At 44.7% G+C, this 144179-nt stretch overlaps 1 protein-coding gene across 1 annotated transcript; it reads right to left on the bottom strand.

The window, feature by feature from the left end:
• Nucleotides 1-29382: 29382 nt before the first annotated feature.
• LOC126195467 (ankyrin repeat domain-containing protein 65-like) lies at nucleotides 29383-133622 on the bottom strand. Its single transcript, XM_049934095.1, has 6 exons — nucleotides 133435-133622; nucleotides 101620-101769; nucleotides 77947-78216; nucleotides 55504-56012; nucleotides 46555-46736; nucleotides 29383-31934 (listed from the first exon to the last, which is right to left on the bottom strand). Exons 1-6 carry the CDS (start codon nucleotides 133489-133491, stop codon nucleotides 31747-31749), a joined length of 1356 nt encoding a protein of 451 aa, XP_049790052.1. The 5' UTR covers nucleotides 133492-133622; the 3' UTR covers nucleotides 29383-31746.
• Between the last annotated feature and the right edge of the window lie 10557 nt (nucleotides 133623-144179).

Below are 144179 nucleotides of genomic sequence, written 5' to 3'. Positions count from 1 at the left end.
TAGGAATGGTAGAACGATGGGTTCGATGACGGTTTGGATGTACCGTGCACTATTCAGTGTCCCCTCGACGATCACCAGTGGTGTACGGCCAGTGTAGGAGATCGCTCCCCACACCATGATGCCGGGTGTTGGCCCTGTGTGCCTCGGTCGTATGCAGTCCTGATTGTGGCGCTCACCTGCACGGCGCCAAACACGCATACGACCATCATTGGCACCAAGGCAGAAGCGACTCTCATCGCTGAAGACGACACGTCTCCATTCGTCCCTCCATTCACGCCTGTCGCGACACCACTGGAGGCGGGCTGCACGATGTTGGGGCGTGAGCAGAAGACGGCCTAACGGTGTGCGGGACCGTAGCCCAGCTTCATGGAGACGGTTGCGATTGGTCCTCGCCGACACCCCAGGAGCGATAGTGTCCCTAATTTGCTGGGAAGTGGCGGTGCGGTCCCCTACGGCACTGCGTAGGATCCTACGGTCTTGGCGTGCATCCGTGCGTCGCTGCGGTCCGGTCCCAGGTCGACGGGCACGTGCACCTTCCGCCGACCACTGGCGACAACATCGATGTACTGTGGAGACCTCACGCCCCACGTGTTGAGCAATTCGGTGGTACGTCCACCCGGCCTCCCGCATGCCCACTATACGCCCTCGCTCAAAGTCCGTCAACTGCACATACGGTTCACGTCCACGCTGTCGCGGCATGCTACCAGTGTTAAAGACTGCGATGGAGCTCCGTATGCCACGGCAAACTGGCTGACACTGACGGCGGCGGTGCACAAATGCTGCGCAGCTAGCGCCATTCGACGGCCAACACCGCGGTTCCTGGTGTGTCCGCTGTGCCGTGCGTGTGATCATTGCTTGTACAGCCCTCTCGCAGTGTCCGGAGCAAGTATGGTGGGTCTGACACACCGGTGTCAATGTGTTCTTTTTTCCATTTCCAGGAGTGTATATAAACTGAGTAGTCCATGTGGAAGATAGGCAACATCACGGATATTGTGAGCTCACGAGTGCCGTGGTCCCGTGGTTGGTGTGAGCAGCTGCGGAACGAGAGGTCCTTGGTTCAAGTCTTCCCTCGAGTGAAAAGTTTAATTTTTTATTTTCAGTTTATGTGACAAACTGTTATGTTTTCATCACTTTTTTGGGAGTGATTATCACATCCACAAGAAAACCTAAATCGGGCAAGGTAGATGAATCATTTTACCCATTCGCCAAGTGTACGAGTTAGGTGGGTCGACAACAAATTCCTGTCATGTGACGCACTTTCCGTCACCAGTGTCGTATAGAATATATCAGACGTGTTTTTCTGTGGAGGAATCGGTTGACCTATGACCTTACGATCAAATGTTTTCGGTTCCCATTGGAGAGGCACGTCCTTTCGTCTACTAATCGCACGGTTTTGCGGTGCGGTCGCAAAACACAGACACTAAACTTATTACAGTGAACAGTGACATCAATGAACGAACGGACAGATCATAGCTTTTCGAAAATAAAGAAAGAAAGTTTTTCACTCGAGGGAAGGACCTCTCACTCCGTAGCAGCTCACGCTAACCACGGGACCACGGTGAAACTGGGCTTACGCTCTCCTTGATGTTGCCTATGTCGCACATGGACTACTCAGTTTGTATATTTTGCTTATTTTTTCACAGTTCCACACAACGTCTTCCTGTTTTCTCGATTGATCTATGTTCAGTTTTTCAAGGCCTATCCACTGTTCCAACTTATAACTAAATCTGAGGGGGGTGCGATGGGGAGGTTCCTTTGTTAGTTGTTACCTCTCCGAAGAAAGATTGCATTATAATGGTCACATACATATCTTAAATTGTTTGATAGAGGATAGATGGACTAATTGCATACAATAAATCTGTATTACTTTCGCAGAGGCTCATCATGTAACTGATCAACAATTTCAGAACAACGAAGTGGATCATTCTGGTGTTCACTTACCCTGACAAATGTAGTCATGCTTCATGAGGAATGAGAGAATGAGAAAATCATTTGAGAATCAACGTCTTCGTCGTGCCCTGTCTGGAAAAGCCACCTGCTGTAGCGACGTCAAGTACAAGTATCTGCGTTGGTCAGTCGAAGTACCACCGCGGCTCTGTAAGGTTTCAGCGTAATTTTGAGCTCAAGCCGGTAGCCAAATACTACTGCCACAACAGTGTGAGAAGCTAAAGGACGCTACGACTTTCTCAGACTTCTTTCAAAGGCTGCTCAGAACTGTACAGTCAAAGATATATCTGTACAGTCGCAGATATATCTTTGACGGTAGAGTGTGCCGTTAAGTTCGTTTACATGCATGCGATTTGATTTTACAATACTGACTACGCCATTCGTACTTTCACTTTTAAAGTTACTCTAACGTATTTTAATGTGTTGTGTGCTGGCTGAAACGCCTGGTTAAATCCGCAGGACAGAACGGGTAGTAGGAATTGTGGAAAGGCGCCAAAAATGAGCGGCCCAAACATTACAGCACAAATTTCCGAGCTTAGATATCGACTGAATATGTCACACAATCTTATGGCTTAAGGGCACAACCTCTTTAATTTTTAAAACGGCTGAAGGCCCATGATTTAAAACACAATTACAATAAATTTTTCACAACGCAGAAAACGCAAGGCGTTATCCTTACCGAGCGAGGTGGCGCAGTGGTTAGCACACTGGACTCGCATTCGGGAGGACGACGGTTCAATCCCGTCTCCAGCCATCCTGATTTAGGTTTTCCGTGATTTCCCTAAATCGTTTCAGGCAAATGCCGGGATGGTTCCTTTGAAAGGGCACGGCCGATTTCTTTCCCAACCCTTCCCTGACCCGAGCTTGCGCTCCGTCTCTAATGACCTCGTTGTCGACGGGACGTTAAACACTAACCACCACCACCGTTATCCTTAAATCATTTTCTTTAAATGAGGCTGAAGGCCCAAACAATCCAAGATTTATCAAGAAGGGAATTTAAATTTTAAGAAGGCTGAAGGTCCATGATTGAAAAACACAACTACAATAAATTTCCGAAAGGCAGAAGGCCCAAAGCTTTACCCAAAAATATTTTAAATGAGTGTGAAGGCTCAAACAACCTAAGACTTAACAAGTAAGGATCTTTAATTTTAAGACGGCTAAAAGCCCATGATTGAAAAACACAATTCAAAAGGCAGAAGGCCCATTTTTTAAACCCAACTAAAAGCATACAAATTCAAACAATCGCCTATGAGCCATTAAAATACACAATCAAACACCAATAAGAAAATGCAGTACAGCCAGTGGCGCTCAGAAGTTTCCGAGGGTCGGTCTGCACTTGAAATATTAACGTTCGCTTAGGGGAGACAGGTAGTCGGTCGGTTGGTGTGGATCAGCCAGGAAATCTCCGCGCGGTGCAGTGCGCCGGGCCTTGCACAACGGCAACCAAACCAAGAGACAGTCAACGGACCCACCGACAAGACGACTTGCTTTCCACCCGACCAGTACACAAGGAACTCAAAAGTCCAAACGTTAAAGGCATAGCCGCCATCAACCAAGTATGAATAAGCGGTCAAAACTACACACACGTGTTGAACAGCGACAACACGGTCAGGAAAGGACACTGCCTGAATTTTACGTCAGCAGCCTGGGCAGGTAACCGGAACGCTAACGGCCACAAGGCAGAAAATTCTCCTGCAGCACTTGGACTTCAAATAACCAAAATATTCCACCGGATAGTGGCCAAACTTTCGTCAACTCGAACACTCACCATTGCACACGGGAATACCCACAACAGCCAGCCATGAAAACCAATGGCACAATGTGAACAGACTGGCTTCATTAATTAAATCACCACTCAACTTTGATGTCCAGGGTCGGTGAGGTACTAACCTCGTAGGTATCGGAACAGCTCCCACACACTCTGACACTGTGTAGAGACCGCCAGCAGGCCCGGCGCACTGCACCGCGTGGAGATTTCCTGGATGATCCACACCAACCGACCGACTGCCGCTCACTGGCTAGCCGGAAACTATAAGCACCAGACAAAAGATAGTACAAGGTGCGACTATCGATGCACACCGCTGCTGCCACACGTAGAAAGAGGAAGAACCACGGCATAACCGCAATAACGGCGTAAAACCAAATACAGAGTAACAGTCAAGGTTTAAACCAACGTATAAGCAGAGGCCATCACGGCTCACTGGCTTAGTGACAAATCACATGTAAGGACTGCGCTATTTCCTGGTTACACATGGACTTCACATCTGGAGTATGAGGGCTTGCTGAAAAATAATACCTTTGAATTCTTAATGTGAAAACTCTTAAGGCTTTTTGAATAAAACATCGTTGTCACATTCTGCATCTTTATTCTTTACTTCTACATATTTAATTCTCAACATAGGCAACGTGGCAACGACCACAAATGGCTCTGAGCACTATGGGACTTAACAGCTGTGGTCATCAGTCCCCTAGAACTTAGAACTACTTAAACCTAACTAACCTAAGGACATCACACACATCCATGCCTGAGGCAGGATTCGAACCTGCGACAGTAGCAGTCGCACGGTTCCGCACTGCGCGCCTAGAACCGCGAGACCACCGCGGCCGCCAAACGACCACATTTCTCCCAATGAGAGACCGGTTTGGCCGTACCATCACTGCACAGTGTTGGACGGAGCCACCACATCACCTCCACTTGCATCACTTCATCGCAGTCAAAGTGTTCTCGAAGGTGTTCTTTCAGTTCTGGAAACAGACGCAAATCGGATGGGGCCAAGTCGGGCCAGTATGGAGGATGATCGATGACAACGAACCCAAGCAGTCGGATATCGCAGCACCCGTTGTGTTCTGGCATTATTGTACTGAGGGAGAGGGTACTTTATGTGTGGACGAACTCTTCGAATTAGAAACTCGATCACACCATGCTATTCCTTACCCACCAACATAGCTACGTCACACACCGCCATTTTACATGCTGCATTTCGGAGCTCTCTAGAGGCACAGGGATGCAACTATTTAAACATGAAGAACAAAGATGCAGAATGATAATAGTACTTGTTTTATTTAAAATGCTTGGATGGTTTTTACATAAAAAGGTCGCAGCCATTACTTTGCAGCATGTACTCGAAGCTGTGTTCGTAACCACTATGCATCTGCCACACTCTAAAAGAGGTGCCTGGTAGTGAGAAGCAGCAGTATGGAGTGTTTACAACAGGCTACCTTCATTGGGAAATGTTGCTCGTTAAAAAGATGATATGGAATTTCACGTGAAAAGTTGATGGAACTATCTAAGAAGACATATTAATACACTACTGGCAATTAAAATTGCTACACCAAGTAGAATGATAAATGGGTATTCATTGGACAAATATATTATACTACAACTGACATGTGATTACATTTTCACGTAGTTTGGGTGCATAGATCCTGAGAAATCAGTACCGAGAACAACCCCCTCTGACCATAATAATGGCTATGATAAACCTGGGCATTGAGTCAAACAGAGCTTGGATGGCGTGTACAGGTACAGCTCCCCATGCAGCTTCAACACGATACCACATCTCTATAAGAGTAGTGACTGGCGTATTGTGACGAGCCAGTTGCTCGGCCACCATTGACCAGACGTTTTGAATTGGTGAGAGACCTTGAGAGTGTGCTGGCCAGGGCAGCAGTCGAACATTTGTTGCATCCAGAAAGGCCCGTACAGGACCAGCAACATGCGGTCGTGCATTATCCTGCTGAAATGTAGGGTTTCGCAGGGATCAAATGATGGGTAGAGACACGGGTCGTAACACACCTGAAATGTAACGTCCACTGTTCAAAGTGCCGTCAATGCTAACAAGAGGTGACCGAGACATGTAACCAATGGCACACCATACCATCACGCCGGGTGATACGCCAGTATGGCTATGACGAGTACACACTTCCAGTGAGCGTTCACCGCGATGTCGCCAAACACGGATGCGACCATCATGATGCTGTAAATAGAAACTGGATTCATCCGAAAAAATTACGTTTTGCCATTCGTGCACCCAGGTTCGTCGCTGAGTACACCGTTGCAGACGCTCCTGTCTGTGATGCAGCGTCAAGGGTAACCCCAGCCATGGTCTCCGAGCTGATAGTCCATGCTGCTGCAAAGGTCGTCGAACTGTTCGTGCGGATGCTTGTTGTCCCCATCTGTTGACTCAGGGATCGAGACGTGGCTGCACGATCCGTTACAGCCGTGCGGATAAGATGCCTGTCATCTCGACTGCTAGTGATACGAAGCCGTTGGGATCCAGCACGGCGTTCCGTAGTACCCTCCTGAACCCACCGATTCCATATGCTGCTAACAGTCATTGGCTCTCGACCAACGCGAGCAGCAATGTCACGGTATGAAAAGTCAGAAACGTGATGGTACGAATTTCTCCTCGTTTCACGAGGCATCACAACAACGTTTCACCAGGCAACGCCGGTCAACTGCTGTTTGTGTATGAGAAGTCGGTTGGAAACTTTCCTCATATCAGCACGTTGTAGGTGTCGCCACCGGCCCCAACCTTGCGTGAATTCTCTGAAAAGCTAATCATTTTCATATCACAGCATCTTTTTCCTGTCGGTTAAATTTCGCGACTGTAGCACATCATCTTCATGGTGTAGCAATTTTAATGGCCAGTAGTGTATATTACTCTGTAACTCTCCTAATAAGGAACTTCCTTTTGGTTTAATTGCAGCTAATGACACTCGTTAATAATCTGTCCAGAGTCTCACAAAATTAAGTGAATTTCACAGACAATGAGTAGAAAAATACACGAAGAATTTACAATAGAAAAAGGAAGAGTTCATGCTTTCAAGAGTACTGATTTCCTGACTTAAACACATCATGAGTTAATCTAACGTGGCATCCATTAGTAACGCACATGCTTACCGACCAAGAACACGACTCCCCTACTAACTCTACCTCTGTCGCTTGTTCGGAGCGGAAGCCAATTTTTTTAGGAAGTGAGGTGGCGCCATCTCCATTAACGAATGAGAATGGGCAGAACAGCCTCGAAAACTACTTGATGTTTTAGCAGACAAACCGAACGAGGCGACATGACCACTGATTCGTAAATGTGGCTGAGGATAAAGTCTTTGCGGTACCAAAAATACGTGAAAAATCGAGAGTCTAAAGATTGGTACCTCTACCTGCGAGATAAAGGACTTCTATGGCCCCTACAAGACATTCTAACCGCTCACTCATGCTTTCCAGGAAAGGTAACCATTATGGCTACAGGAGAGAAACTGGTGAATTTAAAAATAAGTAAAACAAAATACCTCGTTCCCCTCCTCCCTCGAGTGTGCAATTTTGATATAGTAAATTAAGAGCAACAAGATGCTTCCATCGTAAGATTAAAAATTGTATAAATTACGAAAGGGAGTGCGGAGCAGCGCACATGTTTTACTCTTAATGATAAATGATGAAGTAACATGTTTATTTCAAACCAAAACAGCAGATTATGTTAGAAAAATACTTCCTTCAAAGAAAAACAAGATTACAATACTGCTACAATAGAACTGACACAGACGGCGTTAGACGGTCCTGTCCCTCAAGATACTTTTATTTTATTGTACGACATTGTAAAAAGAATTCGTATATACAAATGATAGTGAAGATCAACGTCTTGATGTTTTTCTTCCTTCGATATTTTACAGCATTTGACTCCAGAATGTAGTGTTCGTCTCACATCCCGTTATTTGCAATAAATATCTTTTCATTCGGAAACAATTCAAGGTACTGTAAATGTTTAAAAAAAACTGCCTTACTTCGCTGGCAAATAGGTGATTAAATGGGTGGCGCAGGACAAATAACATTACATCACTGAAAACAAACCTCTGGACATTTAAGAGCTCTCGCGGGATTAACCCATTGTAACACAGGAAACACCAGCGTACTTTGCGTAAAAGAGAAACTGTGTTCGTAGGAAATGATACTTCAAGTTTTGTGTTTAAAAAATGGGTAGAAATTTGACGTTAAGGAAACTACTGTGTTATCAGAAAGTTAAAGTATTTAACTCTTTTGTGCACATAAAAAACGATAATCACATAAACATAACTTATTCGGAAAGGAACTGACACAAGAGTTGAGTATATTGTTACCACAACAGTGGTGCACGGCGCTACCACATGAAATACAGCAGCTGTGGTGCTTTCTTATTTGTATCTGACAGCTGTGCGTGTGAGAAAAGAGTTGTACTATAACTGATATACATGCGGTTCGCTTGTTGGCATCGTGGGTGCCTAACAACATAAGCAGCGGTCCAGAATTCAATTTTCAACTTATACCAGGATTTTTGTGATACTTACCACGTCCATACTGTAGCGCCATTAGTAGTTTTGACATGGCTGAATAACCGCCATTGCCACAGATAGTACAAGAAGCCACAGAAGTGGGTCATATCGGAGCATAAGGTAGTTTGTTTAAGCAATTTGGTCCATGAGGAATTCACATACATTTCAACATTCTAAGCCCGCCGCATGATGTTCTCGGCAAATTTCAGTGCTGCAAAAACGTGGGCAAAGATGGAGTACTGTTTAGTGGGCATTTTGAATGGTAGGAAGTATGACCGATGGTACAGCGATGGTCTCACCCCTGTCTCCGGCAGTCGCGATTATCTTCATGGAGCGCTTTGAAGAGCAGTTTCTAAATTCGGCGGCGTTGAGTCCGTTTTGCTTTGTAAGACACATCGTTGACAGTTACCTGATATGACCTCACGGAGAAAGTACGCTACAGAAGTTAGTCGATCACATGAACGGTGTCCATCCTAACATTAAATTTTCTATCGCGATGCTGAAAGATGGCAAGCTACCACCCTAGGATGGTTTAGATGAGCAGAAGAAGTTGGTTATTCAGTTTACAAGAAATCGACACACATTGATCGATACTTAAATGCCAATAGTTTTCACCAGCCTGTACACAACAAAGCGGTCCTGGACATGTAATACACATATCAAAAGTTATTTCTGACTATGACCACCTACAGTCTGAATTGCAGCACTTGAGACACGTGTTCAGAGAGAATGGTTACAGCAAGAGTGACATTGCAAAACGGTTTCAGGTGCCACCGAAGAAGGAAGCCTTGTGAATCGGCTGAAGAGGCAATGCCGGTGGCTTACTTGCCATGTAGTGGGGCAACGAGCAGCAAGCCAGGATGTGTACTGCAGAGACATCGATGGACAGCAGTTTTCCAGCCCGCCCCGAAGATACGAGATTTGCTGCGCCGTGTTAAAGACGAAATAGCTCATCGTGTGTTCGGTGTGTATGGTGTTCCTTGTGTATACAGCAGCAACTACACACGTCAATAAAAGTTTCTCATCACTTCGTTTCCGAGAGTTCCGGAAACTGTACAGAAAATTGGAACAGAGATCAACATAAATATCATTTCCACCCCTTTTATTGCTCATGAAAAGCACACATTGCTTGTTGTACCACCATACAGCGAGACCTTCAGAGGTGGTGGTCCAGACTGCTGTACACACCGCTACGTCTAGTACCCAGTAGCACGTCCTCTTGCCTGTGTTCGTCATGCCATACTATGAATAACTTCCTCAAGGCGTTGTTGGTGGAGATTGTCCCACTCCTCAACGGCAATTCGGCGTCGATCCCTCTGAGTCGTTGGTGGGTCACGTCGTCCATAAAGAACCCTTTTCAAATAATCACAGGCATATTTGACAGGGTTCATGTCTGGAGAACATACTGGCCACTCTAGTCGAGCGATGTCGTTATCCTGAAGGACATAAATTACAAGATGTGCACGGTGGGGGCGTGAATTGTCGTCCATGCCTCGCCAATATGCTGCTAATATGGTTGCACTATCGGTCGGGGGATGGCATTCACGTATCGTATACCCGTTACGGGGCATTCCATGACCACCAGCGGCGTACGTCAACCCTACACAATAACACCCCAAAACATCAGGAAACCTCCACGTTGTTGCACTCGCTGGACCGTGTGTCTAAGGCGTTCAACCTGACTGGGTTACCTCCAAACACGTCTCCGACGATTGTCTGGTTGAAGGCATATGCGACACTCATCGGTGAAAAGAACATTATGCCAATCCTGAGTGATCCATTCGGCATGTTATTGGACCCATCTGTAGCGCACTGCATGGTGTCGTGGTTGCAAAGATGGACCTCGCATGGACATCGGGAGTGAAGTTGCGCATCATGCAGCCTATTGCGTCGTGTTACGGCATCCTGTGGCTGCGCGAAAAGCATTATTCAACATCCGTAGGTAGCGGTCATCCAATGTGGAAGTATTCCTTGGGCGGCCTGAGCGAGGCATGTCATCGAAGGATCCTGTCTCTCTGTATCTCCTCCATCTCCGAACAACTTCGCTTTGGTTCACTCCGAGGCGCCTGGACACTTCCCCTGTTGAGAGTTCTTCTAGGCACAAAGTAACAATGTGGAAGCGATCGAACCGCGGTATTGATCGTCTAGGCATGGTTGAACTACAGACAACACGATCCATATACCTCCTTCCTGCTGGAATGACTGGAACTGATCGGCTGCCGCTCCCCCTCCGTCAAACAGGCGTTGTTCACCCATAGTTGTGCCGGCCGTTGTGGTCGAGCAGTTCTAGGCGCTTCAGTCCGGAACCGCGCTGCTGCTACGGTCGCAGGTTCGAATCCTGCCTCGGGTATGGCTGTGTGTGATGTCCTTAGGTTAGTTAGGTTTAAGTAATTCTGAGTCTAGGGGACTGATGACCTCAGATGTTAAGTCCCATAGTGCTCAGAGCCATTTGAACCATGCCTGTTTGTTTACATCTTTGGGCGGGTTTGGTTACATCTCTCAACAGTCAAAGATACTGTGTCTGTGATACAATATCCACAGTAAATGGCTGTCTTCAGGAGTTCTGGGAACCGGGGTGATGCAAAACTTTTATTTATCGGTGTATGTATGTTAGACAATTCGCACAGTCGCAGAGTGTTGTACCGAGCACAAGTGACATATTAAACAGTGGGACTTTGACAAGTCGGCCATAGCTAAGCATTGCCTTGAAAACGGACACAAAATAGTGTTTGAAAACACGCGAGTCTTGGTTCAAGCTTCAGCATACTGGGTTTCCGTTATAAAACAGGCGTCTGAAATTAGAATGAACAGCAACAATTTTAACAGGGACCACGGGTTCAACTCAGCACGACTTGGGTCGGGATCTGATTATCGAAAGGAATCAACGACGAATGCTTGACGCTTGTAGAGAGGCAGGAGCGGCAGTTTCAGATTTTGCTCCCGGCCCAAGCGCACCTCACGTCCCTCGGTCCCTTGGCGGGACCAACGAGATGTACGGGCCCTGCAACAAACTTACGACGTCACACTAGTCGGCTTACGCGAAAGACAGGCCGCGGCGCGTACGTCACGAAGGTAGTCCTGAGCTCGCTCGCCCGCTCGAGCCAGCAGACAAACCACGTTTCTATACCTGTTAGCTCGTAACTAGGCGTTTCCGTACTAACGAAAACAGAATCTTCTACTGGAATCCGCTATTATGTAATCTTACTGTTATTAGTCCTATGATGGTGCGTACTTGTAATTTGTTAATGTTGTACTGGCGTACAATAAAATAAAATCATACTAAAATTATTATCAGTTGCATAAGGCACCACTTCCAGCATGTAATGACTAGTGTAAAGCAGAAGAGACTAAATGCTATAAAGAAGCAGTTATACCATTTATATCGAGTACTGATCTAAAATTAAATTTTCCTGTGGTAATGTTAATCAGGAAGACTTCATAATAACAGATTCCAGTGGAAGATGCAATTCTCGTTAGTACTTACACGCCCAGCTGCGAGTTAACAGGTTTAGAAACGCATTTTGTCTGCTGAGCTGAGCGAGCGAGCGAGTTCAGGTCTACCTGCGTGACGCACGCGCCGCGGTCTGTTTTTCGCGTGGGCCTCGAGTCGGCTTATCCTCCACACTTTGAGAACGCTCAGCATCGTGCAGGGCTCACGGGAAATCAGTATATAACTGGAAAGGTATCGACTAAAAGTCTTATCTCTGTCGTGTGCTATCGAAAGCTTGCGTAAGTTTAAAGGTGCAGTAGAGAGTTATTAATATCTCCCGAAAAAGTTACTAGCTGCCCGCCGGAGAAAGCTGCTTTCATCCGTAAGACCTGCAGTCTGACGTGGTGTGACGCACTCGCCAAGGTCTACCTTTCTCGTGGTCCCGCGACGGGTCGGAGCCGCTATGAGCTGCCCAATTATATTCCGCGCACGTGTCGTTTTGGCCCACACGTGTCGTTTCGGCCATGTCTGATGGGCTATACAGGGTGTTACAAAAAGGTACGGCCAAACTTTCAGGAAACATTCCTCAGACACAAATAAAGAAAAGATGTTATGTGGACATGTGTCCGGAAACGCTTAATTTCCATGTTAGAGTTCATTATAGTTTCGTGAGTATGTACTGTACTTCCTCGATTCACCTCACGTTGGCCCAATTGAAGGAAGGTAATAGTGACTTCGGTGCTTGTGTTGACATGCGACTCATTGCTCTAGAGTACTAGCATGAAGCACATCAGTACGTAGCATCAACAGGTTAGTGTTCATCACGAACGTGGTTTTGCAGTCAGTGCAATGTTTACAAATGCGGAGTTGGCAGATGCCCATTTGATTAATGGATTAGCACGGGGTAACAGACGTGGCGCGGTACGTTTGTACCGAGACAGATTTCCAGAACGAAGGTGTCCCGACAGGAAGACGTTCGAAGCAATTGATTGGCGTCTTAGGGAGCACGGAACATTCCAGCCTATGACTCGCGACTGGGGAAGACCTAGAACGACGAGGACACCTGCAATGGACGAGGCAATTCTTCGTGCAGTTGACGATAACCCTAATGTCAGCGTCAGAGAAGTTGCTGCTGTACAAGGTAACGTTGACCACGTCACTGTATGGAGAGGGCTACGGGAGAACCAGTTGTTTCCGTACCATGTACAGCGTGTGCAGGCACTATCAGCAGATGATTGGCCTCCACGGGTACACTTCTGCGAATGGTTCATCCAACAATATGTCAATCCTCATTTCAGTACAAATGTTCTCTTTACGGATGAGGCTTCATTCCAACGTGATCAAATTGTAAATTTTCACAATCAACATGTGTGGGCTGACGAGAATCCGCACGCAACTGTGCAATCACGTCATCAACAGAGATTTTCTGTGAACGTTTGGGCAGGCATTGATGGTGATATCTTGATTGGGCCCCATATTCTTCCACCTACGTTCAATGGAGCACGTTATCATGATTTCATACGGGATACTCTACCTGTGCTGCTAGAACATGTGCCTTTACATGTACGACACAACATGTGGTTCATGCACGATGGAGCTCCTGCACATTTCAGTCGAAGTGTTCGTACGCTTCTCAGCAACAGATTCGGTGACCGATGGATTGGTAGAGGCGGACCAATTCCATGGTCTCCACGCTCTCCTGACTTCAACCCTCTTGACTTTCATTGATGGGGGCTTTTGAAAGCTCTTGTCTACGCAACCCCGGTACCAAATGTCAAGACTCTTCGTGCTCGTATTGTGGACGGCTGTGATACAATACGCCATTCTCCAGGGCTGCACCAGCGCATCAGGGATTCCGTGCGATGTAGGGTGGATGCATGTATCCTCGCTAACGCAGGACATTTTGAACATTTCCTGTAACAAAGTGTTTGAAGTCACGCTGGTACATTCTGTTGCTGTGTGTTTCCATTCCATGATTAATGTGATTCGAAGAGAAGTAATAGAATCTGTAACATGGAAAGTCAGCGTTTCCGGACACATGTCCACATAACATATTTTCTTTCTTTGTGTGTGAGGAATGTTTCCTGAAAGTTTGGCTGTACCTTTTTGTAACACCCTGTATAAGCGGAAAATCACATCAGTCAGTCGTTTTACTCCAGACAACGTTGGCTGAGATCGCCATCGAAAGCTCCAAAATTTTATTTCCATTTTCAGATTTGGAGCAGGGAGTAAAAGGGGAGAATATCAGGGGTCACGCAAGTAATACGAGGGTATGTATAAACAGTTGCGCCATGCGATACTGCCACGTATGTTACGACTGTGTAAGAGATGATGGCCGGATGCACGAGGGTATGTGCGAAGGATGGTATTAGGGGCTGTAGATGCCTAGGATATGTGACAGCAAAATAATACTCTTGCGTGAGTGAAGGAGGTAGCATATATTAACAAAGGTGTTGTAGATTTGCACACCATGCAATTGGTAAACCTGGAAGACAGCGTACTGAATAACATGTTTATGCTTGGGGAGCTAACATGGGACTTAACGGCATAGGCAAAAACGGTTGCTGTTATATTAAACCGGAACCTGTACATCATAAGGACCTGTTTGAATGTTATAGATGAAGGGTTGGCTGTATGGAAACTTTTATGGTCACTAGCTAAGAGCGTGAGGGACATACGAGTACAGGTGATGGAGTCGCAGGAGCCCATTCAACATGTAGTGCATAGGCAGAAATCCTTACCTCTGGAGCCATTTCTGGTGGGCATGTAGAAGATGCAGGAAGACCTAAAACTTGGCTGAAGACTCGTTTCTACATCCAATGAACAATCTCTGTCACTATACTATCATGCCACGACAGTAGGAATCACCACCGACGAGTGTGAGACTATCTGCAAATCAATCCATGCAAGAAGATGTTTGATACATGACGATAATTGCTGACGAGGAAAAATAATTGTCTACCTTGCTATTTTAAAGAACGTGATAGTTACTGTGAGTTTATGTTTTTACTTGAGTGACATTGGATTTGTATTGGCCAATTTTTCGCCCCATACGATATTCTTAGACCGAAACCGGTAGCAAATAAATTGTTCTACTGCAGCTTTGTCTCTTTAGTTTCCTGAAATAATTATCCGCTGCCGGTAACAGCATGAAGAAAATATTTTGTTTTGTAAGTGGAGCAGTTCAGAGTATTAATAGTGGTTCGCTTGTAAACGCTTCCGGGTAAATGAACAACATTTACTTCTAAGGCGCTTAACACTTAGCAAGGTGTATGACGATTCTCCGATTCGCTACTAGTAAGGTTTCGCGCCACGTCGCTTAACCTGTGATTAAGGACATGCGAAACATGTGAAGCTGCTGAAAGTAGCCATTAAGGCGGAGGGGTCGGATGAGATGAAAGTCAGGAACGACTCTTAATCAGTTCTCAATCATATTGTTTCTCCCCTAGACTCTACACCAGTGGCATAGTGCATTAAACAAAGATAAGCTTCAGTGGCCATAGATGTCACACAGTCGCTGAGTAAGACTCGAAATGCTCAACCGACAGGGCGTTGTCCACGAGAGGCAGTGATCTGTGATCGAATCCCAATCCGGATGATAGATTATGCCTTCCAGATGTTTCAGTACGATAAACTCTTCACTACTTTTAAAATTTATTTGATCTGACAAAATTTAGCTCAACTGAAACCAAACTCCACACTTATTTTGCGTAGCCATTGGTAGGTTAGCACAGGCAGACAATCACAGGCATTTGAGGAAGTAACCCATACCATTTATTGTACATAACCAACAGACTGTTACTGTCAATACTGATTTTTCCCTTGAATATTAGTAGATATAACACACTTCCTGCATCCCAATGTAACCACATGTATACTTTGACGTATGTAGAGTGGAGTCATCATTCCTTACTTGATCATTCCATCATATCTTCATCCGTTTCCTGCAGCACTACATTTCCAAGGCATTGCGCTTCTGTCTTCACCGGTGTCTACGTTTCACAGCTATACATATCTGTTTTCAAAACACAGCACTTCATTAAACTTTTCTAGTGCCAAGACGGAAATTTTAATATTTCAACAACCAGTTGCTGTGTGTGGTGGAACTGTAAAGGACAGAAGTGGATGATTTTGATGTGAGACGGGGAAACATAATCCGACGTGCTTTTATTTTATTTTTTGAACGCCGCAAGCACCTTTCTAGTGTTTAGTGTTTTAACCACATGATTTGCGCGTTGACAAACTGGCGATCGGGGTATTGTCTCTTGAAAACCGTTGTAGAATTTCATTAAGTTCTATTAAAAGTGTTCAACATGGTCAGTTACATTTACACCTGTCAAAAGTTACTAATTTTTTGTTTATTACGATTGCCATTTCCAGTACTTCAGATAGAAATCTTAATTGCAAATATACAAACATATGTACATACTGCTGCTAGTCAAAACACCAAGCGATTACGAATGGCATGCACGTCACCTTGACTACAAACATTAACATAAAACCAGAGTATATATATAGAGTACAGAAATAAACGTAAAAATGGTCCATAGCTTGGACAGCGTTCGTATTTACTTCGTGCTTAGACTAGCGAACATATTTATATCTCTGCGTATATTTGCTTTCTAGTTTTCAGTCTTAAAATAAGTAATACTCGAAAGTTAACTTGTAATAAAGAAAAGAAAATACATTTTTGACCGAAGTAAGCGGAAACGACCTTGTCAAATAATTACATGAAAGCTGTTGGTCCTTACTATATCAAAGTGCGATTAAGGAAGTTGAATGCTATCAGTTATTAACGATAAAATATAACAACTGCTACCTCACATCCAAAATATGGGTAACATTAAAAACCAACCACTTGCGCCCAAGCGTAGATTTGCGATTGGAGGAACCAGAGCGACAACGTGTGTGTGTGTGTGTGTGTGTGACTGGGGGCACAGGAAGGAGCAGTAAAGGAGAAAAATAGTAGGAGTAGGTAAAGGCTGGAATTACGAAACAAGTTAGAGATGTTGTCGGATGTAGTAGCTATGCAGAAATGGGGAAGATAGCAAGAAATGTAAAATAATTTGAGAGACTAAAGACTAATTTAAAGGAAAGGAAAAGATATTGCCTTTTGCACAGCTCAATCGTAGAATATCAACCGCAGTCAGTTCATGGGACCCTAGTGTTCCATTAGACGAAACGTGTGTATCCGGTCTGTTCTTCCAACTATCGTCTGTATCTGAGGGCACAGTGCGAAGGGGCACTGTGTCCTTGCTGCTGTACAGAGAAATCGGTTTCTGCCCTGTGAGTGTTTGGAAGTCCTTGTTACACACAAGAAGTCGAAGTGTTTAAAAAAATGGTTCAAATGGCTCTGAGCACTATGGGACTTAACTTCTAAGGACATCAGTCCCCTAGAACTCAGAACTACTTAAACCGAACTAACCTAAGGACATCACACACATCCATGCCCGAGACAGGATTCGAACCTGCGACCGTAACGGTCACGCGGTTCCAGTACGTAGCGCCTAGAACCGCTCGGCCACTCAGTCCGGCCGAAGTGTTTATTTCTCTAAGTAAGAGATTACCAATGATTATTTTTGTGTCTATTTCTGGTTCTACATATTTTTACGAATAGAGTCTTTCTACGACACTATATAGCCTGCCAGTGCATACGTAAGTGTAGTCCAGATGGAAATCTAATGTAGTCTTTCTCAATCGGGGTACCACCTACTGGTTACTACAGTTCCACAATAGGAGGTATATTAGATACAATCGTCGCTGTAACTTACTTGAAAGTGAAAACTATAGTGTGAATATCGCTCTGTTCCGAGACTTCGTGGAATAAGCGGAAGATCCTAAACGAGTGGATTTGCACCTCACTAAGTTAACAGTGCTCACCGTTCACTACTTTGGCCTACGGAACAGATTCAGCAGACCGGTCTGCAATTTCACCTGTGACACAGCGTCAAGCGGGAACTTTTTCAAACTCTAGATTGTTCCTTTAATCAAAACGTGGACGTTCTCAGTTAGCTGAACGACGAACACTGAAACGCAAGACAGAAATTTCACTATTTTTAATTTGGAGAAGAATCCTTTCGCAGTGAACTTTTCCAATTAAACTTTCCATTCCTTAACAGAATAACTTCTCGCAAAAGGCATGCGCTACCGGCAGCAATCGAGGGCCCGCCGCCCTGGGGCAGGCCTAAGGCTGGCTGTGTCGGTACAGTCCCCGTGTTCTCGCTTCTTCCAGACAAACGGTGCGCCCACGACGCCGCAAGTTCACAGACGTCTCGTCTGCTCGCTGTTCCGCGAGGCTTTCGAACGGACGCAGTCCAGGTGCTCTTCTGAAATTCAGCAGCACACGTATACTGCTATAATTAGATTCCCAATGCTTCTTGAGTAGAGGAGACAGATAGCATCTCATGTGGTTCTACAGCGTGTTTTCCTGTCATTACGGAGTCTTGGCTTGAAAACTGTCACCTTTGGAGTCTACTTCAGCACTGAACTAGGGAGAGTATATGCTACACCTCTCTATCGTTCTGCTGGTGCTTGACTAAATTGATATATGTTAAGTACTAGTTTGCATGTACACGTAACATACGTGCGCAAACACTGGTTAAGCCACCTACAAGACATAACTGTTCAATCAGATCACAAGGTCACCATCAGAACGAGCCTTTCTTAATACACGAGAAAAGAATGAACTATAAATTATTAGACTTCTTGTTAAGAAAAAGTAATAAAATTCCAACTGTAGCGAACTACATAAAACTCAGTGTACGTAATATTGCTAAATAAGCCCAAAAATTAATCAACGACTTGTCCTTGTGTAGCATCTAAAACCACGTTAATATTTTAAAGAGCAAATGCTCTAAAAGCGTTAACTTGCTAATTAGAATGTCATTTGATGAGCTATGAAGGAGGTAACAGTACACACGATATGAGCTCTTACTAAACACATTTATTCGTAGATAGCCGCAAAGAATGTTTTGTGGGCATCCTATCAACATTCTTAAGATATTACTGTGCTCTGATAAAATAAACTGACGTTACACAGTTTAACTAGACGCACATGAGAGAAAGAGAGAGAAAAAGGAATAGGAAACACACGACTTTATTTATACAATCTAAATCCACACCAAAAAAGACGACGTTCAGAGGAACAAACCATAACAGAAAAGAGGTTTATACCGCTTTTCACATCTTATTAGCATAAACACAAGACGCAAGAAATCGCGCACACAAAACACAATAAACCGAATTGATCACATGGTGGACTAAGTCACACATTTATCTATTCCCAACAGAAATAGAAGAAAAACACGAAATGTATAGAACCAATGAGGAAGCACAACAAAAAGAACGAATAGATTACGAATCGCCGTGAACTGATACCAAAACCGGCAGACTGAAACATCCCAGTGGTCACCACTAAACAAAGGCAGCTACCAAAGGTTCTCATAAAACACGAAAATGTGATAGCCCAATTGATGCTCCCAGTACTGATCAGTTAAAATAGAACGGACAAAGTATAGAGATGGTACAACGGAGCTGAATGCTCACAGAATAAAGAACACGTGGGATAATGCTAAAATAAGGGAAGCACTAAAACAGGTGATTGAAAAAAGCACAAAAAATGAAAAGAAACTTTGCACACACTCGAAGTCACAATTACTCTTGCATTCACACAGGTTTAAAGGCACCCTAATTCAGCCTAACTATATTCCGTGGAGCGATATCCACATCGAATTTGTTCCAAAAGAAGAAAGTAAGCTTCAACCACGGATAAAACCGGGGGAACTCATGCATTATCGGCAGTGACAACACATCCCGGAGAATTAATCAGATCACTTCAGTTAGGCTGAAGAACTTAATTATTCTCAACGACTTCACACCTGGAGACTACGGTTAAACCTACGGCCTGTCTCATCGCTGGTAGCTTACGGTTTATTTAATATCTGTGAACCACAGAGTATCGCTTCGCTTAGGGCATCCTGAATCTCACGCGTGAAAGGGACACTACCAGAGGGAAAATTACCACCACAGTCTAACAAACAGACAACACTCGAACAAAAGGGACAGGCTTATTTGCCCAAATGAGATATACAAGGCTAGCTAACTTGTGCTCCTAGCAGACGAAAAGCATCTCAACTAATAAACACAGAATAAACCCGAAAACATGGTAAAACCCATTCACTTACATTCTAGCACTCACAAGGTGACGTAAAGAAGGACATGATCAATATGGTTGTGGACTGTACATGGGAAATAAGTGAATCACATAAAGTATTGGTATACTGTTGCAAAGCACAAGTTGCTCCCATTTAATATCAGCTAAACACTGGATTACATCAACTCCACTGCTGAGTCCTTCTGGGAGATTTAGTAGAACAATATTGAAAATAAACGGTGCAGAGAATGTTATGTTGACGGAATCAAATGAGACAACAGTATTATGAAACAGGGGCGTTTCAAAAGTGAAAATAAATTAAATGTTCTTATGGCATTGTTGTTCAGGATTTCCCATTCGCGTTCGGCCGTCATCTACATCTACATCTACATGGTTACTCTACAATTCACACTTAAGTGCCTGGCAGAGGGTTCATCGAACCATTTTCATACTACTTCTCTACCGTTCCACTCTCAAATGGCGCGTGGGGAAAAGGAACGACTAAAGCTTTCCGTTCGAGCTCTGATTTCTCATATTTTATTATGATGATCATTTCTACCTACGTAGGTGGGTCTCCACAAACTATTTACGCATTCGGAAGAGAAAGTTGGTGATAGAAATTTCGTAAATAGATCTCACCGCAAATAAAACCACCTTTGTTTCAGTGACTGCCACCCCAACTCGCGTATCGTATCAATGACACACTCACCCCTATTGCGCGATAACACGAAATGAGCTGCCCTTCTTTGCACTTTTTCGATGTCCTCCATCAATCCTACCTGGTAAGGATCCACACCTCGCAGCAATATTCCAGCAGAGGACGGACAAGTGTAATTTAGGCTGTCTCTTTAGCGGGTTTATCGCATCTTCCAAGTGTTCTGCCACCAAAGCGCAGTCTTTGTTTCGTCTTCCCCACAATATTATCTGTGTGGTCTTTCCAATTTAAGTTTCTCGCAATTGTAATTCCTAGGTACTGAGTCGAACTGACAGCCCCTTAGATCTGTGCGATTTATCGTATACTCAAAATTTATCGGATTTCTTTTAGTACCCATGTGGATGACCTCGCACTTTTCTTTGTTTAGTGCCAATTGCCACTTTTCGCACCATACCGAAATTCTCTCTAGATCATTTTGTACTTGCAATTGATCGTCTGATGATTTTACTAGACGGTAAATTACAGCGTCATCTGCAAACAATGTAAGGGGACTGCTCAGATTATCACCTAGATCATTTATATACATCAGGAACAGCATCGGACCTACGACACTACCTTGCGGAACGCTAGATATAACTTCTGTTCTGCTCAATGATTTACCGTCTATCACTGCGAACTGTGACCTCTCTGAGAGGAAATCACGAATGCAGTCACACAACTGAGACGATACTCCATATGCACGCAATTTGATTAATAGTAGCTTGTGAGGAACGGTATCAAATGCCTTCTGTAAATCTAGGAATATACAATCGATCTGAGATCCCTCGTCGACAGTACTCAAAACTTCATGGGAGCCGGCCGCAGTGGCCGAGCGGTTCTAGGCGCTACAGTCTGGAATCGCGCGACCGCTACGGTCGCAGGTTCGAATCCTGCTTCGGCATGGATGTGTGTGATGTCCTTAGGTTAGTTAGGTTCAAGTAGTTCTAAGATCTAGGGGACTGATGACCTCAGAAGTTAAGTCCCATAGTGCTCAGAGCCATTTGAACTTCATGGGAATAAAGAGCTATCTGTGCTGCACAAGAACGATATTTTCGGAATCCGTGTTGGTTATGCATTAATAAGTCAACTTCTTCAAGGTGATTCATAATGTTCGAGTACAGTATATGCTCCAAAATCCTACTGCAAATTGAGGTCAGTGATATGGGTCTGTGATTCAATTGATTACTTCTATTTCCTGTCTTGAATACTGGTGTGACCTGTGCTACGGGGTGCGGCTAGAAAAAAACCGGACTGATGCTGGAAAAAACATTTATTTACAATTATTTACAATTTCATGTTATCTCCTTCAATGTACTCTCCTCCTCGGTCTCTACACCGCTCCATACGAATTTTCCACTGTTCATAGCACTGCTGCAGATCATTTTCGGTAAGTCCATACATTACTTCCGTCGCTTTTTCTTTTACTGCTTCAACAGTCTCAAATCTAGTTCCTTTCAAAGCTGACTTGACTTTAGGGAAAAGAAAAAAGTCACAGGGGGCCAAATCAGGTGAGTAGGGTGGATGATCTAAGATGGGAATGTTCTGTTTTGCCAAAAACGTCTTCACTGACAACGCACTGTGAGCTGGGGCATTGTCTTGGTGAAGGATCCATGACTTTTTTCTCTACAAATCGTTCCGTTTTCTCCGTACTCGCTCACGTAGGGTAGCCAGGACGCTAATGTAGTAATGCTAATTCACTGTTTGTCCCTCTGGTACCCAATCAATGTGCACAATCCCTTTGATGTCAAAAAAAAAAAAAACAATCATCATTGCCTCGAATTTCGATTTTGACATTCGTGCTTTTTTTTGTCGTGGAGAACCAGGAGTTTTCCAATGCATCGATTGGCGTTTAGTTTCGGGATCGTAAGTAAAAAACCACGATTCATCGCAAGTAATAACATTTTGTAAGAAGGTGGGATCACTTTCAATGTTTTACAGGATGTCAGAACAAATCATTCTTCGGCGTTCCTTCTGTTCAATTGTGAGACACTTTGGAACCATTTTTGAACACACTTTGTTCATGTTGAAACTTTCATGAAGAATCTGCCTAACACTTTCCTTGTCAACTCCTGTTAACTCAGACACTGCTCTGATTGTTAAACGGCGATCTTGTCGAACATGTTTACCGATTTCTTCAATGTTTGCATCAGTTTTTGCTGACAATGGTCTGCCAGTGCGAGCGTCATCACTGGTGTCTTCGCGGCCATCTTTAAATCGTTTAAACCACTCAAACACTTGTGTTCGCGATAAACAATCATCGCCGTACACTTGTTGTAACATTACAAACGTTTCACTTGCAGATTTTCCTAGTTTGAAACAAAATTTGATGTTAACACGCTGTTCTTTCTGTACACTCAACATTTTCCGACGCACAGACAAAACGTCAACTACTTAAAACAGACGCCACGGGCAGAGTGAGTGCAGGAGGCAGATGAAACTCGAGCAGTAGGCGGAGCGAGATTCACGTGACAGGCCACGCGACTTTCAGCCTTCTTGCATTCGTTTTATTGTTTCACCAGTACTAGTCCGGTTTTTTTCTAGCCACACCTCGTACTTTCCAATCTTTAGGAACAGACCTTTCGTCAAGTTAGCGGTTGTATATGATTGCTAAGAAAGGCGCTATTGTGTCTGCATACTCTGAGAGGAACCTGATTGGTATACCATCTGGACCGGAAGACTTGCCTTTCTTAAGTGATTTGAGTTGTTTCCTACATCTAAGATATCTACTTTTATGTCACTAATGCTAACAGCTGTTCTGGTTTCGAATTCTGGAATATTTACTTCGTCTTCTTTCGTGAAGGAATTACGGATGACTGTATTTAGCAGCTCCGCTTCAGTGGCACCATCATCAGTAACATTTCCATCTCTAACGCGCAGTGACTGTATTGACTGTTTTTTGCCACTGGTGTGCTTTACATACGACCAGAATCTCTTTGGGTTTTCTACCATATTCTGAGACAATATTTCATTGTGGAAACTATTAACAGCATCTCGCATTGACGTCCGCACTAAATTTCGAACTTCCGTGAAACTTAGCCAGTCTTGGGAATTTTGCTTTCTTCTTTTGCAAGTCTTATTTCATTCGGCGCCACATTGGGCTGCTTGCTGCCGATGATGAGGTCAACACAACACCCCGTTGAGCTACCATTGCCACCCAGCTAAGCTAGCGGACGTTGCAATAGTCATTGGAGTTTTATTCTATGTATAAAGGAAAATTAGATGCTACAGGATCCACAAATTATCTACAAAATTTTAGTCTATAGTAATCGTAACGTTGGACTAGATAACACCACCTGGTTTTCAACATGTGATAGCATAAATAATAAAGACTTACGTTTCATTATCGAGGTACCACAGATTTGAAGAAATATGTGGACGTAACGGTAGAAAGCTCAGTGTGGAGCCTGCTTCATTAAGATGAAGTCCGATACCCAAGTGCAATGAATCTTTAAGGTAAAGAGTACCAAATATCCGGATCTAACATTCGTAGTTTGTTCACACAAGTTGTTTTTCATAAATAGGGGCCGTTACCCATCTGTTTCAGACGCCAACGTGGACAAAGAACTCCTGAGGATTGCATGGAGTCAGAGTTTATCGCATCCAAAGAGTCTGAAATGCCATAACCAACAGCGCACGACGTTTTGCATAACACATTATGTTCTAAAGCCTACAAGCTGCAGCTGCTTTAGGTTTCAAGCGAAAGGACAAACGTGTGCTCGAATAGTTTACTATGAATATGGTAGGCAAGATTGACTTTTTGGAAATGATTTGATTCTACGATGAGTCAAATTTTCATGGATGCATAAAAGTGAACGTCATAACGATCGCATATGGGGATCAGAGTGTCCTCAAGTTACATGTGAAATGGAAAGAGACAATCCTAGAATCAGTAGGCGGTGGGCATTTAAGATGAAATACACTCCTCGAAATGGAAAAAAGAACACATTGACACCGGTGTGTCAGACCCACCATACTTGCTCCGGACACTACGAGAGGGCTGTACAAGCAATGATCACACGCACGGCACAGCGGACACACCAGGAACCGCGGTGTTGGCCGTCGAATGGCGCTAGCTGCGCAGCAGTTGTGCACCGCCGCCGTCAGTGTCAGCCAGTTTGCCGTGGCATACGGAGCTCCATCGCAGTCTTTAACACTGGTAGCATGCCGCGACAGCGTGGACGTGAACCGTATGTGCAGTTGACGGACTTTGAGCGAGGGCGTATAGTGGGCATGCGGGAGGCCGGGTGGACGTACCGCCGAATTGCTCAACACGTGGGGCGTGAGGTCTCCACAGTACATCGATGTTGTCGCCAGTGGTCGGCGGAAGGTGCACGTGCCCGTCGACCTGGGACCGGACCGCAGTGACGCACGGATGCACGCCAAGACCGTAGGATCCTACGCAGTGCCGTAGGGGACCGCACCGCCACTTCCCAGCAAATTAGGGACACTGTTGCTCCTGGGGTATCGGCGAGGACCATTCGCAACCGTCTCCATGAAGCTGCGCTACGGTCCCGCACACCGTTAGGCCGTCTTCCGCTCACGCCCCAACATCGTGCAGCTCGCCTCCAGTGGTGTCGCGACAGGCGTGAATGGAGGAACGAATGGAGACGTGTCGTCTTCAGCGATGAGAGTTGCTTCTGCCTTGGTGCCAATGATGGTCGTATGCGTGTTTGGCGCCGTGCAGGTGAGCGCCACAATCAGGACTGCATACGACCGAGGCACACAGGGCCAACACCCGGCATCATGGTGTGGGGAGCGATCTCCTACACTGGCCGTACACCACTGGTGATATTCGAGGGGACACTGAATAGTGCACGGTACATCCAAACCGTCATCGAACCCATCGTTCTACCATTCCTAGACCGGCAAGGGAACTTGCTGTTCCAACAGGACAATGCACGTCCGCATGTATCCCGTGCCACCCAACGTGCTCTAGAAGGTGTAAGTCAACTACCCTGGCCGGCAAGATCTCCGGATCTGTCCCCCATTGAGCATGTTTGGGACTGGATGAAGCGTCGTCTCACGCGGTCTGCACGTCCAGCACGAACGCTGGTCCAACTGAGGCGCCAGGTGGAAATGGCATGGCAAGCCGTTCCACAGGACTACATCCAGCATCTCTTCGATCGTCTCCATGGGAGAATAGCAGCCTGCATTGCTGCGAAAGGTGGATATACACTGTACTAGTGCCGACATTGTGCATGCTCTGTTGCCTGTGTCTATGTGCCTGCGGTTCTGTCAGTGTGATCATGTGATGTATCTGACCCCAGGAATGTGTCAATAAAGTTTCCCCTTCCTGGGACAATGAATTCACGGTGTTCTTATTTCAATTTCCAGGAGTGTACATCATTGGTCCACTCGCTTCTAGTGCGTCTAACGTAAACTGTGATGTTTATGTGAGCACGATGCAATAGCTTTCTGTTCAACTAATAGAACACCAGAAACCTGACATCATACTCCAGCAGAATGGGCACCATACCACCTCTCCCTAAATGTCCTCTGTGCTACTGCAGGTGCACGACTTGACATGTATGAAGAGTTGTCTTGTTGAAAGCAACTTGTTATGTAGTGTAGTTTTAAAATTATTAAAATCTGAAGTAGTGAAGGCAATTTATGGACACCCCGCAGTTCACCTCTGAGGAATACAATATGTTACACTACATTACAGTACAGAAATGATGGACATATCAGTTACATTGTTCCGTCGTCTGCGGTACAAATTTCAGCTCAATGGTAGATAGATGAGAGAATGTTCGATTTAATAGCATAAAATAAATGTGTTCAGTAGACTGAAATGAGTTAGTGTTCCAACTGTTATCTGCGCATGCTGCAATATTTTCTTTATTTATGTCCCAGTGAACCAGAGGTATGTAACTATTGCATTGCCTCTGGAAAACATTTATTACACAGTCTACAAAAGGAAAACATTAATGACAATTCATGTTTGTGCGAACTATTCAGAAACACAGGAAATCAATTCCTTTAAATACTTATGCTACACGTTTTGCTCTATGCATGAGAGCATATCGTATTACATGCAACACTAAGAGCGAACATTCAAAGTCGCTAACAAAAGTTTTGAAACAGGTAATTCGAAATCAAAGAAAATTAACGACTTGCATTAATTAAACACGACTAATTCTCTGTAACGGGAGGAAAGCGTGGACCGTTCGGAATCCATACAGGAATCAGTTGACAGCTGCTGGTATGAAATTTCAGAGAAAAAGTACTGGATATAACGTAATGAAACCGTAGGAGAAATAGTCGACAAAACACCTATAACTGAGTATCTCCAACAACACAAAATAGTTTTCAGTATGTTACAAGGCTGAAACGTTTCAAACTACCATGAAAAATTCTAAAGTACGTCCGCAGAGGATAGGGATAAGTGAGTCATCCATGCAAGTGTTGAAAAGAGACAATAACAAATTACTAGACCGAACACCTGAAAGGGTGATGATAATGCTAATACTAATGGCAACACAGGTAGCAAATACTTCGATGATCATAGCAAATCAGGTTATGCTTTTCCGAATTTTACATACCCTTGCAAGGAATTTAATCTGACTGAGCAACTTAACTATGCAGTTAATCAGCTACCTTGAAGTTGGGAAGATAAGAATAGCAGAAATTATAACAAAGAAATGCAAAATGTTTTAATAAACATTCATGTAAATCTTTTCCGATTCTAAAATCAATTTTCTTGTTTCTTTCGATGTTCATGTATATGCAGCTAAATATGGTGACTCCTTTCAAAGCAAATAACCGTTTTGTTAAAATCGAAGGTTATTATTCCAAATGTACTGTGATTCAAGCATACGCATTAGTTCACTACTACTGTGAGACAATATTTATCGTTCATGAACCAACATACACTCCTGGAAATTGAAATAAGAACACCGTGAATTCATTGTCCCAGGAAGGGGAAACTTTATTGACACATTCCTGGGGTCAGATACATCACATGATCACACTGACAGAACCACAGGCACATAGACACAGGCAACAGAGCATGCACAATGTCGGCACTAGTACAGTGTATATCCACCTTTCGCAGCAATGCAGGCTGCTATTCTCCCATGGAGACGATCGTAGAGATGCTGGATGTAGTCCTGTGGAACGGCTTGCCATGCCATTTCCACCTGGCGCCTCAGTTGGACCAGCGTTCGTGCTGGACGTGCAGACCGCGTGAGACGACGCTTCATCCAGTCCCAAACATGCTCAATGGGGGACAGATCCGGAGATCTTGCTGGCCAGGGTAGTTGACTTACAGCTTCTAGAGCACGTTGGGTGGCACGGGATACATGCGGACGTGCATTGTCCTGTTGGAACAGCAAGTTACCTTGCCGGTCTAGGAATGGTAGAACGATGGGTTCGATGACGGTTTGGATGTACCGTGCACTATTCAGTGTCCCCTCGACGATCACCAGTGGTGTACGGCCAGTGTAGGAGATCGCTCCCCACACCGTGATGCCGGGTGTTGGCCCTGTGTGCCTCGGTCGTATGCAGTCCTGATTGTGGCGCTCACCTGCACGGCGCCAAACACGCATACGACCATCATTGGCACCAAGGCAGAAGCGACTCTCATCGCTGAAGACGACACGTCTCCATTCGTCCCTCCATTCACGCCTGTCGCGACACCACTGGAGGCGGGCTGCACGATGTTGGGGCGTGAGCGGAAGACGGCCTAACGGTGTGCGGGACCGTAGCCCAGCTTCATGGAGACGGTTGCGAATGGTCCTCGCCGATACCCCAGGAGCAACAGTGTCCCTAATTTGCTGGGAAGTGGCGGTGCGGTCCCCTACGGCACTGCGTAGGATCCTACGGTCTTGGCGTGCATCCGTGCGTCGCCGCGGTCCGGTCCCAGGTCGACGGGCACGTGTACCTTCCACCGACCACTGGCGACAACATCGATGTACTGTGGAGACCTCACGCCCCACGTGTTGAGCAATTCGGCGGTACATCCACCCGGCCTCCCGCATGCCCACTATACGCCCTCGCTCAAAGTCCGTCAACTGTACATACGGTTCACGTCCGCGCTGTCGCGGCATGCTACCAGTGTTAAAGACTGCGATGGAGCTCCGTATGCCACGGCAAACTGGCTGACACTGACGGCGGCGGTGCACAAATGCTGCGCAGCTAGCGCCATTCGACGGCCAACACCGCGGTTCCTGGTGTGTCCGCTGTGCCGTGCGTGTGATCATTGCTTGTACAGCCCTCTCGCAGTGTCCGGAGCAAGTATGGTGGGTCTGACACACCGGTGTCAATGTGTTCTTTTTTCTATTTCCAGGAGTGTATATGCATCATGGCAGTCGTATATCATGTGATACTTCAGCTTCAGGTTTTGATGATGATTGGTTACTGGATGAAAAAGCTTTCTCGAATGAATCTGTCACGCTTTTGTGAAATTCTTAAACTATTTTGAAACTTCCCGACATGTGAAACTGAGAATGTTGTTGAACACGGACTCGGAACTTTCCCTTGGAGCCTCAGTTCTTGTAACAGCTTTTACCTGTCACTACGATTCAAAATTGCACTTTAGGGTGACAGATTCATTATGGAAACATCTGCCCAGGTTATGACTAATCCAGTTTCTTCTCGCTATCATATCTCTCAGAAGTATTTCTCCAACAGAGCATATAGCAAAGTTTCTATGAAGTTTTGTAAAATGGAAGACAAGTTGTTGCAGAATTGAAGCCGTGAGGTGAGGTCGTGAGCCGCGCCTGGACGTTCAACCGATAAAAACACTGTCAAAAAGGCAAGGCCTGGGATCGAACACACAGTATTATTTTTTAGAAAGGTCTGTAATAACTGGGTAGCAGATTTTCATTCTTACAAGGCTTAAATAAATTATAATGACTGGTAATGAAATTTATTCACATATACATGTTTCTTGCATTAACCACTAATACAAATTATTCAGTTCACATGAAGCAATACTAGCGTTGATTGTGCATAGTATACGATTGAAGTGCTTGATCAATATTCGTAGTACCATCCACAACATCTCTATGTGACTACAAAGCATTCTTAAAACTGTATTCTGTGATTGTTTGTAAGTCAGATTGTTGCAGATCCGTTTTCAGTTTTTGTGTTAAAGATGCAACAAAAACGTAGTCCTTACAGTGCTTAGAAAACATCGCATAACGTCACGTGAAGTGGTCTATGGCCACTGGACCGTTGAAATGTCTTTCTCTATAGTCTAACGTCGCGCTTAGGGACTGAGGTATGCTCTACATAGCCCTCAATGGACTGGTTTCTCTGCAGCCTCTATGATGCAAGGATGTTCTATAATTCAACGAAACCGGTTATCATTCTCAAAAAAAGCTACCGTATTGTGTCTTGCAAGTGATGCGTATAACAGGACAGATCTTCTGCTACTCAACGGACCGTCTAAAGCAGGCTGTTCCAACCGAGCTCCAGGGAGCCGGAGCGCTCCAGAGCGCTCACTGCGGCAGCTCGGAGCCCGCGTGGACGGGAAAAGCGAACTCACTGCCTCCTGGCCGCATGCAGCCGTAACTGACGCAATAATCCGTGTTCAATGACAGCTATGACTTGCCGCGGGAGCCCTGTACCTCTATTGGAGGATACCTTTCTATTCATTGAGAGGAATGGTCGTCCGCAGTGTCTTGTATGTCATAAAGTATTTAATTCTGCGAAGAGGTACAATATACAACGACATTATACAGCTTCACGCAGCGCACTACGATCAGGTAGAAAGCGTCACCAAGGGTTTGCTTCACGTTTGAAAACTAAACTCAGGGACGAATTCGGGGAAGACATTTTGACTCTTCATTGTTTTATTCACCAAGAGGCACTGTGTGCCGAAACAGTAGAGCCAGGTGGCGCAATGAAAGATGCCGTGAAGTGTGTGAATTTTGTGCGGCGTCACGGTATGAATCATCGCCAGTTCAAAGGATTCCTGAAAGACATGGAAGCGGAGTATGGGGATATACCTTACCACAGTACAGTTCGTTGGCTGAGTGGGGGAAAAGTTCTTGATGTTTTCTTAACCACTCGTGAGGAAATATCCCTTTTTTCGAAATGAAAGGGGAAGAAATGCGTTGTCTGAAAGATATAAAATGGATATCAGACCTTGCGTTCCTAGCTGACATAACTATGCATCTGAATAATTTAAATCTGTCATTTCAGGGTAAAGGGCAGCTAATCGTTGACATGCACGACCAGATCAAAGCGTTCATGCAAAAGTTGTTTATTTGAGAGGCAGATGTGTGATGGACATCTAACGTTCTTCAATCGTCTTGTTTCTTTAAAACTACCTGAAGGTACTACTTTCGGCGATTACCAAGCGAAGTTAAAGCAGCTCATCACGTCGCTTGAAACACGATTCCGAGACCTCACTAGTTTGGAAATGGAACTTAAGGTGTTCAGCACTCCTTTTTCAGTTTCCCCCATGACTTGTCATCGTCACTTCAATTGGAGATTATTGATTTGCAAAATTCAACTTTGTTGAAAGAGAGGTACTACAACACGATGGATTTGTCACGATGGTATCGTTCATTACAGCAAAAAACGTTTCCCAAGCTTCACAACAATGCCGCTCAGCTCATGTGCATTTTTGGGTCTAAGTATTGTTGTGTGCAGCTTTTCTGAGCCATGAAAAGAGTAAAAAGTAAGGAACGATCGTTTCTTCAGGATGTAACAACGAAGGCCATCCTCCGCATTAACGCTGCGAACACTTTGACGCCCGATATTTCCGATCTTGTAATGAGAAGAAAATGTCAAGCTACAGAGGCCCAATAAATTTAGTATGCAATTTCTTGTAAAACAGTTGTTTCTTTCTTATTTATTTCCTGAACATCGTATTTCCTGGTGTAGCATGTCACCACTAGCTAAGAGTATGAGGTTGTCGATCTTGTAAGACGCAGCTGGCACATCAAAACGCTTGCCTTGCAGCCTGCCTCAGCCAGCCGTGCCACGTGCCGGCGTGCCGGCCCACTTGACTGGTCACAGCGAGCGACGCGGCTCCCTGGAGCAGGGAGCGCTCCGTGGCTCACAACGGAGCCGAAGAGCTGGAACAGCCTGCTCTAAAGAACACACTCGCACGAGTTCTGGAGTAAACACCGTCCTGGTATTGGGGCCAGCTGTTGGGCAAGTGGCCTCTGGCCGCACCCTCGTGACGCAAAACCTGGCCGCGGTGACATCACGCGCGGCAGGCAGTTCGCTGCCGCCGAGATGCTGCTCTGCTGTGTGACGTCATCAGGCGAGCAGCTGCGGCGCAGCCTTGGCCGGGCCGTCGAGCAGCAAGTCGCCGCAGCCGTGCGCCGCCTGTTCCTCGTGCGGCAGGCCGGCGGCTGCCGGCGACAGCAGCGCCACGACGCCGGATCCGCCGCTCGCCGCCGCCACCTGCAGGGCGGTGCGGCCGTCGCTGTCGCGCGCCTCCACGTCTGTCAACAAAAGGAAATGAGAACCCACTTCAGTAGCCACATCACGAACAGCAGGCCTCAAACCATTGGGGTCAAAATTAAGCAAGTTGTTGCTTTAGTAGTAACCATCACATTGTGGTCTGCTTTGATGCAGCTCCGCACTCCAGTGAACCATTACAGGATATTTCATTTTGCATAACTACAGTTCCCTACTACATCCATTTGAACCTGATTATTGAGCTCAGATCTTGGGCTCCCCTTACAATTTAATCCACACCACTTCTTTCCAGCCGGCCGGTTTTGCCGAGCGGTTCTAGGCGCTTCAGTCTGGAACCGCGCAACAGCTACAGTAGCAGGTTCGAATCCTGCCTCGGGCATGTATGTGCTTGATGTCCTTAGGTTAGTTAGGTTTAAGTAGTTCTAAGTTCGAGGGGGCTGATCACCTCAGATTTTAAGTCCCATAGTGCTCAGAGCCATTTGAACCCAACCACTTCTTTCGATTAACGAGTTCACTATTCATTGATGGGCTTCCGTATAGGTCAACAAACAGCCCAATTTAGAAGCTGAATCTTGCGGAGATGATTCCCAACTTAACGGTTCAAGATTATGCTGGCAATTTTTGTCGTCGTAGGACCGACTTGGTGCAGCTTCTAACAACCCTACCACAACAAAGGTCAAAATTTTAATAATGATTGTGGTGTTGCTCACGTTGTTAAATACTGCAATTTTGGGCAACCACAAAGTTATTATGTAGCAGGTGTCATTAGAGCACAGTTAGTAAAGTCATTCCATTTTATAGATGTGTTTCACAAACCATTCTTGAAGATTGAACCTTTGAAAGTTAGCACAATGGTGATGGAAAAAAGTAATCAGCACTCCGAATTTAAGTTACACTTCCTTTTTATTGCTTTTGTTGCAATATCACGTATCACACAAAACATCACTTCACAATACAAAACATACTTGAAAACATCTTCCTCACTGTTAAAGTTCACATTTTATAAGCTGTCTGCAATTTACGTCTTTTCAACATGACGTCCAAGATTTGACTTTCTCAAGGTCCGACTCTCTAACAACTCTAAGTAACTAATAATCGCTTACGCGCCAAAAAATCAAGAGTTACAAGTACTTCAAAGATCATAGTGACAAAAGAAAGAATACATATAAGAATAATATCATTGCAACATAAACATATCGATTTATCAAAGAACCTCTACATTAATGAAATCAAATCTGAATGTTGTCTCAGAAATATGTCAACTACTTTACGGAAACACAGTAGAATGTTGCTGGTATCGAGAGGTTGAGTTGAGGTGTCGTAATGGTTACGTAATTCAAGTACCATTACAAGCTCAGCATGCAAATGAACTCTTTATAACTACAACATCCCCCACTCAATTGAACCTGCTAACTGTAATGAAGTCTTTGTTTACCTCCACATTTTTCGTACTCATCACTTCCTTCCATTCCCAGATTTAGTATTTTTGCATCCCTCAGGAGATTACCTATAATACTATCCAGTTTTTAACTAAGTTGTGCGATCAAGCGCATCTCTCGTCACTTCCATGCAGAGCCTCTTATTAGATACTCTATCTACCCACTCAACCTTCAACGTACTTCTCCAGTATCCTGTTTTAAAAGCTTAAATTCTCTTCCTTTTTGTAGTACGTATTGTTGTGTTGGCTGAAGAGCCAACGCCGTGTTACGAATGGAGGCCGAAATGCACACAGGCTGGCGTGAGGAGGGAAGAACTATACTGACGTGAGGTCTGGAACATGACAAGGAATGAGAATTCAGAAAGCGGACATAATTAGTTTGATACTTAACTTTAATCCATTAATGATGAACGTCGCTCTTCATGGTACATGATTCACAATATTATATGTTTATAATACATTCTCGAAGAATATGGCGCCTTGCTAGGTCGTAGCAAATGACGTAGCTGAAGGATATGCTACACTGTCGTCTCTGCAAATGAGACCGTATGTAGGCAGTGAACCACCGCTAGCAAAGTCGGCTGTACAACTGGGGCGAGGGCTAGGGCGTCTCTCTAGACTAGACCTGCCGTGTGGCGGCGCTCGGTCTGCAATTATTGATAGTGGTGACACGCGGGTCCGACGTATACTAACGGACCGCGACCGATTTAAAGGCTACCTCCTAGCAAGTGTGGTGTCTGGCGGTGATACCACACGTTTCGTTCATTTACCATATCCATACAAGCTACACAGCAAAAGAAAAAAAGTTGGATTGACAAAATTTAGGTTACATTGCAACAGGAGAGTAAGATAAAATACAATAAAGAATATTCTTCAGCCAACAAAAAGCCACAAGTATCAATAAACAAAGAGAGCAGCAAAAATCCGAGAAGATTTACGGTATGATAAAGTAAAATATTTAAGAAAATGTAATACTGATTCTAATACCTACAACCTCCATCTGTTTTCAACATCAGTGTCATAAGCTGAACGAAACAATATAAATACATATGATGCCAAATTAGCGGATTCGTTATGTTTTCTGTACAGTTTATGTGCATTATGTGTCCTTCGTTTAAAGGTAATACGCTATGAATGCGAACGAGGGACCACGAGATCAATAGAACGGGAGTGTATTTGCACAGTGAGATATCGGCCACAGCACTCAGTTGCCTTATCTGTTATCGTTATCTGAACAAACTTCGGTGTCTCGTGCCAGTCTCACGTGAAAACTACACAGGACACAAATACACAGTCATGTGGCACCTGTCACATTGCACTAAGACAGAATATAACTTGTAGAAGATGGGCTACGTGTTTTCAACGAGTGGTATTAAAATTACAAAATATATTAACGAATATATCACACGAATAGGCGTCCAAAATATTCCTCACGGACCTTGGTCGTAAATTATATCTCCCATTTTCTTTCCACTTCTGGTTTCTGACAATCTCCTGATTGCTTCATTCTTGCCACATTGACATTCAGAAGCAAGTAGCACATGTTCTAATATCTCCAGATAGCTCTCTTCCATGTCCCTCTGTTAACAAGTTGACAAGTCACATTTTACGATCGTTCATTTCCTAATTAATCTTCAACTTCTTCTGGAAAGTCTCCCGTGCATAATACAGCTATAAATACCTCTACAATACTTCCTAATCATGATGATTTCGTACATGATCTGCTCAATTACTTCTCATCGTCCTTCATTTTCCTCATTATGGTTATTTCGCAAATACATATCCTTAGAGAAACGAGGTATATTTTTACGACAAATCTGGGGTGAAAAATTAAGCTCCTTGAACAACTATCCATTCCGTCCACATTTTTTCTACCTTGTTTCGTGCATTTTATGTCAATTTCCCTTAAAAACAGCAGCTAATTCTCTTGCTGTGCTTAATTTTTCCTAATGTAATTTCTTCCTCACTGTTTCATTATGTCTGTTTATCACCAAAGGCTGTGATTTCTTTATTCATAACGCTATGTTTGGCTATCATTGACATTAAAAATTCTCATATGTCTATTTAAATCACAAGGATTATTCCATCTGCAAAAGTTGTCATTAGTACATGTTCAATTTCTTCTTCAGTCTTAGTCTTCACTTTTCTTCGTTTTCTTCTGGTAAATTACAGTCCCAACGAATTGCATTGTGAACTTCCAACATACGTAATCTCCTCTTCCCCAAATTTTTTATGTCACCAGTTAATTTTGAAGGTTTTGTAAATTATTTATTTGTTTCCGTACATAATAGGTTATTCTATTTAAAATATTGTTTTTGTGCAACAGATATTCAAAGGCATAGTGTTACAAATGCCTACATCGCTGCATGATTTTTCTATATTTTTCTTTCTAAGTTATTGTGAAACATTTAGTATTCCTAGTGTTGAAATACCTATCGTCCATTCTTTCATCAAAGTATTTTACAAAAGTGAGATGATATACTGACATTCTCACATTTCTTATAATTATCATTTCCAAATAGGAAATGTTGTGCAAGAGAAATGCTATTCACAGTCTTGGTTGAATTTAATTCCATAAATCCCTTAATAATAATAGCATTTCTGCCTCCTTGCACTGAATTCAGTCCCTGTATCTCAAGACAATATTAGCTTTCGCTGCTATTGTGGACTGAATGTAAGTGCCTAAATCCCATGATCATGTTGACAAAGATAGTGGCGTCTAGTGCTACGAAATATCTATGAGTGTAGGAAGAGGGTTCTCGTCTGATGTTGGGGTGTCCAATATTTCTTTTTCGTTATAACTTTAATTAACTCATTGTTGTCCGTCTTTTGTTTTACGCTTCGTTTATCCATCACCTGTTCGCGCTTCGTTTATCCATCACTCTGTTGTTTCACACTTCTTCATTAACTACTTTGCATCTGCTACTTCACCTTTTTTCCTTCATTTGGTTTCAGAGCAAATTATTTTCCTGGCGATCTTTCATTCTCAGTGGATTCTCATGCCTAATTTGCACATGACAACGTGTACATTTTGATGCTTCAGTAGCACAGGAGCAAGTGTATATAACTGCTTATGTGTACTTACCTTCGATTTGCCTTTTGTTACCACTAGTGACATTTTCGCCTTATCATTCAGGCATTCCACATAGTTTGGAATTTAACATTGTCTTTTATCCTCATAAATTTATGGTGTCAGTGCACGAGTTCTCTAAGAAAGGAATTTCAGCCTAATATTTAGTGTATAATCGAATGATATCTTCCCCCACCTTCTGACTGATTTGAAGTACGTCTACATTATCTACATTTTGATGGAAAACACAAAGCAAAAGGCCACTTGTAATCATAGAAACAATAAATCAAAGTCAGAAAACACTTTGAAATTGCTAAACAGATAAAAGCCATTAGTTCATAAAAATCCGTCTTCCAAATCCGGAAACTGTACAGATAATTAGATGTCTCTGCGATACTCCTGTTTCAGAGAATGATTATACGAACTGGTACTTTACCTGTTAGGTAGTACTGATTGAATATGTACTTAAGGATGAAAAATCTGGTGGAACACACCGTCAACCAACAAAAGATACATCTATTTTGTAGAACTCAGGTTGAATGGCAGAATAAGAGATAATGATGTGGAAAGACACTGTCACAGTACTGGAAACTCTAGTTTTGATGCTAACATTCTATTCACAGCAATATCATACACGTTTCAAAAATTTTTCACAATCAAAATTTGTTAGAAGTGGCTCCAACCGCGCAAATTTCCGCACAAGAACGTGTGTCGTAATTCCGTAAAGCTGTAATGTTATGTGGCCTCCATCTGGCATTCTCGATAAATGAAACACGCTTAGACCTTGGAACGGTCAGAAGAAATACTCGTGTCTCCAAATAATCACTGTACGAAACTAGCTAGAATCTATAATCTGAAGAAATTCGAAGATGTGCCAGCGTCATCATCGTCGGTTATCTATGATTTCAACCATTAATTGCAAGAAGCAAACGAAACGCTGCCTCATTCATGAATTCCAAGTAATATACTTGACTGGTTCTCTTTGTAGTTTACGAAATCTTCTTGTAAGCAAAAGGCAAAAGCAAGAAAAAAACACCTACTCTTATTCTAAACGTATTAAGTATTATGGGTATATAGGCACTGTAACAAGCGATATGTAGGAGTTCTTCAGAACTCGTTCCTGTTCCCACACTTTGTTGGCTGAAAGTGGTGGCGGATGGTGGATATGCTGGGATGGGCGCACGGCAGCAGGTGTTGGCAGAAGTTGATGGTATGTGCGTGAGGGAGCCCACTAGTGGCGACCATATGAAACTCAGCTCACGTTCCTCTGTCACGACAGGATCAATACCACGGACATGAGAAAGCAGGTTGATTTGGTGTTTGTAGACTTTTGGAAAACTTTTGATTCAATACCACATCGACGACTTCTAAGGAAAATACGTCCATGTGAGCCGTGTAACCAGATTTGGTACTTCACAGTAATTATTCTGACAAACTAGATGAACACCTGGACGAATATTTTTCGGCTGATACGGAACTAACACCATATGTGCCATTGGGAAAGTGTAAATTGGTCCATCACTGTTCAAGTTGTACGGAATGAATAATTACTGCAGTATCAAAACATTTATATCCATGAGCAAATTGCATTCAGCGAAAATGGCAGTAGTATCCAGTTTGCTCTCTACAAAACTAATTCAGTGATCGGCACCTGGCTCTAAACGTAGAGAAATGCAAAGTCTTAGCACGTCACGAAACACAAAAGTATCCTTAATTATAAAATTAGTAGATCACAACTTAGTTGTAGGTAAAACAAATGGCAGACTACGAATCAAGGGTAAGACACCGAAAAACTGGACTTTATCAAGAAAAGAGAATACACACGAAACTCTTGTGATGTCCATACAATGACACGCTGCAATGTACTCTATCCGATTAATTTCATGTTTACCCCTATTAGTGTATATTAATATGGGGTGTGTCCAGTCTTCATCTTTACGATGGCTTGAACTCTTTTGGGGGATATCTTCAATTTGGTACCTGAATGTCTGTAGAGGAATGATAGTCCATTCTTCCTTAAGACCAGAAACCAGAGAACGCGGTAATGTTGGAGGCCCACTACGAATTCCTCTACTGTGACAGACTCTTCATTTCAGAATAGCACTTGCAACTTACGTCCTCAATAATTTGGTGGTCATACTCCAGTCTGTGTTTTCCTCTACTGTTTCTACCCTCTACAACTCCCTCTAGTACCATCGACGTTATTCAGCGATGTCTTAACTGATGTCCTGCCATCCTATCCCTCCTATTTCAGTCTTTTCCATATAATCCTTTCCTCAAAGATTCTCCGGAGAATCTCCTTGTTGCTTAATTTAACAGTTCACCTAATTTTCAACTTTTTTCTGTAGCATCACATCTCAAATGCTTCTCTTCTCTTCTTTTCCGGTTTTCCCACCGCCCGTGTTTCACTAACTTACAATGCTGTGCTCCTCAAATTAAGGCTTATGTTTGATACTGACAGACTTCTCTTGGCCAGAATGCCCTTTTTGCCACGGCTAGTATGCTTTCTACGTCCTCCATTCTCCGTCCGTCACGGGTTATTGTGTACCCAGAAAGCAGAATTCCTTAACTTTATCTACTTCATGTTCACCAATCCTGATGTTAAATTTCTGGCTGTTCACATTTCTGCTACACTGCTGGCCACCGTTAATGCAACACCAAGAAAGACAAGAGGTAGCACAACAAAATTTATTTTATAGATAACATGTTGACCAAGCATCAAATGATTACGTTTACAGACGTCTGTGACATGTGGTTCCTGCCAGGATCAGTAGGTTCAAATGGCTCTGAGCACTATGGGACTCAACTGCTGTGGTCATTAGTCCCCTAGAACTTAGAACTACTTAAACCTAACTAACCTAAGGACATCACACACATCCATGCCCGAGGCAGGATTCGAACCTGCGACCGTAGCAGTCGCACGGTTCCGGACTGCGCGCCTAGAACCGCGAGACCACCGCGGCCGGCCAGGATCAGTAGCCAGAGTAGCCGCCATTGTTGGAGATCACCGCTGCCACACGTCTCGGCATTGAGTCAAAGAGACGTTGGATGTGTTCCTGGGGTACAGCAGCCCAAGCAGCTTCCACACGTTGCCAAAGATCATCTGGTGTGGCAGCTGGGGATGTAATCTGGGTCACTCGTTGAGCAACCATGGACCACATGTTTTATATCGGCGAAAGATCCGGAGAGCGAGCCGGCCAGGGAAGCACTTCAATCTGGTTATTGACGAAGAACCTTTGGACAATGCGTACCACGTGCGGTCGCGCATTATCCTGTTGAAATATGGCTGTGGCCGAGCCCTGAAGGTAAGGAAGGACAACTGGCTCCAGCACCTCGGATATGTAGCGCCGGGTATTTAAAGTACCGGCAATGCGTACTAGAGGCGTGCGAGAGTAATATCCAATACCGCCTCATACCATAATACCCGGTGCAAGACCAGTGTGGCGGTGCATAATGCAGCTGTCCAGCATCCTCTCTCCACGGTGTCTCCACACTCGAATCCGACCATCGTGGTGCTGCAGACAGAAGCGTGCCTCGTCAGTAAAGACAACGTCATTCCATTCTGCCGTCCACATCCGTCTGTCATCACACCATTGGCGACGGAGACGTCTGTGGTTCTGAGTCAATGGTAGACGAAGCAATGGACGTCTTGCGGACAGACCACTCTGCTGTAAACGGCGTCGAATGGTACGCGCAGACACTGGGTGATGCGTTACAGACGCAATGTGCTGTGCTATGGTTCGGGATGTCACTGAGCGATCCGTCACTGCCATGCGCACAATTTGCCTATCAGCACGTGCAGTGGTGCACCGAGGTGAATGCGATCGACCACGTCGGTCCGTCGTACCCTCCTGCATCCAACGGTCACACATCCGCATTACAGTTGTTTGGTTTCGTCCAACACGACTAGCGATTTCTCTGTATGATAATCCACAATCTCGGTAAGCCACTATCCTTCCTCTGTCGAACTCGGATATTTGATCAAACGATGTTCGCTGTTGTCTAAGAGGCATAACTGATCGTCTTGTGAAACAACCACAAGGTAAACACACGTGCCGAACGTACACTCGTCGAAATCGCCAAGCCTTAAATGGCGCTATGAGGTGGCGCCACAGGCGCGCGTGATGTGCGTCTGCGCTGAAATTCTAATCAGTTGCATATCTCATCGCTGCAAACCCATGGTGTAAATTTCACTTGATTCGGATGCTTCCTTCAGGGTGTTCATTTACGGTGGCCAGCAGTGTACTTCTCATTTCTTTCGTCTTTTTCGATATACTCTCAATCCATATTCTGTACTCATTATATTGTTCATTCCACTCAGCAGATCCTGTAATTCTTCTTCACTTTTACTGAGGATAGGAATGTCTTCAGCGAGCCTTATCACTGATATCCTGTCATCTTGCACCATTTTACATTGACGAACGGTTTTTCCCGGTCGACAAATCCTTTGAACGTGTCTTCTTTTTTCTTCAGTCTTGCTTCCATTATCAGGCACAATGATAGAAATGCCTCTCTATTAGCTTTACCTTTCCTAAAGCCCAACTGATCGTCATCTAACCTATATTTTGTTTTCCATTTTTTTACAATTTTTCATCAGCATGAATGCATGAGCTGTTAAGCTGATTGTCCGATACTTCTCGCACTTGGCGGCTGTTGCAATCTTCGGAATTGTGTGGATGACGTTTTCCCTAAAGTCAGATGGTATGTCTCCAGGCTCACACATATTGTACACCAACGTTTCGCTGCAATTTCCCCCAAAGATTTTGGAAATTCCGATATAATATTATGCCTTATTCGATGCTAAATCTTCCATAGCTCTTTTAAATCATAATTCTAGTATTCAATCCACCATCTCTTCCTGTTTCTTTTTCTATCACGTCATCAGACACATCCTCCTGATCGTAGAGGCCTTCTATGTACTCTTCCTATCTATCTGCTTTCTCCTCTGCATTTAACAGTAGAATTCCCTTCGCACTCTTAATGTTACCACCCTTGCTTTTAATTTCGCTAATGGCTGTTTGACATTTCTATATCCTAAGTGAATTCATCTGACAATCATTTCTTTCTCGATTCCTCCACATTTTTCCGGCAGCCATTTCGCATTAACATCCCTGCACTCCCTATTTATTTCATTCCTAAGTGACTTGTATTTCTATTTTCCCGCATTTCCATTAACATTTTTGTACTTCCTTCTTTCATCGATCAGCTGAAGTATTTCTTCTGTTACCCATGGTTCCTTCGTATTTATCTTCTTTGTGGCAATGATTTTCTCTCCAAGTTCTGTAACTGACCTCTTTAAGGATGACCACTTCTCTTCATCTGAAATGCCTACTGAACTACTCCTCATCGGAATGTCTATAGCCTCAGAGCACTTCAAACTTATCACTTCATTCTTTAACACTTCCGTATTCCACTTCTTTGCGCATTGATTCTTCCTGAATAGTTTCTTAAACTTTCTGAAGAGAACCTCATCACTACTAAATTGTGATCCGAGTCTATATCTGCTCCTGGGTACGCCTTACTTTCCAGTGTCTGATTTTGGAATCTCTGTCTGAACATGATGTAATCTAACTGAACTCGTGCAATATCTCCCGGCCTTCTCCAAGTATACCTCCTCCTCTTGTGATTCTTGTACAGATTAATGGCTGTTACTAGCTTAAATTTATTAAAGAATTTAATTAGCTTTTCTCTTCCCTCATTCCTAGCACCAAGTCCACATTCTCCAGTGATCCTTCCTTCCACTCCTTCCCCTACATCTGAATTCCAATTTACGTACTGAATTGCTCGTTGAATATCGTCATACACTTTGTCTCTCTTCATCTTTGGCTTGTGACGTGTATACCTGAACTATCGTTGCCGATGTCAGTCTGCTGTCGATTCTGATAAGAAGACCCCTATCACTGAACTGTTCACAGCAGCTCACTCTCTGACCTAATTTCCTATTCATAACGAATGCTACTCTCGTTATACCATTTTCTGCTGCTGTTGGGATTACCCTGTACTCATTCGACCATAAGCCCTTGTCTTCTTTCCATTTCACCTCACTGACATCCCACTATATTTGAACCGAACCTTAGCGTTTCCCTTTTCAGATTTTGTAGCTTCCGCACCACGTTCAAGCATATGACATTCCACGCCCAGACTCGGGACCGTTATCCTGTAGCTGGTTATTCAGTCTTTTTCTCACGGTCACCTCACCCTTGGCAATCATCTCCCGTAGATCTAAATTGGGATTAGAGCGGAATCTTTTGCCAACGGAGGGATCATCGTAACTATTTCAGTTACAGGCCACATTTCCTGTGGATGAAAATTACATGTCTTTAATGCATTGGTTTCCATTTCCTCTTGTCGTTGATCATTGCTGATTCTGCCGCCTTGTAGAGGCCGTTTCGCACCCCAAGGTCAAGAGAGTGCCCTGAACTTCTGTCCACACCTCCACCTTGTTTGACAAAGCCGTTGGCTGAAAGAAGGCCGCTGCTTATGCCGAACGTCTTCGGACGCCAGTGCTGGTGATTTTTACTCAGAATTTAAGTGGCAACGGTGTTCGAACCTGCAATCCAAGACGTTCTGAATACTAATCAAAGAGCGTTTATTTCTTATTTTCTTCGTGACTGTTCGTTGCATTTCGTCTGGACGACTTCATTGGAGACCCGTTTAAGTTCACCGTTCATTCGTTTACTCAGTTTTTTTTTACTGCACAGGGCAGCCAGCCCTCTAACCGAACACGCTGAGCTACTCTGCCGGCAATCCCGAGACAACGAGTTCAATCCACCTTCTGAAACATCCCACAAGTTTTCCATTAGGCTGAGGTCTCGACTTCAAGCAGAGCACACAATTTCAAGAAATACCAAAATATTTTATTGCAGCAGCCGACGAATGTACTTTCTCAAGTTCTGTTGTCCTGATAATACAGGATAATACAGGACTGTTCTTCTTTTCTCAGAACAGGAAGCTTTCAGACGTGTCCCTCTCTTTCGGCATTTAGCGTTTTCTTAAGCGCGGTAGGGAGACCACACACAAACGACTAAAATAACCCCAGTACTCTGCCACCACCTCTGTACTTCTCTGATGGAGCTGCACATTATCGCAGGTGAGCCCTTGCATCGGTTTGTCGCTGTACACCGCCTGAAGCATCGATTAGCACGGATCAGAGACCTGTGTGCCTTATGAGCAGCAGACAGACCATGGTCCCGCATGCCTTTTAACTCCCTGCGCACAATTATTGTGTTAAGGGAATTGCTGGTACCGCTTTGCAAATAACGAGAGCTTCCATCTGCTGATTTCATGCGATCTTTCACTACCACCCTCCGTAATGCACGACCGTCTGTGTACGTTCGCACATGACGTCTGCCTGATTTTGGTTTATTTTTGGTTGTTCTTTCCCGTTTCCGCTTCATAATCACATCACCAACAGTCGACGCGGGCAGTTTTACAAGGACTGAAATATCCCTAATGGATATCAAGTGACTAAAAAATGGCTCTGAGCACTATGGGACTTAACATCTGTGGTCATCAGTCCCCTAGAACTTAGAACTACTTAAACCTAACCAACCTAAGGACATCACACACATCCATGCCCGAGGCAGGACTCGAACCTGCGACCGTAGCAGTCGCTCGGTTCCGGACTGAGCGCCTAGAACCGCTAGACCACCGCGGCCGGCTATCAAGTGACTAGTCCATACTGGAAGTGACTGAGCTCTCCTGAACGAACCTTTCAGCTGTTAACCGCTGCTCTACTGAGAACACGACACTCCCCACTGCTTTTCATTCTGGCAGGTCTGCCTTTCATGAGATGCAGTAGTCAGTTTCGTATGAAGTAAGGGTGTCCATATACCTTTAACCAGGGAGCGTATAGTACCCCTATGAGGAACGCCTAAAAGGAGAAATCGACTGTACAGAGAAAAGGCAGTACGAATGATCACAGTATTCTTTGTTTAGTAAAAGAGAGTGGTAAAAATGTTATAAGATCTCAAGTCGTAGGTACTCCTCGAGAGACACTAAAACCTGCAGACTACAGGGCACCTCTTTCAGGGTAGAAACTACGAATACTGTCCAGCTCACTAAGTATTGAAGATCGTGTAGTTGCGTTGATGACATTCGGGAAATAAGTTTCTGCACAGAGGTGTAGGAGCAGTCTCTACTACCCCGCTCTGGCCTTCAATAAAACGCGGAGGTAGTTCACTGTGTTTGGTGTATGTGATATTCCACAGCGGCTAAGTATATGAATAAAGAACACATGACCGTATCTAAGTTGCAATGTTGCTATAGTTATTCAATGACTAATTTCAATAGTATTGTCATCTTCTGTTGTTGTTGTTGTGGTCTTCAGTCCTGAGACTGGTTTGATGCAGCTCTCCATGCTACTGTATCCTGTGCAAGCTGCTTCATCTCCCAGTACGTACTGCAACCTACATCCTTCTGAACCTGTTTAGTATATTCATCTCTTGGTCTCCCTCTACGATTTTTACCCTCCACGCTGGCCTCCAATACTAAATTAGTGATCCCTTGATGCCTCAGTACATGTCCTACTAACCGATCCCTTCTTCTAGTCAAGTTGTGCCACAAACTTCTCTTCTCCCCAATCCTATTCAATACCTCCTCATTAGTTTCGTGATCTACCCACCTAATCTTCAGCATTCTTCTGTAGCACCACATTTCAAATGGCTCAAATGGCTCTGAGCACTATGGGACTCAACTGCTGAGGTCATTAGTCCCCTAGAACTTAGAACTAGTTAAACCTAACTAACCTAAGGACATCACAAACATCCATGCCCGAGGCAGGATTCGAACCTGCGACCGTAGCGGTCTTGCGGTTCCAGACTGCAGCGCCTTTAACCGCACGGCCACTTCGGCCGGCAGCACCACATTTCGAAAGCTTCTATTCTCTTCTTGTCCAAACTAGGTATCGTCCATGTTTCACTTCCATACATGGCTACACTCCATACAAATACTTTCAGAAACGACTTCCTGACACTTAAATCTATACTCGATGTTAACAAATTTCTCTTCTTCAGAAACGATTTCCTTGCCATTGCCAGTCTACATTTTATATCCTCTCTACTTCGACCATCATCAGTTATTTTACTCCCTAAATAGCAAAACTCCTTTACTACTTTAAGTGTCTCATTTCCTAAGCTAATTTCCTCAGCATCACCCGACTTAATTCGACTACATTCCATCATCCTCGTTTTGCTTTTGTTGATGTTCATATTATATCCTCCTTTCAAGACACTGTCCATTCCGTTCAACTGCTCTTCCAAGTCCTTTGATGTCTCTGACAGAATTACAATGTCATTGGCGAACCTTAAAGTTTTTACTTCTTCTCCATGAATTTTAATACCTACTCCGAATTTTTCTTTTGTTTCATTTACTGCTTGCTCAATATTCAGATTGAATAACACCGGGGAGAGGCTACACCCCTGTCTCACTCCGTTCCCAACCACTGCTTCTCTTTCATGTCACTCGACTCTTATAACTGCCATCTGGTTTCTGTACAAACTGTAAATAGCCTTTCGCTCCCTGTATTTTACCCCTGCCACGTTCAGAATTTGAAAGAGGGTATTCCAGTCAACATTGTCAAAAGCTTTCTCTCTAAGTCTACAAATGCTAGAAACGTAGGTTTGCCTTTTCTGTATATAGCTTCTAAGATAAGTCGTAGGGTCAGTATTGCCTCGCGTCGTCCAACATTTCTACGGAATCCAAACTGACCTTCCCCGAGGTCGGATTCTACCAGTTTTTCCCTTCTACCGAACGTAATTATATCATAGTAGCTTGACAGGCCGAGCCATTGCTACCATATACCATGGAAACTAGTCAGCCATGAACAAAGACAGTCATACTGCAACTTGGTAGGGCTCGTGTGTTCTTCTTCCAAACCTTAATGTGTTGCACCGTAGAAACTCCCTTCTGCCATGCATCTCACACCGAAATGCAGGGTTCATGGTAGAATCACCGGCGCAGTTAGCGCACATTAAGAGATTAGTGTTGGACGGGTGAGGCAAGCACTTGCACAACGGTTCATTGCAACATCGAGGTGGATGATGGGTGTGGTCACATAAGATATGCGTGATAATCGCCCTGGAGCCGCAGTATCCGGAGATAAGCGGAGCCGCAGAGCACACAGCGCATTGCTCACCTGCCCCGGCGTCGACGAGCACGCGTGCGACGGCCACGTGTCCCTCTGCGGCCGCCACGTGGAGCGGCGTCCTGTGGAAGAGCGGCTCCCGGCGATCCACGGACCCGCCGGCCTCCAGCAGCAGTCGCGCCACATCTGCCTGGTCCCACTCGGCCGCGCGGTGAAGGCTCGTCATGCCGAACCTGCGCATCATGGCTACCATCGCTACTGCTCGTATGTAAAGTACACAAGCGGCAAGACACACTCAATACCTTCGCTGCGCAGTGCCGATGGTACTGTTACCGACGACTGTGCCGCTAAAGCGGAGTTATTGAACGCAGTTTTCCGAAATTCCTTCACCAGGGAAGGTCGCAGTTCGTAGTAATAGACGGCAAATCATCGAGTAAAACTGAAGTGATATCGGGTGTTCCCCAGGGAATCGTCCTGGGACCTCTGCTGTTAGTGATCTATGTAAATGACCTGGGTGACAATCTGAGCAGTTCTCTTAGGTTGTTCGCAGATGATGCTGTAATTTACCGTCTAGTAAGGTCATCCGAAGACCAGTATCAGCTGCAAAGCGATTTAGAAAAGATTGCTGTATGGTGTGGCAGGTGGCAGTTGACGCTAAATAACGAAAAGTGTGAGGTGATCCACATGAGTTCCAAAAGAAATCCGTTGGAATTCGATTACTCGATAAATAGTACAATTCTCAAGGCTGTCAATTCAACTAAGTACCTGGGTGTAAAAATTACGAACAACTTCAGTTGGAAACACCACATAGATAATATGGTGGGGAAGGCGAGCCAAAGGTTGCGTTTCATTGGCAGGGCACTTAGAAGATGCAACAAGACCACTAAGGAGACAGCTTACACTACATTCGTTCGTCCTGTTAGAATATTGCTGCGCGGTGTGGGATCCTTACCAGGTGGGATTGACGGAGGACATCGAAAGGGTGCAAAAAAGGGCAGCTCGTTTTGTATTATCACGTAATAGGGGAGAGAGTGTGGCAGATATGATGCGCGAGTTGGGATGGAAGTCATTAAAGAAAAGACGTTTTCCGTCGCGGCGAGATCTATTTACAAAATTTCAGTCACCAACTTTCTCTTCCGAATGCGAAAATATTTTGTTGAGCCCTACCTACATAGGTAGGAATGATCATCAAAATAAAATAAGAGAAATCAGGGCTCGAGCAGAAAGGTTTGGGTGTTCGTTTTTCCCGCGCGCTGTTCGGGAGTGGAATGGTAGAGAGATAGTATGATTGTGGTACGATGAACCCTCTGCCAAGCAGTTAAATGCGAATTTCAGAGTAATCATGTAGATGTAGATGTAGATGTAGAATGGAAACCTTCTTCTTACTAATATTTTTCTCCTAATACTTCTGTTACAGAAGACTTCTGTTACAGAAGACTAAGGAATTTAGTTAACAGAGAAGCTAGGACAGCAAAAGAAAACTTTCTTGAAGAAATGTGCAGAGAATGTGTAGAGAAAAAAATGGCTGACATCGAAATAAGTGTCCAAGGAACAGAAAAGCAATCGAAATCACTCAACAGAGGAAAGTCTACTGGACCTGGCGGGATACCAATTCGATTCTACACAGAGTACGCGAAAGAACTTGCCCCCCTTCTAACAGCCGTGTACCGCAAGTCTCTAGAGGAACGGAAGGTTCCAAATGATGGGAAAAGAGCACAGGTAGTCCCAGTCTTCAAAAAGGGTCGTCGAGCAGATGCGTAAAACTATAGACCTATATCTCTGACGTCGATCTGTTGTAGAATTTTAGAACATGTTTTTTGCTCGCGTATCATGTCGTTTCTGGAAACCCAGAATCGCTCTGTAGGTATCAACATGGATTCCGGAAACAGTGATCGTGTGAGATCCAACTCGCTTTATTTGTTCATGAGACCCAGAAAATAATCGATACAGGCTCCCAGGTAGATGCCATTTTCCTTGACTTTCGGAAGGCATTCGATACAGTTCCTCACTGTCGCCTGATAAACAAAGTAAGAGCCTACGGAATATCAGAACAGCTGTGTGGCTGCATATAAGAGTTTTTAGCAAACAGAACACAGCATATTGTTCTCAATGGAGAGACGTCTACAGACGTTAAAGTTGATGTGTTGGCAGAAGAGCCAACACCGTGTTGCTAGAGGAGGCCGAAATGCACGCGTTTAAGCTCACGCAGACTGGCGTGAGGTCTGGAACAGTTAAAGGAGTTGAGTCTAATAAATAAAGTACGAAGCTCTTGGAATACTTAACTTTAATCCGTAATTGGAGAACATCGCTCTTGTTGATACATTAATTACAATCTCAATATAAACTGGTAATGGCGCCTTGCTAGGTAGTAGCAAATGACGTAGCTGAAGGCTATGCTAACTATCGTCTCGGCAAATGAGAGCGTATTTGTCATTGATCCATCTCTGGCAAAGTCTGCTGTACAAATGGGGCGAGTGCTAGGAAGTCTCTCTAGACCTGCCGTATGGCGGCGCTCGGTCTGCAATCACTGACAGTGGCGACACGCGGGTCCGACGTATACTAACGGACCGCGGCCGATTTAAAGGCTACCACCTAGCAAGTGTGGTGTCTGGCGGTGACACCACAAAAGTAACCGCTGGAATGCCACAGGGGAGTGTTACGGGACCATTGCTTTTCACAATATATATAAATGACCTAGTAGATAGTGTCGGAAGTTCCACGCAGCTTTTCGGGGATGATGCTGTAGTATCCGGAGAAGTTGCAGCATTAGAAAATTGTAGCGAAATGCAGGAAGACCTGCAGCGGATAGGCACTTGGTGCAGGGAGTGGCAACCGACCCTTAACATAGACAAATGTAATGTATTGCGAATACATATAAAGAAGGATCCTTTATTGTATGATTATATGATAGCGGAACAAACACTGGTAGCAGTTACTTCTGTAAAATATGTGGGAGTATGCGTGCGAAACGATTTGAAGTGGAATGATCATATAAAATTAATTGTTGGTAAGGCGGGTACCAGGTTGAGATTCATTGGGAGGGTCCTTAGAAAATGTAGTCCATCAACAAAGGAGGTGGCTTACAAAACACTCGTTCGACCTATACTTGGGTATTGCTCATCAGTATGGAATCCGTACCAGGTCGGGTTGACGGAGGAGATAGAGAAGATCCAAAGGAGAGCGGCGCGTTTCGTCACAGGGTTATCTGGTAAGCGTGATAGCGTTACGGAGATGTTTAGCAAACTCAAGTGGCAGACTCTGCAAGAGAGGCGCTCTGCATCTCGGTGTAGCTTGCTGTCCAGGTTTTGAGAGGGTGCGTTTCTGGATGAGGTATCGAATATATTGCTTCCTCCTACTTATACCTCCCGAGGAGATCACGAATGTAAAATAGAGACATTCGAGCGCGCACGGAGGCTTTCCGGCAGTCGTTCTTCCCGCGAACCATACGCGACTGGAACAGGAAAGGTAGGTAATGACAATGGCTCGTAAAGTGACCACCGCCACACACCGTTGGGTGGCTTGCGGAGTATAAATGTAGATGTAGAAGTGGAAGAAAATATGCAAAACGGTAGAACTGATTTAGCCTACAGAACAGCAAATCAATTTTTAACAAACGTAAAACAACACTCTCAGGCGCAATATAAAATAAAGAGGGGAAAACGCTGTTTGGTGAAGACGTGGTGAAGAGATGGAAAGAATACATAGAGGAGTTGTATACCGGAACACCTCTTTCGGAGGAAGTAATAGGAAGAGAAGAGCAAGCATACGAAGATGACAAGGGAGATGACATTCTGCAAGAAGAATTTGACAGAGCTCTAAAAGAACTATGGGACAACAAAGCAACGGGTATTGAGGACATCCCTGCAGAACTAATAAAGAATACTGGTGACAACATGAAAATGATGCTGTTTAAACTTATTAGATCCATCTATAACACAGGACAAATACCGACAGACTTCCAGAAGCGTGTCATTGTTCCTATACCAAAGAAGGCAGCAGCTACAAAATGCGAACAGGAGAGATAGCGACAGACTTCCAGAAATGTATCATTGATCCCGTAGCAAAGAAGGCAGCAGCTACAAAATGTGAACAGTACCGAACTCTAAGCCTAATATAACATGCATCAAAAATTCTCATAAAAATAGTTCTGAAGAGAATTGAAGAGAAGGTGGAGGATATGCTGAGTGAAGATCAGTTTGGTTTCAGAAGCGGATTGGGAATCGAGAGGCAATTCTGGCACTGAGACTCGTTATCGAAAATCAATTACAGAAAAATAAACCAACTTATAATGCCTTTGTAGACATGGAAAATGCATTTGATAACGTTATATGGCAAGAGAAAAAGTGGAATAAAGTACAAAGACATCCGTGTGATACTCAGTTTCTACAAGAATGAGGTGGCAGTGATTAGGAACTGTCACCATGAACAAGAACCAAATAATAGAAAAGGGGTAAGGCAAGGATGTGCTCTCTCTCGTCTAATATTCAACGCTTGCATCCGGGAATCTATAGACCAAGTTCGAGAAACTACTGAGGTGGGGATCAAAATTAATGGGCAGAAGACAGACATGCTACGTTATGCAGATGATATTGCTATTGTCACAGAGACAAAAGAAGATCTAGAGGAAGTACTCAGAACAATGGAAAAAATTCTATGCAATCTGTATGGAATGAGAATAAATAAGAAAAAGACTTAAAGTGATGGTATGCAGTACAGGAGCAAGATATGAACCTCTGAGAATGAGAATTGGAAGAGAGGAGCTGGAAGTGATAGAGGAATTTACTGACCTGGGAAGCAAAATCACAAGAGATGGAAGAAGGCGGAAAGAAAATGCTACCGGAATACAAAAGGACAAAATTGCATTTAATCGGAGAAGGAATTTATTCCCCAGCAACAACATGTCTGAAAATAACGAAACGTATCATACAAGGTTTCGTTTGGAGTGTGGCCCTATGCGGATGTGAAACTTGGACAATTGGAAGACAAGAAAGAAGACGGCTAGAGGCCCTGGAGATGTGGTGCTATAGATGGATGATGAAGATCGGCTGGAGAGACAAAGTAACAAATGAAGAGGTTCTTCGAAGAGCACAGGAAACCAAATCTCTGTGGAGACACATCCAAACAAGAAGAGACAAAGTTTTGGGGCCGCGCGGGATTAGCCGAGCGGTCTGGCGCTGCAGTCATGGACTGTGCGTATGGTCCCGGCGGAGTTTCGAGTCCTCCCTCGGGCATGAGTGTGTGTGTTTGTCCTTAGGATAATTTAGGTTAAGTAGTGTGTAAGCTTAGGGACTGATTACCTTAGCAGTTAAGTGCCATAAGATTTCTCACACATTTTTGAACAAACTTGTGCGGCACATCCTACGACACAACGACATCATTGGATCAATAGCAGAAGGAGCTATTGAGGGAAGGAATCGGCGGCGGCGACCAAGGATATCATATATGCAACAGATCATGAATGATGTTGGATGTAACACATACGTGGCAATGAAGAGGAAGGCAGACGGAAGAGAGGAATGGCGCTCTGCTGCAAACCAACCTCAGGGTTGAACACCAAAAGAAAAGAAGACTTCTGTTACACTAAAACGACAGTCAATATTGCTCTGTGTATTACATTCGCTTGCCAACACTCTGGCTTCTTTGAATACACTGACGGAAATAACTGCAACACCAAGAAATAATCTAGAGTAATGAAATTTCGGGAATACATTTGTCTAGGTAATATACAGGGTGAGTCACCTAACTTTACCGCTGGATGTATTTCGTAAACCACATCAAATACTGACGAATCGATTCCACAGACCGAACGTCAGGAGAGGGGCTTGTGTAATTGGTTAATACTAACCATAAAAAAAGGCACGGAAGTATGTTTTTTAACACAAACCTACGTTTTTTTAAATGGAACCACGTTAGTTTTTTTAGCACATCTGAACATATATGCAAATACGTAATCAGTGCCGTTTGTTGCATTGTAACCTAAAGTTGACGCTTGAGTACCACTCCTCCGCTGTTCGATCGTGTGTATCGGAGAGCACCGAACTACGTAGGGATCCAAAGGGAACGGTGATGAACCTTAGGTACAGAAGAGACTGGAACAGCACATTACGGCCACATGCTAACACCTTTTTACTGGTCTTTTTCACTGACGCACATGTACATTACCATGAGGGGTGAGGTACACGTACACACGTGGTTTCCGTTTTCAATTACGGAGTGGAATAGAGTGTGTCCCGACATGTCAGGCCAATAGATGTTCAATGTGGTGGCCATCATTTGCTGCACACAATTGCAATCTCTGGCGTAATGAATGTCGTACACGCCGAAGTACATCTGGTTTAATGTCGCCGCAGGCTGCCACAATACGTTGTTTCATATCCTCTGGGGTTGTAGGCACATCACGGTACACATTCTCCTTTAACGTACCCCACAGAAAGAAATCCAGAGGTGTAAGATCAGGAGAACGGGCTGGCCAATTTATGCGTCCTCCACGTCCTATGAAACGCCCGTCGAACATCCTGTCAAGGGTCAGCCTAGTGTTAATTGCGGAATGTGCAGGTGCGCCATCATGCTGATACCACATACGTCGACGCGTTTCCAGTGGGACATTTTCGAGCAAGGTAGGCAGATCATTCTGTAGAAACGTGATGTATGTTCCAGCTGTTTGGGCCCCTGCAATGAAGTGAGGACCAATGAGGTGGTCGCCAATGATTCCGCACCATACATTTACAGTCCACGGTGGCTGTCGCTCTACCTGTCTGAGCCAGCGAGGATTGTCCACGGACCAGTAATGCATGTTCCGTAGATTCACTGCCCCGTGGTTTGTGAAACCCGCTTCATCGGTAAACAGGTAGAACTGCAACGCATTCTCTGTTAATGCCCATTGACAGAACTGCACTCGATGATTAAGGTCATCACCATGTAATTGCTGATGTAGCGACACATGAAACGGGTGAAAGCGGTGACGATGCAGTATGCGCATGACACTACTTTGACTCAGTCCACCGGCTCTCGCAATGTCTTCAAATGGTTCAAATGGCTCTGAGCACTATGGGACTCAACTGCTGAGGTCATTAGTCCCCTAGAACTTAGAACTAGTTAAACCTAACTAACCTAAGGACATCACAAACATCCATGCCCGAGGCAGGATTCGAACCTGCGACCGTAGCGGTCTTGCGGTTCCAGACTGCAGCGCCTTTAACCGCACGGCCACTTCGGCCGGCGCAATGTCTTGTGCACTCATGTGTGGGTTCATGGCAACAGCAGCTAACACACCAACTGCACCCGCTTCTCCTGTGACGGACCTGTTACGGACCCGTTTGCGTGCTACGACCATACCTGTTGTATATAGTTGGCGGTAGATGTTTTGCAATGTGCGGCACGTTGGATGCTCTCTGTCCGGGTACCATTCTGCATACACCCTGCAGGCTTCAGCTGCATTTCGTCGACACTCGCCATAGATGAGTATCATCTCCGCCTTTTGAGAGTTCGAATACACCATGGTCACAGTTCCTACAACACTACACTATCACAGACGTCTGGTAAGACGGTGTACTACAGTTGGTCTGCGTGCGGAGACGAATGCAGAATAACAATAGCAGCAAGCGCTACATGCGGACACTGCGACAGCTAGACCAAACCACAACAGTGCACTACAGCCACACCCGTAAACACGGTCGTCATCGTAAACATGTCCCTGCAGATGCTGCTCGCCGACCGTGGCCCGTGTTTGTTACAACACGCAACTGAACGTCGGAGGTTTCAAGCGTCAACTTCAGCTTACAATATCTCCGGATGTAATTGACATTTTACAATGCAACAAACGGCACTGATTACGTATTTGTTTATATGTTCAGATGTGCTAACAAAACTAACGTGGTTCCATTTAAAAAAACGTTGGATTGTGTTAAAAAGCATACTTCCGTGCATTTTTTTATGGTTCGTATTAACCAATTACACTTGCCTCTCTCCTCACCTTCGGTCTGTATTTGATGTGGTCTACGAAATATATCCAGCGGTAATGTTAGGTGACTGTATTTAAATGATTATCATTTTTAGATCACGGGTTAATGTAAGTGATGTAAGCCATTGCAGATCAGAAATGCTGGTGCGTTAATAACAGGTGTAACTGCCAAAATGTTGGATGCTAGCATGCCAACGTGCGTGCATTCTACCATACAGGTACGGGACGTCAGCTTGTGGGACGGAGTTCCATGGCTGTTGCACTTCGCCGGTAAGTACAGTGACGGTTAATACTGGTTGAGCTCGTGTTTGATTGGAGACTGATCTTGTGATAGAGCAGGCGAAGTCAACATGACACCACCTTGTAGCGCACGTAGTGTTAAGACGGTGGTATGTGGACGAGCGTTATCCTGTTGCAGAAAACACCCTATAATTCTGTTCGCGAATGCCAGCAAAGCAGATGGAATCACCACACTGACTCACAGATTTGCAGGCACGGTGCCTGGGATAACAGCGAGAGTGCTCCTGGCTTTATACAAAATCACACCCTCGATCATAACCCCAGGTGTAGATCCAGTGCGTCTACGCCGAAGACAGGTTGATTTCAGGTGACCATCTGGCCTGCTGTTAACCAACACATGGCGCTCAGTGGCTACGAGGCAGGACACGCTTTCATCAGGAAATACAACACAGCTCGACGTTCACATCACATCCCAACGAGTTCTCGCAAGACACCACCGACAGCGCTAGTGCTGGTGGTTTTGGGTCAGTGGAATGCACGGTATAGTGCTCCAGGCACGGAGCTGTCCATCAAGTAACCGATTTGTAACAGTTCATCGTGTCACTGTGGTGCAAACTGCTGCTCGAATTGCTGGTGCAGACGCAGTACGATGCGCCAGAGCCATACGCCGAACACGACGGTCTTCCAGAGCTCTGTCTTCTTGCCACCGTACATGTCCGTGACCACCGCTGCTAGCAGTACTGCACAGTGGATATATTCCGGACAAGTATTTCAGTAATATCGCGGAAGGAGAGCCTCACCTGTCTTCCGCGTCGGGGTCGGCGCCGGCGGAGAGCAGCGCCCGCAGCGCCGCCTGGTGGCCGCCCTCGGTGGCGAGGTGCAGCGCCGTCTGCCCCCAGCGGCCGTCCTTGGCGTCGGGGGCGGCGTCGCTGGCGGAGAGCAGCTCCCGCGCGGCGCCGGCCCAGCCCCTGTCGGCGGCGCGGTGCAGCGGCGTCTGCCCCCAGCGCCAGTCGGCGGCGGAGGCGGCGGCGCCCGCCCCCAGCAGCAGGCGCACTGCCGCGGAGTAGCCCGCCTCCGCCGCCAGGTAGAGCGGCGTGCGCCCCAGGCGGTCACGCGGGTCCGTCCCGGAGGCGTCGAGCAGCAGGCGGACCACCTCGTAGTGGCCGGCGGCGGCGGCGCCGTGCAGCGGCGTCCACCCGTCCGCGTCCGACGCCCCCGCGTCGGCGCCCGCCTCCAGCAGCGCCTCCGCAGTGCTCACGTGTCCGCCGGCCGCGGCGCGGTGCAGCGGCGTCGCCTGCCACGACAGCGGCTGCCTTGGGACCAATTGGTCTGTACACGGGGGGCAAGCTAACTTCCGTGGTCGCATATCGAGCTGTCTACACCGTCAGATTGTGAGGGGGTCGGTAAAAGCGAAGTCCTCTGTGTGCATAGCTGAGAGTCGTGCAATACTAGCCGGCTGCTGCTGTGATCTCACTTTCCGCCCCCAAATGGTGGAAGAGTGCAGTGAGCAGAAGCAAATTTGTGTAACCCCGTGCATTGGAGTCGAATATCTCTTCAGTGCTTTGTCCGCTCTGAGTGCTTGATGGTGATGCTGTAGCTCTTAGCGCAGGGAAGAATTTTGAGGGTAGGTGCTCCTTTTTAGGGTAAGTGATTCATTTCACTGCTATATCTCGGTTATCTATATTATGTGAGGAATAACATCCACAAAAAATTTCATGATAATTTCTTTAAAAGAACGGACAATATGTCTAGATCCATCTTCGTGTTTGACATGCAGTACTAGTTACCCGACTGTCGTTCAGTATTGGCCGAAAGTAATGTAAGTTTTTAAATTATGTTTCCTTCATCCTACTTCGACTCAGATTGAAAAGGTGGAAAATTGGAAAAGAGTAAATGGAAAATAAACTGAAGAGTGCACGGAAATGACTGCGAGCAATGTTATGTCTAACGAAAGGACCGCGCGGTAGGAGCTTAAGCGTTTTTAACTATTAGAAAAGAAAAAGATCGTCATCGAAGAGTAGATATTAAAAACATCAAAAATACAAACCAAAATATAGTTGAAGAAAGCTGAACTTAAGTCGGGTGCTGCAAAATAAAACAAACACGCAAAGGATGGCCATCGAAAACCAATTATAATGCTAGGAAAAAAACTGGAATTTACTGGAAATAAAGGATTAAGAGCAGGGACTGAAAAGTGCATGATGTGTTTGGAGTTATTTGAAGACGACTGAGTGCCGTGTACTAAGTGCATAAACTAAACTAAACTCCTTCTGAACAGGCCTTGGAAGGCCCAACGGTGCACATCAGCTGCCGTGTCACCCTTAGCCCACAGGCGACAATGGATGCGGATATGGAGGGGCATGTGTTCAGCACACAGCTCTCTCGGCCGTATGTCAGTTTCCGAGACCGGAGCCGCTACTTCTCAATCAAGTAGCTCCTCAGTTTGCCTCACAAGGGCTGAGTGCACCCCGCTTGCCAACAGCGCTCGGCAGGTATGATGGTCGCCCATCCAAGTGCTAGACCTACCCGACAGCACTTAACTTCGGTGATCTGACGGGAACCGGTGTTACCACTGCAGCAAGGCCATTGTACCAAGTGTATAAGCTGGGTAAACGCTGGATTTGTGGGTCATCAGAACACTTTGTGTTTCATTTGCGACCTCTGTATAACGGTGAGCTAAATATTCGTGAACTGAGCTGAAATAACAGTAAGTTCCCATTCGTATTTGTTCTATTATTATTCAATAATTGTCAGTGTAGTTTATCATCAACGATTGATATCACAGAAGACACAGTGGCCGATACTGCAGGGCAGTTTCTAGAAGCCTTGTAATTGTAGCTCTCTCACTTTTGATGTCATGAAGTACTATAAATAAGAAATGAACATGTCTACAGTTGAGAAAATAGTCTATTAATATTTTGATTAGGCACCAAAATTAATTGCTGAGTCATAAAACATAGCCTGGCCTATACCGTACGACTCATCCCTACGTTCCACGAGTAGTGGAATCCCACCAGAAAACAGGAGCCGTTTCATTGCTGCTGTCGTAAGTGGACCAATGGTAGTGGTGGCAGTTGACATGTCCTCGATATGCTATGAATTCTTCCTCGACATACAGTTTCGAGCCATTTCCCTATCTCGATTAATCCTCCCATCATTCCACAAATGCTGAATTGCATTGACGGGAAAAGAATCGCAGCATCAAAAGATAATGAATATATAGTAAAGAAATTCCTGCGGGTAATATATTTAAGTGGTTAAGATCGAAAGATGACAGTTTGATGTAAGCGCGGAATAAGCCATTGCAAATCAGAAATTCTGCTACATTAGTAATTGGTGTAACCGTCACAATATTGAATGAAAAGTGCCGGATGCCAGTTTGTGGGATGGAGTTCCATACCTGTTCCTCTGGAGCGGTCAATATGGGAGCGGTTTATACTGTTTATGGACGACATTGGAGTTGTCGTCCGATGCGCTCAACTTTAGCAGGCCTAGGAAAGATGTCGACACTATGTACAGCATGTTGGGTTACAACAGCGGTATGCAGGCGAGCGATATCCTAAAATGCTGTTCATTAATGGCAGCACAACAGGTCGAATCACTACATTGACGTACGTATTTGCTGTAGGGTGCGCGGGATGATCACGCGAGTGCTCCTGCTGCCTTACGATATAGCACCCCAGACCGTATCTGTAGATGTAGGTTCAGTTCGTCTAGCACGCGGGCCCTGAGCTGGCCTTCTCCTAACCAACACACAGCTGTCACTGGCACCAGCTATCATCAGCAAACACAACAGACCTACACATTACCCACAATGAGCACTCGCTTGACACCACTTGTAACGCCGGAAATGCATATCCTCCTGTTTCCATCTATTGTACTATAATATTTTTTCCTTGTTTTGTTACCTCAAGATATGATATTTCTGTCTCTTTATATATTGTAATTGTTTATATATATATATATATATATATATATATATATATATATGCATTTATGTTGGTTTGTTTTGTGAATATTATTTGCATTTATACGCTGGGTCTGGCCTAGGGAAAACTATGCTATCGAACCATTACATCGATAGGTCGTGTGGAGAACCAAAGTGTTTAGGATCTTTGGTAGTGTTAACTCTGTCGCGTGGAGCGCGGGCAGAGAGAAAGAGTCTGGCAGGAGTAGCGAGTGGAGCAGGTGTGTTCTGTGACGCTCCAGCGAGTTGCCGCACTTTCGGGGTTTGGCAGCAAGTAATTGCGCTCGACTGGCTATAATAGTTTCTAGCACGGTGTCGCGGACGGGAAGCATTAGCTGGCTCACATCGAGAGCCCGTTTCGCCTGGTGACCGTGTCGAGAAGAAGGCGCGCCAGCATCCAGTTTCTGCAACAGCGACGGCCGACAATGAGTGACTGTCGCCACCTCCTCGATCGACGACTTCAAATCTTCAGTCAACCAACAAGGAAGACTAAAAGCACGTAAAGTTTCAGAACTGTATGGCAGACCTCAGCTTTTCAAACTCTTCCATTTGCCTCGCAAAATTACAGCAACTTATCATGAACCTTTGTTGCTCATTGTCCCAATTGCATTACCAAGCAGGGTCCCTTCCTTTTCCGAAATGAACCCGAGTGTCGTTGAAATTCAGACGCCAGCATTAAAGTACAATCATTCCATTTCACTGCTTTAATTTCAAACTTCAGTTTAAGTATTCATAGCTGGCTACAATATTTAGATTACACAAGCACAAATTAAGAGTGCGAGTTTTGTTACCGTATTTTAGCTTACCTGTGACTGCAGCTCAGCTAGGTACGTACTAAGTTTTACTATTGTTAATTGTTCAGAATCATTTAATTCAAGTTCAAAGTTAAATGTCTTATTTCTAAATTGCGTAGATTCAAGTTGCTTTTGAAATGATTGTTGAGGTAGTCCAAGACTAACCGTATTTTACTGAATTTCGATGTGCTTCAGAAAGAAAGCTCACTATTAACTTCAGTCACTAAATTAACTTTCGATTTTCCGGTTTTGTTAATTCTTTTGCTAAATTAAGTCAGAGTGTAGCGAAATTTATTACTTCTGACAAACTTTCAGTTTTGACACTACACGTGTCAAGCTTTAGTTGCCACGCTTCTAGTGCTAATTATATGTGTAATAACCTTTCTTTTTCAGTTGCTATAGTAATTGTCCATAGGACTGGCGACCGTAATTTCCCCCAGATCTCAAATATCTAATTACCGCTAGTTAATTGTTAACGTAACGGCCGCACATTTTCTTTCTTTATTAACTTTACCCCTTTTCTAAATTAATTTCCAGCAGTTTCATTGGCATTTTTCCTTTCATAAAGATGTAACCCTTTCCTCCCTCTTTACCGACAGATTAACTTCGGTGACGATTGCTTTTTTTCCAAATTTCCATTAGGTACACGCGGTTTAATTTTTCACTGTCATTAAGGTCGATAAGTGAGGGGGAGGTTACACACTGAAGTCACAAACGACGGCGGTTTGCTGTTTGCTGAATGCATGTCACCCGGCGTCTGTCTCGGAACTGTCTTTGCAGTAAACGATTGCTAATAGATCTTTGTGTCACGGTGGTTCCGACTGCTCCTCAAGTTGTTGCTGCAGATGCAGTACGTTGCGCCGGAGCCATTCGCCGAACACGATGTTCCCCCCCTTCGGTAGCGCCATGCGGCCATGCACAGTCCGGTGTCCTTACTGCCGTACATTCTCGTGAGACAGCTGCCAGCTATCAGCTACATTCCTGGCAAGTGTTTCTGCAGTATCGCAGTACCGCGTGAGTCTGCAGCAGACTAATAGATGCACATGCGGGGAAGAAGGTTCCCCTGAACATACTGTCTTCTTCTGCGGACAACGCACGAACATAAGACACATAGTACACATAAATCGCCTGAACACACAGAACGAACTACATGCCATAATACGCGACCCGGAAAGGTGGACTGAACTCAACAAACTAACGGACGAAATCTCGAAGATCCAACAAATAGAATACTTGCGCAACAGACCCTACCGAAGGCAAGTCGGTCCAAACAGACGTCACGATGCCCAGGGGGACACAGATATGATTAGCACCACGAGTGATGAAGAAGAAACAGATACAGACCAGGGCACCAACACAGATATTGAAGCGTCCAGCGCGGTTGATCCATAGTGTCAACCAAGTTAAATTCAAAGAACAGAGTGGAACAACCGACAAGAGGTGCACAAGTCACACACAATCCTAAAAACAGATTGCACCTTATATATAAACAGTTAACAGCATCTCCATGTTCAATAAGAGCTTAAAGCTAGGTACCTCTTCAAGGGACCTACGCCTTCCGTTAAGAGGCAGCGCACAGTCTGTATGGAAGGATCTTAATTGTGGTCCCTCTCTTTTGAGCCCAACCCGACGGATACCTATGGTAGATCGGGGAAAACCACCGCTCAGGCTGTGTTGCTGGCGGGGCCGGAAGGTGCTAACTGCCACACCACGTATCATTGTAAGTCTCATTGGCTCAGTGTGAACTGTTTGTACAACCAACCTACACAGCCTATACCTCAACCTCCACTATACTAAGAACTTCTCATCTGAAGCTTAAAGTTGGGCACCTCTTCAAGGGACCTACGCCCCCCTGGTAAGAGGCGGCGCACGTCCTGGATGGAAGGATCTTAATTGTGATTCCTCTCTTTTGAGCCCAACCCGACGGATACCTATGGTAGATCGGGGAAAACCACCGTTCAGGTCGTGTTGTCGGCGGGGCCGGGAGGTGCTTGCGCCTGATGTACTCTACTAGGAGCCTTGTAGGCTCAACACAAACCGTTAGCGTCATTACCTTATTACTTTTACTACGAGTACCCTTTCATTAGCAACTTTGAGCCAAGCACAAAATCAGTTACCTCTCTATTGTATATCGTAAATAGTTTAGCAGGCTGGACATGGAGGTCTTAGTCTTAGTTTCTAGCTTTAACGTACCCTAATCTCTTCTAGTTAAGGTAGTTTTTAGGATGGTAGATGTTAAAGGCATGGTGAGCAACGGCCAGCGTCTTGAGGTTCATTCCAAGACCCGGGCCGCCGCCCACAACCAGGTGACGGGCAATATTATACCTATAACTTCTCTATTCAGTTCTCTCCCTTCCTTCTTTCTAAATATTTAATTGCGTTTTGTTTATTAATATCTTACTTGATTTTGTATTAGTTATACGTTTTTCTAATGCTGCACAAAAAAAAAGAAGATATCAAATGGATCTAAACAGAGCCCGCCTCCACGTGGCGGGAGACGGGCAACGGTGTGAGTGGGGACGGGAGCCGGTGTGGTGTTACTTTCAGTCACTCCGGACCCCGGACCCAGTCACAGCGGCTAAGTGGCAATATACGACCCACCATAAGAAATTAGACGGTGGGTCATAAAATATAAGCAGCTAGTGAAAAAAAAAAGTATCGCAGAAGGAACATGCAGCTTCTTGTAGCCCTATTACGTAACCTCGTTTAAACTCAGTGAGGTCATGATAGTCGCGTCTTTCTCGCCTTAAAGACATTCTTGACTAACGTCAGCTCACCACGTCCAATCACAAAGATAGGTAACACTCACGACCGTTACTGCGTGTGTTTAAAGCAAACCTGAAGTGCACCTTCATAGTGGCGATACTAACGCCAATCACATGTGACTGGTGTTACATTTGAGTAGACATCACGATTCAGATGTAGGAACACGCCCATCAACTGTCGTTTACGTCGCACAACTTCCTCTCACTATGCCACACTTACCGTCAGTGTATGTTTACGTTCACAGTAGAAGGAAGGATACTTTATTCTCCTTCCATATTCTAGTTGTTGTTATGGTCTTCAGTCCAGAGACTGGTTTGATGCAGCTCTCCATGCTACTCTATCCTGTGCAAGGTTCTTCATCCCCCAGTACCTACTGCAACGTACATCCTTCTGAATCTGCTTAGTGTATTCATCTCTTGGTCTCCCTCTACGACTTTTACCCTCCAAACTGCCCTCCAATACTAAACTCATGATCTCTTGATGCCTCAGAACATGTCATACCAACCGATCCATTCTTCTAGTCAAGTTGTGCCACAAACTCCTCTTCTCCCCAATTCTATTCAATACTTGCTCACTAGTTATGATAATACCCTCCAATCTTCAGCATTCTGCTGTAGCACCACACTTAGAAAGCTTCTAATTTCTTCTTGTCTAAACTGTTTATGGTCCACCTTTCACTTCCATACATGGCTACACTCCATACAAGTACTTTCAGAAACGACTTCCTGACACTCAAATCTATACTCGATGTTAACAATTTTCTCTTCTTCAGACACGCTTTCCTTGCCATTGCCAGTCTACATTTTATATGCTCTCTACTTCGACCATTATCAGTTATATTATCCCCAAATAGCAAAAGTCATCAACTACCTTAAGTGTTCTCATTTCCAAATCTGATTCCCTCAGCATCATCCGATTTAATTCTAAAACATTCCATCATCCTCGTTTTGCGTTTGCTGATGTTCATCTTGTATCCTCCATTCAAGACACTGTCCATTCCTTTCAACTGCTCTTGCAGGTGCTTTGTTGTCTCTGACAGAATTACAATGTCATCGGTGAACCTCAAAGTTTTTATTTCTGCTTCATGGATTTTAATTCCTACTCGAATTTTTATTTTGTTTCTTTTACTGCTTGCTAACTATACAGATTCAATAACGTCGGGGATAGGCTACAACCCCGTCTCACTCCTTTCCCAACCACGGCTTCCCTTTCGTGCCCCTCCACACTTATAACTGCCAACTGCTTTCTGTACAAATTCTACATAGTCTTTCGCTCCTTGTATTTTACCCTTGCCGCCTTCATAATTTGAGAGTATTCCAGGCAACATTATCAGAAACTTTCTCTATGTCCACAAATGCTAGGAAACTAGGTTTGCTTTTCCTTAATCTATCTTCTAAGATACGTCGTAGGGTCAGATTTGCCTCACGTGTTCCAACATTTCTACGGAATCCAAACTGATCTTCCTCGAGGTCGGCTTCTACCAGTTCTTCCATTCCTTCGTAAAGAATTCGTGTAAGTATTTTGCAGCTGCGATTTATTAAACTGATAGTTCGGTAATTTTCATACCTGTCAACACCAGCTTTCTTTGGGATTGGAATTATTATATTCTTCTTGAAGTCTGAGAGTATTTCGCCTGTCTCATACATCTTGCTCACCAGATGGTAGAGTTTTGTCAGGGTTGGCTCTCCCAAGGATATGAATAGTTCTAATCGAATGCTGTCTAGTCCGGGGCCCTTGTTTCGACTTAGGTCTTTCAGTGCTCTGTCAAACTCTTCACGCAGTATCATATCTCCCATTTCATCTTCATCTACATCCTCTTTCATTTCCATAATATTGCCCTCAAGTACATCACCCTTGTATAGACACTCTATATACTCCTTCCACCTTTCTGCTTTCCCTTCTTTGCTTAAAACTGGGTTTCCATCTGAGCTCTTGATATTCATTCAAGTGGTTCTCTTTTGTCCAAAGGTCTCTTTAATTTACTGTAGGCAGTATCTATCTCACCGCTAGTGATATATGCCTCTACATTCTTACATTTGTCCTCTACCCATCCTTGCTTAGCCATTTTGCACTTCCTGCCGATCTCATTTTTGAGACATTCCTAGATTTCGGAAAATCGTTTGAGAGTGTGCCCCACTGCAGACTATTAAGGCAAATATGAACATACCGAAGAATTTCCCAGATATGTGAGTTCCTGGAAAACTTCTTAAGTAAGGGAACACGGTATGTTCTAATCGACGGTGAGTGTTCACCAAAGACGAGGTTGTCGTCAGGAGTGTCCCTTGGAAGTGTGACAGGACCGCTATTATTTTCTATACTCGCAAATGATCTGGCTGGTAAGGTGAGCAGTAATCTGCGACTGTTTGCTGATGATGCTGTAGTGTACGGGAAGTTGTCATCGTTGACTGACTGAAGAAAGATACAAGACACCATTTCCATCCGTTGTGGTGAATGGTAGTTTGTTCTAAATGTAGACACATGTAAATGAATACAGATGAGTAGGAAAAAGAAGCTTGTAATGTCAAGTACAGCGTTAGTAGAGTGCCGCTTGACACAGTCACAGCGATAGAATATAAAGGCGTAATATAGCAGAGTGACACAAAATGGAACGAGCATGTATGCACTGTAGCAGGGAAGGCGAACTGTCGTCTTCAGTGTATTGGGAGAAAACTGGAAAAGTGTGGTTCATCTGTAAAGGCGACCGCATATAGGACACTATTGACACCCATTCTTGAGTATTTCTCGAACGTTTGGGATCTGCATGAAGTCGGATGAAAGGAAGATCGACGCAATTCAGAGCCAGGTGGCTAGATCTCTTACCGGTGATTTCGAATACCATGCATGCCTTGGGAACTCAAATAGGAATCCATGGAAGGTAGGCGGCTTTCTTTTCTATTAGCACTTCTCAGAAAATTTAGAGAACCAGCATTTGAAGCCGGTTGCGGATCGATTCTACGGCCGGCAACGTACATTTCGCGTAACGACCGCGAAGATAAAATAAGAGAAATCATGGTTCGTAAGAACGCGTATGGGCTATTTGCGAGTGGAATAGGAAAGCAAATGGCTAGTTGTGGTACAGGGTACCTTCCACCACACACCATACGGCTCATGGAGTGTATAGGTAGATGTAGACCCTCCCATCGACACCGAGGTCATCTGGACGAAACACAAGCTCGGACTGTTCGTAGTTAGAGACGAGAAACAACCGTGCCGTTTTCGAAGAAACGATCCCCCACTGCAGAGATGAACAGAGATGACTGCTTTTACTGCAACTGTGATTGTGTATGTTTTGAGATTACATTACAAATCTTACTACTTGTGAAGGAAATTAAGGTAGAAGGACAGTGGAGGCAGATTAGATAAGCAAATAGAGGAGTTGGAGAGAGCGAAGGGCAAGAAAGGAAAGCCTAGGCGAATGGGGCTGAAGACGGGAAAGGTTAGGAGGAAGATGGTAGAGTTGAGAATCAAATTAGGCAGGGGAACCAGAGGTAGATAGAGAAGAGAAATTTTGGGGTGTAAGTAAAGGTAGAGCAGGGGCAGCATGTATAAGGGAGTAGAGCAACGAGCATTAACAAGGGCTGAAAACAGTCTGCAGTATACAGAGCACTCGAAACGCCACAGAAAATTTAGCCACAATTCTTCTATTCATGTTTCAGTAACCTTGTTATTGTTCTAAGAGAGTTGTTGACATCTGTTAATGATGCCTGCAACCATACCCTAAAGGGAACGATGTAATCACACGTAAATCATATGTTTATCATATTGAATTTTCTATAAAATCAAGGCAGCTGCAGCTACGGCCATAATTATTCTTTGCTTCAAATGCTCAAGACGACTTTTTGCTGAGAGAACTTCAAATAACACTTCCTTCAATTAGTGTAACTCAGACATTAATCCATAACACTTCATCAAACTTCACACTGTGTTCTATACAAATTCAGATACAAAGATTGGCCCCCTAAATTTCTCGGTAGGTAAGTATTGAAACTACGAGTACACTATAATAAATGCTGTCCCACATTTTCGATGCACTGAAACCTTCAAAATTGTTCAAATGGCTCTGAGAACTATGGGACTTAACATCTGAGGTCATCAGTCCCCTAGAACTTAGAACTACTTAAGCCTAACTAACCTAAGGACATCACACACATCCATGCCCGAGGCAAGATTAGAACCTGCGACCGTAGCGGTCGCGCGGTGCACTGAATCCTTTGAAAACAAGTATTTCAATAAGAGGAAAGCCAGTTTTATTTTTCGGTGTTGACTTTGTTCTCCCCATGCCCGAATTTCGTCTTTGATCGAGCAAAAGCAAGGGACAGGACACTGGACTCACTTTGTTGGGCATTCTCATCCATGTGTAGTCGTACTGATTTCTTTTCTCCGTATTTTATCCAAGAATTCAAGGTGAGTGCTGCACCTATTCCTTTGTATAGGTCTTAGCAGACTTTATCCGACAATCTTTTGTATCTAATTCTCGTCTTTGATTAATCAGTTTCCTGATACTGGATTGAGAACAGTGTCGTTTCATAATTTCTGTTCTATTTAATTAGGGGAACGCTAATGAGGTCTCACAAATATGATTAAACTTATAATTACATTTGGTAATTGTTAAAAGCCGTTGATATTCCCATGAATATCTCTGCAGAAAGAAACGTCTTTTGTAAAATATAACTTACTTAGTGAATTTTGATTGTCGTCCAAATAATTACAGTATTTTAACCATATTTAGAGGTGGTCAGCGAGCAGCGGGTGCGCAATGAGATTTCGAGAAACGAATATCGATACTCTGCATATCCATGATAAATTAGCGGAGCGTTAATACCACTGCGGTATGCATATAAAGACGGAAAATGCATTTTTACTTATATGTAAAATTCCCGTTTGAAATTATCTAGTTATACATAAATCGTTGAAACTGACACAAAGAAATTTATCTTCTTTTACGTAATGCGCTGAGAATTCTGTCGCCTGAGGATACTAGAGATATGGCTTGTCACTTAAGATATTACAAATGACGAATTCGTCACCTGAATTACACAAGGAACTCTGTGTGATTGGCGAACGCATACTTTGATTCTTATGTAACTAGTATTCGAGATCTGAATTCAAGACAATTATTCGCCAAACAGGGGAGGAGTATCTCTGAGAATTCGAATGACTGATGATGTAAAGTGATAGTGCAAACAACATCTTTGGGATCTACAAGCTGTGAGCGCGAACGCCCTTTGTCCTGGGGAAAACGTAACCAAATTATATAACATAGGCTCTTCAGACAATCTTTCTACAGAAATGATTGTTAATGTTCAATAGCTAAAATTACTTGGTTAAAAGGTGTTTAACTCTAAAAAAGAATTTCAATAAGGTAACGGGATTTAGAGTCTTCGAATATCTTTCAGATATAGTATCCCATCATATTCATTGTAGCTAACGTAATTGCGGTGTCCATTACCTTTTACTGAGACATATATTTTCACATCTGTATTGAATTACAAACTGTCATTATTAAAACAGAAGAGTTAATTATTCAGTATGATAGGTAATATTTGTAAATTAGTCAAAGAAGAACATTAACTCCCACAAACCATATTGTCATACATGTTGACTAATAGCTAACGTTTGCAGAGTAAGCCAGGGAGTGCTGAAATTTCTGTCTCTATCTCCTTTATCTCCTTTTAACATTTGCAGATTCAGCAGCGACGACGTACGTGGAACTAGACTTAAGTGAACCTCTTTTTATGACTGGGGTAGTAGTTTAGTTTCCGAGAGCTGATATAAGGCTTATACAATTCTACAAAATATTATATCACTTCTAAAAGTTAAGCAGACGCGTACGTCAATTTTACTTTATGTATGTCGTGGTCTTGATGTGGAGTTGTCCTAACGATATGGCAACACATGCTTATATGTGTTAAGCGATATCCAAACAATACTGCCATTCCCTCAATGATTCATTTAAATTAATTTGGTATATAAGAAACACATTTAATATCAGCAGACTCGATTGAAATGCGTTTAGTTTGCAGTATTTCATAGTCATTGGAGTAAAATTATGAAAAGTGAAACAAAATTTATAGTTATGAGAAACAGAATTTAACACCAGAAAAAATGTGTAAACTCAGAATTCTCTCTCTCTCTCTCTCTCTCTCTCTCTCTCTCTCTCTCTCTTTCTCTCTCTCTCTTTCACTCTTTCTCGTTCTCTGTAAATCTCGCTCTACCAGAGTTCACACTTACGACATATTTCTCGAGGATTTCTTATCCAAGCAAGAGAAAGCGCAACCACACATCACCTGTCGTAAAGACGTTTTTTTTCCAAAGGACAGCACACACACCTCGAACATTAAGGTCCGCTTAGTACCTCGTGTTCTCTGACAGCCTTACATGATAGCTATTGTCCTGTTGTACTTTAATGTTAGCATCGTAATATTAGCACTTCCTTTCAAACACAATACCTCGGTTTGAACGTTAGAACTAACTTCTGGTCAAAAGACAGTCGCAGCTATTGTGGGTAAATTTAGTCGTATTACAAATAAGTAATAAAAAGTATCTCTGCGATATAAAATAGGCATAAAACCTTTCTAAGGCCGTTCCACGAACAAAGTATTTCAAAAAGATTCCAATTTATCAAGACTATATCTGGTACGTGAATGAAAACATGTTGTTGTTGTTGTGGTCTTCAGTCCTGAGACTGGTTTGATGCAGATATCCATGCTACTCTATCCTGTGCAAGATTCTTCATCTCCCAGTACCTGCTGCAACGTACATCCTTCTGAATCTGCTTAGTGTATTCATCTCATGGTCTCCCTCTACGATTTTTACCCTCCACTCTGCCCTCCAATAGTAAATTGGTGATCTCTTGATGCCTCAGAACATGTCCTACCAACCGAACCCTTCTTCTAGTCAAGTTGTGCCACACACTACTCTTCTCCCCAATTCTATTCAGTACCTCCTCATTAGTTGTGTGATCTATCCATCTAATCTTCAGCATTCTTCTGTAGCACCACATTTCGAATGCTACTATTCTCTTCTTGTCCAAACTATTTATCGTCCATGTTTCACTTCCATACATGGCTACACTCCATACAAATACTTTCAGAAACGACTTCCTGACACTTAAATCTATACTTGATGTTAACAAATTTCTCTTCTTCAGAAACGCTTTCTTGCCATTGCCAGTCTACATTTTATATCCTCTCTACTTCGACCATCATCAGTTATTTTGCTCCCCAAATAGCAAAACTCCTTTACTACTTTAAGTGTCTCATTTCCCAATCTAATTCCCTCAGCATTACCCTACTTAAGTCGACTACATTCCATTATTCTCGTTTCGTTTTTGTTGATGTTCATCTTATATCCTCCTTTCAAGACACTGTCCATTCCGTTCAACTGCTCTTCCAAGTCCTTTGCTGTTTCTGACAGAATTACAATGACATCCGCGAACCTTAAAATTGTTATTTCTTCTCCATGGATTTTAATACCTACTCCGAATTTTTCTTTTGTTTCTTTTACTGCTTCCTCAATATACCGATTGAACAACATCGGGGAGAGGTTACAACCCTGTCTCACTCCCTTCCCAACCACTGCTTCCCTTTCATGACCCTCGACTCTTATAACTGCCATTTGGTTTCTGTACAAATTGTAAATTGCCTTTCGCTCCCTGTATTTTACACCTGCAACCTTCAGAATTTAATGAAAACATAAGCTTGTGATAAATTTTAACTTACGCGTGAATGTTTACCGTGGCGCCATTTGTATGGTGGTTGTCTGCGGGGTTGCTCGCTTACTCATTATAGCTTCATCCAAAGTCACAGGAACATGCTGAAAATTTCATTTTTCAACTGGACGAAGCACCATCACAGTAGCACCGAAATATAAGAGATTTCTAAACAAGGAGCAGCCCCAACGATGGACTGACCGTAAGTGCGTATTGATATCGCACTGAGCCACAGGTCTACAAGATCGCCTAATCTCACAGTATTCCGTCTGGGTTTCTATCCTTCGAACATCGTTTGGCGAAGCGTGACGCCTTGTATCGACTGTAGTTCGTACAATACCTCCAGACACGCTCACAAAAGCATGCGACAAATTTGGAGAATGTCTGAAAGTTAGCCTTGCGTCGTGCGAAGGGCGCATCGAACATTCGTGAAAGCTAAGAGAAAACGTTTATCCTGAACTTAATTTTAAAAGGCACTCGAAGGTTGTATGTGGGTGCATGTGAAAGATATACTCTTCTATCATGAGATAGTTATATGAACATAAAAACATTGTAGTTCTATGCGTAATTTAAAGTTTGCAAGTTTCTATTTTCACTCACGCTCGTGGTATAGTGTTGTCTAGTCAAGAACAATTTCTTTGAAACACCCTGTACCTTACACCACAATTATACACAAATACAGGATGAGTTTAATCAAATCAAATCTGGCAGCGAAACCTCGCTGCAGCCAGCGGAACGGTGTTTATGTTATCTGTGAATACTTGAACAGTATTACTGAGTGATCTGGTAGCGTATGTAAGGCACAGGAGTCGCTTTTCTACCTCCACATCCAATACATTGGTTGACTTTTCTAGGGACGCACGGTCTCGCAGTTTTAACAGTAAACCCTATTCCGATGCAATAAACGTTTCTTGAAGCTGGTTCCACTGGAGTTAAGTTTACGCTTTCTGTCTTAACGAACGAACATGTAACGAAACGAAAAACTCTTGCCGGCCGAAGTGGCCGTGCGGTTAAAGGCGCTGCAGTCTGGAACCGCAAGACCGCTACGGTCGCAGGTTCGAATCCTGCCTCGGGCATGGGTGTTTGTGATGTCCTTAGGTTAGTTGGGTTTAACTAGTTCTAAGTTCTAGGGGACTAATGACCTCAGCAGTTGAGTCCCATAGTGCTCAGAGCCATTTGAACAATTTTTGAAAAACTCTGCTTTGTTTCATCTGCGCCAGACTAAGGAACATCAGAAAGGAGTCGGGCTTAGCAACTCATCCTACCATCCATATACGACTTTGTCACGGCTTTCGTAAATTACGTTGGGCCGGGGCCAGGCTAGATACTTTGAAAGGTTTCTGTAATTCGATCTTAGTCCTTCTACAATTATAGTCTCTGGTTTCTTATAAATTGATGCCATAATCTTTCTTCCTTCTTCCTTTCTCTGCTTCTCGACATTCTTTTAGTCCAGCAAGAAGCCCACTCATTACAAAACTACCACAGCAGCCAGAAAAATTGTTCAGTTTGACATACAAAACGCTGAAGAAAGCGTAACCTAAATTAGTCGTCCAGATTTTCCGAATGTCTGTATCATTAACTGCACGTAGCTGGTGCAGTGTTTCAATATTTAGATCAACGTAATCTAAATCTTACTTCAAATATCTTCTAGGAAAGTTCTCTGTATGACGTCACGTGATCTACATGTTTTTTGTCCGCCAAATAAATCTGCTGGATCACGTCTCACTAATGCTCCCATTTTCACGAGATGTGAAACTGGACAGCTGTCAATGATTCAGCTTCATTCTGGAGATGGTGACCTTATCTGCAGTATCTCAGTTTCCTCCGCGCAACTGATAAAGTTAATCACCTTGCGCAAAATCTAGTACAGTGTTGAAAAGGCCGCTATACAAAGCAACCTTTGCTAATCAACAAATAAAGATATATATTCAACGCTTCCGTTTAATATGCGAAAATACTGAAAAGTTTCTTTCGTACTGTGTGTGTATTGAGTTATGTCAACGTTTTCATGGACAATTGTGCCTACGTACCAATTCAAAGCAATTTCATAAGTATTCACCAAGATAACTTGGCACACACTAGATACGACGGTATGTGGTAACTGTAAAGCGTTCACGTCCATCGAGATGGCTTGTATCGGTATCCGTGACCATGCCGTTACGAAATGATATCTACATCTACATCTACGTGATTACTCTGCTATTCACAATAAAGTGCTTGGCAGAGGGCTCAATGAACCACCTTCACGCTGTCTCAATACCGCTTCACTCTCGAAAGGCACGCGGGAAAAACGAGCATATAAATTTTTATGTGCGAGTCCTGATTTCCCTTATTTTATCGTGGTGATCATTTCTCCCTATGTAGGTGGGTGCCAACAGAATGTTTTCGCAATCGGAGGAGGAAACTGGTGATTGAAATTTCATGAGAAGTATCATGTCTGTGACACTATCTCCCCTATTTCGCGATAATACAAAACGATGTGCCCTTCTTTGTACTTTTCCGATGTCATCCGTCAGTCCCACCTGATGCGGATCCCACACCGCACAGCAATACTCCAGAATAGGGTGGGCAAGCGTGGTGTAAGCAGTCCTTTTTCACCTTCTAAGTGTTCTGCCAATGAATAGCTGTCTTTGTTTTGCTCTACCCACAATATTATCTATGTTATCGTTCCAGTTTAGGTAATTTGTAATTGTAATCCCTAAGTATTTAGCTGAATTTACAGCCTTCAGATTTGTGTGACTTACCGCGTTATCGAAATTTAGCTGATTTCTTTTAGTACTCATGTGAAAAAATTCACACTTTTCTTTATTTAGGGGCAATTGCCACTTTTAGCACCATACAGATATCTTATCTAAATCATTTTGCAAGTCGTTTTGATCATCTGATGACTTTACAAGACGGTAAATGACCTTTTAAGCGGAACCCGGATACCCACCACCCGATGGCGCAAGTCAAGGAATCTGCAGCCTACACGGTCACAGAACAGCATGAGCCTCTGACTCAGACACTCTATTCGGCTCTGCACCAAAGGACCACAGTCGCTTCTATCGACGATGCTGCAGATGGTGAGCTCCGCCTTAATCTCTGAAGCAAGACTGGCCGTCCTCACCTTTACCTGCCGTCATTGGTACTGACCTCAGCCACCAGCTGCAGCTGGCTGCACCCTATACTCTTCATGGCATCCGGGAGCACCCTTTCCACATCCCGAATGACTCCTCCCGAAATGCACACGCAGTGCACACTGCACACGGAGTGCACACTGGCTTGCTTCCCCTCCTTTGCACCCATGTTCCTAAGGGGCCCCATTACGAGCCTAACGTTGGAGACCCCAACTACCAGCAAACCCACCCTCTGCGAATGCTCAGACCTTGTGTGCCGAGAAGCGTCCTCTGGAACAGGGTGGACGACTGCATCCGGCTCAGGGACATCGTCAGCCACAGATAACGCCCGAAACCTGTTCGTCAAACGAACCCGGGAAGCCCTACGATCTGCCCCTCGGAAAGTTTTTCGCTGCCTGCCAGACTATGGAATGATCTCCCACTAGACCACGAGTGTGGGGTCAACCTCAGTGCAGGCAGTACCCGGGGCGGTCACAGCAGTGGACCGATCAGAGGAAACGATGGACGTGCTCAACGTCCCTCGAATCCCCGCGTCTGATCCCCCACAGTGACGCCCCTTGGCAGTAGTCTCAAGCTGTGTGACAGAAGGCAACGTGGCCTGGAGCTATGAGCGGAGGGTCGCCAACTCAGCTCACATCTGTACACAACAATCACAGTTCCTACCTATTACTGCAGTCACTCCTGTTTTAAGCTTTTAAAAATATGCAACAAGCGAACGGTGTACTCGCCTTATTAGTAGCAGGAAGTAGCGATGCGCTCTCACTGATGGTCTAACCGATATCACACATATGTTCATCCTGTGCTGGAGTGTCGCGCGGATGGCCAGTACAAGATGTGCCTACACGTCAGTAGTCATGGGACAAGTCGTACTGTCGCTTGTGCTCTTGTTTTCCAATATACCAAATACACAGGGTTTTAAAAAGCCTATTACCAGCTTCTAGACGTTGTAGAGGGGACTCGTGTCCGGAAAAGTACCGTTTGGATGGAAAATAAATTTCATGATTTGGGTCACTTTCAAATGTCTTATTTCATGGTACCCATATCCCGGTGTCCATACAGCGAAAACAATGAGCTCTGATATGTCTGCTGTACAGGAACACACGACATGATTATTGTTTCGATTATTCGCTGTCGAGTTCTCTTCTATTGGACGAAGGACGTCCTCTTCAGAGGTTAGCAGCGTGTCCATGGATTACCACAGTCAGTGCTCCTAGCTGTGAACGTACTGTAAGTAGGCTGTTTATGTTTTCTTATTGGCAATGTTACGTAGCGCTCTGTATGAAAATCACTGGCTGTGCTGTGTGCAGTCGGTGGCTAGTTTGCATTGTTGTCTGCCATTGTAGTGTTGGGCAGCGGCAGCTGGATGTGAACAGCGCGTAGCGTTGTGCAGTTGGAGGTGAGCCCCCAGAAGTGATGGATGTGGGGAGAGAGATGGCGGTGTTTTGAAATTTGTAAGACTGTCATTAACTGCTGTATATAATATGACTATTAAGGTAAATACAGTGTTTGTTCTCTATTAAAATCTTTCATTTGCCAACTATGCCTATCAGTAGTTAGTGCCTTCCTTAGTTTGAATCTTTTATTTAGCTGGCAGTAGTGGCGCTCGCTGTATTGCAGTAGTTCGAGTAACGAAGATTTTTGTGAGGTAAGTGATTTGTGAAACGTATAGGTTAATATTAGACAGGGCCATTCTTTTGTAGGGATTATTGAAAGTCAGATTGCGTTGCGCTAAAAAATATTGTGTGTCAGTTAAAGCACAGTCTTGTATAACTGTTTTAAGGGGACGTTTCAGTACTAGTTTTTGGCAGCCGTTGTTGTAGTCTGGCGAAAATAATATGTGATGTCTTAATTACAGTGGCAACTGACAAGAGCGCACTCTTTTCATTTTGTGCGCGTACCTCGAAAGGAGAGATCTGAAGGCGATTCGATGTTCAGACTTCTTTTATTTCTAAATGGTACATTTTCGGGCATGGGTTTCTTAACAAAACTTTATATACTAAGGCCTCTCTACAAGCACTATATGCGCTATAACAGGAATTGAAGGCGCCCTGCACATGGCACAACGCCAACTCTCGGCAGGAAATATCTGTGTTGTACGTTGACGTCTCTGCGTCCATTTCGGTAGGCAGTCTTCCCACTGGTTTTAGGGTAGGCGCGAACGCATTCGTAGCCATATAAGATCCTGAATGGGCTCAGTTGTACTGCTAAAAGTCTGAGTAGAATGTGTAAGGACTTTAGAAGTGTAGTCAAACTTCATGTTTATCATTTTAGCATGCACTAGCACCCATAAGTCTTCCAATTGTCCTACTTCATCCCTTAGCACATAAACTCAGTGAGAACATCCGGCACGGAATGCTCACTGACGTCAATGTTGGTGTCGCACAAAGATCATTTCTGAAGCTGCCAGAATGAGATTTTCACTCAGCAGCGGAGTGTGCGCTGATATGAAACTTCCTGGCAGATTAAAACTGTGTGCCCGACCGAGACTCGAACTCGGGACCTTTGCCTTCCGCGGGCAAGTGCTCTACCATCTGAGCTACCTAAGCACGACTCACGCCCGGTACTCACAGCTTTACTTCTGCCAGTATCTCGTCTCCTATCTTCCAAACTTTACAGAAGCTCTCCTGCGAACCTGGCAGAAGTAAAGTTGTGAGCACCGGGCGTGAGTCGTGCTTCGGTAGCTGAGATGGTAGAGCACTTGCCTGCGAAAGGCAAAGGTCCCGAGTTCGAGTCTCAGTCGGGCACACAGTTTTAACCTGCCAGGAAGTTTCATATCAGCGCACACTCCGCTGCAGAGTGAAAATCTCATTCTTGAAACATCCCCCAGGCTGTGGCTAAGCCATGTCTCCGCAATATCCTTTCTTTCAGAAGTGCTAGTTCTGCAAGGTTCGCAGGAGAGCTTCTGTAAAGTTTGGAAGGTAGGAGACGAGATACTGGCAGAAGTAAAGCTGTGAGTACCGGGCGTGAGTCGTGCTTCGGTAACTCAGATGGTAGAGCACTTGCCCGCGAAAGGCAAAGGTCCCGAGTTCGAGTCTCGGTCGGGCACACAGTTTTAATCTGCCAGGAAGTTTCATTTCTGAAGCTGATTCTATTTACACATTTCACGGCGAACATGCCAATCGCAGATGACATTTTGTCCACTCTGCATGATAAAGGTGACACGGCGTTCTTCATGTGGAGCAGAAACTTCCGGCACCTTAGGAGATGCCTCCAGCAAACGACTAATACCAAAGCTACCTTGGCCTGAGATGCCTGGTTCCAATGGGCATAACAGGCAGAAAGTGTGTCAACCAAATGGACATTCACGACAACGCAGAGCCCATTCTCGTCCACAGAATCACAATACGATGCAAAAAGCTGCGAGTAACCTTGCGGTCACGTTGGTCATCTGGTTAAAACGAGCAGGAAATTCAGAGCAAGCCACTCTAATCACCTCTCAGTGCTGCTAAATACCTCTACCAACATTATGGAAATACATCGGCGTTATGCTGTAGAAGATACTGCGTCCACTGGTCCTAGTGTATGAGACCATAATACACTCTAAGTCAAAACACCGACGCATCACGATAGCATTACCTGAATACTGTAGAACGGGAACCCTAGTTACGATGTACATGTACAGACAAACAAATTGTTACCATTTCAAAAATATTGGCAGGATTATTCATGAGAAAGAGCTTCACAAATTCATCAACTCAACAACTCATTGTTCCACATCTGGTCCTTACGGAAGCAATTTTTTTCGGCTTGGCACTGACTGACAGAGCTGTTAGACGTCCTTCTGAGGCCTGTCGTCCAAAATTCTTTGCAATTTTTGGGTGAGGTCAAAATCCCCACATGGTTGAAGGGTCCTACCCATAATGCTCCGAATGTTCTCAGCTGGTGAGAGATTCGGCAACATTGCTGACAAAGATAGGGCTTGGCAAGTGGGAAGAGAAGAAGTGGAAATTAACGCTGTTTGTTGGCGAGCACTATCTTATTGAAACGTAAGCGCAGGATGGTTTGCCACGAAAGGCACGGGACGTAGAATATCGTCGACGTAGCGTTGTGCAGTAAGGATACCGCAGATGAGAGCCAAACGTGTAATACGAAATGACACTCCAACCCACCAGTTATAGTTGTGGGGCCGTATGGCGGGCCACACTAAAGCTGGTACCTCTCCACAGTCGGGGGCTTCTGCAGAGGCGTCTTCGTCCTTAAGTCGGAATTAATGGAGTAGAATTGTCTTCAGTGATGAGATCCACTTCGAAATGAGCCCCAATGACGAGAGGGAACGTGTCTGGGGACAGCCCAGAGAGTGGTTGGATACCAACACGACTGTCGGCCGGTATACGGCCCGTCAAGTGGTAGTTACGATCCGAGCACCTTAGAGCACAGCGGTACACTGACGATATTCTACGCCCTGTTTGGTTGTCCTTCAAGGCAAGCCATCCTGGGCGTGTATTTCAGCAAGATAATGCCCACCCACACACAGTGATGTTTCCGACTACTTGTCGTCATGCTTGGCAAATCCTGTCTTGGCAAACAAGTCGTTATATCTCCCACGAGTTGACTACGTTTAGGGTATTATGGGCACAGCCATCCATCCACCTCTCCATTTCGATGATCTAACGCGGCAAATAGACAAAATCTGGCACGATATCACGCAGGAAGTCATCCAACAACGCTGTCAATCAATATCAAAGCGAAGAACTGTTTGCATTAGGACCAGAGATGGACCAACGCGTTTGACTTGCTAAATTTGGAAAGCTCTTTCTCATTAATAAATCATCCAATCTTTCTGATATCATGCGCAACCTAATATAATGCAAGAGAGCCAGATAAACAAAATGCAATTAACAACTGGAAGATTTGGGATTTGAAAACAGTCGATCCATAATGCCTACCTGCCACAGCGTATCGTGTGCGGAGACGGGAGCGCCGCGCTCCAGGAGCAGGCGGGCGAGGCTGCGGCGGCCCTCCCTGGAGGCGGCGTGCAGCGGCGAGGCGCCCAGCTCGTCGGCGGCGCCGGCGTCCGCCCCCGCGGCCAGCAGCAGCCGCGCCACCCCCTCGTGGCCCAGGCGCGCCGCGGCGTGCAGCGCAGTCCGGCCGTGGTGGTCGCGCGCGTCCGGCTCCGCTCCGGACTCCAGCAGCAGCGCGCAGGCCGGCTCGCGGTTCTGCAAACGGACGCCACTCACCCTCAGTCTACTGCCGGCTGAGGACACGGAGGAGAAGCTGAGCTGGATGCGGGGGGTATACTCGATTATGGCATCTGTTGTACGCCATTACCCTAAGATGCCTGAGCCACTGTCAGGAAACAATGGAAGCTAGAACTCTCTTTAGGTTTACAGTCGTGTTGCTTTCGCGATATTTTCTCAACACACACATATATTTATTTCCTATTTCCTTTTACTCCGTTATGTACATACAACAACTGTCAAAATGATGTAGGTGAATTGGCATCAATGTAGCACATGATACACCGACAAAAAACCGCAACACCAAGAAGTTGTGTGACATAAACGAAAGTTGGCAGCTGAGTTTCTGTATCTGAAAGATGTTTATTCTATCTTCGCGCCAGGCGTATAAAAGTAGCTCCAATAGCGCTACCACGACGATGTAAATCGGATTTACTTCAAGTACTTGCTGTAAATGTCATGAGCGTTAGTTACCTTTCAGGCTGGACATGGTACGTTGATATTACTCGAGAATGCCATTAAGGCAACAAAGAAGCCTTTATCAGCACCTCACTGAGTTTGAACAACGTCTTGTAATAGGGCTACGAGAAGCTGGATGTTCTTTCTGTGATCCTGCAGAAAGAATTGGCAGTAATGTAGCCACGGTAGGTGATAGCTGATAGCGGTGTCACGATAATGTACGGCCGTAAAAACAGCGGGCTCCTCATGGCCAATGACACTACCGAGAGGGAAGACCAACAAATTCGGCGTATGGCTTCGCCGCATCGTACTGCGTCCGCACCAGCAACCTGAGCAGCAGTTCGAGGCACAGTGACCCAAAGATCTGTTACACATCGATTACTTCAAGGACAGCTCCGAGGCAGACCCGGTGTAGCGTGCATTCAGCTAACCCCAAAGCACCGCGATTTCCGGCTTCAGTAGTGTCAAGCAAGAGTTCACTGGAGAGCACGGTGGACGTCTCTTGTGTTTTCTGACAAGAGCTGGTTCTGCCTCGTTACGACTGATGGTTAGAAGGGAGCTAGTTGGAGACCTGCAACCAATCAGCATGCGTGCAAGACGCACTGGACCTACACCTGGGGTTGAGCTATGGGGTGCAATTTCGTATGACAGCAGGAGCACTCTGGCGGTTAGCCCACACACCCTGACTGCAAATTTGTACGTCTGCCTGGTGATCTGAGCTGCCATGCTACCAATCATGGACAACATTCCAGGGTTTTATTTCCAACAGGATAACGCTCGCCCCCATACCGCAACACGCTGTACAGGGTGTCGACATATACTCCCTTGGCCTGCTTGATCACTATTTTTTTTCTGCTGGGTCATCAGTCGTCTGACTGGTTTGAAGCGGCCCGCGACGACTTCCTCTCCTGTGCTAAGCTCTTCATCTCAGAGTAGCACTTGCAACCTATGTCCTCTATTATTCGCTGGATGTATTCCGATCTGTGTCTTCCTACACAGTTTATGCCTTCTAAGGCTCCCTCTAGTGCCATGGAAGTCATTCCCTCATGTCTTAACTGATGTCCTACCACCCTGTCCCTTCTACTTATCAGTGTTTTCGACATAGTATTTCCCTCTCCGATTCTGCTCAGAACCTCCTCATTCCTTACCATATCAGTCCACCTAATTTTCAACATACCTCTGTAGCACCACATCTCAAAACGCTTCGATTCTCTTCTGTTCCGGTTTTCCCACAGTCCATGTTTCACTATCACATAATGCTATACTTCAGACGTACATTCTCAGAAACTTCTTCCTCAAATTAAGATCGATATTTGATATTAGTAGACTTCTCTTGGCCAGGAACGCCCTTTTTGCCATTTCTAGTCTGCTTTTGATATCCTCCTTCCTCCGCCCGTCACTCGTTATTTTAATGCCTAGGTAGCAGAATTCCTTAACTTCATCTACTTCGTGACCATCAAGTTTCTCGCTGTTCTCATTTCTACTACTTCTCATTACCTTCGTCTTTCTTCTATTTGCTCTCAATCCATACTCTGTACTCACTAGACTGTTTATTCCATTCAGCAGATCGTGTAATTCTTCTTAACTTTCACTCAGGATAGGTCACCAGCGAATCGTATCATTGACGTCCTTTCACCTTCAGATTTAATTCCACTCTTGAACCTTTCTTTTATTTCCATCATTGCTTCCTTGATGTACAGACTGAACAGTAGGGGCTAAAGACTATATCCTTGTCTTACACCGTTTTTAATACGAGCACTTCGTTCTTGGTCGTCCACACTTATTATTCCCTCTTGGCTGTTGTACATATTTTATATGACCCGTCTCTACCTACAGCTTACCCCTATTTTTCTCAGAATTTCGAAGATCTTGCGCCATTTTACATTGTCGAACACATTTTCCAGGTCGACAAATCCTATGAACGTGTCATGATTTTTCTTTAGTCTTGCTTCTATTATCGACCGCAACGTCAGAATTGCGTCTTTCGTGCCTTTACCTTTTCTAAGGCGAATCTGATCGTCATCTAGCGCATCCTCAATTTTGTTTTCCATTCTTCTGTGTATTATTCGTGTCAGTAACTTGGATGCATGGGCTGTTAAGCTGATTGTGCGATAATTCTCCCATTTTTCAGCTCTTGCCGTCTTCGGAATTGTGTGGATGATGCTTTTCCGAAACTCAGATGGTATGTCGCCAGACTCATACATTCTACACACCAACGTGAATAGTCGCTTTGTTCCCACTTCTCCTACGATTTTAGAAATTCTGATGGGATGTTATCTTTTCCTTCTGCCTTCATCTACATCTACGTGATTATTCTGCTATTCACAATAAAGTGCCTGGCAGAGGGTTCAATGAACCATCTTCATGCTGTCTCTCTACCGTTCCACTCTCGAACGGCGCGTGGGAAAAACGAGCACTTAAATTTTTCCGTGCGAGCCCTGATTTCTCTAATGTTATCGTGATGATCATTTCCCCCTATGTAGGTGGGTGACTTACTTGATCTTAAGTCCTCCAAAGCTCTTTTTAAATTCTGATTTTAATATTGGGTCCCCTGTCACTTCTAAAACTACTCCTGTTTCTTCTTCTGTCACTTCAGACAAACCTTCCCCCTTATAGAGGCTTTCAATATATCCTTTCCATCTATCCGCTCTCCCGTCTGCATTTAACAGTGGAATTTCCGTTGCACTCCTGATGTTATCACCCTTGCTTTTAATGTCGCCGAATTTTGTTTTCACTTTCCGGTATGCTGAGTCAGTCCTACCGACAATCACTTCTTTTTCGATTTCTTCACATTTTCCATGCAGTCATTTAGTCTTAGCTTCCCTGCACTTTCTATTTATTTCATTCCTCAGCGACTTGTATTTCTGCATTCGTGAATTTTCCTGAACATTATTATACTTTCTTCTTTCATCGGTCAACTGAAGAATTTCTTCTGTTACTTATCTTTTCCTCGTAGTTGCCTTCTCTGTACCTATGTTTTTCTGTCCAACTTCTGTGATGACCCTTTTTAGGGATGTCCATTCCTCTTCAACTGTACTGCGTTCTGAACTGTTCCTTATTTCTGTGTCTATAGCCTTAGAAATCTTCAAGCATACCTCGTCACACGTTAGAAGTTCCGTATCCCATTAGACTGGGTATTGGTTCTTCCTGACTTTTAAACTTAAGTCTATTCTTCGTCACTACTGTATTATCATCTGAGTCTATATCTACTCCTTGGTATGCCTCACAACCCATTATCTGATTTTGGAATCTCTGTTCAAAATGGCTCTGAGCACTATGGGACTCAACTGCTGTGGTTATCAGTCCCCTAGAACTTAGAACTACTTAAACCTACCTAACCTAAGGACATCACACACATCCATGCCCGAGGCAGGATTCGAACCTGCGACCGTAGCAGTCGCACAGTTCGGGACTGCGCGTCTAGAACCGCGAGACCACCGCGGCCGGCTGGAATCTCTGTCTGATTATGATGTAATGTAATGGATATCTTCCCGTACCACCTGGCGTTTTCCCAATATATCTCCCCATTTTGTGATTCTTGAACAGAGTATTAGCTATTAATAGCTGAAGTATATTACAGAACTCAATTAATATTTCTCCTCTCTCATTCCTTGTCCCAAGCCCATATTCTCCTGTAACCTTTTCTTCTACTCCTTCTCCTACAATTCCATTCCAGTCCCCCATGAGTATTAGATATTCATCTCCCTTTACATACCTTATTACCCTTTCAATATCCTCACACACTTTCTCTATCTCTTCATTTTCAGCTTGCGACGTCGGCGTGTATACCTGAACTATTGTTGTCGGTGTTGGTTTGCTGTCGATTCTGATAAGAATAACCCTATCACTGAACTGTTCAACTAACACACTCTGTGCCCCACCACCATACCTATCTCCAATCGAGTAATAGGGGACATCATCGAACGACAACTCCAGCGTCATCCACAACCACCGTTAGTCCCCCTGTTTTGACCGACCAAGTGTTACAGGAGTGGAACGCCATGCCACAAACTGTCTGGCCCCCGCACAACACAGTGCATGGACGTCTGTATGCTTGAACTAAACATTCTGGCGGTTTCATCGATTATTAATGTACCAGAGTTTTACATTCACAATGGCTTACCTTGCACTTGCATTAACATGTTATCTTGCAATATTACCAATGTTAAATATGTTACTAAGACAGATGTATTCCAGAAATTTTATTAATCTTCATCAATTATTTTTGTTTGCTTTTCTTCCAGCAGCACATTTCAACATAATTTTAAATGTATAATTCAGCGTCTTGGTGCTGAAGGGGGAAAAATCTACATAAAATATCTACTTAAAAACATTTTTTTAAAAAAAGAAAAAAATTTACAATCTCCACTTTGTCATCTGTCGCTCAAAGATATATGCTCATCCGGAATCCAGAAGGGACATGCTGCTGAATCCCAAATTTTGTGGTGTATAACTCTGGACTACACTACCATACGCTACAGTACACAGTCATACTTTACACTACACTGCACTACTGTACTCGATATAGGACCGAGCTAGATTCCACATTTGTCTGCATAGTTAGCCCCCTGGTACGCTTAGATAGAGTTCAAGATTCGCAGAGACTCTGCTGCTGTGACACCTGCTGTGTTGGCAGAAGAGCCAACACCGTGTTGCTAGAGGAGGCCGAAATGCACGCGTTTAATTACACGCAGACTGGCGTGAGGTCTGGAACAGTTAAATTTAATTAATATAGCCAATAAGGTACGCTGTTGCTGGAATACTTAACTTTAATCCATAATCGGTGTACATCGCTCTTGACGGTACATTAATAACAAGCTCAATATAACTGGTAATGGCGCCTTGCTACGTCGTAGCAAATGACGTAGCTGAAGGCTATGCTAACTATCGTCTCGGCAAATGAGAGCGTATTTGTCAGTGTAGCATCGCTGGTAAAGTCGGCTGTACAACTGGGGCGAGTGCTAGGAAGTCTCTCTAGACCTGCCGTATGGCGGCGCTCGGTCTGCAATCACTGACAGTGGCGACACGCGGGTCCGACGTATACTAATGGACCGCGGCCGTTTTAAAGACTACCACCTAGCAAGTGTGGTGTCTGGCGGTGACACCACAACACCCACGGTGTAGAGATTGGGAGGTGGCTGTCAGGGTTCCAAGAAATTCTTCCTGGTCCTCCACAAGGCCCATAGCCTCACTGCTTCTGGAAGCTTGTTGTAGGTCGATGTTCTGCCGTCGCGTGCCATGTTACCATGATGTATGACCACTTGTTTGCGCGACCGCACCGGTTGCAGGTTCGAATCCTGCCTCGGGCATGGATGTGTGTGATGTCCTTAGGTTAGTTAGGTTTAAGTAGTTCTAAGTTCTAGGGGACTGATGACCTCAGAAGGTAAGTCCCATAGTGCTCAGAGCCAACCATTTGAACCACTTTGTTCTCTCTCCATCATATAGGGCTGCAGTTCACAAGCCGATATTTTAGCTGTCAGCGAGTTCCGATTATGCCGCAGTTCCTCATACCTTGTTATGTTATAGACTGTAGAATTACGAATTACGTCCCCGTCCTGATTTACATCACCTTGTCTAGGAGGCACATTCCAGATTATATGGTGTGGGGAGTCTATTGCACCACATTCACAAGTGTCTGTGGTGCGTTGTCACATTTTCAGGAAGTAACTGAAATTTGGACGATGTCCCTATAGTTAGTGTATAGCTCCCACGGTCAGAAGGAATGTGACACTCTTAATTTTTCTTTATGTTAGGAAGGAACTGGTAAATCCTTCTCCCTGTTTCTGCCCTGTCCCAGATATCTTGCAATTCCTTATTCGATCTGGCTCTTGCTCCCAGTATCTTCTTTAACTTACTATATTCTCCCTTTTTGAGCCAATATAGTGTACTTCTCTTACTTGCTGCTAAGTTTAGGGGTAGCAAGCCTGGTATCCACAGCAGCGCCTCGTTCGGTGTTGTTCTGTACGCCCCTGACAGATGTAGGAGTACCCTTCTCTGAGCTCACAGTAAAGCCTGTAATGCCCTTACCTTTGTGGCTCTATGAATCCAAACGCTAGACCAGCAGTCCAGAAGAGCATTGCATTTTCGTACGTTCTTACTGCAGCTAGTCGCAGCTAAAATAGTGTTTGAACAATTGCTGTTACTTTGAAACTTCCTGGCAGATTAAAACTGTGTGCCCGACCGAGACTCGAACTCGGGACCTTTGCCTTTCGCGAGCAAGTGTTCTACCATCTGAGCTACCGAAGCACGACTCACGCCCCGTACTCACAGCTTTACTTCTGCCTGTATCTCGTCTCCTACCTTCCAAACTTTACAGAAGCTCTTCAGCGAACCTGTGGCTAAGCCATGTCTCTGCAGTATCCTTTCTTTCAGGAGTGCCAGTTCTGCAAGGTTCGCAGAAGAGCTTCTGTAAAGTTTGGAAGGTAGGAGACGAGATACTGGCAGAAGTAAAGCTGTGAGTACCGGGCGTGAGTCGTGTTTTGGCAGCTCATATTGTAGAGCACTTGCCCGCGAAAGGCAAAGGTCCTGAGTTCGAGTCTCGGTCGGGCACACAGTTTTAATCTGCCAGGAAGTTTCATATCAGCGCACACTCCGCTGCAGAGTGAGAATCTCATTCTGCTGTTACTTTGTTTAGGATTTTAGTGCCTCTCTGGCAGACGATTTCTACCTGTGCATGATAGTTTTGCTTTTGGTCGATGTTTATAACAAGCTACCTAGCTACATCCTTTCTTTTCGTAGGAAAGTCAAGTACCCAAGCTCAAAAATCTTCTAAACCTGTCATTACGTTATTACGCCAAAGGTCCACTAATACAGCAGCAAACTTTTACGGTACGCCGATTACCAAAACCGTTTAATGTCAAATACGACCTAAACACATTAGTGAAACATCTTTAGCAGGCGGACCTTCAGATGTCTAAAACTCTGTATTTCCTTAAAGTGGTACCACTTCTGATAAATATTTGTTTCGACATGCTTATTCTCTTAAGCAGATGTAACCTCCTACTTCGTCGTTTTTCTCTTCATCTGAGGATAGGTTGTAAAGTGACTGTAATTTCGCACCTTACAAGAACTCATCTACATACTTTGCCGTGATTTATAACCGGTTCAAATGACTCTGAGCACTATGGGACTTAACATCTGAGGTCATCAGTCCCCTACAACTTAAAACTACTTCGACCTAACTAACCTAAGGACACTACACACATCCATGCCCGAGGCTGTATTCGAACCTGCGACCGTAGCGGTCGCGCTGCGCCAGACTGAAGTGCCTAGAACCGCTCGGCCACATCGGCCGGCGATTTACTACCGGAATTAGGTATCATTTGATAGGTTGTACATCGTTTATGAATATTTAAAGAAGACTGACATTGTCACCTACACCTTGTTAATAGTACTTAACGCTTATTGCATGAAAGGTGACGCAGTGTCTTTATTATCAAAACTGCATAATGAATGATTGCCTATACTAGTAGAGGTTGGAACGCCGGTGGAAACGAAACGGCAGGCGTAACTCAAGCCTTGGGTGGAAAATCCCACAGAGATGTGTTGGTCCTGCTTGACGCAGGAAGTAGCCAAGATGGACGGTCGGGGCACCTGAGCGCTGAAGGACAAAACAGCGGCGGCTCCCGGTATTGAAGAGGGGACCGGAAGGATAACCGGATAATACGAGGGGCGTTCAGAAAGTAAGCTCCGATCGGTCGCGAAATGGAAACGACTATGAAACTCCGATAAAGCTTTGCACAGATGTGTTGGGTAGTGTCTCTAGTATAACCCCAGTTAGCATCACGTCGCTCTTCTCATTTCTGAGCTCGCAGTGAGTCCGTAAAGATTTCTAGAAAATAGTGTCTGCCGCCAAGTACGAGGGTTGGTGAGAAATTTCGCCTGAAGCTATGCAGCTAACATTACATAACTGTCGTGCTGTTTCTTCTTCAAGACAATTCTCAGCCGCATTCTGCAGGGTCAATGAAGATGCTCCTGCATCGTTTTCAAATGGAAATCTGAGATTACCCACAATACAGTCCGCAATTGTCTCCCCCTGAGTTTCATCTCTGGTCACATGAACCGCTGTCTTTGAAGACAACATTTTGACACAGACAACGAGGTGTAGGCCAGCGTGGAGAATTGGCGGAAAGCACTGGCGGCTGCCTTCTGTGATGAGGCTATTGAAAAGTTGGTACAACGCTATGACAAAAGTCTAAGTCAGAACGGCGACTACGTAGAGAAGTAGCTGAAAGGTGTAGCTAATTGTTACAAGTAAAACATTTCTGATGTTCACTGTGGTTTCAATTTGGCAATCAATCGGAGCTTACTTTCTGAACAGGCCTCGTACTTCGGAAACTCTGAAAATCTTGGACGCAGCAGCGAGGAACGAGGAAGCGTTACCTCGGAAATCACGCAGGCTGGGTTATTTACGAGGAAGTACTACATATACAAATTCGCGATCATAGGTGAGAGTGGGGTGCTCATTGCGGGTCCTTCTGCTTGTTCATATTTCTGACAAACCATCACTGGAGGCACCGTGCGATATGCTCATCGATCTGAGTGACATGGAAATGGGTGACGGTACGGCGTCGGTTCTGGAGAAGGGGCTTAACTTCGCTCCCACCCGACAGTTCGGTCGCGGACATCTTCAGCGAAATTGAACGGGCTTTGGCGCGAATACTGCCTGCAGCAGCTGAAGAAGTACGTCGTGTAACATGCCGTGGTCTGATGAGAATTAAGCGCTCGAAGTCGAACATTATCAGCAGAGAGAGTGCCCTGAGATTGTTGTCTTACCTGCTGACAAAGGCAACGCTACTGTTATTCTTTCTCACAAGGACAACATTGAGAAGATGAAAAGTCTGATAAATGACGACTCCTACAGAAAGGTCAACAATGACCCCAGAAAGAACGTGGGGGACAAGACTTGGGCTCTTCTCAAGGACACGGATTTACGAGAGGGAGACGCAAAGAAACTGTTACCTCAAAGACCTGTATCACTAAGACGTAATGGACTCTGTTACGTCCACAACTATGGGGTATCGTTGCTGAGCCGTGGTAAAATTTGCTGTTTTGAAGAGCGCACCGCAGCGCGGAGTGTGTAGTCGCCCTCCGTTTCTGGCGGTGGCGCCGCTGTGACAGTCGCAGCTTTGGTGTCTCCCTCTGGTTGGAAAGGGTAAAGGTTGCCTGTTCACGTGCATATAAGACGCGCTATTAGCTCGGCAGTGGATATGATCTCATCCCCTTCCCCCACCTCCTCCTTTTCCTTGAAAGGATACGGATCCTGTACACCTCCCGTAAACTCGACCCTCCTCACCCGCTCGTCTCCCCGATCCTCACCCACCCCCGCCCGCTGCCGCGCCTGTATTCCCACGTCCCACCCGGTCTCCATCTCTCAACCCTCCTTACCCTCTCCCAAGGTGGCTTCCGCCAGCTCCCCCTCCCTGATGATGTCCTCCTCCCCTGCATCTACCCCTCCTATCAACTTTGATCCTCCCCCCCCGACCTCCTGTGTCCTTTCCTTTAGGCACCCTCCCTCCCCCCTTTTCCTTCCCTTCTCTTTCCTTTCCCCCCTCCCTCCTACCCTCTCCCCCGGGCTTCCCCTCCCCCTTCCTCCCTCCCCCTCTCTCCTTTGCCCATGGCATCTCTGCTCTCCCCTCTCCCATTTCCCCTTCCTCCTCCTCCACCTCCTCTCTTGGCAGGTCCCCGGACTCGTACACGCTCAGTGAACATTCGCGCGCCGGAGATCATCGCCATCAGTGTCTAGTGTGTGTGCATCGTTTTGTGTTTTGTGCAGTTACAACTCAACTGTTCACATGTGCCGTCGCCGTTCTCCGTGTTTTGTGCGCCGTGTCTACCAGTGTTAGTATTTTTATCGTCCACCGTGAACGGCTTCTTGTTTATTGTTTTTTGTATCTCCATTTTTTGCCCGCCGTTTTTTGTATTGTCTGTATCACCTCTATGTCATGTTATTGTTCCACTTAAGGCTGAAGAGCAGCGTACTATGTTGCTGACAGCCCGCCTGTATAGGTGTTTAAAATTACAATAAAGGAAAAAAAACAAAACTCGGCAGTTGGTCAGTCCGAGTGAGGCTGGGTCAGTCTCGCGTCACCAGTTGCTGGTCTGTCTCTCGTTCGAATTTATGTGGCAGAGAGTGTCTGTCTGTCGTCGGAGTGCTAATATGGCTGTCGTTTGGATCAAACTTTAAAGCCATAAAATGAGAGTCTTGCCACTCCTCCAGTAACAGAACTCAGCTAGTGGTCGCCCGGTCGGGGCGGTGTTCCTGCATCTGAGTCTGCGCGTTAGGCCGCCAGTCTGCTCGAGTTGCTCGGGCAACGGTCATTGGCGGTTGGATCGATCGGTTGGTCGGTCGCGCACTGGGACACAAGATGACTGGTCCGCCTTGAGCGTCGGCGCATGTGCGGTCCCCACGTGAGTCCAGTGGGCCGCGCCGTACAGAAAGGGGTAGTGACTTCGCAGTCGACACGAGAGCAACAGGAGTCAACCCACGACATCGGGCTGGCCGGGGCGAGCTGCGACGCCCTGAGACGGGAGATCGGCGCGCCTTCCTGCGTCCGTTGAAGCGGCTGGCAGCGGACGGTTCGGGAGAGCGTTGGGGGTGCTGTGCCAGGTCTTCGCCAGAAATCGTAGTTTATTAGAAGTTAAGTCATTGGAGATATGTTGTTTCATTTACTTGTTAAATTCTACTTGTTTTCTTGGTGAGGTTACGAGCCGCTTTGTTTTGGGGTCGTCAGAACATTCTTCTCCGTTTGCCCGCCCGCGGGAAGGTGGTTGTTTATGAATTGGGTGGTCCGCTTTCCCTCGTGGAGTTGGGGCGGGTTAGAGCAATCTGCGGTTCGGGTTGTTCAGTAATCCCCCTCTCAATTAGCCATACGTTAATAGCTGCCTCTGTCATGTTTGTCGGATTCGGTGTTAACGAATTTATTGATTAAGGTGTAAAGGCCGAATTCCTGAAATATGTTTTTATCTTGCCTATCATCTTGCGAGGTGGTATATGTGTAATGTAGAGCATGTTGGTACATTTTATGTAAAACTGCATTTCATGGATCTTATTTAAATGGTCATTTTAGTATATAAACTTGCCAACCTTCCACCGTAAGAGTTCTCTTAAAAACAAGTTGCACTTTCGGTGGCAAATAACTTTTAATGTGAGTGTTTTGTACCATTTCCATCCCTCTTATGGGGTGCATAGTTTGTGTGAGTGGTTTAAAGTAATCTGCTGTGTTGCAGATTTGCGCCAGTGTAGTCTTTCAGAGGTTGTTGTGAGCGGCCGTGACTACGGCCTTGTTAAAAGGGAGCGGCAAGGTTCTCAGCCCAAAAACTCATACTATCAAAAAAATTGTTATTTCTGCCTCTGAATAAATTGTAACTTGATATTTATAGGATGTTTTCTGATTATAATTTTAAATCTGTTTAAAAAAAAGGGGGGGGACTTTTAGGAATAAAATTTCCATTTATTACAAAAAAATATTTTTTGTTTCATCAGTTACCCTATGGCAACTACTTCCACGCTCACATAGTGTCATTAAATGTGTTCATGTTCTTGATGAATCACTGGTAAATAAAGTAAATTCCTAAGAAAGGTTTTGAAAGTAAATTCACGGTTCAGTTACGTTCCACCGTCAGCAACTTTAGGGCACGTACGTATTTGCTGGAAAAATACCTAACGGAAATACTAAGCCCTTACGTGGTAAACGCACTCACCATATCCGCAATTCTGTGGATTTTGTAAAACGCCTCGACCACTTCTGGGTGAAAGACTCAGATATCGCGGTGACTTTTGATGTCGTTTCGTGTGTTCACCAGGGTACCTCTACGAGAGTCACTACAGCTTTTAACTTAGAAATTTGACAAGATGACCAACGATCTAGCCAGGCATGTCCTGACCTCCACGTATTTTCTGTTTGATGGAGAATACTACGAAGAAATGGAAGGAGTCGCAGTGAGAAGCCCACTCTCGCCTGTGATCCCGAATTTTTGTATGGGTACTTAGAAGAGGAAGTCCTCGCGTTATCCAAATAGAAACCCACGTTTTTTTTCCGTTATGTGGATGACATGTCCGTCATCTGACCCCAAGGTACGCACAAACTTCTTGACTTCCTTACACATTTGAGCTCCATAATCACAACGTGAAATTCACTATGGAGACCAAACAGAAGGTAGATTACCATTGCTGGACGTCATGGTCAAGAAATGAGCTGATGGCAGCCTGGGACACGGTGTGTACTGGAAGAAAATGCACACCGACCAATGTTGGCATGCATTCAGCTGCCACCTACATCCGAAGAGCGATGGGTGCTAAAAACTCCGGTAGACAGGATGCGCACCATTAAAGCAGCAGAGAGTCTACCCCAGGAGCTGGAACACCTTCCAATTGTATTCCGAAAAACGGGTAACCAGAAAGGTAGATCAGGAGCGCTCTCCGCCCACCACAACAGTGTATGTGGAAGAAATCACGGAGGAAGAGGCAGTCACTGCCTTTACACCGTACACTGACGCACTATCGGGGAAATGTTGTTGTTGTTGTGGTCTTCAGTCCTGAGACTGGTTTGATGCAGCTCTCCATGCTACTCTATCCTGTGCAAGCTTCTTCATCTCCCAGTACCTACTGCAACCTACATCCTTCTGAATCTGCTTAGTGTATCCATCTCTTGGTCTCCCTCTACGATTTTTACCCTCCACGCTGCCCTCCTATACTAAATTGGTGATCCTTTGATGCCTCAGAACATGTCCTACCAACCGATCCCTTCTTCTAGTCAAGTTGTGCCACAAACTTCTCTTCTCCCCAATCCTATGCAATACCTCCTCATTAGTTACGTGATCTACCCACCTTATCTTCAGCATTCTTCTGTAGCACCACATTTCGAAAGCTTCTATTCTCTTCTTGTCCAAACTGGTTATCGTCCATGTTTCACTTCCATACATGGCTACACTCCATACAAATACTTTCAGAAACGATTTCCTGACACTTAAATCTATACTCGATGTTAACAAATTTCTCTTCTTCAGAAACGCTTTCCTTGCCATTGCCAGTCTACATTTTATATCCTCTCTACTTCGACCATCATCAGTTATTTTGCTGCCCAAATAGCAAAACTCATTTATTACTTAAGTTTCTCATTTCCTAATCTAGTTCCCTCAGCATTACCTGACTTAATTCGACTACAATCCATTATCCTCGTTTTGCTTTTGTTGATGGTCATCCTAAATCCTCCTTTCAAGACATTGTCCATTGCGTTTAACTGCTCTTCCAAGTCCTTTGCTGTTTCTGACAGAATTACGATGTCATCTGCGAACCTTAAAGTTTTTATTTCTTCTCCATGGATTTTAATACCTACTCCGAATTTTTCTTTTGTTTCCTTCACTGCTTGCTCAATATACAGATTGAACAACATCGGGGAGAGGTTACAACCCTGTCTCACTCCCTTCCCAACCACTGCTTCCCTTTCATGTCCCTCGACTCTGATAACTGCCATCTGGTTTCTGTACAAATTGTAAATAGCTTTTCGCACCCTGTATTTTACCCCTGCCACCTTCAGAATTTGAAAGAGAGTATTCCAGACAACATTGTCAAAAGCTTTCTCTAAGTCTACAAATGCTAGGGACGTAGGTTTGCCTTTCCTTATTCTAGCTTCTAAGATAAGTCGTAGGGTCAAAAAAATGGTTCAAATGGCTCTGAGCACTATGGGACTCAACTGCTGAGGTCATTAGTCCCCTAGAACTTAGAACTAGTTAAACCTAACTAACCTAAGGACATCACAAACATCCATGCCCGAGGCAGGATTCGAACCTGCGACCGTAGCGGTCTTGCGGTTCCAGACTGCAACGCCTTTAACCGCACAGCCACTTCGGCCGGCTCGTAGGGTCAGTATTGCCTCACGTGTTCCATTACTTCTACGGAATCCAAACTGATCTTCCACGAGGTCGGCTTCTACTAGTTTTCTCCATTCGTCTGTAAAGAATTCGTCTTAGTATTTTGCAGCCGTGACTTATTAAACTGATAGATCGGTAATTTATCGGGGAACTCGGACGCATATTGAAGAAGCACAGAGTAAAAGCTGTCTTTTGCGCACCCAATAAAAAGCTACCATCACTGGTAAGCGCCAAAAATGGTCTCGGTTTGCGGAAGGCCGGCGTATAGCACATTCCACGTCAGTGTGGACAGGCATATGTTGGACAGACAGTTCGCACCGCCGAAGGTCACTGCCAAGAACACCAGAGGCACACTCCACAGATGTATCCCAACAAGTCAGCGGTCGCAGAGCACTCTTTGCCCGAGAATGACGCGATGGAGTACGAACATACTAGGATTTTAACGCAACTTCAAAATACTGGGACGGCGTCATTAGAGATCCCATAGAAGTTCGCACCAGAGATGATCTCATCAACCGAGATTGAGTCTATAACCTTAATAAGCCTTGGGAACCAGCACTGAGTTTAATTAAGAAGACTCTCAGCAAACAAAACGATCTAGCGACCAGTGCGAACAGAGCACCTACATCAACGCTATCACAGACGCGACGCTAGCCTCTCCGTAGCAGCCGATTCGCGGCCGCCGGCGTGGGTCAAGGAGGGAGTGACTCGCGGGGCCAGTGGATATTAGTCGGCCGCGCGCCCTCAGGAGCTCAGTTCGTCAGCGCACCTGACGATGGAGACACGTCTGATCGCCGAAACATTGTGCCCGTAGGACGCTATGAACCGGCAGTACACCCGTGAAATGTTCGATAAATAAACACGCTGGGAGAAACTGTGTACTCACATCATATACGTTTGGTTGTAAGTGTTAATTAAATGTTTAGTTAACCATGGTATTATAAGTCTCAAGTATCAGTTGTGCTCCAAGCGATATTTCTCCAGTGTCTCACTGTATTGCTCAACGTGTACTCTCTAGAAGCTGTTGTTATGAGAGTACTTTAGAAAATGTACTGGAAGAGTTCTATTAATTTATTACAGACTAAAATTCTTCTTTACATTTGTTTCCTAAAACTGGGTGACATCCTTAAACTATGTCAAGATGTTGCCCTCGTCTGCAGATTTAATTGTATATTTCATTTATGTATGTAGGTAGATATGGCCAGATAATGTATGCCGAGAAATAGCTATTCCTTGCAATAATAAGTTGATACGACTGAAAATGTTGTCAGTCTTACCTGATATGGTTTATAAATTCCAAACATTGACAGTTAAACTGTTGTATGACTCTAAAATCTTAGCAGTAAATCAAAACTACAAAACTACAGCAAAAAACAGACACACAGACCCCCCCCCCCCTCACACACACACACACACACACACACACACACACACACACACACACACACACACACACACAAAAGAAAACCTGAGGTACAGTATGTTGCTAAATGTGTCAAGTAAGTAGTCAATCTACTCTGTTACACATACTAACGAATACGCATACACATAATAAGAATTAAGATTTATGTTGGGAACGTATTTCTCCTGAAATACATTAAAAATAGCTCCTGTCAGTCTTTCACGCCTCTTACGAGTAAACGTCTATTTCACATTTGACTGATTCCCTACTGCTGCTCTCATATAACGAATGTAATCTGTATTATTCCACTGAAGAGGAAAGTGGTACGGTATCGTCTATCAAATGTTCATGTGCTGATATCGTACACATGTTGAGGAAGTTTCTAAGAATCCTTAATGTGTTTCGTAACGAGTAACTATCTCTCAGCGATGTATTATCAAAAAACTTCTGAAACAAATATCACGTTGCGTGATCCAGTAACACGTCTTGGTCTCAGATAAAACGTATTTGTACGTATGTGGCGCTCAGTACAAAAAAACATTTACCTTTTCCTGTGCACAAGCTCTGTAATCGTAGAACATTTTGCGAAATCAAACAGAGACGAAGAACTAACTCTAAAACTGCTTTACCGAATTGAATTTACTACGATTAAACATAAGATGGCGTGATGCGTCAGCTGTTCTCGTAATATTATCATTCGTCTCACGAGAGCCTGGTAGCGTCGCCACTGAATAGATTATCAGGTTTTAGGCTGCCCTGCAGAGACAACTGCCAACCTAACAACTTCAGCAGCAGTGGCTAGGGCTAAATCCACTGAGGACTGAGAGACTGCGGTCAGAAGAGTCAGTAACAAATGGAGAGTAGAAGTGAGTTGTGTGTACCAGTCTGCGTCCAAGTCAAGTACATGCCAGTCTGCCGTGAGAAACCGCAATAACAGAACAGTCTGCGAACCATTTCACAGCCAGAACTAAAAACAAAAGTCTTTGTAATCCAGCCAATAACAGTAAGTCTTGAGAAGATCTCTACTTTCAGTAAACAAAGTAAGTCCAGGTGTTATTACGGGACGGTTTTTCTTTAGTTGTGCTTGCATAATACGATATCAGTTGTGTTAAAACTAATGGCTGATTTTCTGCAAAGCTATTATATGTGAAACAACTCTCGAAGCTCGTATTATTCTGTAGCAATGAACTATGTTGTTGTATCACACTTTTTGAAAACTATCAGCTCTTCTTCTGCCGACAGCAGAGAAGGCAACAAATATGAGATGTCAATGTGATTGACGTGGTATCTTATTCTGATGGAAAGATAAAATCCTTCAACGCTTCATAAGTTACTTCATTCCTCTGTTAATGCACTCACGGTATCAAGAAAATTTGAGTCCAGGGACAATTCAGCGTCATATTAGAGTTTTCTATCAGAATGTGGCAGTGGATAAGTAAGTGCCAAGGCAGAAACCCGCACGGTCGAACGTCCGCTCAGAGATATTTCGCTGGATTGGCAAGTGCGGCTTCCATTGTTAGTCAAGTGGAAACCTCAATTAGGCACCTAGAAAATGCGAAGCGTAGCAGGTAGAATTTTACACGAGTGTTTTTGTGCGTATTGTTACGAGGCTGTATCTGAAGTCCAATGGCTTGTACGACCGCATTTCTGGGCAGCAACTGTTGTATGTGTGACTGTGGCCCGATCAGACTGAATCAGGTTTTTGTCGGCAATGAGCATGGTCGATTGCCATCGCTTATACTCAATGCCAAAGTCTTGGGCGACCATCCAGCAGAAGGTAGGTGCTGCAAAGAGGTGTGCAACAGCAGAATACCTTCTTTTCTCGTCTCTCCACCCGAAATCTGAATAAAAATCGAGTTTTGTGGGGCCTTACGTTTCTTTGGCCCGCTCACATCCTTCGTCCTACCACCGAATTATTTTCTAGCAACATCTCTTTCTATTTCCCTACAGTAATAGTGCACATTTGGTAACATGGTTTCCTCTAAGAGCACTTCACAATAATGAAAAGTTAACAATTCCTCTGGCAGAATCTGGCAACTCTTGATAAATGCCTTCGGTCACGTTTCTGCGCCTGCTCTCCTATGTGCTTTACCTTGTTGACCTGCCACGTGGAGGTTCATATTGCATACAAACGTCCAATGTGTGTGAATTCCTAATGGAACAAACTGCAGAGGTCATCGGTCCGTAGACTTACACACTACTTAAACTAAATTATGCTAAGAACAACACACACACCAAAGCCCGAGTGAGGACTCGAACCTCCAGCGGGAGGGGCAGTGTAGTCCGGAATATGGCGCCTTAAACCGCGCGGCCACTCCGCGTGACCATACTGCACATACAATGTCGCACTAGTGAAGGCTACTGTGGCATCATAGTCTAGCGAGATGTTTTCGTGCTGTGGATTGGGGTCCGTTTGTACAACCACATTATAGCAATATCGAAACCATTTGCAGAACAGGTGCAATACTAAACTAGAGTATCAGAGTACGAAACAGACTACAAACATTGCCACCATATATTTCAGGAAACATAAATTTCAGCTCAGTTGCAGAGAGAAGCAACATAACTCTGTTTTTCTGGTTGTTCTGCTGCCTATATTCACTTGTAAAAAATGAAAAAACGCGAAATGGTTTGGAATGATCGCATTTTTAGTAAGTGGAAGATTTAAGAAGTGATTACTCGCAGTCGTCGATCTAGCAAAATGAGCATGCATGGGAGTGAGTATTTTGCAATAACAGTGAATTTCGGCATGTGCTGATGAACGTTTCTTTTCGTTCTTGTTGTCAATGGACAAATGAATTACGGTGTTTGTAATTACTTTTGGAAACTACCACTTTCTTGGCGTTCGGGCATCAAACTGACATCTGACTGTTTCTGTTTTACCATGATATACTTTCACCCAGTCACCATGAAATACTTTTACCCAGTCATTCTATTGTGGTTCATAACATCTAAAATATAAAGGGTGCTAGGGGTATATGCGGAAATATTGTGATCATTGGAATCTTAAAATGTATCCATTTCAGTGTGGTTGTTGTTTTTTCTCTATGTAGATAGTCTTCCCGCAAACACGTCACATAATTTAGTACCTGAGGTTTTCTGCACGGTCGTAGCTGCACCACTAGGTGGACTACGCTTATCAGTATAGACTCACCGTTTTACCTCCATGTGTCCATAGTTAAACACCTGACGTGCTGGCCAGCGGAAAATAAGAATTAAAGGCTCCCTCTTGTCACGCCTACTTGCAAGTCCTCCTAATACACTCCTGGAAATTGAAATAAGAACACCGTGAATTCATTGTCCCAGGAAGGGGAAACTTTATTGACACATTCCTGGGGTCAGATACATCACATGATCACACTGACAGAACCGCAGGCACATAGACACAGGCAACAGAGCATGCACAATGTCGGCACTAGTACAGTGTATATCCACCTTTCGCAGCAATGCAGGCTGCTATTCTCCCATGGAGACGATCGTAGAGATGCTGGATGTAGTCCTGTGGAACGGCTTGCCATGCCATTTCCACCTGGCGCCTCAGTTGGACCAGCGTTCGTGCTGGACGTGCAGACCGCGTGAGACGACGCTTCATCCAGTCCCAAACATGCTCAATGGGGGACAGATCCGGAGATCTTGCTGTTGGAACAGCAAGTTCCCTTGCCGGTCTAGGAATGGTAGAACGATGGGTTCGATTACGGTTTGGATGTACCGTGCACTATTCAGTGTCCCCTCGATGATCACCAGTGGTGTACGGCCAGTGTAGGAGATCGCTCCCCACACCATGATGCCGGGTGTTGGCCCTGTGTGCCTCGGTCGTATGCAGTCCTGATTGTGGCGCTCACCTGCACGCCGCCAAACACGCATACGACCATCATTGGCACCAAGGCAGAAGCGACTCTCATCGCTGAAGACGACACGTCTCCATTCGTCCCTCCATTCACGCCAGTCGCGACACCACTGGAGGCGGGCTGCACGATGTTGGGGCGTGAGCGGAAGACGGCCTAACGGTGTGCGAGACCGTAGCCCAGCTTCATGGAGACGGTTGCGAATGGTCCTCGCCGATACCCCAGGAGCAACAGTGTCCCTAATTTGCTGGGAAGTGGCGGTGCGGTCCCCTACGGCACTGCGTAGGATCCTACGGTCTTGGCGTGCATCCGTGCGTCGCTGCGGTCCGGTCCCAGGTCGACGGGCACGTGCACCTTCCGCCGACCACTGGCGACAACATCGATGTACTGTGGAGACCTCACGCCCCACGTGTTGAGCAATTCGGCGGTACGTCCACCCGGCCTCCCGCATGCCCACTATACGCCCTCGCTCAAAGTCCGTCAACTGCACATACGGTTCACGTCCACGCTGTCGCGGCATGCTACCAGTGTTAAAGACTGCGATGGAGCTCCGTATGCCACGGCAAACTGGCTGACACTGACGGCGGCGGTGCACAAATGCTGCGCTGCTAGCGCCATTCGACGGCCAACACCGCGGTTCCTGGTGTGTCCGCTGTGCCGTGCGTGTGATCATTGCTTGTACAGCCCTCTCGCAGTGTCCGGAGCAAGTATGGTGGGTCTGACACACCGGTGTCAATGTGTTCTTTTTTCCATTTCCAGGAGTGTAGTTACAATTATTACCCCCTCCCCAAATGAAATAAAGACTGCTGTAATGCTGTTCAGTACACCGTCCTCAGACGGCAATAGAAATACCTGCTTTTATACTCATATTAGTAACACATTGTATATGTGAACTACAACTGAAACTTTGAAACTTCCTGGCTGATTAAAACTGTCTGCACGACCGAGACTCGAACTCGGGACCTTTGCCTTTCGCGGGCAAGTGCTCTACCAACTGAGCTATCGAAGCACGACTCAATCCCGGACTTCACAGCTTTACTTCTGCCAGTACCTCGTCTCCTACCTTCCAAACTTTACAGAAGCTCTCCTTCTGTAAAGTTTGGAAGGTAGGAGACGAGAAACTGCAGGAAGTAAAGCTGTGAGGATCGGGCATGAGTCGTTCTTTGGTAGCTCAGTTGGTAGAGCACTTGCGAAAGGCAAAGGTCCCGAGTTAGAGTCTCGGTCGGGCACACCGTTTTAATCTTCCAGGAAGTTTCATATCAGCGCACGCTCCGCTGCATAGTGAAAATCTCATTCTGGCAACTCAAACTTTCAGTTCAACCACTTGGAACATGGCTGGGACCAATTACAGTGTCACTGTGTGCAACGGTTCTGGGAGAATAGAGACAAAAACCACATCAGGTGTCAAGTTCGTGCAGACCCATTCTCCAACAAGTAGGAAGGAATACCCACAAAAGAAACTCTTATTTGCTGTTAGCTACATTGCCGGCAACTTCAAAACGGACTTCTTTGAGAGCATATGTACCTTTTCTAAGTACTGCAGATGTAGATGTTAAATAAAGGGAAGTCAACGTTGTCGTATCACCAATATCATGAAAAGGATAGAATTCTTTTCACCACAAAGATGGCACGTTTAGCTGGATACGGAAACGACGAAAAGACTGTGACATATGAGCTTTCAACCAAAGCATTCTTAGGAAAGGAACGTAAACGTAAATGTGAAACTCCGTCCACGTGCCTTGGCGGACCCAGCGGTGCCGACCGGCAGCCGTATCATACTAAACCCACAGGCGTCACTGGATGCTGATATGGAGGGGCATGTGGTCAGCACACCGCTCTCCCGGCCGTATGTCAATTTGCGAGACATGAACTGCTACTTCTCAATCAAGTAGCTCCTCAGTTTGCCTCACAAGGGCTGAGTACACCCCGGGTGCCAACAGCGCTCGGCAGACGGAATGGTCACCCATCCAAGTTCTAGCCCAGCCCGACAGCGCTTACCTTCGGTGATCTGATGGGAACCGGTGACAGCACTTAGGCAAGGCCATAGGCTTTGGAAAGGAACAAACGCACATATTCACCGAAGCAAGCACACCTCACGCACATGACTGCTTTCTCCTGTCTCGTAACATCCTTTTCGTAGTGCCTATCTGCTACTCAAAGTGTCATCTTTACGGTGAGTAGCGATCTATCCTATTCATGACATAGCAGATAATGAGGTTACACAGATATACAGGGTGTTTCAAAAATGACCGGTATATTTGAAACGGCAATAAAAACTAAACGAGCAGCGATAGAAATACACCGTTTGTTGCAATATGCTTGGGACAACAGTACATTTTCAGGCGGACAAACTTTCGAAATTACAGTAGTTACAATTTTCAGCAACAGATGGCGCTGCAAGTGATGTGAAAGATATAGAAGACAACGCAGTCTGTGGGTGCGCCATTCTGTACGCCGTCTTTCTGCTGTAAGCGTGTGCTGTTCACAACGTGCAAGTGTGCTGTAGACAACATGGTTTATTCCTTAGAACAGAGGATTTTTCTGGTGTTGGAATTCCACCGCCTAGAACACAGTGTTGTTGCAACAAGACGAAGTTTTCAACGGAGGTTTAATGTAACCAAAGGACCGAAAAGCGATACAATAAAGGATCTGTTTGAAAAATTTCAACGGACTGGGAACGTGACGGATGAACGTGCTGGAAAGGTAGGGCGACCGCGTACGGCAACCACAGAGGGCAACGCGCAGCTAGTGCAGCAGGTGATCCAACAGCGGCCTCGGGTTTCCGTTCACCGTGTTGCAGCTGCGGTCCAAATGACGCCAACGTCCACGTATCGTCTCATGCGCCAGAGTTTACACCTCTATCCATACAAAATTCAAACGCGGCAACCCCTCAGCGCCGCTACCATTGCTGCACGAGAGACATTCGCTAACGATATAGTGCACAGGATTGATGACGGCGATATGCATGTGGGCAGCATTTGGTTTACTGACGAAGCTTATTTTTACCTGGACGGCTTCGTCAATAAACAGAACTGGCGCATATGGGGAACCGAAAAGCCCCATGTTGCAGTCCCATCGTCCCTGCATCCTCAAAAAGTACTGGTCTGGGCCGCCATTTCTTCCAAAGGAATCATTGGCCCATTTTTCAGATCCGAAACGATTACTGCATCTCGCTATCTGGACATTCTTCGTGAATTTGTGGCGGTACAAACTGCCTTAGACGACACTGCGAACACCTCGTGGTTTATGCAAGATGGTGCCCGGCCACATCGCACGGCCGACGTCTTTAATTTCCTGAATGAATATTTCGATGATCGTGTGATTGCTTTGGGCTATCCGAAACATACAGGAGGCGGCGTGGATTGGCCTCCCTATTCGCCAGACATGGACCCCTGTGACTTGTTTCTGTGGGGACACTTGAAAGACCAGGTGTACCGCCAGAATCCAGAAACAATTGAACAGCTGAAGCAGTACATCTCATCTGCATGTGAAGCCATTCCGCCAGACACGTTGTCAAAGGTTTCGGGTAATTTCATTCAGAGACTACGCCATATTATTGCTACGCATGGTGGATATGTGGAAAATATCGTACTACAGAGTTTCCCAGGCCGCAGCGCCATCTGTTGTTGAAAATTGTAACTACTGTAATTTCGAAAGTTTGTCTGCCTGAAAATGTACTGTTGTCCCAAGCATATTGCAACAAACGGTGTATTTCTATCGCTGCTCGTTTAGTTTTTATTGCCGTTTCAAATATACCGGTCATTTTTGAAACACCCTGTATAAGAGTGCAGGTGTTGGCCTCACCTCAGCCGCAGCGAAGTGTAGGGCGGTCCGGCCCAGCGAGTCCCTCTGGTGCGTCGAGGCGCCCTCCTGCAGCAGGTGACGCAGCGCCTCGCAGTCGCCGCGACGCGCCGCCGCATGCAGCGAACTCACTCGGTGTCTGCTGGTGGTGCTCTGCACAGAGGAAGCAGCGCCGTCTGTCAACGTGCCTTCTGAGCCCGAGGATTTACAACTGTTAACGTCGAAATGGTTCAAATGGCTCTGAGCACTATGGGACTTAACATCTATGGTCATCAGACCCCTAGAACTTAGAACTACTTAAACCTAACTAACCTAAGGACATCACACAACACCCAGCCATCACGAGGCAGAGAAAATCCCTGACCCCGCCGGGAATCGAACCCGGGAACCCGGGCGCGGGAAGCGAGAACGCTACCGCACGACCACGAGCTGCGGGCTGTTAACGTCGAAATTTCTGTTGCTCTGATCACTTTTGACAATGTAAACTGGGAGAAGCTTGTTGAGAACACATTGCAAGGTAAAGAGCTGGTTTGGAAGACACGTGCCTAACTAACTACAGCTCAATCAAAAGGCTCCGATAAAACAGAGTGGATAGCATAAGGGATAGATTTAAAGTATGGTTATTATCTGGCGCACTCTTATCTGTCCGCAGCTCGTGGTCTAGTGGTGTACCTACCAACGTGCGAGTTTTTCGTATTGGCCTCAGTGTAATGGATCGCTGCAATCGTAGCCATGAAACTGATACATTACCTTGTAACGCCGGAAGTGCACATCCTCCTATTTCCATCTATTGTTCTATAAATTTTTTCCTTATTTTGTCACCTGAAGATATGATGGTTCAAATGGCTCTGAGCACTCTGGGACTCAACTGCTGAGGTCATCAGTCCCCTAGAACTTAGAACTACTTAAACCTAACTAACCTAAGGACAACACACACATCCATGCCCGAGGCAGGATTCGAACCTGCGACCGTAGCGGTCGCGCGGTTCCAGGCTGTAGCGCCAGAACCGCTCGGCCACAAGCGGCCGGCTGAAGATATGACATTTCTGTCTATTTTTATATTGTAATTCTTTTACTGTTTGTATATATATATATATATATATATATATATATATATATATATATATATATATACACTGTATATTATGCATTTATGTCGATGTATAATTGGTTTGTTTTGTAAATATTATTTGTATTTTTACGCTGGGTCTTGCCTAGGGAAAACTATGCTACCGAACGATTACATCGATAGGTCGTGTGAAGAATCAAAGTGTGTAGGATCTTTGGTAGTGTTAACTCTGCCGCGTGGAGCGCGGGCAGAGGGAGAGGCTGGCTGGGGTGGTGCAGTGGGGCAGGTGTGTTGTGTGACGCTCCCGCGAGTTGCCACGCGTTAGGGGTTTGGCAGCATGTAATTGCGCTCGACTTGCTATGACAGTTTCTGACACGGTGTCGCGGAGGGAAAGCATTAGCTGGCACACATCAAGAGCCCGTTTCGCTTTGTGACCGTGTCGAGAAGAAGGCGCGCCTACATCCAGCTTCTGCAACAGCGACGGCCGACAATGAGTGACTGTCGCCACCTCCTCGATCGACGGCTTCAAACCTTCAATCAACCAACAAGGAAGACTGGAAGCACGTAAAGTTTTAGAACTGTATGGCAGACCTCAGCTTTTCAAACTGTTCCATGTTCATAACTAAATTACAGCAACGTAGCATGAACCTTTGTTGCTCATTGTCCAAATTGCATTACCAAGCAGGGTCTCTTCCTTTTCCGGTATGAACCCGAGTGTCGTTGAAATTCAAACGCCAGCATCATTCGATTTCACTGGTTTAATTTCAAAGTTCAGTTAAGGTATTCATAGCTGGCTACTATATTTAGATTACACAAGCACAAATTAAGAGTGCGAGTTTTGTTACCGTATTTTAGCTTACCTGTGACTGCAGCTCAGCTTGGTACGTACTAAATTTTACTATTGTTAATTGTTCAGAATCATTTAATTCAAGTTCAAAGTTAAATCTCTTATTTCTAATTTGCGTAGATTCAAGCAGCTTTTGAAATGGTTGTTGAGGTAGTCCAAGACTAACCGTATTTTACTGAATTTCGATGTGCTTCAGAAATAAAGCTCACTATTAATTTCAGTCACTAAATGAACTTTCAATTTTCCGGTTCTATTAATTCTTTTGCTAAATTAAGTCAGAGTGTAGCGAAATTTATTACTTCTGACAAACTTTCAGTTTTCACACTACACGTGTCAACCTTCAGTTGCCACGCTTCTAGTGCTAATTATATGTGTAATAACCTTTCTTTTTCAGTTACTATAGTAATTGTCCATAGGACTGGCGACCGTAATTTCCCCCAAATCTCAAATATGTAATTACCGCTAGTTAATTGTTAACGTAACGGCCGCACATTTACTTTCTTTATTAACTTTACCCCTTTTCAAAATTAATTTCCACCAGTTTCATTGGCATTTTTCCTTTCATTTAAATGTAACCCTTTCCTCCCTCTTTACCGACAGATTAACTTCGGTGACGATTGCTTCTCCGAAATTTCCATTAGGTACACGCGGTTTAATTTTTCACTGTCATTAAGGTCGATAAGTGAGGGGGAGGTTACAACCTCACGGTTGATTTCCTGCGGTCATGGTCATTGGAGATGGTTTCGCCGACAACTGGCTTTTCTCCACAGGACGTCGGAGGCGGCTATCTCGGGAGAGATTCTCGTGCGTCCCGATTCAGCCTTCTTTCCTCGGTCGAAAAACGATACCGTCATGTGGCTTGTTGGCCATTATGTCCACTACGTGATGGTGAGTGGATATGACGCAGATCCGTGTGCCTGTTCCCACTATATGGCCACCGCACATTGGACGTGGCTCCGGATGCCCCATTATCGAGAATTTTTTTTCTAATATTTGTTGTATCTTGTTTTTCATCGCCAAGGCGTTGGATGAGTTGCAATGCCCCCTTTCTCATTTTTTTTTATTTTTGTGGACACTTCTATAGATTTAAATGTTCCACCATGTAGAAGTGGCGGAAGAAAGAATGTGTGGGAACGTTAAAATTGACGCCCCAATCCTTCCTATACGTTTTTCTGATTTCACTCTTTTGTTTTTGTCGAAATGACTTCTTTTGTTTTATTTTAATTGGTTGCCTTCAATAAGTGTTTTGGAAAAAACGAGAATATTTTGTTTTTTGAAGGAATACACTGCCATTTGAGTGTATATTTCGGTGTGTTTCCTGTGTCAAAGAAAAAAAAAAAAAAAAATAAGGCGCTGCAGTCATGGACTGTGAGGCTGGTCCCGGCGGCGGTTCGAGTCCTCCCTCGAGAATGGGTGTGTGTGTGTTTGTCCTTGGGATAATTTAGGTTGGGTAATGTGTGGGCTTGGGCACTGGTGGCCTTGGCAGTTATTAAAAAAAAAAAAGTGCATAGCGTTGCTGCCTCTGGATCACGGGGCCCAACTTCGATTATCGACCGGGTTGGGAATTTTCTCTGCCCAGAAACAGGGATTTTGTGTTGTCCTCATCATCATGATCATCGTCATAATCATCATCATCATCATCATTCGTGACAGTAGCTCGACTGGATTGTGTAAAAATTGGACTGTGAAAAATTGGGACTCTGTACGGGTCCTGATGACCGCGCAATTGAACAGCCCACAAACCAAACATCATCATCATCACCCTTATCTATATATTTAGAAGCTGTGCTCCAGCGTTGCTAACGAAAGGACCATGTGGCATAATCTCACAGTTCGACAAACAGGGTGTTCGAGTTTTGCAGAGGAAAATGGTTCAAATAGCTCTGAGCACTATGGTACTTAACATCTGTGGTCATTAGTCCCCTAGAACTTAGAACTACTGAAACCTAACTAACCTAAGGACATCACACACATGCATGCCCGAGGCAGGATTCGAACCTGCGACCGGAGCGGTCACGCGGTTCCAGACTGAAGCGCCTAGACCGCACGGCCACACCGGCCGACTTTTGCAGAGGATGCGGCTATTGTAGGTATGCCATCGTCCAGAAATCGCGGTTCCACACCAAAATCAGCAACGCGAATAAATACCACAGAGATTGGCACGGCTTCGCTGCAGTCCGCAAGAACCAGTGGGAGGCACTCCAGAAGACACGCCCACCCACTCAGCATATCAGCGCCCTCACGTTGAGGTCAATATTGTGTCGCGCATGTAGTACCTCGTCCGTAGGATGGCTCTGAGTAATTTGGGATTTAACATCTGAGGTCATCAGTCCAGTAGAACTTAGAACCACTTAAATCTAACTAACCTACGTACATCACACACATCCATGCCCGAGGCAGGATTCGAACCTGAACCGTAGCGGTCGCGCGGTTCCAGATAAAAGCGCCTAGAACCGCTCGGCCACACCGGCCGGCCGAGGCAGTCAACATCACAGTGTAGGACCACCAAGCTATCAAAGTTCCTGACGAAGTGGCTCTTTAGTAAATGTTGAAGAGTGTAACTCACGAGTAAAGTTCGTTAATCAGTGTATCGAGCGATGCTTTACTATTCCATAATAGTTGTAAATTGTCCGGTACACCTGTGACAAAGAAGTATGTGGAAGTTAAGTAAATTTTTTATTCAGTAAGGTAATAAACTAAATAATAATATTATAATAAAATATAATATAATAAATATAATATAATAAATGTAATATAATAAATGTAATAATAATAATAATAAATAAATAAAATATAATAAATATAATATAATAAAAAAATAATAATATAATAAAATAATGTAGTAAAATAATATTTCAGGTGTCCTAGTTTGATGAATCTCCTCCCAGAGCAGAAACGGAAGTTATGGCCAGATGAAAGTATTTTCGTCTCTTCACAACACTAGGCAAGGGGGTGGGATGTTAGGGCGAAGAGACCAAACTGCGAGGTCATCGTTCTCATCGGATTAGGGAAGGACGGGTAAGGAAGTCGGCCGTGTCCTTTCAAAGGAACCATTCCAGCATTTGCCTGGAGCGATTTAGGAAAATCACGGAAAACTTAAATCAGAATGGTCGGACGCCGGATTGAACCGTCGTCCTCCCGAATGCGAGTCCAGTGCACCACCTCGCTCGGCAACGACGGAAAAGAGTTCCAAGTAATGGTAGAGAAGATTCAAGCTACAGAAACTATTATGGGAGGACAATACAGTAAAGAAAACGAAATTAATAACAGGAGGAAATGAAGGAATAGAAATAATGCCCAATGGAGAGAAACTACGTTTGCAATGCTTTATGCATGTCAAGAGTAGAGTAAAAAATTGTTGGAGGTGTAGCAACAACAGTAAATCGATCATACGAATGGCAACATTGGTGTTTTCGCTTTTTTTAGTATTTTAGAACTGAGAGGTTTCTTAATAGTTCCATTCCGGAAGAAGAAGTGTGGGCAAAAGGAGAACGGACAGGATGATGGGACTCGTGTTAACACAACAGGAAACAACTTTTATGGTGCGAGAAGGAACCACAGAAGGCAAAAATTGTGGAGGAAGACACAGATTGTAACACATGTAACAATTAGCGGAGTTCGTTCCGTTTAGATACTACTATGAGATTAATAGTCTAATGAGTACGGAATATGGATTGAGAGTGAACGGGAAAGAGACAGTAATAATGAAAATTAATAGAAATGAGAGTAGCGAAATACTCAGCATCAAAATTGGTGATCACGAAGCAGTCGAAGTTAAGGAATTTTGCTACCTTGGGAGCAAAATTACCCGTGACGGACCAAGTAATGAGGACATAAATGGTAGATTAGCACAAGCAAACAGATCATCCCAGGCCAACAGAAGTCTGCTGATGTCAAACATAGGTCTTAAATTGAGGAAGGAATGTCTGGTTCAAAAAAATGGTTCAAATGGCTCTGAGCACTATGGGACTTAACATCTGTGGTCATCAGTCCCCTAGAACTTAGAACAACTTAAACCTAACTAACCTAAGAACATCACACACATCCATGCCCGAGGCAGCATTCGAACCTGCGACCTTAGCGGTCACGCGGTTCCAGACTGAAGCGCCTAGAACCGCACGGCCACACCGGCCGGCGAAGGAACGTCTGAAAATTTACGTTTGTAGCGCAGCATTGTATGACAGTGAATCATGGGCAGTGAGAAAACCGGAACAGGGTGGTCAAAGCGTTTGAGATGTGGCGCTATAGAAGGTGTTGAAAATTAGTTAAGGTGAGGCAAGGAATCAGGATGTTCTCCGAAGAATTAGCGAGGACAGATGAAGAGGTTAGCGCAGGAGAGGAATTAGTGGCGTGCCGCATCAAAACAATCAGAACACTGTTGACTCAAAACAAAAAAGTGGAACCTATGTCAATTAACCTTGTTTACAGTATTCATTCCTCTGTCTCCATCTCCAATTGCTACTCACGTCATTCTTCCTGGCATAACCAAAATGGTGATTCCTTCGTTCCCAGAAACATCCTGTCAACTCCTACTTTCTTTTAGTCACTTAGCGCCATAAGTGACGTTTAGATTTTCCCCGATTCACTACCTCCTCATTAGTTAATCGCTACAACCTTCTCAGCGTTCATCTATAGCTAAACATTTCAAAAGTTTGCATTCTCCTATTTTCTGAATAGCTAATCCTATATGTTCACTTTCGCACTCGAGAAAAATACCTTCAGGAACTACTTCCTAACTGTTGAATTTGTGTTAGAAGTTAACTTTTCTCTAAATTGTTATCGTGCTGTAGCCCGTCTACATTTTCTATCCTCTCGACCGTGGCCATCATCAATTATTCTTCTGCCCAAACAGAAAAATTCATCTACTACATTTAGTGTCTCATTTCCTAATCTTAATTCTTAGGATCACCAGATGTTATTCGACTTCATTTCATCACCCTTGTTTTACTTTTGCTGTATTCCTACTTATAAAATCAAAACATTATCCACACCACTCAGCTTTTTCATCCAAGTCTTTGCTATCTCTGATTGGATTACAATGTCACTGGTAAACTTCAAAAGTTTTAGTTCTTCTCCCTGAACTTTAATTCCATCTCCTAATTTCTCCTTAGCTTTCTGTACTCCTTTTTCAGTATACAAGGGATGGGGTAAAACAGGCTCAGTCCTCTCGCGACTAGAGCTTTCCTTCATGCCTTTTATAACCACAGTCTTATATCTGTACAAGTTCTATATAACCTTCTGTTTCCGGTTTTTTTTATCTATGCTACCCTCTAAATTTCAAAGAGTATAATCCAGTTAACTTAGTAACAAGCATTCTGTAAATCTACAAATGCTACAGGCGAATGCTACTTTCTAAGATGAGTTTTAGGGTCAGCATTTTCTCACGTATTCCCACGCTTCTCCGGAACCCAGACTCATATCGCGGCAGTCGGATAGCTACTATCAGTATTTCCATTCTTCCGTAAAAAAACTTGTCAATATTTTGCAACCATGACCTATTAAATGACAATTTGGTAAAATGCACACTTGTTAGCGCCAGTTGTTTTGTAACGGACATTATTACTTTCTGCATTAGTCTGACGCCATTTCTTCAGTCTTCTGTATCCTGCGCACCAGGTGGAATAGTTTTGTCATGGCTGGCTCTCCCAAGGGTCTCAATAATGCCGCAGAAATATCGTGTATTTCAGGCACCTAGTTTCGTCTTAGTCTTTCAGTGCTCTGTACAATTTTTGTCACAGTATCGTATCTTGAAACTCATCTTCGACTACTTCCTCTTTCCTTTCTACAATATTTCCCTCATCTTCATTTCCCTTGTATACCAGTTTGATTAAATTCCTTCCACCTTCGTCTACTTCCTCTTTCATTTCTACAATATTTCCCTCATCTTCATTTCCTTGTATACCAGTTTAATTAAATTCCTTCCACCTTTAAACTTTTCCTTCCCTTCTTAGTAATCGCTTGCCCATTGAATTCTTGAGATTCGTACAGCTTCTTGTGTTTATCCCCAGAGATGCCTTAATTTTTTCTTTAGACCCCATCCACTTTTGCCCTCGTTATGCATGCTTCTATATACTTGCATGCTCTGTTTTCCAATTTCCACTTCGTGCCAATTTCAGTTTTTACACGATGTATCTCCTTTTTCCAGCTCCATTTGCTGCATTTTACACGTTCCTCATTTGGATCTAGTATCTGTTGTGCAATTCCAATAATTCTGCTGGGACTTCTTGCCTTTCAGCCTATTGGATTCTCCAGTCTCTTCACTATTTCATCTCCCAAAGTTAATTTGTCCAGAGTTCTGCTCCTGACCTTCGTCTCTCGTTGCTGACACTCCTTTTGAAACTCTCAACATACTTTGCTTCTTTCAACTTATCCAGTTCCCATGCCCCACACTTCTGCAGTTTCTTTAACAAAAATGGTTCAGATGGCTATAAGCACTATGGGACTTAAGCAGCGTGGTTCCGGACAGAAGCGCCTAGAACCGCTCGGCCACAGCGGCCGGTTTTCTTTAACGGCGATGATTAAATTATCTTTGAAATTCCGCTGGACGCCTTCATCTTTAATTCCGTTCCCGCAGTTCGTGATCTCCTACTATCTTTCCTTCTCCTCCTTTTCCTGTTACCGAATTCCAGTTTTCCATCACAATTAAAATTTCCTTAATTTTATCATAAATTCTTTCACTATGTTCATTATCTGCTTACAAAGTTGGCATGCAGACTTCTAATAGTGTGGTGGGTGTTGGATTCACGACTGCCTTGAAAACGATAATCGGTTGACTGTGCTGTTCACAGTTGCGTACCATCATTGCTATTTTCTTCTTTATTGTTAGACCTACTCCTGTTTTACCCATATTTTATTTTGCATTTATAACCCTGTACCGACGTGACCTAAAGTTCTGTTAAGTCTGCCACAGAACGTCACTAATTCCCACTATATCTGACATTAAGCTATCCAATTCTCTATTTAAATTCTCTACCTTACCTACATGGTTAAGAGATCTGATGTCACACGCTCCGAACCGTATATTCTACTTCTGTTTCTTCTGGTAACGACATCCTCCTACGTTGCTCCCGCCCGGAGATCCGAAAGGTGGAATGTTTTACCTTACGAATATTTTACCTAAGAGGATGCCAACATCATTTAACCGTAGAGGGGCATAGGACTGATGACTCAAAACAATGGAAATATTACTAACGAAAGAGTTAATAAAGAGTTTTGTCTTGAGTTCCCCACTGTGCGTTGTCGAAGCTGGGACAATGAGGAGGGCAGTCAAGAGGATGCTGTGCGCTTTTGGAATCTACAAATAGCGGAGATCAGGAAAAAATAAAGTATGCAGACAGTCTGCCAGACGAGGAGGTGCTGAGGGGTGTGGGAGATGAAAAGCAATCGCTGAACGTATCTAAAAGAAGAAAAAGGAATTGTATTCGTCATATACTCGGTAAATATGTAGGCGAAACTATTAAGTGACCACAAGGTAAGAATTCTATCGGTGTTAACATGTGGACGGTACTTTTAAAACCCTAGCAGAGGGTTAACATAACGCAACAGAGTCGTTACTTTGAACCTGTATGAAAATAGTGCCGAATAATTATAAATGAAAAGCTGAAGCGAATCTCGATTTTCATACCTTCTTTGTTGTTTTCATGTTAATATCTTCAACTGTGTGTAAATTCGCAAGGGACCAAACTGCTGCGGTCATCGGACCCTAGACCCTACTTCAACTAACTTATGCTAAGAACAACACACACTCATGCCCGAGGGAGGACTCGAACCTCCGGTGGGAAAGGCCGCGCAATCCGTCACATGGCACCTTAAACCGCGCGGCCAAACGGCTCGGCTTAATATCTTCCTCGCGTGCCGGTACTATTAACAGTTTCCTGTCTTAGCTAGTTAACAGAAAGTGAAGACATACTCTTTCTTCCCATCTTCTGACGAAATCGTGATCATATTGCGAGTAAACATGGTTAGAATTTATGTTTCCTTCCATCATCGAAAAGAATATTTCTTTTTTACAGGACATACTAATCAAAAAGTTGACTATTTTGGAATTTGCATTCAGTAATGTTACATGTTGTAATGTTCTGGGGTAACTCATCTTTAAGAAGGAAGTCTTCACAGATCCAAAATGTGCGGTAAGAATAACATGCTGAGTTCACACACAGCCATTTTGTAGAAATCTGTGTAAGAAGTTTGGCGTTTTGACTACTGTTTCATAGTGTATTTATTGCCTCGTGTAATATGTTGTAAACAATCCACTGCAGTTCAAAAGAAACAATGATATACATAATAACAATATCAGAAGTAAAACAATTACACTCATTACTTTACATTAAGACTTTGCTTAGAACAAAGAGCGGTGCACAGTACTACAAACAAAAATTTTGGTGATTTGCCTAGTGATGTAAACTGTCTGACGGACAGCAAAGTAAAATTTGACAGGAAACTGAAGAAGTTTCTACTTGACAGTACATTCTGTTCCATACAAAAATTTCTGTTATTTAATGTGTAAAGGTGGTGGGGAGCAATTACTAACTGACATCGGTATATTTTAAAAAATGATCAGCCTGTAGCCGTATTTACAAATTATTTTGTTATTTGACTGCAAAATAACTCGTTCCCTACCATTACGATTTATGGTCCAAATGATCTATGGAACTTTAAACTAAATTATTAACTAACCAATTCGTCTTTATATTCGACTGGATTTTTCATTTTCTGTTGTCCTTGAGCCTTGCTGAATGGCACCGATAAGCAATAGAAGTATACGTGTGTTTTGTTATGTGTATTTAAATTAATTTCCTTATTTTTTCTATTTTTTGTAAAATACATTGTTTCCATCTGTCAACATTCATATAATATATTTATAAGAGAATCGTTTTGAGACACATGTGCTATCTTCCAAGTACGTACTTTTTATTTATCTAAAATTTGAAATCATATACTTCATTCTTCCTTTGACGTCTGTTTACTATGCTCCAGAAATTTTCTACAGTATAGATCATTAGCGCGCTCGGTGTGTACGCATTCGTGTCTTAGGCGTTTAGATTTTGAAACTCTCGTAACACCTTTATCACTGAATTAATGACTTAAGAGTTCATTATGCCAAATCACCGTTTGAATTTTGAAATCACTGTTTGATTTTCGTTGTTGAAAATATACATGCTTTATTAGCAGCTTCACACATAAATAGTGACTATCTCCGTACAAGAAGAAAACGACTGCAGCTGAGGTATGTTGCCAGGCGTTGCTTCTTTTCCTTTGGAGTTTACTTCTTCCAACAGGAAGAAATACGCTGTAACGTATTAAAATCTACTGATACATAGACGAACATCTTCTATGTCATCAAGCCAATTGCGTAGCGCCTAATCAGTGGAGTTTAACATGTGAAGGTAGGCTGAAAGTTTGAGCCAAGGTGTGATTTGTATCTGTTTAGATTAAGGAATGAAACTTTTGAAATGAGTAAGAATGCTATGTGGCTCGTGGTAGGAAAGTCCATTTCTGCTTGAGGAATCATATTTCACTGATTTTTTAAATTTTTTCTATTGAGAAGCGTTGCGTTACCCTTCCTATATAAATACGATGTATCCAAAGCGGAAAATATTTCAGTCAAAAGGTCATTAATTAACTGCATTTCGAAACGTTAACGCCAAATAAACAACGTAACCAGTAATTTTACATTTCAGTTTCGAATCTGCTGTTAGACTATGGTTTTTAAATAATCATTGTTTGGCCGGACTCAAAACTGAAGAGAGGAATTTATAGTAATACTTAAATCTGAGTCACTTCTCCATTCTTTTTCGATTCGCTCATCAGTGCTAGGTATTCTCTGGTACAACAAATGGAATTCGCTTATTAGGAAATTTATTTTGGGTCTGTCTTCAAATTATTCCTAAACTGTCAATAAACATCAATCTATTTAATACATTAAGTATGACGTTACTGATAGCTAAGTTATTTATCCTCTCAAACTAGCTGTCAGTACATAACAATTGTTATGGATGCGATGCCACTCATATGGCATTTCATTTATGTCCGTGTTATAAATTGCTGTGTAGTGGAAAGCGGACGGGTCTCTGCTTTGAATTATTGGTATTTCTGTACCGTTGACAGGTGCAGCGTTATGTGATCCACGTTTTTGCTTTCTCTTAAACTTACTTGTGATTCAATGGAATGCAGGCAGTCAGCACTCGTGGGAACCTATTTGGCTGCGCCGTGCTCGTGCATAAAACATGACTGTGCGGCCTTCAGTCCCAGGCACGCTTGTCACACCTTCCTCATTTGACGCTCGCAGTTCTCTGCCGCGTAACGAGCAAAGGGAAAAGACTCGGGAAGATTGCGCAGTGTAAGGCTCGGACTTCCTCGAAAGTAGTTGCGCAACGTTCTCCTCGCGGTTACGTACATTTCCATTTACTTACTCTGCTGGCTGTTACGTATAATTATAATACTTCTAGGCTGCAACCATCTAGGCGAGGTGTCGCTGTAAAATAACTTGAACTGATGCTGCCACACAGCCAGTACGCATGCACCTAAGATCGACGAACAATAGCTGTGAAGCGTTAAGTCTTCTGAGTCGAATGCGGCGCATGACCAACTTAACAATAGGAACGTGTGTGTGCAACCGGTGCCGCAAAGATTGAACAAAAAGAAGCTCAAGAATATGTTTGTACTGACACTGTGAATACTATTGAAAATAACCTTGATTTCTTGGAAATGGTGATAGCATGCAGCGAATCTGGTTTACACATTATGATCCAGGAATTAATGCCAATCCATACATTGGAAGGGCTCGACTGCATCGAGAGCAAAAAAACCTCGAATGAGCAATTCAATTCGACAACGACTGTTTTTTTTCTTTTTTTTTAGATGTTGATGGAACTGCGTATCTTCCCTGGGTTCCTGAAGGTCAAACTATTGATTAACATATCTTGAGGTTTGTGCTCAGCTCAACTCCTTGAGGAAATAACAAAAAAACAACCCAGACTGTGGGAGAATAAGTCACGGGTTGTGCATCAAAGCAGCCATGCAGCATTGTCTGTTAAGAGGTTTCTAGCAAAGTACAGCATCCCGTAGAAGACTAGCCACCTTATTTGCGTGACGTAACACCACGTATCTTTGACCTATTCCTCAAGGTAAAATTTGCATTCAAAGGAACAAGATTTCAGACTGATGAGGCCGTGAAAGGATAATCGGTACGCATCATCAAGGAGCTGACAGAGGAAGACTTCCAGCGTTGTTGCTATCAACGGAAAATTGGAATGGGTCGTTACAGGGATTGAAGCATATTAAGGGTGTCGATCAGTAAATATGTATGTTTTTGAAATAAAATGTTTTACAGCAACAGTCCCGTTCTTTCATAGCCACAACTCGTATATGGTGGTATTTCAGAGACAATGTCTTGAAGTCATAACTAACGAAGTACCAATATATTCAAATATATGAACAGAGAAGGAACATAAAAAGCGTAGTTCCATACAGTGAGGGAAGTGATGAAGAAGCTGCCAATAATGCACAGCATAAGATGCATAACATGATAAATACTCAGGTCTTTGTCATCAGTTTGCTAAAATTTACAGAAAACACAATATGAAGACAGAAGTTCCGTGAACTGAGACAGAATCTACGTTATGTTTGATTCCAATGAGGCCTATCATACCCACAACCGCGATTTCGGCTCTGGAGACTTTTCAACAACATTGTACCATTTCTCAAGCGTAGGTCAAACGTGTCAGACACAAATACACTTGTCGTCGTTAAACATAGTCCATCTGAATACTTTCTGTTAAGTCCTGAAGTAATGTCAACGAAGTGAAGTGCCTTAGTGTTCAAGAGCTTGACCTTCCAGTAAACATTCTTTGGACATGTTCGTGCGTACTACGCCACTTTCTACGCAAAGAAGAGTAAAAGATGTAATGGGCACGAGAAGTTTATAGAAATCACGGAGCACAGTTTCATGGAAAAACGAAACTCCGGCCTATCAGGCCAAGAAGGCCCAAAGGTAGCGACCGACCACCGTGTCATCCTCTTTCCACAGGTATCACTGGATACGGATATGGAGACACATGTGGTCAGCACACCACTCTTCCAGCCGTAGGTCAGTTTACGAGGCCAGAGTCGCTATTTCTCAATCAAGTAGCTCCTAAGTTTGCCTCATAAGGGCTGAGTGCACCCCACATGTCAACAGTGCTCGGCTGAGTGGATGGTCAGCTGTCCAACTGCTAGGCCAGCACGACAGCGCTTTGCTTCGGTGCTCTGACGGGAAGCGGTGTTACCACTGCGGAAAGGCCGTTGGCGTTGAAAAGCGACACACGCACATATTCACGCAAGCAAGCAAGCGTCACGCACACGACTGCTTTCTCCGGTCGTGTTTCATGGAGTCTGTGTTATATTATCGACGGAATAATCTGGATTGGTTACAGTTGTATAGTAGGCAATAATTGCGATATCTAAATCAGAGAAATGAGGTACGTGAGCACATTAGAGAATTCAGGTACTGTAAAAGATGGTAATAAGAGCCACGCGATTTTTTTTTTCCCGAGGGGGAACAGTGTGGTAGCTATCCTGCTAAATTCGCTGGCATTTTTAAACCTTTGAAACGTAGATATTAATATGGAGAACGGAGAACGCACTACGAAGGGACCTTTCCAGCTCATCCACTATGTTTATCTGCAGACACTATGCAACGAATCTGCACGCTTCCTACTCAGAATCTGAGGTAAGAAATGCAGTTCACCATTTGCTTTGACTTTGGTGTTTGATGTCTATAGTTTCTCAGTGAGAGTTCTGCTTCTCTCAATAGAAATATGACTCTTCCTCTTAAAAGAGCACACTGGTAGCCGCTTTGGAGGGCTGTCGGTGGTGTAAAACTGGTACCATGCGGTAGTGTGACGTTGCGGTGCTGACGTAGGTAATGACAGTTAAGTGTGGCGTACGTGCCGGCCAGTCGTATGGGAACAGCGCAGTAAGACGAGACGACCTGCACACGTGACAAGACAGGAAGCAGTTAACTCAAAGGACGTGCCCATGACGGCACACCGTGAATGTAGTTCCCTGGTATGTTGGAGTATCAACACGGACTCACCAACATTTGTGTAAGGAACGGATGTGCAAGGAAGCAATCAGATCATACTTACACTCAGGAATACTGAAAGTTTCGCACCCAGAGGAAACAAAGGTACATATGCATTTACATCTAATTGGTTACTCTGCAATTCACAGTTAAGTGCCTGATAGAGGGTTCATCGAACCATTTTCTTACTACTTCTCTCTCATTCCACTCTCGAATGGCGCGTGAGAAAAAGGAACACTTAATCTTTCCGTTCCAGCTCTGATTTCTCTTATTTTATTATGATGATCATTTCTCCGTACGAAGGTGGGTGTCAACAAAATATTTTCGCATTCGGAAGAGAAAGTTGGTGATTGAAATGTCATAAATAGATCTCGCCGTACAGAAAGCCGCCTTTGTTTCAGTGACTGCCACCCCAATTCGCGTATATTATCAGTGACACTCTCACTCCTATTGCGCGATAACATGAAACGAGCTGCCCTTCTTTGCACTTTTTCGATGTCCGCCGTCAATCCTACCTGGTAAGGATCCCACACCGCGCAGCAATTTTCCAGCAGAGGACGGACAAGTATAATGTAGGCTGTCTTTTTAGTGGGTTGGTCGCATCTTGTAAGTGTTCTGCCAACAAAGCGCAGTCTTTGTTTCGCTTTCCCCACAATATTATCTGTGTGATCTTCCCAATTTAAGTTTTTCGTAATTTTAATTCCCAGATATTTAGTCGAATTGACAGCCCTTAGATTTGTGATTTATCGTATACCTAAAATTTATCGGATTTCTTTTAGTACCCATGTGGATTACCTAGCACTTTTCTTTGTTTAGTGCCAATTGCACCATACAGAAGATCTCTCCAGATCATTTTATAACTGGAATTGATTGTCTGATGATTTTACTAGACGGTAAATTACAGCGTCATCTGCAAACAATCTAAGGGGGCTGCTCAGATTATCACCTAGATCATTTATGTAAACCAGGAAAATCAGAGGGCCTATGACACCACCTAGCGGAACGCCAGATATCACTTCTGTTCTACTCGATAATTTACCGTCTGTCACTACGGACTGTGACCTCTCTGAGAGGAAATCACGAATCCAGTCACACAACTGAGGCGATACACCATACGCACGCAGTTTGATTAACAGTCGCCCTTGAGGAACGGTATCAAAAGCCTTCTGGAAATCTAGGAATATGGAATCGATCTGAAATCCCTTGTCGACAGCACTCATTACTTCATGGGAATAAAGAGCCAGTTGTGTTTCACAAGGACGATATTTTCTGAATCCGTGTTAGTTACGTATCAATAAGTCATTTTCTCCAAGGTGATTCATAATGTTCGAGTACAGTATATGCTCCAAAATCCTGCTGCAAATTGAGGTCAGTGATATGGGACTGTAATTCAGTGGGTTACTCCTATTTCCTTTCTTGATAATTGTTGTGGCCTGTGCTACTTTCCAGTCTTTAGGAACAGACCTTTCGTCATGTGAGCGGTTGTATATGATAGCTAAGAAAAGCGCTATTGTGTTTGCATACTCTGAAAGGAACCTGATTGGTATGCCATCTGGACCGGAAGACTTGCCTTTATTAAGTGATCTGAGCCGTTTCGCAACACCTAAGATATCTACTGTTATGTCACTCATGCTAGCAGTTGTTCTGGTTTCGAATTCTGGAATATTTACTTCGTCTTCTTTCGTGAAGGAACTACAAACGCGAAACCTCGTAGGTAACTACAGTGATATCCGACATCGGGATAGTACAAGTTGTGTGCGAATTCTCATGCCCGCAGACCCTGCAGTTCCGCTGTCATCACGCAGGGGTCCCTATTTAAACGGCGCATAGGGGACGAGCCATATGCGTGACGATCACATCCCGACTTCAGACGGACTTTAATAAGCGGATAAAGCCACGTAGACGTGTTAGACGACATTTTTCACAGTTAAGCTAGTTTGAGAGGGACTTAATCATGAAAGTCGCTGTGTGGTCGACAAGTCGTGTTACTCGCCACGTCGATTGTTCGGGGTTTTCCGTCGGACTGTTTTGCGAGCAGTGGACACGAGATGGCACCAATGTGGGCCACGTCTGGAACGAGCAGGAAGACAACGAGCCGAGAGGTTGAAGTTTCGTATGGCAAGCGACCAGGGATCCTACAGTAAATCGCTCCACGTCACAAGCGTATGTACAGGTCCCAGCTGTTCCACAAACCATTTCCAGACACCTTGCGGATGTGAATTTGCAATCCAGGCGCTCTTGTCGCCTAGTGCCCTTAAAACCGAGACATCGGCGATTCCACATAAAGTGGTTCCAATCCAAACAGACCTGCAGTGCCATAGACTGGCGAAACATGACGTTTGACGATGAGTTCCGATGCGTTTTGGGGACAGACAATAACTGCTGACGAGGGGGGGAGTGGGGGGGGGGCGGTCTCATTGTAGTTCGTGGAACCTTAACGGGCCAGCGTTATAATGATAACATTCGTCAGTCATCCCGTGAGGAGCTTTCTTCCATTGTCTACCACGGGCACTTCCGCAGTAATATAATACAAAGCTCTAGATGCTCAAGACTTGCTGCGTCATTTCCGACTTTTCCATGCCCGGCCTGTTTCCAACTCGTGTCCCCTATACAGCACGTGTGAGACCAGCTGTCACTCTGTACATGATTTGGAGGTGGCTGTTCAAGATTTGCTGCCAAGTCTTCCCCAGGACAACATCAGACATCTAATGAACTCGATCCTGCATATATTGCAGCAAAAGGTGGCCCAACACGTTACTACTGTTGCACTGTATTTGTCAAAACTGTATCGGCTTAAATGTGTTGATTCCGGGATCAGGAGAATCTCTCGTCTGTATCATTACGTCTAATAAATTTCGTTTTCATCCGATGCCCCCCGCTTGGGGTGCTATTTTCTACGTTGATGACAGTATTTGGTGTTACAGAAAAAAAACCATGCCTATGTGATGTTTCATCATCAGTATTTTAGGACAAATATTTGAAAAATGCTTCCTAATAGTGTTTTCGGATATTGACATACTAAATTTCAAACATTCAAATGAGCTGCCTCCACCCCAAAATCGTTATGTTCTAATTCCTTGTAGACTGGAATTGCCTACCTCACGCGGTATTGTTTTCCTGCCCTTTCTCGCATTGACGTTAGTGAATAATTCTTACCCGTTGTGGACATGTTAGAACACTGTAATTGTTCAAGTTAAACGTAATTTATAAGTAATTAGTGTCCGCCCCCGGCAGCTGAGTAGTCAGCGCGACAGAATGTCAATCCTAAGGGCCCGGGTTCGATTTCCGGCTGGCTCGGAGATTTTCTCCGCTCAGGGCCTGGGTGTTGTATTGTCCTAATCATCATCATTTCATCCCCACTGACGCGCAAGTCGCCGAAGTGGCGTGAAATCGAAAGACCTGCACCCGGTGAACGGTCTACCCGGCGGAAGGCCCTAGTCACACGACGTTTACTGATTCAGTAATTAGTTCCAACTACTCTATCCTGTAGGTGTTTATTTCTCCGTTATGTAATTAAAGATGCCTAGTTTCCATCTTCAGACGTTTACATTTATTTACGTGCCTTGAAGATTGTTTCTTTACTAACCACGTAGCAGGATTTTGCAATGGAACGTTTTAGGACAGCGAATGTAAAACGTCGTAAGTAAAGAAACAACGTTCACTACGTATGAATAAATGCAAACATCTGAAGACAAGTGAACATAAATTTAATGTACTGTGAAAAAAGCATGCTTTTAGCCGTTATTTGTTGGCGTCTTGCGTCAGGAGAACGGGTGCTATTCATGCCAGTGCGTTGCCTATAGTTTTGATTTTATGCGCTAGAAGCAATGCTATCGCTTCACGTGAGCTTAAGCAAGTATGTGAATGAGGCCCGCGAGTCACCAAAGACTGTCCATGCCCAGTGGAAGGCAAGGCGTATCAGTCGCAGCCGTGGAAGCCGGTATAAAAACGGTGGCCGAAAAGGGTCATAACAGACTAGGACCGTCAACGAGTGTCACTCATTGTCAATGATGATCGGTTTCAGACCCGGTAGGAACTGCTACTGTCAGTAACTGACGGTGAATCTCAACCAGTTTCCGAGCCAACATTTTACAAGAAGACAAGGGCGGTGTTCGCAGGGCTGCACAAAAGTCGTTCATGGTTTGCGAGCACTCAGGAACTATATCACACACCGACTGGCCCGCTAACTTACCCGGTCTTAATACCATAGAACAGGGGTGTCCAACCCTCATGTGGCCCAAACCAACTATCAATGTGGCGAAACATGTGAGCATCTATCACACGGTCGATAAAAAATAAATACATAAATAAAAACAAATTCAATGGAATTCTGGCTGTGTAAAGTTCTGATAAAATTAGTATTTGCCATTCTTTAATTCGCCCATCTCGTTTTCCTTTGTCTTTTTTCCTTCTTTTTCCTTCTCTCTAACAGTTATAGTAGGAGTAAATCGTATTTTGAGAGGTCCCAAAGCACTCCCTTTCTTCCAATGCGGCCCAGGTAAGCTAAGGTTAAATATCCCTGGCCTATAAAGTGCATGGTTTGAACAGCGGGTGAAATGTCGGAATCAGAATTCCCGTAATATATTAGCTTTATTGAATCTAATCACCGATGAGTGATTTCAGGTGGATACGGTACACCTGCAGACAGTTACGAGCTCCCTTCCTCTCAGAACTGTACACACTATCAAAGGTAAAAGCTGCGTGGTTTCTCCTGAGTATCACGAATTTCTTGTCTAGTGTGCTTATTGGTAGTTCCAGGTAGCACTATACTCCGTTTCGTTATTAACTCTTGGTCGGAGTTTATGCTAATTTGAGTTGTTTTCCACAGATCTGAAGATAGGGACTGACAGTATACTTCAGTTGTGGTCTCACTACTTACTTTCAGATTTTAAGTTGCAATTTGTTACTCAGTACCTTTGCACATCACTACAGACAGTATCGAGAGACGATTCTTAGAGAAATGCGATTGCAACGGCAGATCAATAAGGGGTGGCCAAAAGGTTTCCCATTTGAGAAAGTTTTTATAGCGTAGATACGGTTGTATAAGCACCGACGTGTAGTCAAAGGCCTGCCTTTGTGGCGGAGCGGGTCTAGGCGCTTCAGTCCGGAACCGCGCGGCTGCTACGGTCGCAGGTTCGAATCCTGTCTCGGGCCTGAATGTGTGTGATGTCCTTAGGTTAGTTAGGTTTAATTAGTTCTAAGTTCTAGGCGACTGATGACCTCAGAAGGTAAGTCCCATAGTGCTCAGAGCCACTTGAACCTTTTTTTTTTTTTTTTGTCCATGGATCAGTACGACATTCGTGTCTTTCGGACGTGCGTACGGTAAGTTCGAAAACATGAACTATGGTGACATTATTTCCAAATACCTGCAAACAGGAACAACATGATGTTATTCTCCTCCTGGCTGCGGAAGGACAAATACCGTTAGACATCCATCGGGAAATGAAGAACGCGTGTGGGCAAGCGTGTTTGTCGAAATTTACCTTTGTGGAATGGTGTGCCAAGCGGTGCTGCGGCTTTGTGATAACGCATGTCCCCATATCACAAATATCGTAATGCAGAAGATACGTCAACGCAAGTGGGAGGGATTCGAACAACCGCCCTATAGTACCGGTCCCTCCCATGCCTATATCACACCTTCGATCCCTTAAATAAGCCTTGAAGCGCCGACGATTCCTGTCGGACGATGATGTGTAGCAGATAATCTGGGTCTTCTTCACACAGCAGGGCACCGTGTTTTACTAAACGAGTATCTCCAACCTGTGAGTCGGTCTCCTGATTGCCTCGATGCTCACGGCGGTTTTGCCTGACTGGCATACCGATTCTGGATTGTACGGCCTTCGGAAGGAAACTTTTTGTCTCTCTTTATACCAACTAAGTGGGACGCCTATAAGATTCAAAACGGCAGTATGCCAACAGAACTCAGGAATATTACAATTCCGAAACGATATATACAAATCTTTTAGAATAACGTGGAAATAAATCGTACTATGAAAACAAATTCCGATGATTAGGCATTTATACTAATATGCTCATACTCTGTTGTTCAGTCCCTGCAGATTAATTCTCAACTCAAGAAAATATTTTGCGTTAAAATTGTACAGAGAGCACTAGGTTGTAAACCGAGCTTTTTGAGGTAAGAGACGAACATGTGGAAGTGAATTTCTCAGGCAGTACCATGTCTTCAATGTGCAATACGTGTGAGACAGAGCAAACTATTTACATTCTTAACAAAAATACTCACAGCCACATCAACGCCAGCGGCGCCACTTTGAAAAACAATACACAGTCGCGTTCGAAGTTTGCGAGTGTTAACATTTTCTGGCTGATTGTCGACGTACGATTTTTTCTCATTAAATGAATTTGCAAGGTGCTATTCAGTATATGGGGCTGCAGGACGCAATTTCTGGGATCCTGACTGAAAAGAGAATAACTTTGGAACAGCTGTCATAAAGAACAGAACAAACTTATCGTCGTGGATTGAACTTATGCACGAGGATAGTTCTCCAACGGTTACCTTAAATTACTTTTTCATCCACATATTACGAGTGAGGAGGTCGTCTAGGATATACAACACTGATAAGAAGGACGTTCCGAAAGTTTGTTTTTGGAAGAGCAGATGGTACACAAAGTGACACAAACAAACGCCATATGAAGTCACACTGGTTGCTGCTTCAACGATGGAAGGATCATCAGTGGAGCAGGAATGCCACATGTGCAGAGCGCTGAAGAAGAGAGAGTATCAGGAGACATGCGGTGCCCGATGTTATTCGAGTAAGCATCATGACGGCAGACGGACATGTACTGACAGTGTGGTCGCCAGTGGAAATGAGTGTTGTATGAATGTGCACGTTGAACTATTCTGTTCCTTATCCATCAACGCCTACCGTCCGTGTACGATGAAGAAGTCATGTCTTGTCGAATGGTTGGTCGCTGGTGTTGCGTGTTGAGAGAAGGGCTTTCAGCTCTTCCCTGCATTGAAAGCCGCACTCTTGGGACGTCACTTCCAAACCTGTGTTGAGGTGGAGTAGGCTGTGCGCCAGTTCTTTGCATCGAAGGGCACCGAATTTTACCAGAGTGGTTTCTCCAAAATGACGATAAATGTCTGAATGTCAGTGGCGACTATGTCGAAAATGGCGCAAGATGTGTAGTTCATGATGCCACTGTGTATTTGCTCTTGGCAATAAACTTTCCATGTGAAAAACAATGACGAAACATACTTTCGGAACGTCCCTCGTACAACAAGAATATATATATATATATATATATATATATATATATATATATATATATATATATATATATATATATATATATATATATATATATAAGTAAAAACAGATATGCTAGTGCTCCTCCAACAGATCCTAAATAGAAAGGTCCTCGTGTATGTGGAATAAGATACAGGACACACAATCGGGAGGATGGGGGTTCAAACCCCAGTCGGCCTTACATGTTTATGTTTCCCATGGTTTCTGCAAATTATTTAAGGCAAATACCGGAAGCTTTCTTTGAAAGTGACACGGCTAATAGCCTGCGCTGCGTCTCCAATGACCCAGTCGTCGACCTTAAGTAAAAGCATAATCTTCTTTTTTATTTTTTTAAAGGCACATTCGAACGAAGAACTGTCATTGAAGCCACAGAAAGAGCTGTTACCGCTTTAGAGTCTAAGGGAATGGCGTTGGGTTATATGGCAGAGCATTTACCTACACCCAGCCATCACATTCTCTGTCATTCTGCTCTTCGAAGAACTCAGTTTGGAGAGTTGAAGTTGGACAGGAATTGCAGTCTTATTACAAAATGTTAGCAAGCAATGGGTCCAAACCATTTTAAATCCTGAGTTCATTTTTGTTAACAGTTTTTATAGTAATACGACTATTGCTAATGCAATACTTAGTCTGATTAGTTACGGAGAGCTTAAGTTGTTGCTATAAGATGTAAGTTGTTTACCTCATAAGAAATCCAAATATCCATTCATTACCATTAATACCTTATCTCAAAGTGCTCTGTGCCATGACTTAATTTAGACCCTAAGGTCCGATGCAAACGAGCGAGTAACATCCGCGCGTGCTTGCAAAGTCAATCATTTCGCTACACTCACGGCGACATTGCAGCGATAATCGTATAGCACCAACAGATTACGAGGCAACCAATATGGGGCTAGGCAGAAGGAAGCAGGCAGTATTTGATAATCTCGTTTATGAATACTTTAAGGAACGTCAAAGGGGGTTCTACACTCATCGCCTAGTTATTCGTGAAATCCCTAAGCGGGCCTAAGGCTTCTATCCAGTTACTCGTTGACCAGTCTGGTGTGTCAGTAAAAGACAGCAAAAAGAAAGCAGACGTTTTAAATATCGCATTTAAGGAATCATTCACGCATGAGAATCGTACGAACATACCGTCACACTAAACAGACTCCTGTACACAGCTGGCTTTTATCGCAAATACACCGTCAACGCAAAGGCCCAAGAGATCGGAGAAAAGCGCAAGTGACTCCGATATATCAGAAGGATAAAAGAATGAACTCTCAAAATACGGAAGAATATCCTTAATGTCGGTTGGCTACAGAAATCTTTGACATGCTCTAAGGTCGAATATAATTAATTTCCTCGAGACAGAAAAGCTTCGTACCACGAATGAGGACGGTTTTAGAGAACATCGCTCATGCGAAACTCAATTTGCCCTTTTCTCACATGATATCGTTCGAACCATTGTAAGTAGGCTGTTTAGGTTTTCTTATTGGCAACGTTACGTAGCACTGTGTATGAATATCACTAAGCTGTGCTGTGTGCAGTCTGTGGCTAGTTTGCATTCTTGTCTGCCATTGTAGTGTTGGGCAGCTGGATGTGAACAGCGCGTAGCGTTGCGCAGTTGGAGGTGAGCCGCCAGCAGTGGTGGATGTGGGGAGAGAGATGGCGGAGTTTTGAAATTCGTAACACTGGATATCATGAACTGCTATATATATTATGACTATTAAGGTAAATACAGCATTTGTTCTCTACCAAAATCTTTCATTTGCTAACTATGCCTATCAGTAGTTAGTGCCTTCAGTAGTTTGAATGTTTTATTTAGCTGGCAGTAGTGGCGCTCGCTGTATTGCAGTAGTTCGAGTAACGAAGATTTTTGTGAGGTAAGTGATTTGTGAAAGGTATAGGTTAATGTTAGTCAGGGCCATTCTTTTGTAGGGATTATTGAAAGTCAGATTGCGTTGCACTAAAAATATTGTGTGTCAGTTTAAGCACAGTCTTGTATAATTGTTCAAAAAGGGACTTTTCGCCATGAATGAAGAGAAACAGGAAGAATCCATATTCATGAATTTCCGAATAACGTTTGACACAGTGCCCCAATGAAAAACGCTGGCGAAGGTACGAGCATGCAGAAAAGGTTCCCGGATATGGGGAGTGGGCCGAGGAATTCCTAAGTAACAAAACCCTGTAAGGCATGCAAGACGACGAGCGTTCATGAGAAACAAGGGACGTTTAATAGGACTGCTGTTAGAGTCTATACACGTAAATTATCTGGCAGACAGGGTGAGCAGCAATCTGCGGCTCTTTGATGATGATGCTGTTGTTTACGGGAAGGTGTCGTAGTTGAATGGCTGTAGGAGGATACAGGATCACTTACACGGAACTTCTAATTGGTATGATGTATGCAAATGGTTCAAATGGCTCTGAGCACTATGCGACTTAACTTCTGAGGTCATCAGTCGCCTAGAACTTAGAATTAATTAAACCTAACTAACCTAAGGACATCACACACATCCATGCCCGAGGCAGGATTCGAACCTGCGACCGTAGTGGACGCTCGGCTCCAGACTGTTGCGCCTAGAACCGCAAGGCCACTCTGGTCGGCGATGTATGCAGATTACGAACCTGTAGTCTTCGAATACAGCATTAGTGGTGTGCTGCTTGACACAGTCACGTGGGTTAAATACCTAGGCGTAAATCTGCAAAGCGGTATGAAATGGAGGAACATGTGAAAGGATTGTAGTAGGGAAGGCGAATGGTATACATCGATTTATTGGGGTGAATTTTAGTAAAGTGTGGCTCATGTGTAAAGGAGACCGGATGTACGACACTGGTTCAACATATTTTTGAGTACTGGTCGAGTGTCTGGGAAATGCACCACGCCGGATTGAAGGAAGAAATCGAAACAATTCAGATTACGGAACTGCTTGATTGATTGGTTGATGGGGATTATGGGACTAAATGGAGATCTTTCGGTAACTCAAGAGGGGACCCCTGGAACGAAGGCAACGTTCCTTTCGAGGAATGTATTGATAAAGAATAGAAACCGCTTGACTTCAGAATGACTCTACTGTGGACAACGTACACTACGCGGAAGGACCACGAAAATACGAGAAATTAGGGCTCGTACGGAGAACATGAAAGTTAAGTTTCTCAACAAGCCCCTTCCAAAATTTTCACGTACTTGAAACGATGTATCTCTCTCCGTGCGAGATGCATCCAGTGTTTCAGTGAATATCTTTACCTACTCAATGAACAGCTCCACATCCAAAGCTGTATCGTCATGGCAGGCTGACAGAAACCATTACTAATGCAACGAATTCTTATGCACTGCCCATTTCTTCCTCAACGACTTCTGTTTCGCGGCGATCGAGGGGCCGCTGGAAAACAGCCGTCGTTGGGGAGCACAATTGTCTCGCCGATTCACTGCAGCAGTGTACGTGGTTACACTGTTTCACACGTATTGCTACAACGCATGAGGAACTGACGTTTCTTGGGCACTGACCCTCAGGGTTTGGGATAACCTTCAATCGCAACTAGGTACCTGGTCATGTTGTACACTAAAGTGCCAAAGTCATGGGATAACTCAAAAATGGTTCAAATGGCTCTGAGCACTATGGGACTTAACATCGGAGGTCATCAGTCACCTAGAACTTAGAACTACTTAAACCTAATGAAACGTCCACTTAGAAAAATTATTGAATTACTGTGCTGATAAATCTCTTACATTATTTGATTTTCAAACAGCTGAGCAAAACTGAACGTACTCAGACATTTCGCTCTTTACTTATTCTGATCAAAACTAAACTGACACACAATATTTTTAGCGCAACGCAATCTCACTTTCAATAATCCCTACAAAAGAATGGCCCTGACTAACATTAACCTATACCATTCACAAATCACTTACCTCACAGAAATCTTCGTTACTCGAAGTACTGCAATACGGCGAGCGCCACTACTGCCAGATAAATAAAAGATTCAAACTACTGAAGGCACTAACTACTGATAGGCATAGTTAGCAAATGAAAGATTTTGATAGAGAACAAACAATGTATTTACCCTAATAGTGTTTCAAAGTCATTATATACACTACTGGAAATTGAAATAAGAACACCGTGAATTCATTGTCCCAGGAAGGGGAAACTTTATTGACACATTCCTGGGGTCAGATACATCACATGATCACACTGACAGAACCACAGGCACATAGACACAGGCAACAGAGCATGCACAATGTCGGCACTAGTACAGTGTATATCCACCTTTCGCAGCAATGCAGGCTGCTATTCTCCCATGGAGACGATCGTAGAGATGCTGGATGTAGTCCTGTGGAACGGCTTGCCATGCCATTTCCACCTGGCGCCTCAGTTGGACCAGCGTTCGTGCTGGACGTGCAGACCGCGTGAGACGACGCTTCATCCAGTCCCAAACATGCTCAATGGGGGACAGATCCGGAGATCTTGCTGGCCAGGGTAGTTGACTTACACCTTCTAAAGCACGTTGGGTGGCACGAGATACATGCGGACGTGCATTGTCCTGTTGGAACAGCAAGTTCCCTTCCCGGTCTAGGAATGGTAGAACGATGGGTTCGATGACGGTTTGGATGTACCGTGCACTATTCAGTGTCCCCTCGACGATCACCAGTGGTGTACGGCCAGTGTAGGAGATCGCTCCCCACACCATGATGCCGGGTGTTGGCCCTGTGTGCCTCGGTCGTATGCAGTCCTGATTGTGGCGCTCACCTGCACGGCGCCAAACACGCATACGACCATCATTGGCACCAAGGCAGAAGCGACTCTCATCGCTGAAGACGACACGTCTCCATTCGTCCCTCCATTCACGCCTGTCGCGACACCACTGGAGGCGGGCTGCACGATGTTGGGGCGTGAGCGGAAGACGGCCTAACGGTGTGCGGGACCGTAGCCCAGCTTCATGGAGACGGTTGCGAATGGTCCTCGCCGATACCCCAGGAGCAACAGTGTCCCTAATTTGCTGGGAAGTGGCGGTGCGGTCCCCTACGGCACTGCGTAGGATCCTACGGTCTTGGCGTGCATCCGTGCGTCGCTGCGGTCCGGTCCCAGGTCGACGGGCACGTGCACCTTCCGCCGACCACTGGCGACAACATCGATGTACTGTGGAGACCTCACGCCCCACGTGTTGAGCAATTCGGCGGTACGTCCACCCGGCCTCCCGCATGCCCACTATACGCCCTCGCTCAAAGTCCGTCAACTGCACATACGGTTCACGTCCACGCTGTCGCGGCATGCTACCAGTGTTAAAGACTGCGATGGAGCTCCGTATGCCACGGCAAACTGGCTGACACTGACGGCGGCGGTGCACAAATGCTGCGCAGCTAGCGCCATTCGACGGCCAACACCGCGGTTCCTGGTGTGTCCGCTGTGCCGTGCGTGTGATCATTGCTTGTACAGCCCTCTCGCAGTGTCCGGAGCAAGTATGGTGGGTCTGACACACAGGTGTCAATGTGTTCTTTTTTCCATTTCCAGGAGTGTATATAGCAGTTCATGACATCCATTCTTACAAATGTACTGTTTCTGAAGGACACATGTCCAGAGCATCCGCTCTCAAAAATCCGCCATCTCACTTCCCCACATCCACCACTGCTGGCGGCTCACCTGCAACTGCGCAACGCTACGCGCTGTTCACATCCAGCTGCCCAACACTACAACGGCAGACAACAATGCAAACTAGCCACAGACTGCACACAGCACAGCCAGTGATTTTCACACAGAGCGCTACGTGGCGTTACCAATAAGAAAACCTAAACAGCCTACTTACACATCCATGTCCAAGGCAGGATTCGAACCTGCGACTATAGCAGTCGCGCGATTCCGGACTGAAGCGCCTAGAACCGCACGGCCACAGCGGCCGGCTGGTATACCCCTACTATTGTGTGCAACCTCCCTTTCCCTGGCGTAGTGCAGTAATTCGACACGGCATGGACTCAACAAGTCGCCATAAATCCCCTGCAGAAATACTGAACCACGCTGCCTCTATAGTCGCCCATAATTGCGGAAGCGTTGCCGTTACAGGATTTTGAGCACGAACAGACCTCGCGGTTATATCCTATAAATTTTCGATGGGATTAATGTCGGGCGATGTGGGTGGCCAAATCTTTCGCTCGAAATGTCCAGAATTTTCCTCAAACCAATCGTGAGCAAGTGTGACCCAGTGACATGTTTGGGAACATGAAATCCATGAATAACTGAAAATGGTCTCCAGCTAATCGAACATAACTATTTCCAGGTTTTTGGAATATCTGAATTCAGTCCAGCCGAAAATTCAGTTCACTATGGAGGTGGAAAAGAATGGATGCCTTCCCTTCCTTGATGTGTTGGTGAAAAGGGTTCAAATGGTTCAAATGGCTCTGTACACTGTGGGATCCAACTGCTGTGGTCATTAGTCCCCTAGAACTTAGAACTACTTAAACCTAACTAACCTAAGGACATCACAAAAATCCATGCCCGAAGCAGGATTCGAACCTGCGACCGTAGCAGTCGCACGGTTCCGGACTGCGCGCCTAGAACCGCGAGACCACTGCGGCCGGCGTGAAAAGGGAGACTGACGGTTCGTTGGGACATTCTGTTTATAGGAAGCCTACGCACACTGAGTTGTATCTGTTAGCTGATAGTTGTCACCATCCAGCTCAGCGTGAAGGAGTACTTCGTACCTTGGTTCACAGGGCCCACGTTATCTCAGACCCTGAAAGTTTGGCAGCTGAGCTATCACATCTCGAAGTCACCTTTCTTCAGAATGGTTATAGTGAGAGGCAGATCAAACGTGCGTTGCGCTATCAGCCTTCTGTGCAACGAGTGAGTGACGATAGCACCTAAGTCTACGGCCTTCTTGCCTTACGCAGGAAGCATTTCCAACAGGATTGCCCGTATTTTCGGAAATACGATGTGAAATGTGTTTGTCGACCACCTTCTAAGATTAAGGCCCTGTTGGCGTCCGTAAAAGATGATCTTGTTTGCATAAGGCTGGGGTCTATCGTAATCCTTGCAGTTGTGGCATGTCATGTATTGGTCAGACAATCCGGACTGTCCGCGGTGGTCTCGCGGTTCTAGGCGCGCAGTCCGGAACCGTGCGACTGCTACGGTCGCACGTTCGAATCCTGCCTCGGGCATGGCTGTGTGTGATGTCCTTAGGTTAGTTAGGTTTAAGTAGTTCTAAGTTCTAGGGGACTGATGACCACAGCAGTTGAGTCCCATAGTGCTCAGAGCCATTTGAACCATTTGAATCCGGACTGTGGAAGACCGGTGTATTGGACATAAGCGTCACACATGCTTACAACAGCCGAGCAAATCCGCTATTGCAGAACATTGCCTTGACACAGGTCGTCCTATGGAACACAACAACACGGAGATTCTGGCTTGCACGTCCAGCTATTGGGATAGTGTTATTAAGGAAGCTGTTGAAATCAAACTATCAAGCAACCTTATTAACAGAGATGGTGGATTTTGTTTAAATGCTGCTTGGAATCCGGCTCTGTCTCTCATCAAAAAACAGAGGGACAGAATTAGTGCTACCTCACTTGTAGATTAATAGTCACTATCGATATTTCTGATGTTGGTCATCTTTGTGTTGACATTTGTTCTGTGTGTGGCATCTTCCTTGTTTCTCCTCTGTGAAGCGAGGTATTAAATTTTCTTGCACATTTCTTCCTCCTTGCAGTTGTGCCTTGAGAATGGTAGGGTGTGCTCCTGTCGAAATATCGGCGGTGGTCGACGGGAGCAAACCCCTGAGTTATTTGAACGTTGGAAAGTATATCACACGAATTACCTGACAAGGGAACCTCCCCATCACCCCCCTCAGATTTAGTTATAAGTTGGCACAGTGGATAGACCTTGAAAAACTGAACACAGATCAATCGAGAAAACAGGAAGAGGTTGTGTGGAACTATGAAAAATACAAGCAAAATATACAAACTGAGTAGTCCATGCGCAAGGTATGCAACATAAAGGATACTGTGAGCTTAGGGGCGCTGTGGTCTCGTGGTTAGCGTGAGCAGCTGCGGTACGAGAAGTCCTTCGTTCAAGTCTTTCCTCGAGCGAAAATTTTAATTTTTCATTTTCAGACAATTATCAAAGTTCAGGCACTCACGCATAATTAACTTCGCGCTCCAAAATTCCAGGACATGTTCAGATTGGCTTGGAGCCATGCAGGATTTGATGGTCTAAACACGGAAAAATTTGAAAACGTTAAAAACATATGTTTTGACAGAGCACAGGGAAAACTGTGCGACTGTGAAACTGTTGCATTCATTTGTTGCAGTTTATGTGACAGACTCTTATGTTTTCATCACTTTTTTGGGAGTGATTAATACATCCACAAGAAAACATAAATCGGGCGAGGTAGAAGAATCTTTTTACCCATTCGCCAAGTGTACAAGTTAGGTGGGTCGACAACATATTGTTGTCATGGGACGCACATGCCGTCACCAGTGTCATATAGAATATATCAAACGTATTTTCCTGTGGAGAAATCGGTTGATCTATGACCTTGCGATCAAATGTTTTCGGTTCCCATTGGAGAGGCACGTCCTTTCGTCCACTAATCGCACGGTTTTGCAGTGCGGTCGCAAAACACAGACACTAAACGTATTATAGTGAACAGAGACGTCAATGAACGAACGGACAGATCATAACTTTGCGAAAATAAAAAATTAAACTTCTTACTCGAGGGAAGACTTGAACCAAGGACTTTTCGCACCGCAGTTGCTCACGCTAACCACGAGACCACAGCGCTCCCAGACTCACAGTATCCTTTATGTTGCTTATTGTTGTGTCTAGACAAGAAAGCCTAGACACAATGAGAGGAAGCCGAAAGGCACTCGCTTAAACTCACGCAGGCTGGCGTGAGGTCTGAAACAGGATAAGTAATGAATGCTATAAAGAAAAGTACGTAGCTTCTGGAATACTTAACTTTAATCCACATTTGTAGAACATCGCTCTTGATGATACATTAATAGAATCTCAATATCAATTGAATACTGCGCCTTGCTAGGTCGTAGCAAATGTAGCTGAAGGCTATGCTAACTATCGTCTCGGCAAATGAGAGCGTATTTCTCAGTAATCCATCTCAGGCAAAGTCGGCTGTACAACTGGAGCGAGTGCCAGGACGTCTCTCTAGACCTGCCGTGTGGTGGCGCTCGGTCTGCGATCACTGACAGTGGCGACACGCGGGTCCGGCGTATACTAATGGACCGCGGCCGATTTAAAGGCTACCACCTAGCAAGTGTGGTGTCTGGCGGTGACACCACACCTATCTTGCACATGGACTACTCAGTTTGTATATTTTGCTTATTTTTTTCATAGTTCCACACAACTTCTTCCTGTTTTCTCGATTGATCTGTGTTCAGTTTTTCAAGGCCTATCCACTGTGCCAACGTATAACTAAATCTGAGGGGGGTGCGGTGGGGAGGTTCCCTTGTGAGTAGAAATGACAGCTCCACCAATGCACTGCCCTGTAATACGTTGATTATGCGGCACTACCTCCATCTGTATACGTGCACATAGCTATGCCACGACCTTTGTCGCCTCAGCGTACTTTGCGGCAGCGCAGCGCCTACCTGGTTCGCCGACTCGGCGTGGCCAGCGCAGAGGTGCCCCGTCGCCGCAGACGCCATGCTAGTAGCCTTAGCGTGGTGCCGGTGCTGCCGCGGCCCGCCGCTAGCGACTCGTTATCTCGGCCGCCGACCGCCGCTTTTATCGCGGCCGTATCTCGGCCCGGCGGCACCGCAGCGCCACAGCCACAGCTGGTGAGCCGGGCCGCCCGCCTGGCCTTGTCACGTCTCTGGCTGCGCCTTCCTTCTTTTTTCCTCGCTCGCTGGGTCGTCAGACGCCGCAGTCCGCCCCGGCTATAAATACACGTGACGCGCTTTGAAGACGCCTCGTACGAGCAAACGGTGACCGGCCAGGTACGCTCGCCGTACGCAGATTTCAGGGGCGAGTGTCACTACACCCTACTCTGCGAACATACATGTGTGACTATATCTACATACAGCACGTTTAAGATAAGGTTTCTTATATGTAACTGACAATATGAAATGTGAAACGCGTATCTGTTTTGATAAGTAAACATAAGAAACGTTATATTTTCTGTGGAGTTAAAGACATACACTACTGGCCATTAAAATTGCTACACCAAGAATAAATGCAGATGATAAACGGGTATTCAGTGGACCTGATATATGATTACATTTTCACGCAATTTGGGTGCATAGATCCTGAGAAATCAGTACCCAGATAAACCGCCTCTGGCCGTAATATCGGCCTTGATACGCCTGGGCATTGAGTCAAACACAGTTTGGATGGCCTGTACAGGCCCAGCTGCCCATGCAGCTTCAACACGATAGGTAGGTAAACATAAGAAACGTTATATTTTCTGTGGTGTTAAAGACATACACTACTGGCCATTAAAATTGCTACACCAAGAAGAAATGCAGATGATAAACGGGTATTCAGTGGACAAATATACTAGACCTGATATATGATTACATTTTCACGCAATTTGGGTGCATAGATCCTGAGAAATCAGTTATCAGCCCCGGCTAGCTATACATGTGCTGTTAACAGTTACATGTGTTGAGTGATCACATCATCAAGAGTAGTGGCTGACATATTGTGACGAGCCAGTTGCTCGGCCACCATTGACCAGACGTTTTCAGTTGGTGAGAGATCTGGAGAATGTGCTGGCCAGGGCAGCAGTCGAACATTTTCTGTATCCAGAAAGGCCCGTACACGACCTGCAACATGCGGTCGTGCACTATCCTGCTGAAATGTAGGGTATCGAATGGATCGAATGATGGGTAGAGCAACGGGTCGTAACACATCTGAAATGTAACGTCCACTGTTCAAAGTGCCGAGACGTGTAACCAATGGCACCCCATACCATCACGCCGGGTGATACGACAGTGCCGGCCGCGGTGGTCTCGCGGTTCTAGGCGCGTAGTCAGGAACCGTGCGACTGCTACGGTCGCAGGTTCGAATCCTGCCTCGGGCATGGATGTGTGTGATGTCCTTAGGTTAGTTAGGTTTAAGTAGTTCTAAGTTCTAGGGGACTGATGACCACAGCAGTTGAGTCCCATAGTGCTCAGAGCCATTTGAACCATTTGATACGACAGTGCCGGCCAGTGTGGCCGTGCGGTTCTAGGCGCTCCAGTCTGGAACCGCGTGACCGCTACGGTCGCAGGTTCGAATCCTGCCTCGGGATTGGATGTGTGTGATGTCCTTAGGTTAGTTAGGTTTAAGTAGTTCTACGTTGTAGTGGACTGATGACCACAGATGTTAAGTCCCATAGTACTCAGGGCCATTTGAACCATTTTTGATACGACAGTATGGCGATGACGAATACACGCTTCCAATCTGCGATCACTGCGATGTCGCCAAATACGGATGCGACCATCATGATGCTGTAAACAGAACCTGGATTCATCCGAAAAAATGACGTTTTGCCATTCGTGCACCCAGGTTCGTCGTTGAGTACAGCATCGTAGGCGGTCCTGTCTGTGATGCAGCGTCAAGGGTAACCGCAGCCATGGTCTCCGAGCTGATAGACCATGCTGCTCCAAAACTCGTCGAACTGTTCGTGCAGATGGTTGTCCTCTTGCAAACTTTCCCATCTGTTGACTCAGGGATCGAGACGTGGCTGCACGATCCGTTACAGCCACGCGGATAAGATGCCTGTCATCTCGACTGCTAGTGATCGAGGCCGTTGGGATCCAGCACGGCGTTCCGTATTACCCTCCTGAGCCTACCGATTCCATATTGCCGGCCGCGCTGGTCTCGCGGTTCTAGGCGCGCAGTCCGGAACCGTGCGACTGCTACGGTCGCAGGTTCGAATCCTGCCGCGGGCATGGATGTGTGTAATGTCCTTAGGTTAGTTAGGTTTAAGTAGTTCTGTTCTAGGGGACTGATGACCACAGCAGTTGAGTCCCATAGTGTTCACAGCCATTTGAACAATTTTTTTGATTCCATATTCTGTTAACAGTCATTGGATCTTGACCAACATGAGCATCGATGTCGCGATACGACAAACCGCAATCGCGATAGGCTACAATCCGACCTTTATCAAAGTCGGAGACGTGATGGTGCGCATTTATCCTCCTTACACGAGGCATCACAACAACGTTTCACCAGTCAACGCCTGTCAACTGCTGTTTGTGTATGAGAAATCGGTTGGAAACTGCCCTCATGTCAGCACGCTGTAGGTGTTGCCACCGGCGCCAACCTTGTGCGAACGATCTGAAAAGCTAATGATTTGCATATCACAGCATCTTCTTCCTGTCGGTTAAATTTCGCGTCTGTAGCATGCCATCTTCGTGGTGTAGCAATTTTAATGGCCAATAGTGTAGTTTATTTGGTTACACTCCATGACAAAAAATATGAAGCACACGGAAGACAGGGTCAGATGTCAATGTAACCTCCTCCGCAGCTAGTGTAGCCACAACACGTGTTGTTCGTGTTTGCTGCAGTTACCAGCCCCGGCTGGCTATACATGTGCTGTTAACAGTTACATGTGTTGAGTGATCACATCATTGGTGGGCTGGATGTAGTGCATCGGGGTGAGGCAGCGTTGTCAACATCTGACACAGTGTGAAAATGCTCTCACTGGGGAGCCTGCATTTGGGCGACTCTTCGAATCGTCGAATTTACAGTATTGTGTGGCTTTCGGACGTCACATGGTCCCAGTGTTTGACTGCATGGAAACGTGAAGGCAGACATGCTCGTCGTCAAGGATACGGTAGACGACGTCCGAACGCCGCAAGTGACCATAGCCGTATTGAGCACCAGGCACATCGTAACACCTCCACACTTGCGCCTGCGATTCGAGAACAGGAAATGGACTCACCGCAACATTCTGTCTCATACTCCACTATTGTTCAGAGAGCACCCGAAGGCGTGCTGGAGAATTACTGTCCCAACCGTAGTCTGCCGTTAACACCACAACAAAAAAATGTTCAAATGCGTGTGAAATCTTATGGGACTTAACTGCTAAGGTCATCAGTCGCTAAGCTTACACACTACTTAACGTAAATTATCCTAAGGACAAACACATACACCCATGCCCGAGGGAGGATGCGAACCTCCGCCGGGACCAGCCGCACAGTCCATGACTGCAGCGTCCAGACCGCTCGGCTAATCCCGCGTGGCGAACACCACAACACAAACAGCTTTGTTTGGAGTAGTGTCGCCGCCGGAAAGTGTTGACCGCTGACGAATGGCATCGGATGGCGTTCAGCGACGAATCGTGATTCTGCACTATCGCCGGTGATCTGTCACGGCTAGTATGACGGCGACGTGGTAAGAGATTTAATTATTCTAATGTCTTGCCCAAAAATAGCGGTGTTTTCCTGGCCCCGTGGCGTGCGGATCCAAGTGTGTGACTAAATGACACGGCCGGGGCTCCACTTCATGCACATCCTGCGACCTCATGTGTTACCTCCCTCTCGATAGTATAGTGATGCCATTTTCAACACGACAATGCTCGTCCACACGTGGCACGTTTCTCTATGAACTGTCTGTGAGATCTTGAGGTACTCTTGGGGCCAGCAACATCCCCAGGTCAGTCCCCGTCCGAAAATGTGTGGAACTAGTTCTGATGTCAGCTCCACCCTAGTGATAGCATATCAAGAATCAGCTACAGAAATTGTGGGCCAACTTGCCACAGGCGAGGAAACAGACAGTTCTGCTTGTAATACAGATTCTTTACATCTTCCCAACTGAATTTTGCGATAAACGTCTTTCACCCAGAGATTTCCATTTAATTTCTCCGAACATACCTGCGAAACTGTCGTATGGTCCATACCGGCCTCTTATCCTAACAAAGCTTCTCTCAGTTCGGTCCTGGAGCAACAATCTTCCTCTAAGCATTGTTTCAAGCCATGTTCTCTTAGACTGTAGAGTACACTGGCGAACACTGTCTGGAACGCACGAAGAAACAAGTTTCGGTCTCGGACGGTTATTAAACTGCGATAAATATGACCAACACAACCAGCGATTACTTTGCGTTTATCTAAGCCACCTGGCGGGTGTGCGGGCAGACGGTCGACCGGCTTAGCAGCTGTGGCCGTTTAAATAAATATTCCTTCCATTTATTATTCTGCAAGTTGCAGAGAAACACACCTCAGCTGAAACGGCCTGTATACGCCGACAGTGCATGGTGTAGGGTACGTTTTTCCAGTACTATCGACTATCTGTCCTGTTCCATTCCCGTGCTGAACGAAAGAAAAACGACGACCTGTGTGCGTTTTACGTACTCTGATCTCTCTTATCTTGTTACCACGATCCGTTCGCGAGATATACGACGTTGGCAGTATAATAGTTGCATATTTTGTTTATAATGCAGATTATTTACATCTTTTTAACTGAATTTTGCGAGAAACTGTCGTCTATCCTCCAGAGATTCCCATGTAACTTCTCTGAACATACCTGTTAAACTATCGTATGGTCTTTCTTTCTTCCTTTATTTCGCTTACGCCATAGTCCCGCAGCTTCACAGGGTTGGCGTGGTTAGAACGGATTTGGCAAGGTTAGTGTTAGGGGTGGCCGGATGCCCTTCCTGCCGCCACCCCGTACCCCCCAGGACGGAATCAGTGTACCCCAGCTGTCTGCGTCAAGTGTAAATCGTGAAATAGTGCGGACGTGTTTCAAATGTCTGTGACGCGTGTAACTGAGGCGGAACGTGGGGACCACACTGGTATTCACCTAGCGGGATGTGGAAAACCGCCTAAAAACCACATGCAGGCCGGCCAGCACGCCGGCCCTCGTCGTTAATCCACCGGATCGATTCGATCCGGGGCCAGCGCGCCTACCCGAGTCCAGGAAGCAGCGTGTTAGCGCTCTCGACTACCCTCGCGGGACAATGTTTCTCTCAGTTCCTCATTTCGGTCCATGCCTGTTGTCACGTTTAGTTGACAAAGTCTCAGAACAAAGTAACGGTTAGAACGGGTCGGACTAGCATATTTTATGCGATTTATTTTACAGGTACATTGTACTTCTCCACAATCCTTCCAACAAATTAGATTACCTAGTTTTCTTACCTAACATTGATTTGAAGTGATTTTCACATTTCAATAACTTGAGGTGGCAGCCTAATCGAGCACTTCCTTCCATTAAATTCAATATTCATGTTAAACACATTCGTGTTTATGCGCTTTTGTTACGCTTTTAGTTTCACTTTTGTTTTCTATCATTAAATGAGTAGCTGCGAGCCTCAGGCGAAATGGTCCTTCAGTAATTTCTTTATACGTTGTAGTAAAGATTTCGACAGCGCAAGTGCTACTCAGCGGTAGCTCTCTGGCCAGCCTTTTGGTTTACTTAGCTCTGTCGTGCCAGACAAATTGGGAACTGATTCTCTTTTTGGCAGGTGTCCCGCAAAGTAACGCCATGCAGGCATGCGGAAACGAGTCTCGTGAGTTGGCTTCAGCCCCAGCGTTGCTGAGAGCCTCGCAGACGACGGGGGGCATTGTTTTGTTTCTGGTCGGCCGCTCTGACTTCCAGCACTTCTCTTACACACAAGCATTGACAGTGCTCAATTGATTAGTTGGGACATTAGCTTTCAGTTGTGGAGGCTGGACGGGTAGGCGCCAGTGAAACCTATTTTAAAGTCTGACCCAGGGCGCAAGAATCGAAGAGGCACAACGTTCAGGGCTTGATCGCGTCTTCTCGGGAGATCAGATAAGCAACACAGAATAACATGGTTGGTATTTGTCTGAATTCTTGTGAGAGAGGAGGTTGGTGCTGGTGTGTCGCTGGATGGGTGGATTTTAGACGCGCTTCCTGCCTTGGGCGAGGGCTAATCTGATTGGCTCTTTCCTCTCACACTCGCGAGTGGGAGCTTAAACTTTATTGCTGATTTTCTAACTAGAAGCTGCATCTCATGTTTGCCGAGCGATTTGTGAGAGGGGGGGAGGGGCTAGGCGAGAATGCACTGCTCCGAACCTAGACGGAGATGAGCAGTCTTATACGGGAATCCATTTTGCCAGGGGCTCTAGGAGAGGTCGGACTCAGTGTTCAAATTTAATTGCAGATTTATGCTCAGACGTTCACTGGATAACGGAGGCAGGCTGTTGGTGCACGAAATTTGGTTCGTCTACCGGCGCGTGAGATAAAGGCGAGGGTTGCAGTCGCAATCCGACGCCGGCTGCTGTAATCATCGAGACAGTCACGATCAGGTCTGCGGAATGCGGTGTAATACGGGTAGAGTGGGAAACAGAGTCTAGTCAGGAATGTTCGTCCTTTCCTTTCTTACTGTGTCGGAGATGCGTGGTCACTCATTTAATGACTTAGACTTGAGAGATCGTGTGACGTGACGTTTGGAGCCATCAGACAGTTTCAGTTTCTTAGTTCATCCTCAGTCTTTAGTGTACTAGTTATGAATCCCTGTCAACTGGTAACGATTCTCTCGGTTATTAAGCTGATATGATGTCTTGCATTAAGCCTTTCAGACTGATGCATCATTCAAGCGCCTGCAACGCTTGTGGTGAACCCAAATTTTGAACATTTAATAGAATAAAAGATAAGAATGTGTACCACGGTTTTCATTCAGTAGCTATATTTCACCTACATTACTGTAGCTCCGTTACCATCCACGACAGCCTAGTCATTACGGCAATTAAGGACTAGTAATTAATTTCCACAGAGCTAACTTTTAGCGTTTACGCATGCATAACAGGCTTCTGGCCGCCAGGTTCATGGGATCCCCCTGCATCTGAATCATAGTGTACAGGATAGTGACTGAGACAAGTAGATGTTTTAAGTCACGATCGTAAGAGGGCTGAGGACTAGCAGTGCCTTTAAATCTTAAATACTTATACGATGTGCCGGCCGGGGTGGCCGAGCGGTTCTAGGCGCTATAGTCTGGAACCGCGCGACCGCTACTGTCGCAGGTTCGAATCCTGCCTCGGGCATAGATGTGTGTGATGTCATTAGGTTAGTTAGGTTTAAGTAATTATAAGTTCTAGGGGACTGATGACCTCAGATGTTAAGTCCCATAGTCCTCCGAGCCATTTTTGAACTTATACGATGTGACCTGCTCAAGATGTTCTCACATTAATATTATAATCAGATACTCCACATTTAAACAGAGTTGCCATTCATTAAAACAAATGAAAGTTGTTGTCTAAGTCCTTTTACATCGGAACCCGTACAGAAAATTGGAATAGAGATAAACATGAACATCATTTGCGCCCTTTTTATTGCTCATGAGATCCACTGCATGTGGTAGCACCCTACAGCTAGACCTTCAGAGGTGGTGGTCCAGATTTTTGTACACATCGGTACCCCTAATACCCAGCTGTACGTCCTCTTCCATTGATGCATGTATTTATTCGTCGTGGCATACTGTCCGCAAGTTCATCCAGATTGTCCCACTCCGCAACGCCGATTCGGCGTAAATCCCTCAGAGTGGTTGTTGGGTCACATCGTCCCTCACCAGCCCTTTTCAATCTATCCAAGGCATGTTCGATAGCATTCATGTCTTGAGAACATGCTGGCCACTCTAGTCGAGTGATGTAGTTATCCTGAAGAAAGTCAATCACAAGATGTGCACGATGGAGGTGCAAATTGTCGTCCATGAAGACGAATGCCTCTCCAATATTCTGCCGATATCGTTGTACTAATCGGTCGGAGGATGGCATTCACGTATCGTACAGGCGTTTCGGCACCTTCCATGATCACCAGCGGCATACGTTGGCCCACATAATGCCAACCCAAAACAGCAGAGAACCTCCACCTTGCTGCACTCGCAGGATAATGTGTCTAAAGCGTTCAGCCTGACCGGATTGCCTCCAAACAAATCTCCGACGATTGTCTTCTTGAAGGCATATGCGAAACTCATCGGTGAAGAGAACGTGATGCCAATCCTGAGCGGTCCATTCGGCAAATAGTTGGGCCATCTGTACCGCGCTGCATGGTGCTGTGGTTGCAAAGATGGACCTCGCCATGGACGTCGGGAGTGAAGTTGTGCATCATGCAGCATATTGCGCACAGTTCGAGTTGTAACACGACGTCCTGTGGCTGTACGAGAAGCATTATTCAACATGGTGGCGTAGCTGTCAGGGTTCCTCCGAGCCATAATACGTAGGTAGCGGTTATCCATAGCAGTAGTAGTCCTTGGGCGACCTGAGCGAGGCATGTCATCGACAGTTCCTGTTTCTCTGTATCTCCTCCATGTCCGAACAACATCGCTTTGGTTCACTCCCAGACGCCTAGACACTTCCCTTGTTGAGAGCCCTTCCTGGCACAAATTAACAATGCGGACTCGATCGAACAGCGGTGTTGATACGGCATGGTTGAACTACAGACAACACGAGCCTTGTACCTCCTTCTTGGTGGAATGACTGAATTTGATCGGCTGTCGAACCCCCTCCGTCTAATAGGCGCTGCTCATGCATGGTTGTTTACATCTTTGGGCGGATTTAGTGACATCTCTGAACAGTCAAAGGGACTGTGTCTGTGATACAATATCCACAGTCAATGTCTATCTTCAGGAGTTCTGGGAACCGGGGTGATGCAAAACTTTTTTTGATGTGCGTATACTGAGAACGTTAGACATCCTATTACGCTTCTTTGTAGCACGTCCGATGTTACTTTCGTCTATGGTGAGCATTTTCCGTCCAATATGCCGTGCGATGCAGTGTGGCCAAGTCCTTCCAGCGACACTTGCAACTCCATAGAAGATTGTAAATTCTTAGGTGCACAGACTCCCTGAATCACTGGACAGCAACAACTGAGATCATTCATTCAGGAAGGAACACTATTTATGTTGGAGCTTCCTGTGTACTCAGATGCTGTAAGGGTAGCAATGACATCATACGTACTAGTTTTCTCGTGTGTTCTGCTCTCCAAGTGGTTTCAGACTTTTGTAACTTGGTCTCTGAGACGCTCTTTTCTGCTTCCCACCAGTGGATTCCCATTCCTCTACCCTTCCTAGCAACGCATCGTTAAATTGTTTATGTAGGTCTGCAGTCTCCAACAACATGGCTGTTTGCCCATTCAGGGCTTCCTGCATTTCGTTCTAAGTCGGCGCCTGTGTGACAGGCATTTGCGTAACCTCCACCTTTCGTTATACAAGAAAAATACCGAAAGAGTATACCCGATAACGCATAAGAATAAAGTGCACTTAAACATCACTTTGCATCATGGGCCAGCCGGACTATGTGCAATGCTGTACCTCGTAACCAAACTTCCTACAACTACGCAGGTAGTTGGCAATACTGACACCCCACTGGCTGTAGATAAACCCGTTGCCTAGAGGTAACGTCTTTGATTGGCAATATAAACGTTCTTGGTCCCGGGTTCGAAACCCTCCACCGATTAAATTATGAATAAAAAACATCAGCAGTGGCGGCCGAAGACTTGCGGCGTAAGTGACCCCTCAAGCAGCCAACAGTCTTGTCAAAGAGGGCAGAGGAACGGACCGAGGTTCGGGGCACTCTCTTTCTCTTGTGGTGGGAAACTGCCCCGGAAGGCGGAAGAAACAGCAGTGATCAAAGCCATGAGGATGCAAAAGGCAGTGTAAACCACTGCATTAAAGATACATAATGTATATCCACAGGACATGTGGCCTCTAACTGAAAAAGTGTGATGGTGATCGTTCCGAAAGGGTACTGCCAAGGGTGAGGTGAGCGTGAGAAGAAGATTGAATAACCGGCGTAAGGGTAACGTTTTATAAGTCTGGGCATGGAATGTTAGAAGACTGAACTTGGAAGGGAAGCTAGAAAATCTGAAAATGGGAATGCTAAGGCACAACCTAGATATAGTGCGGTTCAGTGATGTGAAATGGAGAGACGACAAGGATTTGTGGTTAGATGAGCACAGGGTAATGTCAACAGCGTAGAATTCGTTATGAATGGGAAGGTAGGGCAGAGAGTGAGATACTGTGAACAGTTGAGTGACAGGATGGTTCTCATCAGAATCGACAAGAAACCAACACGGAAAACGATTCTTCAGGTACATTTGCCAACGTCACAAATCGAAGATGAAGAGATAAAGAAATTATGAGGATACTGAAATGGTAACTCAGTACGTAAAGGGAGACGAAAATCTACTATCCATGGGGAAATAGAATGCTGTTGTAGGGGAAAGAGTAGGGGAATATGGGCTTGGTGCTAGAAATGAGAGAGGAGAAAGATTAATTGAGATCTGCAACAAATTTAAGCGAGCAATTGCGAATACTGTGTTCAAGAATAGCAAGAAAGGGTCAATATATACGGAAATATTTCAGTTAGATTACATTATAGAGAGGCAGAGAGAGATTCCCAAATCAGATACTGGATTGTAAGGCGTACCGTGGAGCAGACATAGACTCAGA

The sequence above is a fragment of the Schistocerca nitens genome, chromosome 7 (assembly GCF_023898315.1).
Source record: "Schistocerca nitens isolate TAMUIC-IGC-003100 chromosome 7, iqSchNite1.1, whole genome shotgun sequence".
Taxonomy (NCBI): domain Eukaryota; kingdom Metazoa; phylum Arthropoda; class Insecta; order Orthoptera; family Acrididae; genus Schistocerca; species Schistocerca nitens.
Note: the sequence above shows the minus strand (reverse complement) of the source record. Positions and strands in the feature narration are given on the sequence as shown.

Coding starts and splice junctions, on each gene's coding strand:
- LOC126195467 (XM_049934095.1), bottom strand. CDS start 133,491: ATGGCGTCTGCGGCGACGGGGCACCTCTGCGCTGGCCACGCCGAGTCG. Junction 101,770..133,434: donor ACGCCGAGTCGGCGAACCAG/GTAGGCGCTGCG, acceptor TCCTCTGTGCAG/AGCACCACCAGCAGACACCG. Junction 31,935..46,554: donor GCTCGTCGACGCCGGGGCAG/GTGAGCAATGCG, acceptor TTTTGTTGACAG/ACGTGGAGGCGCGCGACAGC.